The following is a 121,896-nucleotide window of genomic DNA, read 5'->3' on the forward strand; positions in this document are numbered from 1 at the left end:
TACATGATTCACTCCATAACACATATATTTTGGCTACGCAGAAACTCTTCGTTAGAGAGAAAAACTGCGGTGGGGATAGAACCCACAACTTCACTACTGCAATAATAAAAAGTGCTTGGTTAGAGCTACATTTTAGCTATTTCTGATAGCTTACCCTGTTAGGAGTAACAAGATCTGTTAGATCTACCTTGTTAAAGGATTTTACAACATTTAATCTGAATGTTGCACCTAGTTAGAGGCTTTACAATTTATAGAATTGATTAGAGTCTTTTACCCTGTTAAAGGTTTCTCTTTCAACTTCACAATATTACAATAAAATCATTACAAATATCTGCAACTTTACATCTAAAATGCTATAGCAGATTCTATGTGCTCAGAATAGATTACCTTGCTTATAGCATACCTCAGTAACCCATATAGTAACTCGGTAAACCCTTCTATTTACTATGTTCTTTGACTGTTCTCTGAAAACCTTCTCGGTGACCTCTGTGTCTCTGTAACAGTCTTCTTACACACACATATACACATTTAACTAATGTTGTATAAATAGATCTCTTAAAATGGTGATCTAATTCATTGCTTCGATCTTACAAACAAGATTCTGTGAAGGAATAACTATACAAAATATTTCATTGGTTAGATTGATCTCAATATCATACACAATCTTCTGGTGCAATTTCCAATGTGATAATGGTTAGATGTGCCTCGATCTTGTAACACATTTTCATATGCATGTTTAGGTTCAATGTATCTGGTAACACGGTTCACTTGGTGTATATCAACTCGGTGTGTCATCTTTACTACTCGGTAGTCATAAAAAGATACTCTATAGACAACTCGGTGTGTACTGCGTTCTGTGACTGCTTTCTTCTGTAACCGACTAGACTGTGCATACCGACTTCTCTGTGTATACCGACTGCATGATTCGGTAGTACTAACCGACTAGAGTATATAGTATGACTTTGAATATAAAAACTAATTGCAACTTGATAAGTAGTAACAATCTCCCCTTTTGACATTAGTTGAGATGTTTGACAAAACTACTTTCAAAGTCATAACTCAAAAATCTATATACTTTGCAAAATGACTATACTTGACAATATATACAATAGTCAATGAAATAGTATATTCAGATATACTCATCTTATCATTATACTATACATAACTCTGATTTTGCATGCTCAGTTCTGTGCTTGTGTGCTCTGCTTACTGTCCTTGGATACTCTGCATACTCTGCTCAGTATACTCCCCCTGTATACAATACTCTGAATACTATATCAAAACTGTATCACAAAAACTGTATCACTCCCTCAATATATTATATTACACCCCTTATATAGTATCACTCCCCCTTTTTGACAAACGTCAAAAACTTAATTTCCATCCAGGGGTGGTAACTGATCAAAAATAGATTTATACTTTTTTTGGGCATCGATGAGTGCAACAAAGAGTGCATCCTTTACACTTTCTATTAAAGAAGTTTGTGCTTGAATGTCAACCAATAGTGATATTAAGCCATCGAGAGTGCTTCCCTCTTATGTAGTAGATAGGTGTGTAGCTCGGTTAATCTGTTCTTGAACTGATGAAAGATGAGGAAGGAATGATGTCTGGAGTGTCATTATGTCCATCTTGATCTTATGTTCTTCATTTCTTAGTTCTAGTTGTTGAGCCATGAGCTGTTGAAGCTTTGTATAAAAATGCTGAACTGAATTGGGCTCAGGGGTCAACTTATTTGAGAGATTGGTGATCTCTTTCTCAATTGCATCAGTTTTATTCTTGATATCTTTAATGAATATAGAAAATGTGCAAAGTTTCTGAAATAAATAAAGAATATGCTTGAGTTGAGGGGACAACTCAGCAATGAATTTGACAAGCTTGACTTTCCCAATAGCTAGAGCTTTTTGTACCTCTTCTATCATTTTTGCAGTAAGCTCCTTGTCTTTTAGCTTGCTCAAGTACTCAGATGCATCAACTCTGGATGTTTCTATTTGATTAAGGAGTTCATCCAGTTGAATGTGGATGGCTACATCAGTTGACACTGTAGCTGATGGTAGCATATCTGTCAGTAGTGTCTTCACCTTCTGAAGTACTTTATTCTTCTTTTGAATGGCCATCTATTTTTCTTGTTCGGCCTTTGCTTTGCATAGTTCACCGAAATCAATAAGTGCTTGCCCTTTTAATTTTGAGATATCCACATTGGGCAACACTATTGGTTTAGATAAATCAACTTTGAAACTATGCTTTTTCACCTTCTTCTCTTTACCTTTTGTCGGTTGGACCAAGATAATAGCTTGAGAGGCTTGTTGACCCTCGGTAGGTTGCTTGGTAGAGGCAACACTTTGGTCGGTTCCTGTAGCTGTTGTTATGTCTTTTGGTGTCTCGTAATGGGTGTCTCAATTGCTACATTTTCAGTGCTCAAGGGTGCTTGAGAGGTCTTTTCTTGAGTTGTACCTTCTATTGCTTTAGACTGGTGACCTTTGGTGCCTTGTGTTGTATCCTGAGGAGCTTCGATACAGACAGGTTGATTGATCAGTGGGTAAGGATGAACTTGTTCTAAAATGAATTCACTAGATACAAGTTTTGCATATGTAGTGCCTTCGATGATCTCCTTCTCTGGTGCTTCTGCATCCATGACATCTTCATCAATTTGAATAGTGTCAGTTGGGTCTTACTTGGTAGCATCAGGACCGTGCTTGGTGACATCAAGATCGTGTTCGGTGACATCAACAATTTCAACTTTAGATTGTTCACCGACATCCTTGATTTTGAAGATTTCCTGCCATTTTGCTTTTGTCTCATTTTCTACATCAATATATAGCCCATTCATCAGTTTTAAGGCTCTTTATTTGACAAGAAATTTTGAATTGTTGGTTGTCAAATGTTCCTTTATTTCTTATACAGACATATCAGGAAATAGATGGACTAGACTTCTTTCTCTAATTTGTTTCTCATAGTCCATTGCATATTTCAACCTATTATCAATGTGCAAGTAAAGTTCATTTGGAAGTGACTTTACTAGTTCTAATGGAGCTAGCTGAAACTTTAGAAGTGTACAAATAATAGCTTCTTCAATTTGTCTCTTCTCATCATTATTCCTAGTCTCATACTTGACATATCTAAATCCTGCAAATCCACCATATTCTTTTAGATTGGCACAGAAGTTTTCAACACTATGAATATTTACCTTCTTGCTCTTTACAATCTGGAATTTGTTTGCATCTTCTGATTCTGTATCAATAGACTCTTTTCCCAGAATGAGTCTCCAAGTAGATTTCTTGTAGGTCTTGGTTACCTTGGGAGCAGTAACATTCTTTTGTTTCTTACTTGGTGATGCAGCTGATGCTCTTGTGTTAGGTCTCTTTGTTGGTGGAGTCAGTAGGGCCTTTGAAGTGTCCAGTTTCTTTCTTTTCAACACTTTACCCTTAGGCAGTTCAGTGCTCAATGTTATTGCTACCTCTTGAGCTTCTGATTCCTCTTCGGTGATGGCAAGAGTGCCTTTGACAGGTGTAGAGGAAGATTCTTCTCCGAATTTCTCAGATAAAACCTTTATCATCTTTGTATTCTTTCTTGTAGCCTTGGGTACTACAATGCTCATTTTTACCTTTTTCGTAATTTCTTCATAAGTTCCATATCTTAGCTTGGTAGCATGCCTTGGTAATGAAAGATATGCATCAATTTGTTGTTGTGTGATATCTAAGTCAATCTTGTAACCCATTGGTGGCAAAGATTGAGTTCTCGGTTCCACAGCATTCACATAACAGTAATCAGTGTCTCCCTCAAAGCATATATCATCCTTATATTTCTCTACCAGCTGGGGTGGAATCTGGTACCTGTTGTGCATCTTCTCTTGAAATTTACTGAAATAGTCATCCATTATATCATTGAAATTATCTCCCAATTTCTTGATAAAGTCATTAATTTGATGGGTGATTGGTCGGTGTAGCTCCCAAACTACTTTACTGACTGATGGAAAGAATTTCTCAAAGTAGAAAAACATGCATACAAGAAGTGAACCAAACTTCAGTGTATTTATTGAGTTGTTCTTCTTCGGCTTCCTTATTGTGTTCAAATTCTCAAACAAGTTCTTCAATAACACTTCACATAAGTCAACTTTCATTCCCTTTTTCACAATTTTATAGGCTAAGTCAACTGCTGCACAAGGTACATTGTTTTCCCTTGCTGATTGGAAGAAATAGTAACCGATTACTCTAATGGCAAACTTAAGTTCTGCATCAGTGACATTGTTCAGTTTCAGTCCTCTGTAGTCAGATTCAACTCCAGTTAAACTGATTAACTCCTTTTGTGATATCATCTTCTGAGCTTGTGCATGATCATAGATAGGATAACCGGTGATCACATGAATGATTTCCTTGGTGATTTTGAATGGTTGCTCTTCTAGCCACATGAAATCATCATGAACTCTGCTCAAAACAAACTTAACCCATTGGGGCTTGAATACATGAGGGTAGGTTAGGGCTTCAGTCAATCCCTTGATTCTGATATGTTCATACTTGCTATTTAATACACCATCAGTACATAATTCATCATAGGTGTCTCTAATCTCAGCATGACCGAGTTCTTCAACATGGCATTTGGTGAAGAATCTAACATCTTCAACTAACAAGACTCGATCTAGGATGAGTGAAAAGGCAGTTTTGTCATCCGGTTCAGAGGCGAATTTAGGAGTCAAAGTGTATTTCAGTGAGGGCTTCTCTATATTCTTGACAACTATGGGATCTTGGACCTTGGGGGCCATTGTAGATTTTAGGTAAAAACTTAGCAAACTATCCTTAGGGTTTGACAGTTTACAAACGACAGACGCTTCACACTCAGTAGATAATAACAATTTGATAAGACTGGTAAACTATATTGACAGTGTGATGAGATTTGATGTAAATACCTTGGATTCGCTCTAAATGAAGTTTGATCACCTTGGAATTTCTCTGCTCTGCTCTTTCGAAAACTTGGTGAATGTAAATGACCGCAAAAATGCTTTTAAGTACAAAAAATACCTTATCAGGCTCCGTGCAGGTTAGGTCAAAATATTAAATGCACTCGGTTCACCTTTTAACTTATTTCCCTTTTTTTTTATTTTAACTGAGTAACCAAATTTCCTTCATTTATCGACTTGATAGGCTTCCTGTATTCACTGATTTGACAGGTTTCCTATAAAGTACTTTTGATAGAATTTCAAACTTACTCATGCATCTTAACTATGCAGATTTGAATTCAGTGTCTCCTCTAGGTTGATCTCTGCAATCTGCAGCTAAATGTCCAACTTTGTGATAATGAAAACATGCCATACCAGGATTTCTCCATGATCTTTGATTGTTCATTCCAAACCTTATAAAATAGTTGGCACTTATATGTCCATATCTTCCACAACATTCGCACCATATCCTTGTATTGTAATCCCATGGTACTGCTGCATATTGTCAGTAAGGATTTGTGTGAGTTTGGTAACCTCTAGTGTTTGCTCGGTGTGCAGACCACATGTAGTTCTTTTGTTTAAGCTAGCACTTCTCAGTACTATGTCCATATCTATTGCAGTTTCTACAAAACCCTTTGTATTTTGCCTTCTGATAGTTGTTAATAGACTTTGTCCTACATTGATTAGATGTGTGACCATATTTATTGCAATTGTAACAATAACCATTGGAATTAGTGATATTTAGTTGCTTACCTTTTCTGATTTGGCACTTGGCAGTATGACCTTGATTTCCACAGTAGTAGCAAATAGGCTTCTTTCTTTTGATTTTATTCATGTTTCCATCTTGCTTTGATGATTCTCCTCTCTCGGTAGTATGAATTCCTTTCTTGATAGAGTCTTTTCCTTTGTAACCGAGTCCTGCATCTCTGTTGGGTCTTCTTGTATTTAATTGCTCATCCAACATATTTGATGCTTCATAACTCTTCTTCAGTGTTTCTTTGGATTTCTTCTATGTTTCAAGTTCATCGATCAACCTTGATACTTCAAGTTAATATGCTTGATTTTCATCATTTTTCAAAATTGCTTCATGATGTGCATAACCTAGTTGATCTGTCATATTTTGTTGAATCCCAGTCAACCTTATTATTTCATCATTCTTATCAGATACTAAGACTTCAAGCTATTGTTTCTCTCTCTGTAGATATCTTGCTTTATCCTCAGTTGTCCTCAATGCATCTAGGTTTTCAGTCATTTGTGTACCAAAATGTTCTTGTTCTCTTTTCATTGCTTTTAGTTGATCAGCCAATGCTTTGTTCTTTTCTTTCAATACTCCAATCATTTCTTCAGTCTCTTCAGATATACTGTTCTTAGACGATGTCTCAATTTGTTCCACTAACTCTTGAGAATCCTGCAAGTCGTCAGATAATCTTCTTCTTACTTTCAGAGATTTTTGCATTTGCCTTTGCATGTCTGTAATCACTTGATTAGCATGATCTAGCTCTTCTTGCAAATACACAATCCTTCGAGATTGTTTATAGCCTTCCATTGATAAGATCTTTCTCTTTAGGTAGTTAAACCCTTTTCCAAGATTCAAGCTCTAATACCAATTGTTAGGCCCAATATGGAAAGCTAATGTACTGAGAGGGGAGGGGTGAATCAGTACTTCAAAACTTTTCTTGAATGATAACTTTACTATTATGCAAAAACAGAATAGTGTAGTAACATAAAATAAAGTTAAAGCAAATAGATAACAATCATACATGATTCACTCCATAACACATATATTTTGGCTACACAGAAACTCTTGGTTAGAGAGAAAAACTGCGGTGGGGATGGCACCCACAACTTCACTACTGCAATAATAAAGAGTGCTCGGTTAGAGCTACATTTTAGCTATTTATGATAGCTTACCTTGTTAGGAGTAACAAGATCTATTAGATCTACCTTGTTAAATGATTTTACAACATTTAATCTGAATTTTGCAACTGGTTAGAGGCTTTACAATTTATAGACTTGATTAGAGTCTTTTACCCTATTAAAGGTTTCTCTTTTAACTTCACAATATTACAATAAAATCATTACAAATATCTGCAACTTTACATCTGAAATGTTACAGTAGATTCTATATGCTCATAATAGATTACCTTGCTTATAGAATACCTCGGTAACCCATATAGTAACTTGGTAAACCCTTATGTTTACTCTGTTCTTTGACTATTCTCTGAAAACCTTCTTGGTGACCTTTGTGTCTCTGTAACAGTCTTCTTACACACACATATACACACTTAACTAATTTTGTATAAATAGATCTCTTAAGACGGTGATCTAATTCATTGCTTCGATCTTACAAACAAGATTCCCTGAATGAATAACTATACAAAATATTTCATTGGTTAGATTGATCTCAAAATCATACACAATCTTCTAGTGCAATTTCCAATGTGATAATGGTTAGATGTGCATCGATCTTGTAACACGTTTTCAGATGCATGTCCAGGTTCAATGTATCTAGTAACATGGTTCACTCGGTGTATATCAACTCGGTGTGTCATCTTTACTGCTCGGTAGTCATAAAAAGATACTCTATAGATAGCTCGGTGTGTACTGCGTTCTGTGACTGCTTTCTTCTGTAACCGACTAGACTGTGCATACCGACTTATCTGTGTATACCAACTGCATGATTCGATAGTACTAACCGACTAGAGTATATAGTATGAATTTGAATAAGCGTTTAAATAGTTTAACTGCAGTCTGGAATGTTTGTTGCCTTGGACCATATCTACTTTCCCAGCATTACCTGGTTTTTGAACAACATGCAATTTACTTGATTTGATGGGGAAGACAATTTTTGCTTCATCGCTCCAAGATCCAACCTTCGTAGACTAACTGCTAGAACATCACACATCGTTAATCGTGCTCCTATCGCCAGTGTCGATCCTGCTGCCATCCAATGCCACCATTTCGCTCCCCCCAAGCTATTTTCTAATATTAATTAAATATTGATTAGTTAATTAATTATGATTATTAATTCCCCTATTTAAATAATCTTTATTATTTAAATAAATTTCATTTTCAATTTCTATCTCTATTCAATTAATCATTAACCCTTTTCTAAATATTAATTAAATATTTAATTATTTAATTAATTATGATTTTAATCCTTTAATTTAAATAATCTTTATTATTTAATTAAATTCGATTTCTAAATAATTAAATAATTTCTTTAAATTATTTAATTAACTAATTATTTCTTCTAATTATTTAATTAACTAATTATTTCTTCTAATTCCAAATCCCTAAATTCAAATTTCTTTTAATTCATATTTCTTCTAATTTCAAAAACATATGCATGATTTCAAAAATTAAACTGAAAATCAAAGTCAAGTTCTAAATATATTCAAATAACAAATTGAATTTAAAATAAATTCAATATTTTGAATTAAATCTCATGCAAAGATTAAATTGAAAATCAAAGTCAAGGTGCAAGCACATGCTAAATTAATTTTAGTCCTTGCATAGTCTTCATCATCATAAGACATGGGGTCAAATTATTATCTCCATTTTGCATTATCTTCAAAATCAGGTTGTTCCGTAGTCCAAGTCCAAAGTTGCATTATCATTCTTTAGGATTTCATCTTGTCATTCCTTAATCCAATTTGTCAAAAAAATAAAAAAATAGGGTTGCACTTTCATCCCTTAGTTGCAGGCATTGCATTTCATCCCTAAACTTCAAAAAAAAAAAAAATGGCATATAGTGCACTGGTTGAAATAAGCTCTCAAACTTCTAGGAGACAACATTACCCTTATCAAACTTCCAATTTTCGTGGGACCATGTCATGCAACCAAACAATAAATCATCTCAATCCAACATATACATGTCTCAAAACATGCATCAAACTTATTAGGAACAAACAAGTGTCATAACTATTTCTCCATCACTTGAAGAGAAACTAGCTTGAGAAATAGAGATCTTGGAACAAAACGTTAAAAAAGGTGAAGAGAGTAGATCCCAGATGTTCAAGAAGATCCCATTACAAACCTAGGGTCAGTTGATGTGCAAGCTCTTATTATGAAATTAGACATATCAACTATTCTCACACAAATAAACATGAGAAGCCAATATCAACAGCAAACACATCCAACAATGCAATTCCAACAAACAACACAACTCTCAGCACCACACATTGTACAAACAAGTCAACCACTACCAAAGTCAGACACAATCACACAATCAATTTTGCCTTCCGTCACATTACATGTCTGTGAATATCTTCCTATGTCTTCAAATACACCACCAAGGGTTTTCCAAACAAATGCAAGTGTATTTACAAACATGTCACCCCTTGGACATCAATTGAACATGGTCAATGTGTCACCTATCATGCAACAAGGTAATCTTCCCATGTCTAGCAATGGTTCTTCCCATCAAGACTTTGCACCTCAAGTAGCCTCCATATCTTCCACCATTTCCTCATACCCCGAATTCACACAAGAGCAGTCCACACCATCTTTATCCAATAACGCAACCTCCCAAGGGCTATCCATAATACAAATCCAATCTAATCCAAGTCATGATGCTACTCCTTTCCATGCTTCATAAATTCAAGATCCAATGCCATCATATATTCCATTTCCAAGAAAACCCACTTCAAAGAATCTCATTCAAAATCCTTTCTCATCAGGCCAATGTGTTGAAACATTCCAAGAATCTTGCATGTATATCCAAACTCCTTCCCCATGTCAAGAGGATAATCCAAAATAAGAAGAAACAAGAACAAATAAAGATCAAGAACAACCACTTCCATCCTACCCAACTTTTTATCAAGATCCCACCGACCAAGAATCTTATGATGATCTCCTCACTCTTTTCTATTCCATTCATAATGATACCTTTTTGTCTCAAGAACAAAGTGTCATTTGAAGTCCTATCCAACATCCACCTCCTAAGCAAGATTAGGACATCCTTCCTAATAATCCCTTTCCAAGTCAAGATCAAAGTATTCCTTCACCTTCATGTCCTAAACAAGATCCCATTATTTCTCCAGATCCTGATCAAGATCCCTCCATCTCTTCATTTCTATGTCATAATCCTCCATTTCTCTCACAATATTCCCTCTCAAATGAACTTACCATTTCTCCTAGTCTCCCTCATGATCCCAATCCCTCTACACAATTTTTGCATGAACCCCTTATCAATGAAGTCACCAATCCTGATCATTTTGCAGAGAACAATTTATCAATGATTGTGTATGTGTCATTTTCACATGTCAATATGGTGATAGAAACAAAAATGGCACCAACTAATGAAACCAACACCCAACTTGTTCCATCATCTTCTTCAAGAACAAATATAGCACCAGCTAATGAAATCAACACCTGGTTGGTTTCATCATCCTCTTCAAGTGCATCAATAAAAACAAACATAACACTCGCTCATGTCACAACTTCAAAACCAGAATATATTTGCCTCATACACCCACACTTGATAGATTGGGGGCAAGAGAATCTAACACAGTTGGATTTCTTTAAAAATGATAAGGCTATAGCCGAATTCATGGGTTCCAGACCTGGATTTCCCTTTGATGATCCACAAAATCCAAAAACTAAGGAAATCAACATTGGAGATGCTGAATATGTACACTTAGTTGAGTCTTTATTGCAATACCCTAAAAATGGTCATCTAAACCATGGGCCCCTAATCTCGACAACATCACCAAGGTCCTAAACAAAGGCAATTAAATCAATATTGAGCACATTAATAATTCTTCAATCATCAAAAATCACATGGCAAATCAATTACTCAATATTAATTACATATTTATTTACTTAATTGAATCATTTCCAAAAATATCATTTTGATCAATTATCTTATTTAAGTTATTAAATATCCTTGCATATTTAATTAATTAATAAAATTGCCATTTAATCATGCAAAAGGAATTAATTTATTACAAAAGAGGAATTAATTACAAAACAAGAGTTAAATCTCTGCCAAGCAAGTGAAAACCTAGCAAACAGGCGCCTCTTGTACTCAAGCGCTCCATCTATCAACACAACGTTGGCATTTCCCGCTTTCATGCATCTTTTACTTTCGCTTGTACATACTTTTCAGTCAGTTTCGCGACATCCTAGTTCATTGGAACCCTCATGACTTGAAACTGATCAACGTCCTAGTCTTAGGTTACTTGACAGAGAAATTCACATGTCCTAAGCAGTGTCAACCAAATCATCTTTTCGTCAGTGAAACCTAGTCGTCCACTCTGAGTTAGTCACCTGTCTCCTAACTACCAAAGAGTTTTTATCATTGACTACACAAGAAAAAAAAATAACGAAAGATAATCCCTAAATAGTTTGAGCTATGACTGAAAATTTTCTTTGCGTGTTGTCTTTTATATTGGTTTTCGATTATTATCCCTCTGAGTAACTTGAGGAAGTCTATTGTGACTAAGAGGAGCAATCATTGGGGGCATTATATTTTCTTTGTTTTCTGCTTGTAGGAATGATTCTGATGATCTGGAAACATCAAAATTAACTGGGTTTCTGTGATAAGAGCCTTCACATCAAGGTGAAATCGCCTCACATAACTTGACTCTGCTTATTTGTATGCTACAGGGAGGTACATATCATTTCTTTGTCTATTTCGAGGGAATTTCTTTATGATGCAATTCAGGTCCCTGCGAAATCTGTCCAAGGATATGAATGAAAAAAAGGGTCATTGCAGACAAGATAATAAATATTGCACATTGAGAAAGAAAGGAACTCTAACTTGCCTGTTGTGTTCATTATGCTCAGTGATGAATCTTAAGTATTTTAAATCAAGTGACTAGGTTTAGGTTACATTTTGCATATCATTTCGCATATCATTTTCCATTTCATTTTGCATTTTTTTGACTTTAGAGTGATTTCAGTATGATAATAATCTCTTTCTCTTTTGAATAAGAGTTGAAAGCATCATCATTTCTTACGCTAAGCAGTCTATTTATCATCATTCTCCGATCGAGTACTTGTGTTTTGAAATGTTTTAGTTGCATACATAACATTTAATATAGCTTCATACATTTCATTATTCACTCATTTGCATCCATCTTATTGCATAGAAAAATGAAAACATTGCATTACTTATTACTCATTGCTCATTCATCTATTTGCATATGAAAAGAAAACAAAAATAGACATCCATAATCATTTGCATTACATACATTCATATTGAAAAGAAATGCATACATATAGAACAAAGCATATAAAAGACATCTCATAAATGAATCAACACAAGTACGATGAAGTCAAATCAGATCTCGTATATATATATATATATATATATATATATATATATATATATATATATATATATATATATATATATATATATATATCATGTCAAGTCTAAAGGTACAAAATGATGTCGAATGACATATACAAACTACCATCGGAGAAAGAATCGTATAGGCTACAAAAAAATGGGTGTGTCTACAAAAAATATATCCGAGCTACAAAAAGAATATCTAGCTCTGAGCCTCTCCCTCATTGCCTGGTGGAGGAGGAGGAACCTGATGACCGGGATCTTGTCGAGGTGCCCGAGCTCCCTTAGAACGTGCCATATACTGAGAATAAGGAATCACCTACTACGCTACTGGAACTACCACACTATATGTTGCGACATAGTAGGTTATCCTAATGTTCTAATGCAAAACCTCCTGCTGGAGCGTGTCTCACTCCGCTCTAATCGCCATGACATGATGATTGCACTCTACTCTTGGCTCAGCTAGCTGTTGATCACGCTCTGATCTCAATTTCGTAAGCTGACGATCTCTCTCAGCCCTCACCTCTGCAAGCTGTCGGTCTCGCTCCGCCAGCTGAGTCTGAGCCACTATCAACTGTGACTACACCTTTGCAAGACATGCTCTCATCAACCATCCTGCATTTGTCCCCTGCTCTCTCGTCAGCTCTCCACCTCCAGTACCACCCTGCTCCTCTGTCCGCTGCCCGACCTGTCTCGGAGCTGCTCGCTCCTCCTCACATCCACCCAATCTCACTCCTACTCTCCCAAGGGATCCACCCTCACCCCTTTATTGTCCACCCTCAGCTAGAACCCTTCTGCTACTAGCACCAAGATCACCACCTGCCCGCCTCAGAGCCTCAGCTCTTTGTCCCTATCCCTATCTCTGGCCCTATCTCAGACCCTGTCCCTGTACCTATGCGGGAGCATCATCCTTAATATCCTCAATGCGCGATGCATGCTCACCCGGATCAGTAAACCTAGGAAAAGGATGATGTTGGAACCACTCTCTGTACTGGGGCATTACCCCTGCATCTACTACATCATCCATATAATCACATCTGAAGCATTGTAGACCAGTTAGCTCTTGCATGGCCAAGGCATAAGATAACCGTGGAGACCATCCCTGTCTCTCCTCATCTGCGTAACGTGCATACATTGTATACTCCTGTGAGATCCCCTGAGGCCGGCCGGCCATACTGCCTCATCACTCGAGAAATGAAGAACTGCTCCACAATAGTCTGTGATCTCCCAATAAGTGGGCGTGTGACAAAAAGGTCCCTGCAAACTGGCCGCCAGTCATCCCAATGCTCCAAACCTCTATATAGTCTCCACACTACAGCTATCAGGTCATCAAGTTGTCACTACCAAAAATATGTCTTGTCTAGATGGGGCTACATAACATAACTAGAATACCTATATATAATCAGTTGCCCAAGCTCTCTACTATCATCTACTATCAGCCAACAAACGGGAAGATGCTCCCAAGCCCAAACCTGTAAAATATATACACCTGCGGCCATGCTCCAACCATCTCTATATAAAATTTTGTGATACATGTGAGCCAACAAGAAAGAACCATAGTCAAGCCTATGAGGGGTCTCCATCAATCTCATCAACATCCTGCCCCAACCACACTGGAAACCCTGTTGCCCTCTATCTGGCATTAGAAAACAGCCTATAAATCCTGCTAGAACACAGGCCAGAGGAAACTCCTCGCTGTATCTTCTCATCAATATGTCCCAACTAATGGAATGGTGAAATGTCCTCTTACTATTTTTTAGCTTAGATTTGATATTCCTTTTTATTTTTAATGCAATACAGCAAAATTTCCACCAAATAAAGATTTCTTCGAAAACTGCCAAATCGGGTATACCCGAAACAATGCCAAAAGTAACACAACTTTAGATATTCTTCATAAATCTGAGAATAAACATTTCCAGAAAAAATTTGGTAGCATAATGACCTATAAAATGACACTTCCAGATCTGCAAAAGAGTTTTACAAAATTTCTCCAAAAATGGAGTTCAATACAAAGCTCAACAGGCTCCAAAACAACACAAAAATAACCCAGAAACACCAAAATCACTATCAAAATCACACAGAAAAAGAATCATGACCCAACACACTTATTCCACTCTATTTTAATAGCAAAATTGCTGCAATACAATAGTGGTGCAGAAGCACCTAGACATCAAGACATTGGAGGAGATCCTAAGAGATATTTTAATCCATATGTTTGGATATGATATTCAATGTAATAAAATCAAATGTAATGCCTAAGGGCAAATAAAATTGTAAAATTGTCATTTAGTTGTCATTTTAAGAGTCATGTGATGTGTTTTGTAAAGCCATGAAGTCATTTATTCAAAAGTGTAAAAGTTGTCAACTTGACAATAAAATGTTGTCAAGCAAAGTTGCAAAAATGCAACAAAAGTTGAAAAAGGGTTAAAAGTTGGTTATGAGAGGTAGTTGTAAGGTAAAAAATGACCAAAAGTCTATAAAAAAAGTCATTTTATGGTCGTTCCAAATCATAAAGGAAAGAAAGGAGAACATTTTGATACATTTTGGTGTATTCTACTATTGTTATTTTGATTGGCTTTCTAGTTTTTATGTTGGTTCTAGGTCTTGGACGACCATGTATGACCTGGAAACCTTTGTAAATGTATAATTAATGGTTAGATATGTGAAATACCTTTCTTTTCCATTTTGTTTGGAGTGATTATGTTTAGAAATGAAGAAGTTATGGAAGTTTTGGTAAAAGTTGTTGATTGCAGATTTGAGGTTTCCTGAGAACAGTCATGTTGCAGAATATGGTACGGATTCATATGAAATTATTATGACCTATAAATAGATTAATTGGATAGATATGTGAATTATCTATCATTTCCATTTGGTTTGAGTCATTTTTATTTAGATTTGTGGAAGTTATGAATATTTTGGTGAAAACTGGTTTTAAAAGGTCTTCAATGGAGTTGCAGGCAATGATTTGAAATTATCTCATGATTTAGCAATGGAAAAATTTAGTGGATTACATATTATGAATCTATATTCATATATATTTCATATTAAATTGATTTGGTGTCATTTGGTTATGTTTTGTGAAATATATTTGATGCCCTAGGCGGATTGGGCATGCACATGCTTTGTTTGGGAACAGCAGTATTGGGTCTCGGCATAGAGGCCATAACTTTTAATCTAACCATTGGATTCTCCTAATTTTTGGATATGTTTTAAGAAGTATAGTTATCTACATTTTCACTAAAGGGATCTTTGAAATATTATCTGGGTCAAAAGTTATGAATGATAGAATACAGGTCTATGACTGGGAACTTTAAAGATTGAAGTGTGAACCATGAATATGGGTTATTGCATTAAGTTGATATTAATGAAGAGATGATTGAAAGAAGTTGTTAGTTTTCCTCTAAAGAATGATTTTAAATGGATATTGATATTTGAATATGCAGATAGGGAAGAAGTCTTTGTTCCCTCTGCATCAGATTGGCATCAGAGCTAGAAGAGTCTGAGTGTGTGGGTAGAGCGCCGAAGGAGGCAATCCACACCAGAACCTAGCCCAAGAAGAGTTGAAATTTTGTGTTGTTAATGTGTTTGGTTGCAGGTGCTTGTCCATCTAGATGCAAGAGGAATTTGGTGTTGTGTGTGGGTAGACAAGGAAGGTCTGTTAAGGGCCAAAGAGATGGTCCAGGGCCATGGGAGGGTCCATTGGTTGCCAAGAGACTAGGGAGAGAGGCAAGAAGAGGACTCCTAGGTGAGGCAAAGGTGAGTTGTTTGTTGGTGAGGTGATTTAGCATGGAGAGGTGGACTTATGGTTGGTAAAAGCACTTGGGTGGCAGCCATTACATACTCCACTAATAGGAGTTATTGAGGAGGTAGATACAAGGACAGTCCTGTGTCCTTTTGGAGATGGTGATTGCAGTAAAGGCATGAGAATGGTGATAAGATGAAGAGGCAAAGACAAAGATGAAGGTGATGATTTTAATCCAAAGCATAAATTTTATTTTCTTGCAGGTTATTATCCCTATGTTTCCAAGGGACTTGGAAAGTTTTCAAGGTCAGTAGTATGGTGCAGAAGCACCTAGACATCAAGACATTGGAGGAGATCCTAAGAGATATTTTAATCCATATGTTTGGATATGATATTCAATGTAATAAAATCAAATGTAATGCCTAAGGGCAAATAAAATTGTAAAATTGTCATTTAGTTGTCATTTTAAGAGTCATGTGATGTGTTTTGTAAAGCCATGAAGTCATTTATTCAAAAGTGTAAAAGTTGTCAACTTGACAATAAAATGTTGTCAAGCAAAGTTGCAAAAATGCAACAAAAGTTGAAAAAGGGTTAAAAGTTGGTTATGAGAGGTAGTTGTAAGGTAAAAACTGACCAAAATTCTATAAAAAAGTCATTTTATGGTCGTTCCAAATCATAAAGGAAAGAAAGGAGAACATTTTGATACATTTTGGTGTATTCTACTATTGTTATTTTGATTGGCTTTCTAGTTTTTATGTTGGTTCCAGGTCTTGGAAGACCATGTATGACCTGGAAACCTTTGTAAATGTATAATTAATGGTTAGATATGTGAAATACCTTTCTTTTCCATTTTGTTTTGAGTGATTATGTTTAGAAATGAAGAAGTTATGGAAGTTTTGGTAAAAGTTGTTGATTGCAGATTTGAGGTTTCCTGAGAACAGTCATGTTGCAGAATATGGTACGGATTCATATGAAATTATTATGACCTCTAAATAGATTAATTGGATATATATGTGAATTATCTCTCATTTCCATTTGGTTTGAGTCATTTTTATTTAGATTTGTGGAAGTTATGAATATTTTGGTGAAAACTGGTTTTAAAAGGTCTTCAATGGAGTTGCAGGCAATGATTTGAAATTATCTCATGATTTAGCAATGGAAAAATTTATTGGATTACATATTATGAATCTATATTCATATATATTTCATATTAAATTGTTTTGGTGTCATTTTGTTATGTTTTGTGAAATATATTTGATGCCCTAGGCGGATTGGGCATGCACATGCTTTGTTTGGGAACAGTAGTATTGGGTCTCGGTATAGAGGCCATAACTTTTAATCTAACCATTGGATTCTCCTAATTTTTGGATATGTTTTAAGAAGTATAGTTATGTACATTTTCACTAAAGGGATCTTTTAAATATTATCTGGGTCAAAAGTTATGAATGATAGAATACAGGTCTATGACTGGGAACTTTAAAGATTGAAGTGTGAACCATGAATATGGGTTATTGCATTAAGTTGATATTAATGAAGAGATGATTGAAAGAAGTTGTTAGTTTTCCTCTAAAGAATGATTTTAAATGGATATTGATATTTGAATATGCAGATAGGGAAGAAGTCTTTGTTCCCTTTGCATCAAATAGCAAACCAAACTGATACATAAAACTTAACTGAAAACACAAACCCTTGTTGAAATACACTTGCGAACACACCCAAAACACACACAAATCTGCACTGTTTTACACAAAGGAAAACTCTGCATGAGCTTTCACATGGAAGAGACTCAAACTCCCATCCTTATCCTTCTTGGAAACCTACAAACTCCCATCTTTGGGTCTCCTTCTCCACAGGTTTAGTAGCCTCTGAAGAACAACAAAGCAATGAGCAAAAATCAAGTCCAAGAATGAGCCCAAAATGTTTCCAAACCCTCTAAAAAGAATGCATAACCCTAACTCATGACCAAGAGGGTAGAATAGTTATATTTTTAATGATATTTAATTCCTCTCATCCCATTGGTTGCCAAAAATTAGACACTTTTCCCAAAAATTTATTTAAAACACCTCACCGCCATAGGAAAAGTTATTAATTTGAATTGTTTTGAAAAGGGGACATGACAAGTCCTCCCTCCCAAATATTGCTTGCCCTCAAGAAATGAAGGTTGGTATGTTCAATAATCTCTACTCCTTCTCAAGTTGCATCCTCTAATGGTAATCCCTTCCATTTGACTAGATGCTCTATGATGTTTCTATTTCTCAATCTTCTTTCCCTTGTATCCAACACCTCCTCTGGTATTAAAACTAATTTCCCCTCATCATCAAGAGGTGGTAACTCTGTAGATACCATGACCTGCTGTCCAATAACCTTCTTTAAGCAAGAAACATAAAAAACATTATGTATTTTGCTATTAGGTGGAAGCTCCAATTCATAAGCTACCTCTCCTATCTTTCTGATGATCTTATAGGGCCCATAAAACCTTGGCTTGAGCTTCTCTACCCCACTCCTCTTCAAGGTACTTTTCTTATATGGCTGCAACCTAAAAAATACCAATTCTCCTACCTCAAAAACTCTTTCTATTCTCTTTTTATCTGCATACAATTTTTGCTGATTTTGTGCATGTAATAGATTATCCTTGAGAGACCTAAGTATGTTTTGGCTTTGCTCAATAAAATCATGTGCTATGGGTACTCTACTATCTGAAAGTAATAGATCAACAAAAGAAAGGGAATCATGACCATAAAGAGCACGGAAAGGAGGCATACCAATAGACATATGATGAGAGGTATTGTAACAATACTCCCCTAGATGCAACCATTTTACCCAAGCATGCTGCTGATTTGAAACATAGTTCCTCAAGTATCCCTCTATCCATTTATTAACTATTTTTGTTTGTCCATCTATTTGAGGATGATAGCTGGTACTAGGAGTGAGTTCTATCCCTATCAAATGAAAGAGTTCCTTCCAAAAAGAGCTGAGAAATCTACTATCTCTATCACTGACAATGTTCTTAGGCAAGCCATGTAATCTGAAAATTTCTTTGAAGAACAATTCTACCACTTGTGATGCCTTGAAATCAAATGCAATAGGAAATAAATGTGCATACTTGGTTAGCCTATCTACTACCACGTATATGCAATCCCTACCTTGAGCCTTAGGCAAACCAGTAATGAAGTCTATGGAAATACTTTCCCATTTTTGTTCAGGAATGGGGAGTGGTTGCAATAACCCAGCTGGAAAAATCTGCTCACTCTTATTTTGTTGGCATACCATGCATTCCTTAATGTGTTTGAGAACATCCTCCTTCATACCCTTCCACACAAAATGCTCTCAGATCTGCCTATATGTTTTGAAATATCCTTGATGACCAGCCAATGGTGTGTCATGAAAGGCCCTCAATATCTTTTCCTTAATCATTGATCCTGGCACCAAAAATATCCTATTCTTGTAATAGATTAGCTCATCAATAACTTTGTATATATTATCATCCACTAACTCGTGAAATATATTAGTGGCAAAGGAATCTTTAGCATACTCTGAAATTATGGAAACCTTCCAATCAGCAGAAATAGATGTTAAAGAACATAGAGTGGGCTTCCTTGAAAGAGCATCAGCAACTACATTTTTCTTTCCTTTTATATACTCAATCTCAAAATCATAGGCTTGCAATTTACTCACTCATTTTTGTTGACGGTCATTCAAATCCCTTTGGTTTAAAAAGAACTTGAGGCTATTATGATCTGTCTTCACAACAAGTCTCCCACATACCAAATATTGTCTAAATTTGTCAAGTGCATGCATGATAGCTAGCATTTCCTTGTCATAGATGGAATACCCTCTTTCTAGTATTCAATTTTTTGCTCTCAAATGCTATTGGATGTCCCTTTTGAGTTAGGACAGCTCCTATACCTTCTCCAGAAGCATCACATTCAACAACAAAAGGTAAGGAGAAATCTGGAATTGCAAGTACGAGGCATGAACTCATCACCTCCTTAAGTTTATCAAATGTTTTCTGTGCCATTTCTGTCCATACAAAGGCTCCTTTCTTAGTCAAATCAGTCAAAGGGGCAGCAAGCTAAGAAAATCCTTTGACAAACCTTCTATAGTAGCTACACAACCCAAAGAACCCCCTCAACTGTGTAAGACTAGTAGGTGGTGGCCAATCCAAAATTACTTGAATCTTTTGTTGATCAACCTGTACTCCCTTGCAACTTATAACATGTCCCAAGTATAGAATCTCAGTCAAACCAAACTCACATTTTGATAATTTAGCATAGAAGGATTGCTGCTCCAAGATGCTTGTTGAATACCTTATTTATACAAGATTGGAATGTTGCTGGTGCATTAGTAAGACCAAAGGGCATAACAAGAAATTCAAAGTGCCCATAGTGACATCTAAAAGCAGTCTTTTCCACATCTTCCTTCCTCATGCGAATCTCATGGTATCCTGATCTCAAGTCAATTTTTGAAAAGTATAACGCACCATGTAACTCATCAATGAGCTCATCTATACGAGGTATGGGATACCTATTTTTTATGGTCTTCTTGTTTAGGGCCCTGTAATCTATGCACATTCTCATTGTACCATCCTTTTTTTTCACAAGTACCATAGAAGATGCAAATGGGCTAGAGCCAGGCCTTATGAATCCCATGTCCAAGAGTTCCTTAATAGTGTTTTCTATTTCCTCTTTATAACCCCTTGGATGGTGGTATGGAGTAGTTATAATAGGTTTTACACCTTGTTCTAATTCTATAACATTCTCAAATCCCCTATCTGGTGGTAATCCTAGGGGCAAATCATTGAAAACTAGACTATGCTTATCAAGAATTTTCTGAATTTCAAAATGGAAATTACCTTGTCCCTTGGAAGAGCTCGTGGGATGGATTATGATTCCTGCTGCCCATGCTACTTGTCCTCTTTGAAAAGTCCTCTCCATCCTCTTTGCAGTGACCACCCTGGGTGCTCCATTTGATAAGCCCCTTAATAGGACTTCTTTTCCATTGGACTGGAACTTGAACTTCATTGTTTGATGGTTCATGTAATAGCCCCCAATAGAGCGTAACCATTGAACACCCAATACAATATATGTTTCCCCAATTCCAACAACATAGAAGTCATCACAAAGCTCATAGTCTCCCAAAGTCATCTTGAGTTGCTTTACCACACGTGTGCAAGGCATAAAGAATCCATCAGCTACAGTGACATTGAACCCTTCAAAATCTTATGCTTTAAGTCCTCTTTTTATGACAAACCCCTCATCTATAAAATTGTGAGTTGCCCCACTATCTAGAAGGACTATCATCCTCTGCCCTGCTAATACCCCTCGAATGCAGAAAGGATGATATCTCGGGACTCCTGATAATTCTGCCAAAGTGCCACCCTTGCTGATTTCTTTGTCTTTCTCTTCTTCTTCTTCTTCCTTAGTGTCATGAAATTCCTCATGCTCATCTGAATTAGATTTTGAAGCAACCTCAATATAGTGCACTTGACCTTTTCCCAAACACCTATGTCCTAGAACCCATGGCTCCCTACAGGTGAAACAAAGCTTTTTCCTTCAAAGTTCAATCTTAGTCTCTTCATCTACCTTCTTGTTTGTTGTATTTGTCACATTCTTTGATGGTGGTGGTGGAAAAGTCTTTTTTCTGAAAATTTCCCTTATGTTGCCAAAGATTTGGAGGCTTTTGATTTGTCACTGGTTTCTTAGGCATGGAAGTTTCAAGCTGCAAACTTCTTTTGATAGCTTCCTGTAAAGTTGAGGGTGAGAAAGACTTAACCAAGCCCTTAATTGGATCTTCAAGACCATCAAGGAAAAGATAAATGATTCTCTTTTCAGATATATCAGGTACCATAACAGCCACCTTTTGAAATTCTTCTACATACTCATTAACTGATTTGGTTTGTCTCAACTTTGACAATTCTTTAAAATACTCTTCCTCATCCTTGAGATCAAATCTATCTATCACTCTTTGACTAAACTCATCAAAAGTAGTTACCTGACCATGGCCTTGAGTATTCATTTCATGATACCACCAATCATAAGCTATATCTTCCAAGTGTAGTGTTGCAAACTGAATAGCATCATGCTCCTTCATAGGATTAAGAGTGAAGAAGGTTTGTAACTTTTGAAACCATGCTCTAGCAGAAATTTTGCTTGTTCCATCAAAGGTAGGGGCTGCGAATTTGCCTATTTTATTTTTGAGTTCTCTTCCACTTATGTCCTGCTCTCTCCTATACTCTTTCTTGGGCAAAAAAGTATTCATCATGTCCACATATTCTCTGAAAGGAACTGAACCCTTAAAGTCATCATCCAAGCTATTATAAGTGGCCCTCAATGCAACCAGATTTCTGGTAACGTCTTCCATAGGATTAATAGTTGCATTTGATACTGGTGCCTCATCTGCAGGTAAGAATATACATTTTTTTTATTTAGAGGATGTAGGTTTCAAACCTTTTGGCCCCTCTGAAGTGCTTCCTCTCTCATTAGTAGACCCTACTTCTTGAAGTTTTTATGTCAATAATCGCAGGGCTTCTCTAATCTCAGCCAAACTATCTGCAATTTTCTTTTGGTTATTCTGGAGTTCTAAGAAAAATTGTTTATGCATCTCCTTTGGGTCAGCCATTATTACCTTTTCTTTAGATTTTATATTTTTATCCTCAACCAAAGATTTGTAAAAAATCTCCTTGTTCTTCTATCGTTGCAAATACCTTTTTTCTCATTCACTTGGTTGCATGCAAAATGGTATAAACCCTCAGGCTGGCAAGATATTGGCTCTAATACCACTGAAATGTCCTCTTACTAGTTTTTACCTCAAATTTGATATTCCTTTTTATTTTTAATGCAATACAACAAAATTTCCACCAAATAAAGATTTCTTCGAAAATTGATAAATCGGATATACCTGAAACAATGCCAAAAGTAACACAACTTTAGATATTCTTCATAAATCTGAGAATAAACATTTCCAGAAAAATTTCAGCAGCATAATGGCCTATAAAATGACACTTCCAGATCTGCAAAAGATTTTTACAAAATATCTCCAAAAATGGAGTTCAATACAAAGCTCAATGGGCTCCAAAACAACACAAAAATAGCCCGAAAACACCAAAATCACTATCAAACTCACACAGCAAAAGAATCACAACCCAACACACTTATTCCACTCTATTTTAATAGAGAAATGGCTGCAATATAATAGCAACCCAAACTGATACATAAAACTTAACTGAAAACACAAACCCTTGCTGAAATACACTTGCGAACACACCCAAAACACACACAAATCTGCACTGTTTGGCACAAAGGAAAACTCTGCATGAGCTTACACATGTAAGAGCCTCAAACTCCCATCCTTAGCCTTCTTGGAAATCTGAAAACTCTCATCTTTGGGTCTCTTTCTCCACAGGTTTAGCAGCCTCTGAAGAACAACAAAGCAATGAGCAAAAATCAAGTCCAAGAATGAGCCCAAAATGTTTCCAAACCCTCTAAAAAGAATGCATAACCCTAACTCACAACCAAGAGGGTAGAATAATTATATTTTTAATGATATTTAATTCCTCTCATCCCATTGGTTGCCAAAAATTTATTTAAAACACCTCACCGCCATAGGAAAAGTTATTAATTTGAATTGTTTTGAAAAGGGGACATGACAAACGGGTCAAAATTTCAGGATCATTGAAGACATGTCTCACTACCTATAATCCTGGAAGGTGCCCTGAATTGTAATCCACCTTATCCCCAGCAAAAGGAATACGGGGGATCCTATATACATCCTCGGGAGTGATAGTCAACTCCCCCACCGACAGATGAAAGGTGTTATGCTCTTAATGGAATCTCTCTACCAACACTATGAGCATACCGTGATTCACACGGATATTTGGTAAACTAAGAAGATGAGTCAAACCACATATTTCAATATGAGCTTGCTCAACCTCGGATAAATGTCAAACTAATGCCATAGTAGGAGGATAAATGCATCTAAAGAGCACAGGAGGTAATCGAACCTGCAAAAACCCAACAACGAAGCATTAGAAAACATTCCAAATGAGCCTACAAGAGAAGTAAAACATCACACAAATCCAACTAAGTCAAAGGCAAAATCAAATTTTCACGTTTAGACCTTCAAAAATGCTCATTGTCTCCCGAATGACAAAACACAGAGGGGCAGCATCTTGTACGAGTCAGGAATAGCTCTTGTATGATAAAACAACCCAAAACGACAATTTATTGGACCCCGCACAACAAAATGGTCTTTTTACAAACTTGTTGTATGATACAAGGATAGGGCCTGAATGATAATTCTAATGACCTTAAACGATAAAAAGAAATTTTAACAGTTACTCGTACGAGACAAAATCCTGCCTCACACGATAAAACGTGAACCCCGACCCCAAACATGCGAAAAACTTGAAAAATGAGCAAAAAAAATCAAAATTGAAAACATAAAGAGGCTTAAGATCAATCACTTACCGTTGGCTCATAGTTTTGGGGTCGATTATGACATCTCTAGTGCTCGAATCGATGTGTACGAGTAGGGACCACCATTTTTTTCGCAGAAGGATTTTTGAATTTTCAAACTTGGAGGGTTAAAATGATTTGAAAATGACACTTTCGTCCCATATATAGCCAAAAACCCTAATTTTTCAACTTGCTCCGATGGACATGAAAATTGTACCCTTAGCTTATTCGCTCGCTCTGATTCCATTTTCGGGATCAAAATCGAAATTTGCGATCATTTTGCTAGTCAATTTCACAATTTGGATCACTTAGCGCTCTTTTCATCAAATGCTCAATTTTTCTTCCAATTGCGCTCAATTTCAATGCTTAATTCAATTTCATTTCTACACATCAACTTTATGATCAACTCTGCGCTTAACTCATCAATCAAGGCCAATTCTTCAAATATTCCTCAGAATCAATTTGTGCTCAAATAACTTATTTTTGCCACACAATTACCGATAATCATCAATCCCTCGCTATTTTTTGATTTTGCTCCCAAGGGGGCATACTCATGACCTTATGACTTCACATCTTCACAAGTCGAGAAATATTTTTTTCAAATCTTCATCAAAAGTTGAGCAAAATCTTCTAAAGAAAATCAATCAATTCTTATTTGCTAAGGGGCATCTCAGCTTCATCGCTTCACATCAAGTTGAGATCTCTCGATCATCTGAATTGAATCAATCGCTAGGGGCATCTCAGCTTCATCACTTCAAATCAAGCTAATATTTGTCTTTCATCTGAATCAGTCTCTTAACGTTAATCAATTTCGTCGCTTAAAATCAAGTTGATTATTCGTTTAAATTCAATCAAAAGTTTAAAGAGTATCTTTGATCACACTCAATTTAATAAGGTGTTCATTATTCGTTTCTTGATCAAGTTGAACAATTTATCTTCGCTCATCATATCTTGATCAATCAAGTTCAAGATTAATTTTTATCATCACTCACTGCATCTAATTTCAATCAAGTTCTAGATCAGTAAGATTCGCTTCTTAATCAATCAAGTTCAAGTTCGGTATCTTTTGTTTCTATCGTTCCTAAGTTAAATCAAGTTCGGGATCGGTATCACTTTAATCAAACTTCATTCAGCTTTGTCACTTCGAATCAAGCTAAACACCTTGCTCTTCATCTAGTTCATGATCTTTCAAGTTCAGAACTGGCATCTCCTAGACATCACACATTCTTTGAACCAACGTGTTGCTTGCACATTAATTCAAAGAGGGGCAAATGTAATACCCTAAAAATAGTCATCTAAACCATGGACCCCTAATCTCGACAACATCACCAAGGTCCTAACCAAAGGCAATTAAATCAATCTTGAGCACATTATTAATTCTTCAATCATCAAAAATCACATGGCAAATCAATTACTCAATATTAATTAAATATTTATTTAATGAATTGAATCATTTCCAAGAATATCATTTTGATCAATTATCTTATTTAATTTATTAAATATCCTTGCATATTTAATTAATTAATAAAATTGTCATTTAATCATGCAAAAGGAATTAATTTATTATAAAAGAGGAATTAATTACAAAACAAGAGTTGAATTGAAATTAAAATAAAAGAATTGAATTGAGAGAGAAATCAAACTTGAGATATTATTTCTTTTTCTAAATTTAGAACTTGCAATCAGAAAAGCAATTAATTGAATTATTGAATTATTCTCTAAAATTGGAACTCAAAGCTTTTCAGAAAAAGAAGTTCAGTTGCATTGAAAAGACTCTTTTAATAAAAGAATTATCTATTTTTTTCACAAATGCATGGAATTAATTTATTATTATTTCCAATGCAGCTTGGACTTCTAATTTGAATTCATTTCAATTAAACTATAATTGGAATCTATCTCAAGGTTAACTAAACCTGATTTCTCAATTATTTTCAATTAATCCTAAATTTAGCTTTTTTTAGCTTTTCTCTTGAGGATTCTCTATAAATTCAGTCTTCAGCTCTCATTCCAATTCACCCCAGATATTTTTGAGAACATGCTTGGAGATTATTATCATGCTAATTTCACTCTGGAGTCATTGAAGATCATTGTGCTTTTTTAGATTATTTGCATCCATCATTGCTTGAATCCATATTACTTGAATTCATTATTGCTTGAAATTATTCATCCATTTTGCATCCATATAGTTAATATCATATAGATTAAATCCTTCATCTTGGTGTAGTCTAGTCACTGGTATTGCTTATAAAAATACTAAGAGCAATCTTATACTCGTATCTTTTAGAAGGCAATTAGTCGCTTTGTTATGGTCTATTATTGATTGATTATTATTTACTAACCATGCATATAATGACTTAATTGAAGTGTTGTGCTTGCAGTTAAAGACCCTTTTTCACACACACACTTATATCCTATTAGAAAAGACATCTTTTTCTGACTCTTCAAACAAAGACCAATGAACTACCTACACAGAACTCCCTGACCCTATGAAAAACATGCACCTTAAACTCTATTATGTTTAAGGGTTGGGTTGGGTTAGTTTAGGTTTTACTTTCCGCATTGCATCTCATTTTATTCAAAGCACTGCATCACATATAGTTCCTTGTTCAAATACATCGCATTTGCAAAATTTTTGCATTAGCATATATCAGCATCAATAAAACAAGGCAATAATCCAATTTTATCATCTGTTTGCATTCAAGAGAAACAAGGGTTGACACCTTTCTTAGCTATTCAGACATGAAGTCTTTGAGGTCCTAAGATCATTCATTTTCAACATCACCCTGTGACAACACTTTACTTATGGTTGGGTAGTGATTTCACTATTTGAGACTTGTTAACCCAAAATCTATCAATTGCTATATCTCAAACACATTAACAAAATCTCTAATTCATTCTAGACACCTAGTTGATCATATGACTAGTGAAAAATCTAAAATTATACTTCAGTGCCGTTGTAATTGTTACACCCAAGTAGGTTTCATTACTTACAAGTCAATGTAAGAAAATAAAAAGAAAAAGTGAGTTATGCCAAATATTCATCTCAAGGCAAAAGAGCAATGATATATAACTGAAATATCACACATACAAAGTGCGACAAAAATCTTGACTATGGGAACATGTGAGTAAATCCATCAAGGCTATGAACACCTACTAGCAATGGAGCAATATTTGAGAGATTACAATCTATAACCTCGTCAGATCTCTAAAAGCTTGTTGGTAGCAAGGATCTATCGGGGTGCTTTTGAAGTTAGAATACTCCACTTAGCTAGTCATATAGGATGCTAAGGATCTTTAGTGAACACAAGAGAGAGAATTAACTCATTTGCACACACATGGGCAAAAGAAGATCAAAGTTTCAAGAACCAATGGGGAAGTTTTCCGCATCTCCATTTGTAAATCCTAGTCACTAAGTGTGTTAATTTGGATGTTCCAAGGGACATTAAGGATTGATTGACTGCTTATCTACTAAATGTTTTGTACCTCCAGTTCAATTGGTGTATTACGAAATGCTAAACAAAGACAGTCATCCTTGTTCGAATAAGAAGTGCATCTTTATCATGCATATTGCATTAACATAGGTCATGTCAAACATTCATTGTCTCCGCATGCATTCTACAGATCATCATGTCATATAGGCTTGCACACTGGGGGCATAGCTGAAAAAAATCCTAAAAATCATATAAAGTCCTAAAAAAATTCAAACAAAATCATAAAATGTCCTAAAAAAAAGCCTTAAAAATAAAAAAATAAAAAAACTGAAAATCAATGCAAGAAATCATTGACTGTCCATCAAATCAAATAAACAACATACAAACTCTCAAAGTCTATAATCAAACTGATCACATGTCTTGTTAATCAATTTATCAATCAAACTCTATCAAAAATCAACATGTCTTATACAGGGAAGGATACACTCGAAACCAGACATATCAATCTTACACCAGGTATTCACTCTCTCAAACCAAACATTCCTATCAATCATCAAACGATCAAAACAATGACATAGATCAATATGGTTGCTGGATTTTTTCCAAGTTAGTCTTATCTTTATCAATTGATGACAGGTCATGTTTCATCAAATCCAAAACATTGAAAAGCAAAAAATACAAAAAACATCCATATAATGTCCTTACAAAATCCTAAAAATCATTAAAAGTCTTGAAAAAATTCAAAAATAGTAAAAAATCCAAAAACATTCAGATAAAGTCCTGAAAATATCCAAAAAACATTCATATACAATCCTGAAAAAAACAACCAAATATCTATCCACAAAATCAATCCTAAAAATAAAAAAAATCAATCAAAAAAATTGCAATAAAATGTTGCACGAATCAAACACCCTAGCAGATATCCAGCAAATGCTTCGCACAAAGTTAACAAAGGATATAACTATCTAGTCAAATATTTGCAATCAACTGATCAAGTTGTCTTATCAATCGTATCATATCCATATCAAGTGATCATTATCTTGTATTAAACAGAAGAGGATACAATCGAAATCAGACAAGTCAGTCTTAAATGGGGTCTACAACCTTCTAAGATCGGACATTATCAACTATCACATCAAGCAACTAAGAAAGAATGTACAAGATCAGTATAGCTACTGAATTTTGTCTGAGTCAGGCTTTATCTTTTATCATTTGGCGATAGATTATGTTCCTATGCTATTCAAGGATGTTCACAAGTGACTAGAGGAGCCATGGTGGGAATTATCTTTTTCTTTGTTTGTTGTTTGTGGTGTGGACCAATGAAGTTCTAGGGTAATAGTTCCAGTGGGTGTCTGTGTTGGTACGTTCATTCGGAAAATAAACTATGCAAAGTTAAGGATAGTTATGCTTGTGACTATCCCACATACCTCGACCCTTGGCACTACAACTAGAATGGAGGGTTTCACTCCTTGTCTACTGCGTGTTTGTTTCTTCAATGAGATATCTTTACATCTTGGTTGCTTATACCCTGATGTGCTAAGCTCCATTGTTCAATAATAAGGCTCAGTGATGAATATATATTGCGCAATAAATAATGACACGGGTTCATGAATCAATCATTCTCATTTCATCTCATTTTCTTATTGCCAGTTTGCAGATTCTTTTCACATCATCTCTTTCTAAATCATTTTCTATCATCTAACATTATTCTATTTCATTCTAAGGTTCATTCTCTCATATTTTATCTCAATATCATCTTCATATCGCCTATCTCTATCTCTAATCAACTAACCATTCTTCTACCTTTCATCTCACATTCTTCTTATTTTGAGAGATCATTCATACCTTTAATGCATAAATAATCTCTCGAGGGGGCATTACACCCTAAGCATCGTCAGGGCATACTAGGGCAGAATTTTTTTTATTTTCTTTGAAACAATGTCATTCCAACATTGTCTCAAAGAGGGGCAAATGTAGACACCTAAAAATCTCTCATTGATCATGTACTAATTATTTCTCTAATTAGTTAAATAATTTTTTAATTATTTAATTAAGTTAATTAATCTTATTCTTCTAATTTTGTATTTCCTCGTCATCTTACTAATTATTCCATTTTTAATTCTATTATCATTTAATCATTTAAACCATTTTCTAATGTTAATTAAATATTTATTATTTAATTAATTATGATTTTTAATCCTCAATTTAAATAATCTTTATTATTTAAATAATTTTATTTTCAATTTCTATCTCTATTCAATTAATCATTAACCCTTTTCTAAATGTTAATTAAATATTTATTATTTAATTAATTATGATTTAATTCATTTAATTTAAATAATCTTTATTATTTAATTAAATTCAATTTCTAAATAATTAAATAGTTTCTTTAAATTATTTAATTAACTAATTGTTTCTTCTAGTTCCATTTAATTTCATTTATTCTTCTAATTTCATTTAATTCATTATTTCTTCTAATTTCTAATACATGTGCATGATTTCAAAAATCAAATTGAAAATCAAAGTCAAGTTCTAAATATACTCAAATAACAAATTGAATTTATGAATTAATTCTCATGCAAAGATTAAATTTAAAATCTAAGTCAAAGTACAAGCACATGCTAAATTAATTAATTCAATTGTCTTTTCAATTCCTATTTCTATCTTCTAGTTAGCTTTTTCTCAATCAGTTAACTATTTCATCCTCTTTATTTCCTCCAATCATCCTTTTTCATCTTTCAATCAGCATTTTTCTCAATCATTTAACCCATTTAATCTATTCAATCTATTGAGTTTCACCTCCAAATCAGCAATTCAACTATCAATCAGCATGTGAGCTCACCTGAGTTCCACCTCTTGATCAATTTGTTCCACTTATCAATCAATTATCATCCAATAATCTATAAATTGAGAATTCAATCTCCATTTTCAACAATCACAAACTTTGAATCTTTGTGTCATTTGCAGGTTGCCAGCGCGATATCTGAGAGCCATCATACCACGAAGAAGAGAAGAACAATGGAAACTACATGCGATCATGGAATACCGAGATTTTATTGAATATATTACATTCCTCTTGTTTGATTGTATCATTTCATTGGTTTTGTTTAGAATTCTTTGATTAGGTAGGGATTCGTGATTTCCCTTTTATTTCTAATTGAATTTAATGATGAATTTTACATACAACATCTACCAATGAAATCAGTCACTTTTTCTTTAACATCTTGTTTACAATGCATTAAATCAGTCAAAGTGATTTTAGGACCAATTTTGTTTTGAAATTGTTGAATGAAAGCATTTGCTACTTTTTGAAAAGAAGTGATAGAATAAGAAGGCAAAGAGCAATACCATTGTAAAGCCTTACCTCTTAGTGTTCTTGTAAACAATTTTGCAAGCAATCTTTGATCATAAGCAAAATCAATACGCAAGGTTTGAAATGTTTTGACATGCATTAGAGGATCACCTTTTCCATTATAGAGTTCCAATTGAGGGACCTCAACATGCTTAGGTGGGATGGCTTTAACAATATCAAGGGAAAGTGGGCTCGCAACATCAAATGTGGGCACACTAAACTTGGATTGACTCATGGAAGCAATTTGTTGTTGTAAAGAAGATACGGTTTGAGCAAGATTATTAATGGTTTCTTCGGTAGAAGAATTGATGTTAGACATGGTTGATTGAGAAGGTGGTTTGATATTATTTAAGGAAGGCATGGATTGAGAATAAGGTGGTGGGACATTATGATAAGTAGGCATAGGTGATGATTGAGTAGGAAAAGGGACACTTAAAGGAGGAATAAAATTGTGGAATGAATTACCCCCTTGTGGCACATTGATTGGTTGAGGGATAATAGGAATTCTTATTGAAGACATAGGTAAAGATGGAGGATTAAATGAGGAAGAGGGATTGCCCCCATGACTAATGGTTGTAGGGATGAAATTTTGAGTTGAAGTAGCCATGATGTTTATGGTAAAAGTAGGAACACTAGTCATAGGAGTAGTCAAAGGAATAGAAGGATTGACTTGTGTTGAAGGTTGTGAATAACCTAGGGTTTCGGCAAAACTCTTTATAGGACATTGGAATCAACAATATAAGCAATGTCATGCAATATATTAATTCCATTCTTATCACTTTGAATCATGTGGTTAAGTCCTTCAATTAATTAAAGAGCTTCACTATTAGGGTATTCTTGGGACATCCATTGTTGAAAGTTATCAAATTGATTGTCCAATTTTGAAAGTTGATCTATGGAAGCTCTAGTCAAAGCTTCTTCCTCATCATGGGATTCATAAATTGGATAGATAGGGACATGATTAGGATGGGAAGAATTAGCATTATCCCAATTAAAGAAGTCACCCAAATTATGCTCCATCTCCTCGGTAATTAAACCTTGGGAAGCCTTAATTCTAATGCTTTGTCTAACGGGGATAGTATAGGTAGGACTAATAGTGGTAAAACTCATGCACTAGAGGGAAAATTTGAAATTTTGATTTTAAATTTTGAATTATAGGAACAAAGTTTACAAAATTGATTAATGCAAACTTTGAGAAAATAATGATTAAACAATTTGAACTTTGTTGAAGAAAGAAAATGACACAATTTCCAAAAATAATTTTATGATAAATGAAAGAAAATTGGAATTTTAAAATTAGGGTCAATGGGATGCCACTTAATTTTAAAATTGACAAAATTAGAATTTTTAAAGTCAGGGCAGATTATAATTAACCAATTAATTTTATTTTTAAATCTTGAAATTTGAAATGTTGAATTTTGAAGGTATTTTTTATTTTAGAGGAATCAAAAATCAACAAAATCAGCCAATCTTCTAGATTTAAGCTATTAAATACAGTCTCCCGAATTTCAGGAAAAAAGTTGGGGACCGTGTTGAAAGTGCACACAGTCCTCCCAACTTTTTCAGAAATTTTCAGGGATGAAAGTTACGATGATTTTAAAGCTATCCCCAAAAAAATGGTGGATTTTAGGATCCCTAGATAGACAAAATTAAGGTTTGAATGTGAAAATAGGACGCTATTAGGGTTTTGAAAAAAATGAGGAATTGAATTGCAAATTTGGATAGGGACACCTTGAAAAATGTTTAGAAAATAGAATTTGGTTGAAATTGATTGAAATTGACACAAAATCCAATTAAATTTAAAAATTAGGGTTTTAGGACGTAACCACTTAATTTTTGAAATTTTGAATTTTGAAAAGGAGGGAAATTGAAAATTTGAATTTTAGTAAAGAGGATAAGGCTGAAAACAGTCACAAATCTGAAAATTTAATGGAAAATCAATTTTTCCATAATTTCAAGATGATTTTTGAAAATTAGGGTTTTGACAATTAACCTCTTAATTTTGTGAATTTGATTTGCAAATTGAACAAGACAATGAATAAATTGAATTTGACAAACAAAGCAATTTTAAGATCTAAGACAATAGCAAGCAATTTTTACAAAACACAAGTTCAATTTCATTTTTTAAAAACTAGGGTTTTGAATGAATTAATCACTAAGTTTGCAGAAAAATTAAACTTGTAAATGAAAAATATGTAATGACTTTCAGACTAAAGCATGCAATACGTCGGGTTCACCAAAATGTAATGTGGGGAAAAGTGAATGATGGAGAGATCAAGAGGAAAGCTTTTCTTCCCTCCAAGGAGAGATGAAAGTTTCATTGTGGATTTCCCTTCAATCACCTCACACACATTACATTTAAAAGAAGGGGGGGAATTCACTAGATCCAATCTCTAGGGAGAGAGATTAAATACTAAATGAATTGATAACGAGGTAGGAATGACAAGCTAACCCCTCTTTTAGAATGAAAAATGATTGAATTATGTGTTTTGAAACCAAGAGTAAAAGTAGCAAAGAACTGATTATAACTTGAAATAGAAGCTTGGGATAAAGTTGTGCACCTGGATCTAGCTATAATATGTCGAGACGAAGCTGCCCTGCGAATTTGAGGAAAAGTTGTTGGGACTGTGTTGAAAGTGCACACGGTCCTTCGAAAAATCTGCGAAATGAAAAGGGTATTTCTGCCTCTATAAATGGAGTCCAAATCTGTAAATATAGTTGCGCACCTACAACCTACACACAAAAAAGAGGAGGAAAAGGGGTTGGGATTGGGGGTTTACCTTCAGGTCAAACCCTAGTTTTGGAATTAACCAAATGATGAAAGAAAGTACTTGCAAGTAAATGTAAATGAAAGATTGATATGTAATTCACCTCAAGGGAGGTTGTGATAGAAATGTAGGTAGATTTTCTTTTATGGAATTGAATATTGAAAGGGACCTCCTCTTTAATGGTTGAATCCTTGAATTGAATACAACACCTAGCCTTGAAGGGACACTTGAGAATGCTCTTGAATGCTTGAATGTGCGATCTCATGTATTCAAACTTATGCCAATTTTTACCTTCATGCAAATAGGAGGGAAAATGCAACTTATATATTCATCAATTAGGGTTAATAGGCTGATTTTTCATCATAGGCCAACACAAGGGAAGTTTTCCTACTTTAAGTGCAAAGTTCAATGCATAGTTTGAAAGAAGGCACCCCAAGATAGGGCAGAGACAGGGGCACCACGCCCTTGTCCTACCCTTAACTCAGGACAAGAAGAAGGTTTAAGCAGTGTGGAGTGCGGAAAAAGTGTAGTTTCAGGGATTGAGCTCGAGTCTCCGATCAAGCTTGGGGATTCAATTCGCCGATGTGAAGACCCTAATGTGGTCAAAAATTACAAGGGTCACAATTTTATGACACTACAACTATAAATAGTAACCTCATATAAATGCAAGGTTGAGACACCATTTTCCCAATAGTATTGTTGTATCATGTGAGGATATTATTTTGTAATTTGCATTAAGGGTTTAGCCGACCTTGAATTAGAGGTTGATGTCTTGTATGAATATATGTAATAATCATGTAATATGTATGTTTGTGAGTGTCTGTGTTGTGTATGTGAATGAAGAATCAAGATGGATGTGCGAACAAGTGATTTGATCTTTCGAATGTGTGAAGGAGAATAGAAGAGTTGCAAAGCAGACTGTATGCTTAACCAAAACTATACTCAAGCATATGGAGATGTTATTTTCATAGTTCATATGATATAGATTATAGTCCAAATGTTTTTGTAAGTCGGTGAGACTTCCTGTAAGGTAGTGGGCCTTCCCTTAAGGTTGTAGCATTTCTAGGTTTCTTATTTTGAACAATGAGCTCTAGGAAGTGTGCTTGAATGCATGTGCATTCCCATTGTAATATTCATAATTACTCCTAACAAGGTATTATCTCATTGTGGATAGGTTCCCACCATGGTTTTTCCCTTAACCGGGTTTTCCACGTCAGAAATCTTGGTGTTATGTGTGTTATTGATGTGGTGTTGTTTCATGCTTTAACTGTTAATTATCAGATATGTTTTGTGGTTTAAGTTTCTTTAAGTTTTGGTCCAAACTGATTCACCCCTCCCCCCCTCTCATTTTATTGCATTGTTCCCAACATGGAGTTTTTATTGTCTGGAGGACTTGTTACCATTTTTACTTAGTTGTTAAAGTGGGTGATTATTTTAATTTTTCCCATGGTATTTTAAATGGTTTTCATTTTGTCTTGATACAATAAAGTTTCCAAAAGGTTTATTTTATGATCTTGGAGGGAAAAATAAAGAGTTAATAATCTGAGTTAGTGTTATTCCTAAGGTTCACGCTTCATGCAAGGGAAGCCCTAGTCTTTTTCAAGATTTGTTGCAGCAAAAGAAGAGCTCCTATAGCTACCATCAAGAGTTTAAAAGATTTTATTTTCAGGTTTTTAAAGTGTTTGCATGGAAAGAATTTAAGGGAGCAGTTGTGTTTTAGTCATACCTAAATAAATAAATAAAGAACTAGGTTTTTGTGATTTTTTCACAAAAATTGGAAAACAATGAAGTGAAAAAACCCAATAAATTTCATGAAAACCCAGTTCGTAGATTTGGAGAAAATTTCACCAGTCTGAAGGGCAATGTTTGAAGGTTTTCACTAGTTGTTTCGATCATAAAGGAATACATAAGTATAAAGAGAAAATCCATATTTTTGTGGCCTCTTTGAGCACCTATCAGTCCTAAGAGAAATCATTGTGCCACATTTAGAAAATGCACTCAAAGACAGCTCAATAGTAGCGTTAATTCATGGTGACAACATAAAGCAAAGATCAGCACCAACAGGGGTATATGGCAGTCTTGAAGGCACTTCACTAATAGAGACACCTATGGGCAGCAATCTCAAGCAATAAAGGCACATTTTGGAGCATTTTAAAAGGTCTTTATGACCCCTAACTAGTTGATTTCGACCCTAACTAATTTATTCAAAAGAAATTAATGATAAGAGGGCATAAAGAAGGTTGATTTTAAGCTTTCCAATTGGTGGGGAGCAGATATAGGAGTTTGTTGATAAGTCATCCAGACAAAAGAGAAGATCTATGGGTAGTTGAAGACTTTTCCAACCACTTCCAAGCATCTAGGGGTCAGAATTGAAGGCCTAACTTTTAGGTAGGTCAAAGAATAAATTTGTTCTTCATCAAATTTTTAGTTAGAAGTAGTTTGAAGGGCTTTTTGGAGCCAAAATTAGTTGCATTTGACCCAGTGCAATGAAGACTCCTTCAACCAAGAAGGCAAGCTCTATTTGCATTTATTGCACATGTTGCAAGAATGTAGGATGAAATTTCACTTTAAATATTAGACATTGATATTCTTGTAGGGGAGTTATTCATTTATTGTAAGCATTGTTGCATTCTTCGGCACTTTGTAAGCACAAAGATAAGTTGTAACTCGGGAAATTAGTTCATTCATATGGCTGATTTAGCATTGTAACTCCACTTTCAAACTTGTACATAGTTGTAAAAACATATTTTCTCAATAAGGATGATTGTTGTTTTTCTTCTCAAAGCTTGTCTTATTATGTGCAAAGCAAATATGGATGAATGTACTTTTAAAATTTCATATTTCTTTTTAAGGTTACCTTTTTCAACACCTTTAGGCAAGATGAAACATATTTTCTAGGCAAGTCATGTGACTGTGTGATGGATACTAGTATACCTATATTTAAAAAATATATATAAAACATGTCGAGAGATATCCTATAATAGTAATAGAAGAGAATAATCTATAAAATAAATGTTCTTCTAAAATAATAAACAACAATAATACAAATCCATTAAAGTCCTGCATGCAAAAAGTTGTGAATCTAGCTGGAGACAAGCAGCGAGGGTTCTATTTTATTTGGAGTAATAAAATAACACCTCCACAAAAGCTGAAACATGGCATATTTCATGCATTTACCTGTCATTTGCATGTCAAATTGTTTCAAAAATGGATTTTTGTTTACAAACATTTTGATGTCATTGTAAATGCCTCTCGACATAATAAACAACAGCTAGTTGTGAAATTTCATTTTTATTTCTTGAATTGTGAGTATTTTCACCTTTCCATGAAATACTTATGCATACGTATGAAGATATTTTGAGTTGTGTCATGTTATAGCTGATCAATTGATAAATTGTGTGTATCAATCAGTGGCTATAGGCTTTGGAAAGTCAATTTGGTGTATCACCACACTAGCCTAGATTTCATTTTACAAACATTTCTTCCCCTTTCCTCAGCAAAGTCAATAGTTTTAGCGTAGTTTTAGGTGAAGTATTATAAAGAACCAGACTTCTCTGGAGGTTGACCTCTACCTACAGGTTACCCACAACCTTAGAGGTCATCCCATATTTCAAGAGATTGTTGAACCATAGTTTTAGCAGGGTGCAAATATCATTGACAACAAGCCTTTCATCGACATGATAGATATTGCTACGGAAGTTGTTGTAGGAAAAGAAAAAAATGTTATACATCGATGAGGGTATTTCCCTTAATAGTAATGGCAATATACGAAATGTGATTATGATTTATTGGAGGCCAAATCATGACACAAAATAGTGCATGATATTGTTGATGAACATTTAATTTTTGAAGTTCTTGCCTTTTTCAAATGTCAAAGTGGAAAAACATGGTCATATGAATTTTGTTTGGCACATTGTTCATCAGTAGAAGTATTATCATGATAAAGGCCATCGATTTAGAAGACACAGACAATTTAATTAACAAAGCAAAAGCAGAGTTGAATGAAACCATGGATACGTTGGTGTGAAGCTTCCCTTAGGTAGATGAAGTTTTATTTTAATTTTGATATGAAAATAATATGCAAAATCGACATGGAATTGCATGTAGAAAGATGTTAAAGATGAGATGAAACCCATTCTTCGCACATATAGCCAAAAATTGGCACACCATGTTTAGAATGTATACGATGTGTTAGTGTTTTCAGGTGTGCAAGGCAATGTGCAGAAGGTGGTGATGTCAGGGCTCATGGTTGATTGAGGGAAGTGATGAAGTCAGAACATGCTTGAATTTATTAGGAAGATATTGAACTTGGACAATATTATCTAATTGGTGTGATGTAAAAGGATTGCATTATAAGGGGCAACAATATGAGAGATGAAGAACTCTATTTGGTTGTCATTCTATTTATCCAATATGGAGGGTTGCAATCTCAAATGGGATGTTCATGAGATAGTTTGGGGATCATGATTTATTGAATAAGAGGAGCAATGTGTGTAGGGACAATTCACAAGTTAAATGAGGGGCATTTTGTGGTGTTCTGATTGATTGAAAAATAGGCTTTAAGGACCCGAAACCATTACATCATTGAAAGATAGAAAGCGGCAAAAGGAATAAAAGTCCACATACAAAACGACTGGCCAAAAGACCAGTGAACAAAAAGAACTGCAAACCAACAAAACACAGCAAAGAGACCAAGGAGACACTACATAGCAATTTTCTTTAGCAGATCCTCTGCCTTTATCACCAGCTCATCATAGGTCACCCCAACTGCTTTTAGCTCCTCCAGATCCTTATTCACTTTCTTTTCCTTCCTCTTGCCTCTACATTTTGTGGTGTTGAAGTTTGTATTCTTGCAAATTTTAATTCAAATGGAGAAATAAAATTAAGATGGACAATTAAAGATTAGAGAATGCATACAGTAAATTTATAGGAAGCCCATTTTTTGTGAGTCTTGCTCAAGTGTAAATATTGTTCCCAATGCTTGAGTAAAGAGAGATAATGTGAGTTAAGTGCAATGTTGTTTTCTTTTTCATAATTTTAAAGGATTAATCTCTATAAAATATTTTGTGGGAACAAAAATGATGTTTCAAGAAAGATAAAGAAACATTTATGTCATTGACCCTTGTAAAAATATTGAGGAGTTGATTGGAGATGGTGTACTTAAATGAGACAAGATATTCTATAGGAAGCACTAGAGGGAAAATGCAGATAAAGACATGAATATTTGTCAAAGTTAAGGAATGAAAATATAAAATAAAATAAGAAAGGGAGTGTGTAGAAAATGATAGGGCAGTTACAACTACAAAACAAGGATTAATTTATTTGGTCAAAGACAAAGTGCAAATTACAGGCAAAGGAAAAAGGCATGAAACAGAAATAGACAAACTTATTTTTCACAACAAATTTATGGGTTGAATTAGACAAGTTTTCAGTTACAAGCAAGGTGAGGAAAGTGTGAGAATGTTGGAGTTATTTTTAGATTGCCAAGTGTCATAAGAAGGTTCCAAAGGCAGATGAAAGAGTGCAAAGAGAAGAGAGAGACAAAATTCAAATTTGGATTTGAAAATCAACAAAAAAGTTGAATGCCATATGTTACATTTAGGTTTATCTTATGATTTCTCTTCTATGTATTAATTCTTATCTTCTCAGCATTTTGAAGAATTCTGATGTAATTTTTCGGAAGCAAGGCTTCCATGTACAAATCTAGAATTAGAGTATGTAGGATGATATTTTCAGCATGTAATGTTCTTACTATTTTAAAATAGTTTCTTACTAGAGTGCATGAAGGTTTTATATGTTTTTTGTAGCTATCTCTTGAATGTATAAGCACTATTTTATGAGATAAGTGATCAAGGATCCTTTATTTTTTCCCTGCAAATATATGTATGGTGTTTGTCTTGTTTTTTGCTTCTCTTCAAGAAAGAGATTAAATTGCTTTTAACGAGTCAAAGAGATGGTGTTGTGTATGTGAAGGATTAACAAGAATGGCTACAACAAAACTAGAATGGAGGATATTAATGCAATGCATTAGTAATGAACTCACTAGTTTAGGTTTAATCTATTTGAGTAGAATATTTGCATGTTGTAGACTCACTATGCTACCCTAAGGAAGGCACTGGTCATGGGGTTTATATCCAATTTTCATAATCATAATTAATGGCTAAGTGAATGTTGAAAATCCAAGATTGTATCTAAATTCAAGGTTCTTAGACATTCTTTGGCATCTTTGTGTTGGGAAGTATTTGTTATAGTTTGCAATGTAAAAGCATGAAATAAAGTAGGTTATTTAGACATTGTTAAGGTAGACCCACCTTGGTTTTACAAAGCCAAAAGTGCAGGAGATTTCAATCTTGTGACTGAATCTCGTTCATTGGCCAAATCCAACCCTGAGCTTGAAAATAAGAGAGTGGCTAATCCTTTAGGGTTTTAGGAATCTGTTGATTTGGGAAGCAAAACCTCCTTTACCTTGCCCTATACCTCAAGAGAGAAAACATATCCATGTTCACAATCAATAAAAACTAGCCACAAGAATATTTTGGAGACTTGAATGTGATAGAAATGTTAAATTTTCTTACATAAACTTTAAACATAGTAATAAATGAGGTAATAGTAACATATATTGCCTTTATCATTTCATTCATTCTCATCATATTGCTAATTCTAAGTATTTTTAAAAAATTATACATAATTTATGTGATAGAGCTCTGTGTGAGGTGAAAAATAATGATGACAAACTATTACAAAACCACAAAGATCCAACCATAAACAATCCTAGTTCTACAATAAAACATTCACCATACACCAATGAAGAAACTGAAGAACAAGCAAATTAATAAATTGAAACAATAATACCATTCACATGCTAAGTAGGGTTTGTTCTGTATTGTCTCCTATCTCCATTGATCTTGTTTGAAATATTTGCTCTCAGATTTTGTATTGTGCACAAGAGCTCAACAAAGAATGGATTGTGGTTGTAAAGTCACTTGATTTCTTGAAGGCTTGATAGACGCATTAGCTAGGTGATTGATTAGACTCATTAGGATTAGAAGGATAAAAAAATCCTCTTATATAGAAGAAACTTTAGAAAATGGAGGGATAAGATTAAGAGGTGAAAAGATAAATGGTCAGATAGGATTAAAGGGTAGGTAGAGAAAATTATAAAATGATAAGAGGATAGTTAGGAAAAAATAGTAAAATAATGAAGGGGTGGGTAGAGGAAAATTAAGAGATAAATGACATGTGTCATAGAAAGAAAAAAGCTAATGAATTAATTAAATAAATAAAGATATATTTAATTAGTAGAGGAAGTGGGACCAAATAAATAAATAAAATATTTATTTAATTTAGGGAAAGATAATTTAAATAAATAAATAAAATTATTTAAATAGGGAAGGCTAGAAGAGGATAAGTGAATTAATTAAATAAATAAAAATCTATTTAATTAATAGAAGGATTAGGATAAAATAATTAAATAAATAAAACATTTATTTAATTAAGCTAGGATAATTTTAGGTGTCTACAAGCTCTTATCCATATCACACCAAATCTCATGTTTTTTCTCTATCCAAATTTGAAGGAAGTGCACTAGCACTCCCTTCACCCTATTATGTTACTGCTCACTATGTGATATTAGTAGCTTACCTTAGTGGAGGTCCCTTGGCATTCTTGGTAGTACAAATTCATGTGCAATCATAATTGGATAGCAACATAATAGTCTTTCTTACCTTGTCTCCTTGCTTGGGGGGCAAGAATAGTATTTTAGTTCTCTTGTCTCTTTTTCAAGGATTGTCTTTTTCTTTATTGAGTTGCATCTTTCATAACCTGAGGTCCTTTCTTGTGTAGGGTGGTCCTCCATGCAAGTACATATATGTCACTTGGTTGGACCTATTCTTTGTTTGAAGTGGTACATCTTTTTATGAATAATTTCTCCTTAGTGAATATGTGTAATCCTTCACTAGGAATCCACTTTTTTTAAATAGTAGGGAAGGTGTGTATTCTTGGTCTCAATCCCCTTTCAAAGATGTCATCCTTATTAAAGATCTCTACTTTTGAAGGTATATATATTTGGGTAAATATCTCTTCCTCCATGCATCCCTCAAAAGGATCCCTTTGCACTTGCTACAAGATATTTCTTTTACAACTATCTTTTCCTTGCTCATATGATATATATCTCCTTGGCTTGGAGATATGTACATTTTTGCTTAGAGTATATCTCCTCAATGATGAAGGTGTTCAGCCTTGTCTCTCTTTCTACCTTAAGACATCTGTGGATTGGGAAATTTTGGGGGTTAGATGAGAGAAATTGAACCACAACATAATCAAAGCAAATTGCAAACTTTTAAAACAATTATGCTAATCTATCCTAATCCTACTAATATAAACATTGAAATGAAATGAAAATAAAATAAAAGATAAATATAGATATCACCATCCCTTCATTGTGGCTCCATTGTTCTTTCTTTCTCCTCTAATTTGATGTCACTCTCCTTGTGCAGGTGCAAGTATGAATCAAAGCAAGGATAACTCAAAAGTGCAATTCTAAGATCAAACTAATTTCAACGAATTGTTGAGGTTAATTGCTAATGTCTAAATGGACAGAGTAAGGATGCTTAAGACTCGGATACTAGACAATTTGATAGAATGAGAATGCTTGAAAGTTAGTTGATTCGATTGATGAAGAAGTCCCAATTTATAGAAAACTCGGGATTCAACGAACGAACAAGATTGAAAAGATTTTTGGTTAGATGGATGAACTTGATTGATTGCACGACAAACCTGCCATCCGAGGAAGGATGAAGGTGATGAGGAAAAAGCAAAGAAAAAGAAAAAAGAAAAAAAAGAAAAAAAGAAAAAAAAAATTCAAGGATGCATACCTCATTTTTGAATTTTAAATTAAGATGAATGAAATATTTCCAAAAAGAAGGATTTTCAAAAATCAAAGAGGATATTAGGGAAAATCCAATAAAATATCTAAGATATTGTTACCATTTTTTAAAATTAGGAGGATAATTAGGACATTTAATTAAATAAATAAAGATATTTATTTAATTATTGCACAAATTAGCTAATTAAGTAATTTAAATAAATTACTTAATTATGGGAGATAGAAATTGAACATTTTAATTAAATTAATAAGATTATTTAATTAAAGTGTGAAATTGAAATTAATTAAATAATATAAATTATTTAATTAATATTAGAAGGATATGGTTAATGATCAAAGATTAAAAAAATTAGAGAGGATAATTAGTAAAAGGGGGCTTAATTAATTAAAAATTATATTATTTTATTTGGCAAGGTGGCAAGCCACATATATATTAATATAGTACTAGGATACAAAATTTGGTTCGAAAAGCATAGCGGCAAGAAAGAGCCAGAAATAAAACCTTCGGTGATAGCTTCAATTACAATCAAAATCCCCTAGATAAAACTAATACTAACCTAATTAAGCTAAACTAATGATATGATATAAATATCATTCTTACAAAACCAATTTTACCAATTTTTGCAATTGGCTACAAGACTACATATCTGTCTTCATCTCGCTATAATCCAAAAGAGTTTAACTCGATTAACAATTAATTTTGTACATATACTTATAAGTTGGCAACCTGGCCATTCTCTGCAATTTTTGAAATGTATAATCACCAATCATCCATATTTATAGTCATCAAAATCGATCACAAAAAATATTACCCTCTGCCTTACTCATCCATCGGTTGGACATTTTCATCTTGTTGTTCTTGCACCGAACCTCTATCAATAGTAGCTGGAACTTGAGTAAATCCTACAGCTTCATTAGAACCCTGCGATAACACAGTCCCTAGGGCAACATTTAAATCGGGCATTAATTAAACTTAAAAGGGGAAATTAGTCAAATTGACATCCAGAGACCTTAATTAGGTCAAATTAAGTCATTTTTTGTCAAAATGGGTGAAATTAGGCAGAATTGGGAAGGTTTGGACCAAAAAAGGGAAGACTGAGTGAAAATAGGAAAATTAGGTCAAATTGAGTAAAAGCAAGTAAGATAGGTCAAAGCAGGTCAATGGATGGAAAGGGGATCAATGTGACACCATGGGGTGTGAGAAGAGGTCAAAATGATGCCATAAAATAGGAATTGGGAAAAAATGATGCCAACGAGATAGAAAATGGGAAGCTAGAAGCAATAGGAGCAAAATGACCTAATCGCGGTAGGGTTTGAGACAAGATCAACATCACCGAACCGAGAAGGCAACAAATTGATGTCAAGGGGATGAAGCTAAGGACAAAATAAAATTGTAAACTTAAAATGGGGAGAAAAAGATACAATATGGATAGAAAATGGGAAAGGTGAAGCGACAAAACCAAAATGGGATTATAATGACCTAATTGACATAAAATTAGGCCAACTTACACCATAGAACTGAAAAGGGAACTAACCAACATAAAGGGGATGAAGTGAAGGACAAAATGATATTATAAACTCAAAATGGGGAGAAAATGATTTTTGGCATAATTGATGGAGATGATGATGAGATGAGAAGATGACCAGTAAAGTTGATATGATCAGTTATTTGTTGTCATTGATGGCAACCATGTTTGTTTAGTCATCTAGGTCATCTAGACCAACCAGTATAGCCTAACCAATAGTGGAATCAGTTAGACAGCAAAACTGCTAAGTTGTTGTCAACCGGTAAATAGGAACAGAGAAATGATCAAGCGACTGGTACGGATGATTGGAGAAGATTCAGGTGTTGTGGTTCAAAATATATGTTCATAACATTGGCATGAGTCTATGATTGAAATCGCATAAAGTTTGGTGAACTGGAAAGCACATTTATAATTGACTGTTATGAACTCTATGAAGAAGAATGAATACTGGAATCAGATCTTTAATCGATAATGATAATTTAAGGTTTGGCGGTGGATCTTATCTTGGCCATAACTTAGTGAAGGCGTGTCTTAATCTATGTGTAATGATAAGATGGTATTTGAGCATGTATAAGGATCGGATTTCTTGATAAACAACAAAGTTCTTAGAAGAATGAAATGAGGGTTTGATTGCTTATCAAATCGATGTGCAGTGATCATTCAACAGCGGAAATCATCTAGAAAATTGTTGTAATGATCTCTAATGTATTTTAGCGGAGTGTTTTGCTGCGCTAAATGTAAATTCATTATATCTTGTTGATGTAATTAGGGTTTGTAGCCACCTTAACTGAAAAGTGTATTTAGGGCTAGTTGGAGAAGATATTTTGTGTCAATGGTTTGAGAAGAAGGTATTGTCAAACCAGTTTGAAGTGTCTAAATGTGTGTAGAAGAGTTGTGTTGAAAAGGATTTGTACTAGAAAGCAAGGAAGTTTTGTAATCAGATCATTTGCCTTGTTCCCTAACAATTACAGCAGTTTGAAATCCCTTAACCGGGTAGATCCCTATAGGTCTGATATTTTAAATCCCTTCACTGGGTCTTGAGTTTGAAATCCTCTAACAAGGTTACTCTTAACAAGGTAGAGCTCCTAACAGGGCTAAGGAAAAATCCCTTGACTGGGTGACTCCTAACAGGGTCTGCTCTTAACCGGGCATATTGTAAGCTCTTAATTGGGCGCATTCCAAAAGAGTGCACATACATATTGTGGGTACTAATTCCCACTGTGGTTTTTCCTAGTTGGGTTTCCACGTCAAAAATCATTATGTTATGGTTTGCATGCTTTGTTGGATGTTTGCTTATGTGGTTATATTTCTTGCATGCTTATTGATTTTCAAGTTGGTGAAAGTTGTTATCAGATTTATTAAGTTTTTGCTTGCACTGATTCACCCCCCCCCCCCCCTCTCAATGCCTTATAAGTTTATCAATTAGTATTAGAGCCTAATTCCCTTAAGGCTTAACCACTTGGGAAGGATCTCTAAGGCTAACATGGGGGATGGTTCAATGAGTTACAGAGAGCTTTCAAACAGGCTTGTAGAATCTAAAGAAGCCTTTGATTTACTAAAGGTCAAGTACAAAGCTTCATTGGCTAAGAGAAGAGAGTTGGCTAAGAAGTTGTTGGAACTCAATGAAAGTAGTTCATCTGAGGAAGAAACCATTGATGCCTTGTCTAATGAGGTGGAAAAGGTGAATGATGAAAAGACAAATCTGAGGAGACAGTTGTAAGCCCTTACCATCAGGATGAGCCAAGAGTTGGAAGCCAGGAGAGCAGCTGAAGACAAAATAAGAGATAAGGAGCATGAGATCTTTAAGATGAACCGGGAGATTGGTACCTTGCATGCACATCTTCATGAGACCAAACAAGAAAAAGAGGAAATACAAGATGATCTAGACATAGCTATGTCTCTTAGAGAAAGTCTCACAAAGAAGAATGAGGAGCTTACCAAGGAGTTGGTTGATGCAAATGAGTTATTAGCTAAATTCAACAAGAGCACTGGTATTCTTGATGAGAAAATTCAGACACAAAGGCAGAAAGGAGATACACATGGCTTGGGATACACAACCTTTGAACAAGGAGAGCCATCTGGTACCAAGGACACCATGCATGAAGCCAAATCTGCACTAAAGACCAATATGAGCATCGGTAAGAGAACCTACAAACCATAATATTTTAACTGTCATAAGATAGGTCATACTACAAATGTTTGTAGAAGTAGATCCAATACTTTTGATGGATATAATCCTAGTACTTTTGATGGATATTGCTTCAATTGTAACAAGTATGGGCATAGAGCTATTGAGTGCAGGTCAAGAGTGAACAATCAAAGATCTTACATGAATCAGAGGTCTAATGGTGAATGGTAGAGATCTTACAATGACCAGAGAAACCCTACTTGATAGAGACCTTATGTGAACCGGTCTAGTCCATATGAAATGTAGAATAAATGGAATGTGACATGTTCAATCTATCACAACTATGGTCATGTGGCTATGAATTGTCAGAGAAGAATTGATAGAGGCAATGATGGACCCTGGAGAGCATCTAGAATGGCATGTTTCCACTGTCACAAACTGGGACACATTGCAAGGTTTTGTAGAGCTAGAATGAACCAACCGGTTAATCAGTCTGTTGATTGGAAAGGAAAGAAGAAGGTAGATGTGGAAGAAACCAAAAGTTAAATGAATAAGATATGGAGGAAGAAAAGTGAGGAGAAACCATCAGAGAACTCCAATTCTTCACTTGGTGTGGAGAATCCGTCACTGAAAAACTAAGCTATTACCAACAAAAAAAGGGAAAAGTGAAGCGGGACAAGATCGGAAAACAATAAAGATTATACATGTGATTAGGTAAAAAATGAAGAATACAAGTGATTACCAATTTTTAGTGTCTACATTTTGCTCCTCTTTGAGACAATGTGATTTTGAGCATTGTTTCAAAGAAAATTGAAAAAAAAAAAAAAAAAAACCATGCCCCAATAGACTGAGGAATGGAGGTAATATGCCTCCTCGAGAGATTGTTTGTGTATGAAAGAAATGAGTGATCTCTCAAAAGAAGAGAAGAATGTTAGATGAAAGAGGAAGTATGATGAAAGAGAAAAGAGATTAGTAAGAAGCAAAAAGATTAGACGAGTAACAATTAGTGATGATGAAGCCTTGCTTTCATAAATTCACCTTTATCAATAGAGAGCTTTATTTAATATAGAAAAATGGATACATCGTGTCACAAAATATGAGGTCAGAGTGATAATGTGATCCCTTTGCAGAAAAGCACATATATTGTAGACAAGGAATGTTCCAATTTGTTCTAAAATGTTGAGGCGTGTGTCAAGGGTCAAGATATGTGTGATAGTCACAAAGTGAACATACCAACATAGACACCCAAAATGCATGTGCCTCAAAACTTCATGAAACACACCACAAATAGAGGACAAAAAAAAAAGATCATGAACCATCCAAGCCACTCTCATCACTTGTGCATATCCTTGAGTAGCATAGGAATGTGATCAAATATAATTCAATAAAAGATAAGACTCGCTAGACCAAGTGAGTCAACAACCATTCTGATCTTGTTGTCAAAGATTGATAGTTTGTTTCATATGACAATCATGATGTCTAGTTTCAAGAATGAATTATCCTGTATAAGATGGACATTGTCTGGTTTGAAGTATACCACACCCTGTATAAGACACATTATATTTGACAAAGGACTGATAATGTTTATTGATGTGGCAAGTTGATCTATTTGATTATTGATTTGATTGATAGTTTGCATGTTGTTGTGTGATTTGTTAATTGCAGTATTGTACGTATTTTTCATTTGTGTATGCTCAAATGTCTATTTGTTGCAAAGGGCAAGTTTGTTGATGGAATGAAAATGATTTTTTTTGGAGTTTGATTGCTTTGAAATTTTTTAGGGTTTTGTGATTATTCGATGTTTTAGGAAATTTCTTCAGGACATTTTTTGGATGTTTTTGGAAATGTTTTTCAGGACATTATTTGGATGATTTTTAGGGATTTTTTTAGGACATTTTGCTATGTTTTTGGATTTTTCAAGACATTTTGCAATTTTTTGGATTTTTTTAGGATATTTTTCAATTTTTTAGGGATTTTTTCAAGACACTTAATTTATCTACATGCGTCATTCTTCGATCTTGCAATGACAAGGACTCCATCGATTGATCACTTTTTGAAGGTTGTCCCTAGTGTCTAGCAAGACAAGATATTATGGATGGATGAATGGATTGACGGAATGGAAATGGATAGAGGAAAGGTAATGGGAGATTATGATGACATTGAAGCTATTTTGATTGTCAAGGACTATTCGATGATGGGATGATATTCTTTTGCCGAGCTAAGAGATTGGACATGTCAAGAGATTTTTTTTTTTTATTTTTTATTTTTTGCATTTTTCTATTTGTCCTTAGCTTTGATCAAGATCAAGGATTGGATTCAAGAGTATGGATGAAAAATGAGACATGAATATGACAAGCAAGATCAAAAATGGATAATGGATATGAATAGGATAAAGGTGTGATAAGGGAACCAATATGGACAAAAGGGATGTGGACAAGGTGAAGCAGATAGGACGTATGGTGTTTAGGATGATCCTTAGTCTTGTCAAGATTAAAGGTGGAAAAGGAAATATGGATGGAGATAGGGATGATGGACATGAACGATGAAGGATAATGAAGGATGTGATGGATAGGATGTGCTAGGATAACATGAATGGAAACTACCCCCACGTGTGGAATGGAAGAAGATGAAGGATTGTGCATGACACTTGTTTTCCAATTTTTCATCATGGTACTTGCCCTAGGTGCCTCTTTGCCTGGTTTTCACTAGTGGATGGATTATTTCTCTTTACTATATATATAGGATCCCTTTTCAATTTTTTTGTACTTTTTTTTAGGATCGCTTTTCAAAAAAAAATTAATATTTTGTACTTTTTCGGAAGACAATGGATGCATGATAGGACATAGAGGAAGGACTCAAGCATCTTTGTTGTTTTGATGGTACCCTTGAAACATGTGTTGAAATAGACCATGGCTATGATGATATGCTCAAATATGTTGATAGGATAATGAAATGGATGATTGCATGAAACAGGATTGGGATTTATGAAAAGGATTGGGTAAGAGGGATGGAAGGGTGGAAAATAGATGTTAGGTACTGGATTGAGTGTTGGAAGACTTGTCCATGAGTGGAGGAAAATGATAGCAATATCAACATTGGCACACACCTTGAGGGGTGGTGGAGTGATGGAGGAAAAGCTAATTTTGAATTTTGAGATTTTGTTGGAGGAGGCAATATGGATTTTGGGACATAAGGACCCAAAATGGATTTGAAAGGTTGAAGGCATTTAGAAGGATGGATAGCAATTTTGGATGCCAAAATTGATTTTTCTTTGGGGTGTTATGCTTCGAAGAGCTACTTGGCAATCCACATAGTTTTTGACATTTCTTTCTTTTGTGGTTCCTTGGAACACATTGCTTGTACAATGGACTTAGGATCCCATATGGCCTTTGTGGCCTTCTGGATATTTCTTTTTTTTCAATGAGCCTTTGTGGCCTTCTAGATATTTCTTTTTTTGCAATGGGCTTTTATGGCCTTCTGGATATTCTTTTTCTTTTTCTTTTTGGATCATGTTATGCTTTTTTATTTTCACGTGTCTATTAGATGGGACATGTTGATACTTAAATGCATGTGGATTCTTGGACTTGTGGATTTTATGCTTAGCATCCAAATTGCTTCCAAATGAAATGAAATTTATGGATGGATAGGAATGATATAAAGGTCTTTTAAATGGGTTGATGTAAGTAGATGGTGGGAAGGTTCTCAAAGATGCGCGCCTTTGTTGATCCTGAATAGGGAATGGAAGGATATGAGGGCCTAAGATGGATGGAAGTGATGAAGGCTTTGATTTTGGTCTATGAAGACCCAATATGTATTTAGATGTAGAAATATAGGACTTAACAGGGGTATCAATGCCTTGAGAGTGATATATGTAGCCGAGGCCATGATCATAAAATTTGCTTTGATATGGAGGGGTTTCAATATACCTTGTTTATGTAGGCCTAACCCTTTGCCTTGATAATGCATGCTTTGACAAATCTTTTTACCAATACAGTACTTTTATTTTTGAAACAAGACACGAATCTATTTTGAGAAGGATATGGTATGGAAGAAATGACAGGCTCTTGAAGTAAACCAAATCGGATAAAGGTGGACTCGAAACCCATTTGATATGTAAGGGGTTTATGAACAACTTGGGCATAGCTGTTGGGATCATGAGGGGAACTAGGATAAATGATAGGATCATCTAGTGAAATAGAATATTATGAGGGACATGGAGGATTAAGAAATGGAGATGAAGGGATGGAGGGATCTTGATAGGGATCTAAAGGGATGATGGGGTCTTGTGGTAGATATGAAGGTGAATGGATACTTTGATCTTGACTTGGAAAGGGATCATTGGATTCCATTGTAAGGGTGTTTTGTTGTTGATTTTGAATGGAATCATTAGGTGAGATGGAAGGGATTTCATGATCTTGCTTAGGAAGTGGAGTGTCAATAGGACTTGAAAGGACAATGTGTTCTTGAGGCAAAAATGGATCATCTTGGATAGGATGGTTAGTGATAGTGGGATCATCAAAGAAAATAAGATCTTGGTCAAATATTGGACGCAATGGGAAAGCTGTAAGTTCTTGATCTTGATCTATTTCATGACTTATTTCTTTGTTTTTGGATCATTCTCTTGACATGGGGTATGTTTTATTAATATGCACGAGAGATTCGGGGAAGGAAACAATGTTTTGACATGAGTGCAATGAACTTTGCATGGGACTCTCTAGAATGGGACCATATGGTGTGATTGGTTCTTGCATTCCTGAAGCAGGGAAAGGACTTGCATCAAGAATTGTATTAGCTTGGAAACCTACTCTGGATAGCCCTTGGGAGGTTGTATCAACGGATGTGTCATTTGATGGAGATGGTGTTGAGTGCTCTTGTGAAAACTTAGGGGATGATGAAATGGTGGGAGATATGGAGGCTACTTGAGGGTCAATTTTTTGATGGATGAACCATGTCTAGACATGGGTAGACAATCATGTTCAAAAATAGTCTCCTATGTACAACCCAGTTGTTGAAGCAAACTATCAAGAAATTTAGGTTGGTATTTTCACTGTTTGGGCAATATTGTTTGTGATATCGTTTCAAAGTTTGTGTGTTGTAGGGTAGTTGTGGATTGACCTTGTTGTATGATAGTTGACATATTGACTGTGTTTGGTTGATGTGCAAAGGGTGGTGTGTTTGTAACTACACTTGTGTTTATTTGGGACACCCTTGATGATGTATTTGAGGACATAAGAGTATATTTATTGACATGTGATGCAACCAGAGGTGAAGTCAATTGTGTAATCATATGTGACCGTGGTAGGAGTTAACTTGTTTGTACAATTAATTATGGCACTGACAATTGCGTGGTTGTTTGAGGAGCACTTGGTTGTATTGGAATAAAAATTGGTTCAATCTTTGGTGGTGGCTCTTATTGAATTATACCAAAATATAGTTATGGTGGGTTGAATAAGTTTTGATTTGATATATGATTTAATGAAGTTTGATATGAGAGTTGGTCCAATGAGGCTTGATTTGAGACTTGATTGAATGAGGTTTGAATTGGAATTTGATTGTGGGAGGTTTGATTTGGAATTTGATCAAATGATATTTAATTTGTGTTCATTGTTTGAAATTGGTTTCTCATGTTTATTTGTAAGAGGAGATCTAGTATGTCTAGTTTTGCAATGAGAACCTGTATGTCCACTGGATCTAAGTTTGTAGTTGGACCTTTAAATTTTTGAAATAGTTTGGCCATCTGGGATCTAAACTCTTTACTTTTCTTAACTTTGTATTCCAAGATCTCTATTACCTGAGCCAGTTTTTCTTCAAGTAATGAAGAAGCGTGGATGACATTTGTTTGGACACGATAGGTTTGATCCAAGCTTCGGGATATGTACACATTGGATTGACATGATTGGTTGGTTGATTGCGATGATATGGTCCCATGAGAGTAGGAAGGTTGATATGGGGATGATGCTCTTTTCATTGGAAGGTTGGCTTCTCTATGATACTGGTAATGTTGAGTCATTATGCTTGTTTTGGACAAATATCAAGGATGTTTGATGATAAAATTGGGCTAATGCTTTGATTTTTGTTTTTGTTGAATTTTCTTAGAAGTTGGTTTTTTTTATTTTTTGAATTTTGGATGAAATGAGATGTACCTAATGATGACAAATGCAACCCTAATTTTTTGGATTTTGGGAATTTTGAAAATGGACAAATGCAATTTGTGGGCATATAAATCTAACCATCTAGTTAAAAAAATATTTAATATTTATTTAATTCATTAAATTCACATTCTTCTATTAATTAAATTATATTTAATTAGTTTCCCTACTTTCATCTATTTGATTAAATCAATTATTCAATTTATTTAATTAAATTCATCTAGCCATTTTCTAGCCTTTAATTAAATAAATCACTTTATTTAATTAAAACTCCTTCCCCTTTTAATTAAATTCACATTTAATTAAAAATCCCCTTCCAATTTAAATAAATCAAAATTTTATTTAAATTAGGCAAGTTGTCATCCACTTTTTGGAATAAATCACTTTATTTCAAAATTAAAATCCAAAAATACCTCCCACTTGCATTCTCCTAACAAATCCACTTGCATGAATAATCCTCTTCTAGAGCCTTCTAGATTCTTCTAATCACCCTAATTAGCCTAAACCATCTCTTAAACATTTGCACATTCCTGAAAAGAAGTCACTTCTCAAAAATGCCTCAAAGTCTTTGAAATGCATTGAAGGCTTTATGTCCTCAACAATTTAACCTTCAAAGTCTTCCTAACCATTAATGTTTAATCCAACCTTCACCCATGGTTAGAGACTTTCTCTCTAACTTAACCCTCATTTAACCCAGGGGTCTCATCAAGCACTCATTGTTTTGACCCTTGTTATCTTATTAACCCTTGCACAAGAGTTTACCCTTTGGGTAAAAGTTTTATCCATTGGTTAATCCTAATTAACCCTAATCACACTCTCCTAGGGTGACCCTCATGTCTTCTCAAGCATTTAATGACTCTTACATCTCTCAATCCACCTCTTGTTGACAATTGTCACCATTTCATTGGTGAAAATTGTAAACATGGATTAAGTAACTTTCAATCCTAGCCCTTGTTAAAATTATTGAATCTTAACCATCCATTTCCCTATTTTCTCTATAAATAGACTCACTTTCTTCATTATCAATATCCAAGTTTTCATGCATCTACACTATAGCCTAATTATATCAAGCGCTCTAGCCTCTATTTGATAATAGCATTTTAATCATTTAGGGACATTTTAATATAGCATTTTAATCACGAATCATGTTAGCATAGCTAATTGGTTTCATTATCATATCATCATCTTAATCGTGTTAGTGTAGGTTTTTTATTTTCCTTATGTTAGGGGGTATTTATTTTTCCTACACATATATTATTTAAGCTTGCTTAGGTTAATAGGAGTGGTTTATATGAGGATACGTGGCGAAATACTTCAGCTACATGTGTAACTCTCCACCTCACATGGGTAGTTGAATTACACACCCTCTTTTGGCTTGTTGTGCCACCTCTCATAACCACTATTTTGTCATTTCCTAAGTGGGTTATGGGGTAGTTGGGTTTCACACCCTCTTTTGGCCTTATGTGCCAACTTTCTCAACTCCTTTTTTGTCTTTATGTAAGGAGGTTATGCCACATATTTTGGCATTTACCAATAAGGTAAAACCTCCCACTTTTATGGGGAATAGGAGTTAATGCACCCCTTGGATGTATATGCTTATATTTTTCTATATAATAAGCACTATACTCTCACCTTCACTAGTTAAGTTATTGAAGTGATAGCTTGGTGAGAGTCTTCTCCAAATTCTCCTCTGTCTCTATTTCTCTCTCTCATATTGAAATTATCTTCATTCAGCTATTTTGATCTTCGATCATCTGTTGTGTGAGGAATTGCATATGATCTACGACTGACATCAGATCTTGGCTCGATTCTCGCTTCTCGCAGAATCTCACATGGTATCAGAGCATATTGTCTGGTATAGCTCATTGCTTTTTTTGATTTATTTAAGGGATTTGAGACTTTTATATAGCTAATATTTTCTTTAAAAACTAAGTATGCTATAGCTAATATTTTCTTTAAAAACTAAGTATGCTCTTCTCCTGCATTCTCGTGTGATCTGGAGAATCAGAACAGTTTAAAGGAAAATAGCTTCTAGTTAAATCTAGTTTACATGTATGTGTTCTTGTAAGATGTGGGTGATTGTAGCTTTGTGGTAATATTGGAAGCTTAATAAGAATTTTCAGAGTGTCCATAAGGCTTGACAAAGTCAAAAGTGACTTTTACTTCACCAAAATCAGAGTTTGGAGGACACAGTAAAAAAATAGAGTAATTTTTTTTACTGGAGTTGTTTTCATTTCAGCTTTAGTGTTCCAACTTCTGTTCACTTGCACAAAAAACGATTTCTGGGTTTTCTTCCCAGCATTGAAAAACTTATGGATTTCAGATGGTATTTCCAGAAAATTAATAAATTTTGTAGAAATTGAGCTTGAATAGGGGCTAAGCCATTTTTCTATCAGGGAAATTCAGAAACCTTTCTTAAAAGTTGCACAACTTTTGTCTCGGGTGTCAAATTTTTGCAAACAAATACTTGACGGAAAGATGGAAATGAGCACTCTCCATTATTGTAGGTCTAATTGAAATTTTTTGTCATTTTCTATCATATATTAAAGGTTGTATCAGCTACTTCTTTTTTCTTTTCAACTAGTCATATCTTTCTCCTCACAACTCTGTTTTTCAAAAACTAATAGTTGTTGGAAAGGTATTGAGATAAATTAAGCAGTTATAAGGCTAATTTGTTTCAGATCTTGTCTGAAATTATTTGTATTTAAAATCTCTATTGGTTTCTTAAAAGAATTGTAATCTGATAAAAAGCCTTGTAAATTCACTAATTATAAAGTGCCAACCTTGTAATATCTGGGGGGGGTGATTTCTGAGACTAGTGAAAAGGGGGGGTGTCTCTTATGCCTTCTTTCTTGCACTTTTCTTGATTCTTTGCAATCTTCTTTTCTACTATCATGGATGCATCTATAGTTCCACTTTTAACACCATATAATTATTTTGAATGGAAATCTAAGATGATAATATATCTGAAAAGACATGGATATCATCGTGTTACTATGGGACTTGAAATTGAACCTCAAGATGTTGTAGAAAAGATTAAATGGTTTAATAAATGTGATGAAGCTTTTGGTACTCTATGTATGTCAATCTCTCCAGACCTTCTTTTTCACATTGAATCTACCACTACACCAAATGCAGTGTGGACCACTTTGGAAAACCTCTTTGGTAAGCAGGATGAGCTAAGAGGTCATCAGTTAGATAATGAACTCATAGGGTTGAATCCAACCAATTTAGATACTATACAAGACTTCTTCACTAAACTTAAGTCTGTAAGATTGCAGTTGGAATGGTGTGGAACTAAGAAAGATGATAAGCAACTGATCTTGAGTATTCTTTCTAAGCTTGCTCCTAACTATTCAGTGTTTGTTTCTACATTCTATGCTACAAAATGTGCCCTAGGTACCACATTCAAAATGCCTTCTCTGGATGAATTTGCTGCAAAACTCACTAGGGAGCAAGACAAATTGGTTCAAATGGGTACAATAAAACCCTCTAAGTCACATGCCTTAGTTGTAAATCAAGGCACAAAAGAACAAAAAGGGTATAGTAAGCAAGATAAGAAACAAAAGAACCAAGGAGAGAAGAAAAAAGATCAGAAATCTGCTACTTCAAAAGCAAATAATCAGACCTCTTCATCAAGAGGTGAACAACCTAAGAAGGAGAAGGTCAAGTGTTCTTATTGTAAGAGGCCTGGTCATGATGAACATAAGTGTTTAAAGAAACAAATTGATCACCTTTCAAATCTTCTTGAAAAGAATAATATCAAGGTGCCTAATTCAGTCAAACAGAGTTCATCGGAAAGATCTTCTAAGGATACAGATAAGAGTAAAGGGAAAGGAAAGGGTAAGGCCTTAGTTGTTGTTGCTTCACAACCCAATTCTTGGATAATTGACTCGGGTGCTTCGCACCACATGGCTTCTTCAAAAGATGATTTCACCTCTTTAGAGCCATGTTCTATGCCTTCCATACTAATGGGTGATGACACTCCTGTTGAAGTGCATGGGAGAGGGTCTGTTGATGTGGGAGAAGGAACATTTAAGGATGTCCTTTGTGTTCCATCTTTATCAACTAATCTCCTATCTGTTTATCAGATCACTCACACTGGTTCTAGCAAGCGAGTTGAGTTCACACCAGATACAATGGTAATCAGCGAAATGCATAATGGGTCTACTATTGTTGTGGGAAAAGAAAATCATCAATCCAGATTATATCAATTTTCTCACTTTGTTCCTGACTCTCCTTCGATAGTTTTACTCACTCATGCAGATGAGATTAGTTGTTTGTGGAATCAATGATTTGGCAACTTGAACTATCGTTACTTGCAACAACTCAGTCAACAAGACATGGTTTCAGGGTTGCCTTCTATTCGATTTTCTGATGGAGTTTGCTAGGGATGTATTCTTGGTAAGAATCCTGAGGAGAAGTATGATAAAGGCAAAGCATGGAGAGCTCCACAGCTATTGGAGTTGGTACATAGTGACTTGGCAGGACCATTTCCACAACCATCTTTCAGCAGGTCTAGATATGTCTTAACATTTATTGATGACTTTTCTAGATTTACATCGGTTTACTTTCTCAAACAAAACTCTAAGGTATTTGAGAATTTTCTAGATTTCAAAGCTTTTGCAGAGAAACAATCTGGGAAGTTCATCAAGATTCTACGTACAGATAATGGGGGTGAATATGTTAATAATCAGTTTGAACAATTTTGTGCTTCAGAAGGTATCAACATGCAGCACATAGTTCCATATAGTCCTCAGTAGAATGGTGTCGCAGAATGGAAGAATAGGTCCTTGAAGGAGATGGCAAATTGTATGATTCACTCCAAGTCTTTGGCACCTCAGTATTGGGCAGAGGCCATCAATTGTGCATGTTACATCCAGAACCAAGTTCCTCATAAAGCTGTGAAGGGGGTAACTCCTTTTCAAGCTTGGACTGGTCAGAAACCTACAGTTAAGCATTTCAAAGTGTTTGGTTCTCTTGCATGGGCCCACATTCCAGCAGAGAAATGCAAGGCTATGGATCCATAGAGCAAGCCTTGTATATTTGTTGGGTATCCAGATGATGTCAAAGGGTATAGACTTCTCCATCCCTCTACACATGAGTTGTTCATTGAGAGGATTGTTCATTTTGAGGAAAGTTCTTCTATTTCTTCTCATACCACTTCTCCATCCACTATCACATTGGAAACATTGCATGATGATGACAGTTCTTCTAAGGATCTTAATCCTGCTAATCTTGTTGAGGAGTCTTCTTCCTCCACTTCAGATGGTGACAGTGATGGTGAGGATTCACATTCTTCTCATAGTCATCCTTCAGAGGTTGATGATTCTCCCCTAGACTCTCTAGCTTCAGTGCCTCTTTGGGCTCAACAAACTTTTGAGTCAACAGGAGATTGGCTTGGTGATCCATCAGATTCTAGAAGAACTAGGTCACAATTTCAGCAAGCTCCACATCTCTTCATTGCTTCAGCTTCTGATCCACAGTCTTTTCGAGAAGCTATAGGTGTTCCCAAATGGGATGCTGCAATGCAAGAAGAGTTTAATTCCTTGGAAAGGAATCACACATGGGATTTAGTTCCTCTTCCTAAGGGAAGGAAACTTGTTCGATGCAAGTGGATCTATCGAACAAAATTTGCAGGAGATGGTTTGGTTGATAAGTATAAGGCTTGCTTGGTAGCAAAAGGCTTTTCCCAAGTTCCAGGGGTTGATTACTCTGAGACTTTTTCTCTAGTTGCTAAGATGAATTCCATCCGGCTTGTCCTTGCTATTGCTGCAACCCATCATTGGGAAGTTCATCAGATGGATGTCAAGAGTGCATTTCTTCATGGTGACCTTCAGGAGGAAATCTACATGGAGCAGCCACAAGGGTTTGTTCAAGATCCTTCACTTGTGTGTCAACTTCGAAAGTCTCTCTATGGCCTCAAACAAGCTCCTCGAGCTTGGTATGCCAAGATGGACTCGTTCCTTTTGACAGTTGGTTTTACTCGATGCCATTCTGATCCAAATGTCTACATTCTGCACCAGTATGATACTCTCACATTTCTAGTTCTCTATGTTGATGACTTGTTGATCACAGGGAGTCACTCATCCACCATTAAGGTAGTGAAAACTGCTCTACATGATAGATTTCTGATGTCAGACTTGGGTCTTCTACATTACTTCTTGGGAATTGAGATTACTCAATCTTCTTTAGGCATCTTCCTTGGACAACCCAAGTATGCACTCGATATGCTCTCTAGATTTCGCATGGCCGATTGTAAGCCTGCACCTACTCCTTTTTTATCTGGGGTCAAACTTGAGGCTAAGTGCTCTTCACCCTTGGTTGATAGAACTTTATATCGACAAATTGTTGGGAGCCTCATCTAATTGACTCATATGAGACCTGACATTTCATATGTGGTGGGCATGGTCTCTAGATTCATGCAGGAGCCACATGAGTTGCATTGGAAAGCAACTAAGTGGATTCTCCACTACATTCAGGGTACTCACAATTATGGAATTCAGTATGCAGTAGGCATGGATATTGACTTGGTGGGATATATGGATTCAGATTGGGCAAGTGATTCTCAAGATCGCAAATCCACTTCAGGGTATTGCTTCTCACTTGGTTCTAGTCCAGTTTGTTGGTCGAGTAAGAAGCAGTCTGCAATTGCTCTTTCATCACTAGAGGCTAAGTATCAAGGGGTAGTTAATGCCACCACTGAGGCTATTTGGCTTCAGAATATTCTCACTGAGTTTGGTATTCCAGTTAGGAAGCCTACTATCATCTTTTGTGATAATCAAAATGCTATACAGATCTCAATAAATCCATTTCATCACCAGAGGATGAAACACATTGAGATACATATGCACTATATTCGGGAGCTCATTCAAGAAGGAATCATTGATCTTAAGTATTGTTCTACAACGGAGCAAACTATGGACATCTTCACCAAACCCTTCACCGAAAGCAAGTTCCTTCATTTGCGATCTCTGCTTGGGATATGACAGGTGTCTACTTCAGAAGGGACTTCTTAGTCCTTGTTTCTTTCTTTCTCTCCTTATTTAGGGGGGGGATATTCCTCTTATGGGGGGCTTCTTCATTTAGGGGGGCTATCTATGTACATGGGTACCTAACATGGTTGCATTTGTCGGGACCCATATTTTCACCCACCTAAGTTATGCTTAAGGCGGGGTGTTAGTGTAGGTTTTTTATTTTCCTTATGTTAGGGGGTATTTATTTTTCCTACACATATATTATTTAAGCTTGCTTAGGTTAATAGGAGTGGTTTATATGAGGACACGTGGCAAAATAATTTAGCTACATGTGTAACTCTCCACCTCACATGGGTAGTTGAGTTACACACCCTCTTTTGGCTTGTTGTGCCACCTCTCATAACCACTATTTTGTCATTTCCCAAGTGGGTTATGGGGTAGTTGGGTTTCACACCCTCTTTTGGCCTTATGTGCCAACTTTCTCAAGTCCTTTTTTGTCTTCATGTAAGGAGGTTATGCCACATGTTTTGGCATTTACCAAGAAGGTAAAACCTCCCACTTTTAATAGGGAATAGGATTTAATGCACCCCTTGGATGTATATGCTTATATTTTTCTATATAATAAGCACTATACTCTCATCTTCACTAGTTAAGTTATTGAAGTGATAGCTTGGTGAGAGTCTTCTCCAAATTCTCCTTTTTGTCTCTATTTCTCTCTCATATTGAAATTATCTTCATTCAGCTATTTTGATCTTCGATCATCTGTTGTGTGAGGAGTTGCATATGATCTACGACCGACATCAGATCTTGGCTTGATTCTCGCTTCTCGCAGAATCTCACAAATTATAGCTTAAAATCATATTTTAGTAAGCTTTGTTAGATCTAGAATGCATTTCATATAGATCATTATCATTCACTAACACTCATTCTTGGAGTTGTCATTCCTAAGTCATTTTCTCAATGATCTGAGAGCAACCATTGACTTGATGGATCCTATAAGATAGAGAATAGTGAGACACATCTTGGGAAGTTAACTTGTTTAAATTAGTTTAAACTTAGTTATCCTTTGTACTCAAAAGTTTCATTTGTATGTTAACTTTTGATTTTAATTTTCTTAATTTGATTACACTAAATGTTGCATACACAATCTATGGAAGATTATTCACCTATGTTTTTGTTTTAATTTTTTATATTTTCGGGTAAAATGTGGACAAATGTAACTAATGCGCCTAATGTTGGGGTTTTGTGAGATTTGTAGAAAAAATGAACAAGATGCAAATTAATGATGATGGACCTAAGTTTTGTTGTTTTGAGATTTTAGGAAAATGAACAAGATGCAAACTAAGGAGAATGAAACCTATGTTTTTGGAAAAAAAATTGAGGTCTTTGAGACTACAAAATTGAAGATGTGACCTTTGAGAAATTGTAATGAAGTTGAGACCTCTGAAGGAAAAGATTATGATTGCATTTTTCCCAAAGCTAGACTGATGAGCTAGGGTTTGACCTGACAGTGATTGAAATTGAAAAGGAATGTTGATAAGGTTTTCAATTCTTTGACAATAACAAAAGGTTTTATCCTAAGATTTGAGGTTTCTTGGATTCCAGCATTTTGATTTGATGGTCTAGGTGCAAAACAAAAATTGATACTAAGTAAATGATATTATCTAAAATGAGGACAGTGATGTTAAAAAGGATAATTGAACCTATGACTTAGGTGAAATGCAAGACTATGCAAAGATGAATCTATGACGAAGGAAAGATTATGAAGTCTATCCTAAGATGAATATAGGACTTGGGGTATATGACAATTATACAAGTTCTCTCTAGAAATGATTTTGAGGATGAAACTAAGATTTAAAACTTAGGATATTGACTATTATGCAAACTATTATGAAATAATTTAGGGGAAATGAAAATGGACTTAGGAGTTATGCACGACTTAAGATATGATGCAATATGCAATCTATTATGATATGATATGGAGCAAATAGGAATGGACCTAAGACTTGAGAAAACTTGTGACTTATGTAAAGCTTATGATAGTGACTCTAGGATGATGAATATGCAAATATACAAATCTATAGTGGAATCTATGTATAGTTGAGACAAGTTTGAGACAATTGGAGATTTTTCAATGTTTGAATTTGTTGGTAAAATTGGAATAGTTTCTTTGTTTGATGGTTTGAAATGTTTGGAGTCTTTTGGACTAGTTTGGATTTTGACAATTTTTACCATGAACGGTCATAGAAGACAAAGTAGAAAGAGATGGTTGTTTGTGACTTGACTCTGAAACACACTCAGAGTTGAGAAAGGGGCCTAAATTAACCCATATTTTATTGGTATTAATAGATAAAAGCACTTTTGAAGCATGTGCTACCTAGGCTGGAAAGATGATACTACTTGCTGAGTCGCCACTCAGATAAATCCAAATACTAAAACAAAGCAGACAACTAGAGATATTGGTGACACTGGCTCCCCTCCATGACACGGGCACACCAAATCTCTTTTCCTTGAAGATCTAAAGATCTTATGAACCAAGGAAAATTATGTCTCTATGATGAATAGTAGCAATGTGGGGCAGCTTCAGAGGTCTAACCTCCTACACTATAAAGCAAAGGGATTTGGGCTACTAAAATAATGCTTCATAGTAATTCTTTGAGGAACAAAATTGGTATGTAGATTTTACAAAGTGAGCTACATAAGGCTCTGACAACCCTTATTGGAAGACCTGAATTCAGATTGCACTTTGGCTACAAGCAACCTTTTGAAAAAGCCTTTTATATAGAAAGCCAAAGAGAGATACCACTCAGAAATCGCTAAGAGGTGATGAAATCCCCAAACCTAATCTCGTTTTGAAATACCCTTGTGAGGTGATGAAATCCCCAAAAAATTATTCCTCAACTAAAAAAGAAAGGCGAGTGGCATTATCACCTTTCTCTTTCTCCCAAGACCCCGAAGGTGGGTGGAAAGATACTTGATGAAACAATGGACCCACCCTATAGAATGAGCAAGCACTCAAAAATAGAAGACATAGGTTCATTCCTTTAAACAAAGTATTTGTGAGCTAAGATAAACATAAGACAATCCATGTCAATTACCATAAAGAAAATTATTTTGTGAGAAATCTAATGAAAAATCAATCACATAAGTTTATTTGAACTTTTAGTCTTTGACAATCGTCTTGCACCAAAAAAATTAGCAGTTTGTCATGTTTTAATCTTTGTCCCATGGATGCAAAGATGGCACACAAATTGATTAGTAACTCCTAAAACCTTATGATAAAATCAAATTGAAACCATTGAAAATCAAATGAAAAAACTTGATCTACAAATTGCCTATACTTGCCAACAGCGTAGCTTCAAAGACCATTTCACTAGTCTATTGACCAAATGCATTGCAAGACTGACCAACCGCATTGTTCTATTGACCAAGTGCATAGTTCTATGGACCAATTGCACTACAATCTTGACCAAGTGTGCAGTTTCATAGACCAACTCCTACAAAATAGAGAGAAATCCAACTCAATTTCACAAATTGGTGATGTAAAACAACAAATTAAGCATAAAAGAGGTGAAATTGATGAAAAATAAGTGTGAAATCTTATTGAGGAGGTATGGGAACTTCTTGAAAATCTTGTTGTCATTCTTGTTCGTGTTGTCCTTGTTGTTCCTGTTCTTTGTGTAGGGATTCTTTGAGATGTTGCACTCGTTCCTCCTCTTCATCTAAGACAAAGTTTATACACATGTACTCTCCGAAGCTAGTTTTTGTGTTCCAAGAAAGGGTATTCAACTCAGTGATAATGTCTTCTTGTTTGTCTTGAAAGCCTAGGTTGGGTTGAAGCACAGGGGGATCATCCTCACTAGGGAGAATCATTTTCATTCATTTTCTAAATTGAAACCCTCATATTTAAGCTATTATTGATTACAATGAAATGAAAAAGAGTGAATTGGCCTCCTGATCAGATTTAGATGAAGATTGTGAACTTGAATTGAAACCCGATTAGCCTCCTAATTAGATCTAGATGTAGATTGTAACTAAAATTGAAAGCTCAATTGACCGCCTAATTAGATCTAGATGAAGATTGTGGTTGAAATTGAAATCCATTAACCCCTAATTAAGATCTAGGTGAAGATTGTTGGTTGAAATCGAAATCCATTAACCCCTCATTAAGATCTTAGTGAGGATTGTAGGAAAAATTAAAATCAATTAACCTGTAATTAAGATCTAGGTGAGGATTGTAACTGAAATTAAAATAATTTAACCCCTAATTAAGATCTAGGTGAGGATTGTAAACTGAAATTGAAACCAATTAACCTGCATGCACATATTAGGTTTTTCAAATCTGCAAATCAAAACCCTAATTACTGAAATTCCTACAAGTGCCAAATCAAATTAGACAAATCCTGTATGTGAAAAGGTCATTGATGAAAATGGAAAAGCCTAACCAACTATGTACTTTATTGAACCAACTGCGTAGTTATAAGGACCAACTGTGCAATTTGATTTGTGCAGTTTTGTGTGCCAACTATGTAGTTTTGTGAACCAACTATGCAATTCTAGGCACCAAGTGCGTAGGTTTGACCTCCGGAAGCTTGAAAGGTAAAAAAGTTGATTTTTGATGGAAAATTGCTTCTCAGACACCTACACACAATCAAAAACTCACAGAGACATTAAATTATGTGTGTGGTGCACATCGGGTTCACCAGATGTAGATCGAGAAAATTTGGGGGTTAGATGAGAGAAATCAAACCACGAGATAATCAATGCAAATCACAAACTTCTAAAACAATTATGCTAATCTATCCTAATCATACCAATAGAGACATTGAAATGAAATGTAAATAAAATAAAAGCTAAATATAGATTTCACCATCCCTTCAATGTGGCTCCATTGTTCTTTCTTTCTCCTCTAATTTGATGTCGCTCTCATTGTGCAAGTACAAGTATAAATGAAAGCAAGGATAGCTCAAAAGTGTGATTCTAAGATCAAACAGATTTCAACAAACCATTGAGGTTAATTGCTAATGTCTAAATGGACAAATTAAGGATTCTTAAGACTTGAATACTAGATAATTTGACAGTTTGAGAATGCTTGAAAGTTGATTTGATTGATGAAGAAGTCCCGATTTATAAAAAACTCAAGATTCAATGGAAGGACAAGAATGAAAAGATTTTTTGTTAGATAGACATACCCGATTGAGCACACGACTGAGCTGCCATCAAAGGAAGGATGAAGGTAATGAGGAAAAAGTGGAGAGAGAGAGAGGGAGAGAGAGAAACAGATTTTTCAAGGATGCATACCTCATTTTTAATTTTATATTAGCATTAATTAGATGTTTCCAAAAAAAAGGATTTTCAAAAATCAAAGAGGATTTTAAGTAAAATCCGATAAAATATCTAAGATATTGTTGCCATTTTTTAAAATTAGGAGGATAATTAGGACATTTAATTAAATAAATAAAGATATTTATTTAATTATGACACAAATTAGCTAATTAAATGGTTTAAATAAATTACTCAATTATGGGAGATAGAAATTGAACAATTTAATTAAAAAATTAAAATTATTTAATTAAAGTGTGAAATCAAAATTAATTAAATAATATAAATTATTTAATTAATATTAAAAGGATATGGTTAAAGATGAAAGATTAAAAAAAATAGGGAGAATAATTAGTAAAAGGGGGCTCATTTTTATTAATTAAACTTAAAAGGGGAAATTAGTCAAATTGATGTCCAAAGACCTTAATTAGGTCAAATTAAGTCAATTTTGGTCAAAATGGGTGACATTGTGAATAATTGGGAAGTTTTGGATAGAAAAAGGGAAGATTGAGCGAAAAAGGGAAAATTAGGTCAAACTAGGTAAAATCGAGTAAAAGCAGGTAAATCAAGTCAAAACAGGTCAACAGACGAAAAAGGGATGAATGTGATGCCATGGGGCGGGTAAGAGGTCAAAATGATGCCATAAAATAGGAATTGGGAGAAAATGATGTTGAACCCAAGGTAGGACTAAGAGGGAGGTGAATCAGTCCAAACCAAAAATTAAATGCATCACATAAACAATTAAACTTCAACACACATACAACACGTGAACACTAAGATTTTCTGCGTGGAAAACCCAAACAAGGAAAGCCATGGTGAGCACCTACCCACATAAATATATCCACTATGTATATCAAATTACAAAGAAAAGAGCTCACTACTCTATACTTGCAAACCAAGGCTAACTGCTCATGGTGCAAGATACAAAAGAGGACTCGCAAAACCTAAAGCTAATTGCAACAAGGCAAGATACAAAAATGATATGAAAAGAAGGATCTCCTAATCATGAAGCTATCCTTGAACTCTACATCAAGCGACCGACATCTAAACACACATAACTTAGACCTCAATTGCCAATACTTTCTGTCATATCTCTGCCACAGTCTCAGCACAACTTGCATGTCATTCGAACACAACTTTTCTTCTCTGGACTTCACCAAACCTCATAGATTATCTTCGCATCCACACTCCTCTATTACTCAATACTTGACCAAGCTAAAATAATTCTCAATATCTCTCCACAAACTGAATCTGCACAAACTATCCCCATATCAGAAGTATTACTCAATCTCTACTCAATTTCTCTCTTAGAAATACTCAATGTCTCCCGTTTCCTTGAAGTTACTCAATCTCTCCCCCAAGGTCAAACTTTCTCAATCTCTCCCCCTTTGCCATCAAGGAAAAAGGTCACAACAACACAACACACACCACTGCTCCCCCTGAGAGCAACCACAAAATCAATCTAAGACATGAAATAGGCATGAAATCTCCCCTTGGAAAGATGAATCCTCATAATGTACCTAGCTAGAAGAAGCAGGGGCAGTAACCCTAAGCTTCTCCCAAATAACCTCAAATGTATCCTTTGCCAATCCCTTCATGAAAATATATGCAACCCTCTCTTTCGTAGAAATATATTCCAATCTAACTTCCTTCTTAGCAACTTTCTCCCTTGAGTATGTTGAACACAAGATGCCATTGAGAGGGTGGGGTGAATCAGTGGTTTCCAAACGTAACCATTTTAATCCTAAATGTGAGTACTGGTTAACATATCAAAGACCAAGAGAACATACCGATGAGATAGGGGAAGAGATCAAGATGCAAGCACACACAAGGGTACATCATATAACAACAGATATACGAAGAAAACCCATTGTGGGAAAAACTTCAGTGAGAAATGCTACTAGAGTCTACTACTCCAATCTAGCCTCATAATAAACACTTGTATTACAAAGTTTAGGGCACCAACCCAAGGAGCCCCAACCCCTCATGATTTAGGGCATCAACCCAAGGAGCAACAACCCCTATACCGAGCACCAACTCATTTATCACAATGATTAGAAACAATACAATAGTTATTACCTACTTACAAATGAATTATGTAACCTCTCACAATCAAATCACTCTATTGGTTCAACTCTTCTCAATGGGTCTTCCTCTTCTCACACCGATCCTACTCTCATCCACTCTCAGTTGCAACCTTACCGGTTGAGTCCTCTTTGTGTTGCTCTACCTCTTCTTTGTCGGTTCACCTTTCTTCGATCTCTATTGGTTCTCTTCTCACACTAACCCACTGCAATTTTTCACTACCAGTTCACTTGACTACTACACTCTTTGCATCTTACCGATCACTCTAACCTTACCGGTTAAACACCTCTTAAGCCCTCTTGTCGGTTGCACCTCCACACATTCTCAGTCATTTATGATCTTCCACAAATTACACTTGGACTGAACCACTAATACGCTCTTCTTCTCCTCTATTGGGCCTGAAACATCATCTTATATGATCTCTGGTCTACATATTTATATGTGAGCTTTCCCACCAAATCATCAATTCAATCATGGCACGCTAGGATTCCTTCCACCGACCGTGGATAGTATCAAATCATATCTGATCTACATGGGGATTGACAACCTGCAAGTAATCAAAGATCACTGCTGATCTCTTTTCTTCCAATACACGTTTTCTATATTTAGCAAACATGGCCCAACTTTCTGTCAATCATAATAAATGGTCTCGTGGTTGCCTTCAACAAAATGATCTGCACCTGGACATCGTGCAATGATTGTTGCAACATAAATGTCAATCTTTTGATCTGCCTCAAGCCGCATCCCATGATTTTTGCAGTCAACATTTAATGTGAAACCAATCACCAACTACCCCGCCAATGCATGATTCATTTGCCACTGCCAGTTTTACACTTGGATTCCACGTGGTGTCTTTGTCGGCATCAAGCTTAGTAGAGTCCACTATGTCAGTTCAAGCTTAGTCACCGACCACAACACACAACTGATCCTCTTACCATACTGATGATGCACTAACCGGTTAACCTTTGAACCATGCAGTCTTATGTTCTACCAGTGGGATCACATTAGCCTAGTCATAAACTTGTCAAACCTTAGCATATATTTAGAATGAGTTACCATACACATCTTCATCTAATGAGAGCTTTCTACTTTCCCTCTTTTCTCGCTTATCGGTTGACATACTTATCGATTGACACTAACATGTTAACAGTCTCCAATGCACACATTCTATCACACCGGTGGCATGACAACACATACATCAATCATCAATAGGGATTTCTGTTAATATCAGCATTCTGGTAACTCCATTTCTGCAACTGCTAAACCTAACCTTCATCTTCATTTGACCAGACATCATCTCAACCGGTTTTTCAAAGTGATAAAATCATCACTTCTTATCCTTCCTTTTCTATCCCTGGTAGCTCATCAGGGCTACTCTTGTTGATCCGGTGCACATCTCTGGTTTCACATGCTTGAGGCTTCCTCATGTTCCACTTTGGTCACCTGGTATATGCCTTCAACCACCTACCTTTAACTTCTTTGACTATCTTATCTCAGAGGGTTATGATGCATTCCATGCATGTTGTGAGATAAGCTCAGTAATGACCACTTACCGGTGGCAGTAAATGGACCAATGCACTAAACCTAACTTTACTGATATTAAGCAGACATATTTTTAATTAGGCACAGAACCTGGTAGACATCCCCTCTGTCTGCCTTACTAACTTGCAGCAACCCAAACTTTATCAGTCATATCATCTCATCTGGTGGGAGTCCTGTTGTATGACATCCAACTACATACCAGTTGCCTGCACTTTCTCCTTTAGCTCAACCCTGCTTTCTTACCGGTCACATCCTTACCAGTTAGCAATAATACAATACCAACACATCACGCACCGGTTAACATCAATGAAAACACTATCGGTTGACTGCAATGACCATAATGTCCATTGACATCAATGACAACACAATCCGATTGACATCAATGCCAACATAATGCCAACATTCTCTGCCTTTGGTATTGATGTCAACACATGTAGTATCCAGTATACTACTGTCTTATTTATCCCCGTTTGACAACAATGGAAAAGGGTACTGACAAAACTTTCTACCAGTTGCTTCTCCCCCTTTGACCATTATACTCTGCATCCTCTTATCTAGCAACACTTGAGATAGAGGGCTTAGACACCATCTAACACCAATTGTATATACCAGTCTGATACCAATTGATGAAGAGTGTATCAGTGAATTTTACTTACCTATTGGTCGGACTACATCTTCTCCCCTTTGATATGCAGAAAGTTATTCTGACATGACTTTGCTGATACTAATTGTTGATGCTGACACTAATACCAACTGTATGATCTCCCCCTATGTAGTTAACTCTCCCTCTTTGGTCGTCATATGGTTCAAAAAATCAAGGGATGTAAAGTTGTAAACCCCCTTGAACCATATATCTCAGGTCTTCTTTGCCTGTCAGGTCCTAAACTAGGGCTCCAATCTGCACCTTGTACCAATAAAGTTGAGTATATGTGATCAACTGATGATCTTCCAGCTCCATGACATCCATCATAGCTTATGGCACGATCTTACATGACCACAATGCCAAACCACACCACCATCATGTCAACTATCCAACCAGTTAAATCAAAATGATGCATCCATATAAGGTTGGCTACCAAACCAACACATTGTCATTCAAGTCTTCTCCAATATCACCTGAGACATAATTTCCTCAATCCATGCCACCGGAGTCACTACAATGAACATAATCTACCATTCTGGTTAACAACTGTACCGGTAACATACTATACATACTCTGCTTCAATAGTAGATAGGGAAATTGAATCTTCTTTCTTACTGAACTAGGAGAACAACATGTCCCCTAAAATCAATGCACCACCACTAGTACTCTTCTGATCATCAACACTTCCAGCCCAATCTGCATCAGTATAGGATTTCAACATAAAATATCCATGTTTTTTGTACCAAAGTCCATAATCCACTCTCTCTTTCAAATATCTGAAAATTCTTTTCATAGCTTTCTCATGTGTCACCTTCAGATTTGCCTGAAATCTAGCTACCAGAAAAATAACCTGCATGATATCTAGTTTGGACACAGTCAAATACAACAATCCACCAATCATCGACTTGTACTTCTTCTGTTCAACCTCTGGAGACTTGTCATATTTTCTCAACTTTCATCCAATGGTTAAAGGAGTTTTAACTAATTTGTAATCATCAAAACCAAAAATTTTAAACATTTCCTTCACATACTTGCTCTAAGAGATAAAAATTACATTTTCTGATTGAATAACTTGCAACCCAAGAAAGAAAGATAACTCACCAATCATTGACATTTCAAATTCTTTTTGCATCTCTTTAGAAAACTCTTTACATAAACTATCATCTCCTCTAAATATAATGTCATCAACATAAACTATAACAATTAACAACGTGTCTCCATCAATCTTGAAATAAAAATTATTGCATGTTGTACCTTTCCTAAAATTCGGTTGAATCAAATACATGTCTATAATCTTGCATACTATGCCCTCGGTGCTTTTTTAAGTCCATACAATGCTTTCTTCAGTCTACACACCATATCAGGATCCTTTCTTGGTCTAAAACCATTTGGTTGCTCAATATAAACTTCTTCTTCTGGATCTTCATTCAAAAATTTTGATTTGACATCCATTTGATAAAGTTTAAAGTTCTTGTAAGCAAAAAATGCAAGAAACATGCGTATAGCTTCCATCCTTACTACCAGAGAAAAAGTTTCTTCAAAGTATATACTTTCTACTTGATAATATCCTTTGCATACAAGTCTTCCTTTATTCATTGTCACTTGTCCTCGCTCATTCAACTTAATCCTGAATAACCATGTAGTTCCTATTTCATTCTTGTCCACTGATCTAGGTACCAACTCCCAAGTCTTATTCTTATGGATCGGATTTAATTCTTCTTCCATTGCTTTTATCCAACTTTCATCCTTACTTGCTTCCTCAAAAGTCTTCAGCTCAATCTTAGATAGAAAACATTAATTGGCTTATTCTTGAGCTTCTGCAATCTTCCTTCTTATCTGAACACCTTTTGTCTTGTCTCCAAATATCTGATTTTTAGAATGATGCTTCTGAACATATTTAGCAAGAACTTTCACTAAATCTTCCTCTTCTTCTTCTTTATCATTTGTTTCCTTCTCTTTGCTTTCTTTTGGATCACTTGTCTTCTCTAGAACTGCTAGAACAATCTCAATACTAGTTTCAGCATTAGGTTCAACCTGATTACATTCTTCGCACACCTTCACATTTGTACTTTCCACTATTTTGTTCAGTCTTTTGTTGAAACTCCAATAAACCTTACTATTTATAGCATATCCTAGAGAGATCCCTTCATTTTCTCTAGAGTCAAACTTCCCAAGATTGTCCTCATCTCTTATGATATATCATTTGCTTCCAAAGATTTTAAAATACTTCACAGTAGGTGATTTTTCATTCCATAGCTCATAGGGTGTTCTTTTATGACTTACTCTTATTTGCACCCTATTAAGAAGATACACAGCAGTATGCACTACTTATTTCCAATATACATTAGCCAAATTAGCATCTTTTAACAAAGTCCTAGGCATCTCAATAACAATCCTATTCTTCCTCTCCACCACACCATTATGTTGAGGAGTCCTAAGAGCATTAAAGTGCCTTCTAATCCCATGAATTTCACAAAAAATATCAAACTACCATCAAGTGAATTCTCCTCCTCTATCTGATCTTACACACATAATCTTATCATCTACTTGATTTTCAACCATGGATTTGAAAATTTTAAATCTATAAAATCCTTAGATTTAACCTTTAGAAATTTTAACCCAAGTCATTCCAGAGAAATAATCAATAAGTAACATGAAATACCTTTCACCGTTCAAACCTCTTGTTCTTGTAGGTCCACACAAATCCATATGAATCAAATTTAGTGGTTTCGACGTATGAATCTTCTCTTTGTTTACTTTCCCAATAAGCATTCTCTATTGGAATCCAAGAACATTGAGACGGGGGGTGAATCAGTGTTCTACCAGAATAATCAATTTTAACCTTATTAAAACATGCATACACCAATTGGTATACCAGTACATATAGAATTGAAAGAAGTAAAGTAACCAATAAGCCAATCACATAAATGAATAGCATAACACGTAGAATTATACATGAAAAACCTCAAAGAGGAAAAACCACAGTGGGATTTGTGACCCACAATATCAACCCATTGGCCATATGAAGAGATATTACAAAATATAGGGGCTTGCGCTTGTAGGAAGGCTTACAACCTAGAGCATGCTACTCAATCACAAAAGGAGCCTCACTGACTACATACAAATCCAGACTACAATCCAGAGAAATGATTGAACTGCAAAGATAGCATCTTCTATGCCTGAATACAGTTTCAGTTAAGCTATGTCTGTTTCGATTTGAAAATCGTAAACACTTACCGGAATAACCCTTTACATAAAATTTGCATTACAAAACATTATCACATTCTCCTATCCTTTCATGTTTGAAAATGATCTAACCAACTGACCTATATACCCTTTACAATTCACCATGCCTTATGTCGGCTTACAAAGATAATTACAATATGAATATACATGTCAGCTCAATAACATAAATACATGAATATCAAAAATAATTTCCAATGCCGAATCCAAAAGATGTCAGCCTCTAATACCGATAACTTGATTCTAAAACATATCGGCCTACATTGTCAGTAACCAAAGAAATCCTTCCAACCTGTCAGTGTCGGTGTCAGTGAAGTTCCTGTGAAGTGCTTGTCGGTACACAACTGAACCAAAATATGAAGCCGGAACAAGTTGCCATGTTGCCATCAATGACAAAATATTGAAACCAACCAATTGAGTATCAATTTCCAACAATCTCCCCCTTTAGCATTGATGGCAACACTCGTGAAAAATGATCATGGTTTCCATCTGTTGGTTTCATCCTGAGCCTGCTCCCCTTGAGCTAAATATCCATCAATACAAAATACTCCATACCTCCATAATTTTCCACCTATACTCCCCATAATGTATACAACTCCCTTTTTCTTTTTCACATCAATATCTCTCCCCCTTTGACATCAATGCCATCAAAAATACCAAAAAGTACCAAAAACTGGGACAAAGAAAGAAAGATTGTACAATGAATATGTCCCAAAAAACCTTACCGGAGTTGAATGTATTTGAAAATATCTGGATAGGCCTTCTCCAAAAGCTCTAGATAGGTATCCCAACTAGATTTGAAAGTGTTGGAAATAGATACGAGTCCATTTAGCATATGGGCAAATGACTCTTTCTCATTAAGCTCTGTCGGTGTGGGCTTACCAACCATATCTATACACTCCTTCTTATGTACACTTAATGAATCCAACTGAGGACTCACCAAACCTCTAAGAATTCTGGCTCTCCTTATGATTTTATCTTTTTCTTTCTCAAGAGCAAAAACTTGGACTTCCAAAACCAAAATCTTACCATCAATAGATGTAGTCAATGAATTCAATCCATTAAAAGAATTGGCTATACCTACAATCTCCTCCTGAATATCCTTAATCTTTATATCTATCTCAATTGTAAATAAACCTATATTACAACATACTCTATAGATATTAGTACACTACCTCAATGCATTATCTATCAATTTCAACTTTTCAGTAATCTCCTTCCTCTCAAACTCAATCACTTGATCAAATGTAGCTCTCTTTGCCTATGTGAGCCTCTCTAGGTTTTGTCGGTTTTATATCTATTGCAAGGACTGAAAATCCTTTGAAATGTGCTCTGTGATTGTCTTAAGCTTGTCGAATGGGCTCGCTTCTCTGTCAAACTTGCACTCTGGGACTAGTCTATGCAAAATAGTGATAGACTGATCAATAATCCCTTTATCAATAGATTCCTCCTTCAACATTTTTTGTGCATCCATCATCATGAGTTCAGTAGAACTCATCTCGGTTATGCTTTTCTTTTCAACCTGCAAGGTGTCAATTGACAAGAATGATGGACTCACTACCGATTCCCTATCGGATTCCCCTTTCTTCTCCTCTGATGATTTAACCTTTATAGCTTCCTCACTTGCACTGGTGGCTTCACCACTTGGTGTAGTCTCAGTAACTATCGATTCCTCCCTAGGAACTATAACCTCATCTTGTACATTTGTATCCAGAGGAATATTGTCCTCAACATTAGTAACTTGTACATTATCAACCTTTACACTCTCTGTATCTACCGGTATCTCAACATTTGCCTGTACATTTTTATCTATCGGGGGCTCAATATCTACTATCTTAATGTTTTTCAAAATTGAGGGTGAAGTACCCATAATACCTTTACCTTTCCCTTCAATCAGGATGTCTGCAGTATCTATCTTAGGTTCTGGTGAATTATAAAAACCACGGTTCTCTTCAAATAACTTAACCCATGCCTTGTGGGTCTCCTTGATTATCTCATTTACTCTACCTAACATAAGACAAATTATTTTGTGCTTGCAGTTAAATATTTTCCTATTTGCAACCTCAAGTGTCTTGTCTATCAACTCTGGAGCAATAGAAACACAAACATATAACAATTCTTGAATCTTTATATGCATATCCTCTTTCATCGTTGATAGTCTTCTAGCATCTAACATGTCATACAACTGTGTCGGTATTCGGTCTTCAATTTCTAACAAGGCTTTCTTATATATATCCAAATACAACAAAATTGCTTCCTCTACTTCTCTTTGTTCATCATTATCAGATTCAATATCAATGTCATCCTTCTTCTTTCTCCTTCTAGTATCAGATGGGGCTGAAGGTGTTTCTTTTGGTGCTCTTTTCTATGTCGATACCCTAATAGTAACTTTCCTAACCGATTGCTTCTTAGCTTCTACCTTGATCTCTTCAGTTTTCTTCCTCAATACCATTTTGAATGCTAAGGGTGTGTCATCCTCGTATCCAAAATCAACTGCAATAGGTTCAATGAATATTTCTGGTTCTTTCCTCTTCATGACTTTCTCCAGGACAACATCAATCAATTCTTTGATGTCCTATGAAACCTTTTCCACAAATTTACTTGCCTTGCCCTCCTGTTTCTCTCTCTTCTTCCAGTTGAACTCAGTTTCAACCTCTTGCATCTTCTGCATAGCAGTACCAAAGGTTTTTATAGTTTCATCTGCTGGTGCATCAATTAGCATTTGTGCATAAGAATCAAGAATCTGTGCATCAACTTCATAACCCATTTCCTCAAACCAAATCTTTCGGGGCCTTACAGCTTCCATCAAAGTTTCATCTTTCTTAACCATGAAGCATATCTCAGTTGAGTACTTCTCAACAATGTGCTTTGGAACCCTCATCCTAGAATTCATAGCCTTTTGAAATGATTTAAAGTAACACCACACTTTGTCATCTCTCTAACTACCCAATGTAGCAATTGATTGTTTTAGTTGCCTCCCTAGTGGGATATCGAATGCCCATTTTTTCTTCCCAAAACTAGGAGTCTCATTGATGAAAAATAGCATTAAACAGACAATTAGGTTACCATACCGGAATGTTCCTTTCTTTTCTCCTTTAATATTTCCTAGGTTAATCAACAGTTCATCCAACACTCAACCACATAGATCTAACTTCTCATTCTCTCTTATCATTTTATGAGTTGCATAAATGCAGGAGCTAGAAACAAAATTTAGTCAGTTTGATTGTGCTACCTTGTAACCGATGACCATGCTTTCAAATATAATATATGCATCAGTGATAGTATTGATCCTCATTGAGCTCTTGTATGATGTTGCGTTGGTGATGTTGTTGACCTGATCATTTGAAACTTTCTTCTCCGGACGTTGTCCAACTTGCAGTAAACCGGTGATTGCCCTGATGGCCTCCTTCGTAATCTTATATGGTCTATCCAAATAGATAAACTCTCCATGCACCCTGCTCAAAACATACCTAACAATTTCATCTTCAAATTCTAGAATATCCAAATTATCAGTAAACCCTAAATCCACAATATGTTGGTATTCAGGCTTAATCTTTCCAGAATCTCCCATTAGCTCATTCATGTACATGATCTTAATATCAGTCATTCCTAAATCCTCAATATGAAAGTGAATGTAAGCTCTTACATCTTGGACATACACGACTCCTTCTGGGACATGGGAAAAAGCACCAACCGAGTCATCCAGGGTAGCAACATGCGGATATCACTTGAAAATCAGCCTGGGACGGTCCTTGACCTCAATAATAGTCAGATTTGCAACAAATATAGGTACAGATGATGATCCTTCTTCCATGATTGAAGATAAATACCTATGAATAGCTGCCAGTGAAAAATCCTAAAGATCTCTTCAAATCACTGGTGAAATTGCTCAAGATGATATCGATTGCTCTGAATTGCCTTAGACTTCCTCTAAGTTGCTCTGAATCGCTCTGAATGCAAAGTGATCAGAAATGAAGTGAATTTGACCTTTTATCCTCCAAGAAACCCTAATATTTCATTGACATTAATGATTTTCAGTGGAAGATACCAGATCTCAACCAAACAACTTCATGCCAGATAAGCATCTCCAATGTCTGGAACATCTTCCAGAACCTCTTCCCGAGGTATATGCAGCATCTTCATGAATTTTTTCTACCCCTAAGGCATCTACCTTAGTTATCGGATTAGCTTCCTACTGATGCAGGAGCAACCTCCTCTGCCGGTTGAGTAACCGATGCATTTCCATCTATTGATTGTTATTATGTCTTCCTGACCCATCTCTGGGTATGATCCTGTCAGATTTCATTAACCTTCTCTTTTCCTTTCTCATTTTCTCCTCCATTACCACCGGTGGATTTCTACCTCTGTAAAACTTAGAAATATGTCCAACCTCTTTACATTCATAACATGTAACATTGTTCTTTTGAATTGATTTGCTAAAACCGGTGTATTTGCTTGACCTGCACTGATTAGCCATATGTCCAAATTTTCCACATGCATAACAACATTCATTCTGCAATCTTCTATCTTATGACCATACTTATTACATTTAGAACATTGACCAGGAGCAGAATCAGGGTTCCGATTTGCTCTATTTATACATTGCTTAGCCATGTGACCAAATTTATTACAAACAGAGAATCTACCATTAAATTTATAAGCATTAAACTGCCTTACCAATGCCTTATGGTTTTTATCTTCATTTGCAGTACCGGAACTCTGTCCTTGTTCAAATCCAAGTCCTCTGGAATCTCCATTATGCCTTTGTCTCTTCAATAACTCATCTAGTTGTGCTGAAATAATCTTTATTTTTTCTTTATAATCACTTTCTATAGTCAAATCATCTTTCAGAATTATTATTAGTCTCTCAAGCTCTTGTTCATTACTCCTGGGATTGTACTAAATCAGTTCGTAGCATATCATTTTCATGAAACAAACATACCACATTCTTCAAATTTGTTCTTCAGAGATAGAGCAATATTTTCTTCCTTTTGCTTCTGGTCCTCAATCTCTTTAGACATCCTCATAGTTATAGCTTGTATTTCATTCCTCATAACCATGTTCTCCTAACTCGGCTTCAGACATCTCTCATTAAGTGCATATTTTTCATCATTATCCTTATTTTGCAAAAATTCCTTCCTTCTAGCCTGAACAGATGACAGTATCTCCTGTAGGACAAGAATGAATTCCTGAGCAGAATTCAATTCATCTTGTAGCTTCAAATTCTTCATCCTTTCAACATCATAATATTCAAGTGCGACCTCAAGTTGCTTCTCCAAACTCATATCCATGGATTCCAGATTCAAGATCTTCCTCAAGTTGTTAAACTTCCTCCAAGGCACAAGGCTCTGATACCAATTGTTGGAATCCAATAAAACTAAGATGGGGGGGTGAATCTGTGTTCTATCGCAATAATCAGTTTTAACCTTATTAAAACATGCATACACCAACTGGTATACCGATACATATAGAATTGAAAGAAGTAAAGCAACCAATAAGCCAATCACATAAATAAATACTTGATGCTCTGCAAAATGGACAAGGTTAGTCTAAGATAAATAACACACACACAAGAAACCGTTAGTGTTAATCAATCAAAAACTAATCTAACAGGCATATCAAAAGAGATACTAAAAACATGAAAGCATATTTAACTAAAGAAGCAAATATGATGAGACATCTCCAAATACCTCCTAACATGCTCTTAGCTTCTTCTCCTTTGTTCCTCTCCTCTCCAAGTTCCAAAATAGTGTAGCTCTCAGCAGCTTTTTGCACTATGGATGCTTATGGAGGATTGAGATTTGGGTATTTTGTTTCAAATGTGAAATGAAAAACTAAAATACTAGATGCTATTAAAATGATTGATTTTAAGTAAAATAATAAAGATATTAGTTTTCTATGCTAAATGCTCTCTAAAATGCATATAGGTTAAATGCATACAAGTTTTCAGGATCTGGATTATGAAGAAATGGGCTCTATTTATAGGAAAAATGGAGCAATGGATGGTTGAGATTGAGTAATCTCAACAAGGGTCGAGATTGAATGATTTCAAATCCATGTGAGAGCTTTCAACCCAATTCCAGGATGACAAGTGTCAATATGAGATAGGTTGAGAGGAGAGGGAATAAGCATTAAATGCTTGACATGACTTTGGGAGTTAAGGTCAAGGTTAATTAAATGAATAAACTCTTTATTCAAAGAATAAAGCTTTTATCCAATGGATAAATTCTTGTGCAAAGGCAAGAGGGATAAATATGGTCAAAGCAATAAATGTTTGGGGGGACAAGTTTGGAATAACCATAAATGGTTATGTAAGAGCCATTAATGGTCATGTAAGAGCCATTAGTGGTCTTTGAAGACTTTAGAGTTTAAGTTGTTTGAACACACAAAGCATTAAATGCTTTTCAAAGACTTTTGAAGTCTTTGAGAAGTGACTCCATTTTGCTTAGGAATGTGACAATAATTAGGGGATGGATTAGGCTAATTAGGAAGGGGCTAGAAGAATCTAGAAGAGGATTAGATTTTGCAATTGGATTTGGTGGGTGAGGGAAAATAGTATTTTTATTTAAAATAAAATTAGTTTATTTCAATAAATGTGTGCAAGTTGCATTTGTAGGAAAATGCAAGTGGGGGGGGCTTTTAAATGATTTAAATAAATGTTAATTTATTTAAAAGAGGAAAAGGGGGATTTAATTAAATAAATAGAATTTATTCATTTAATTGATTGTAAATTTGGTATAGTGAATTAATTAAAATAAATTGAATAATTTATTTAATTAATAGGAGAATGTTTGAAGATGAATTAATTAAATATTAATTTAATTAACTGATGGCTAGTGGATTTTTAATTAAATAAATAGCAAATATTCATTTAATTAAACTGGACAGATTTATGTGACTACAATTGCCCCTCTTTAAGACGGTGCAGTTTATCGCGTCGTTTCAAAGAAAGAAAAATAGGTGTGAAGAATATGCCCCATAAAATATAAATTTAATGGGTGGTATGCCCCCTCAAGAGATGGGCCGAAAAAATTTCAAAAAAATCGGGCGATCTCTCGAAAAAGAATGAAAATTGGCAAGGTGGTAGAAGAGAAGAAGTTAGTAACGCAGGTGAAAAAGAGAAGAAATCAGGAGTACAGTGGAGAAATGGGAGGCTCGAGAAGGTTACAGCGACCATGGCGATGAGCGAGGGAAAATTACGATGACTATGAAGGGTTTAAATAGGGAAAAATGGGTGAAAACAGGATCATTTGTAACCACGACCATTGTGAATTCAGAGCTCTAAAAGTGACTTGTGAGAGGAGTGAGCAGCAGTCAAGATGCCTGTACCAGTTGCTGAGCACCGGTTTGAGCGAGTTCGTCGATTCCAGCGGCCAGACGGCTACGGACCAGCGGTATGCAAATTTGAAATTTTAATTTTTATGCATTTTTGATACATTTTTTGTTGAGTCCAAGTTGAGTCAAAGCAATAGCACTAAAACTGTGTTTTGGTGCTTTTGCTCAATTAACTAGCGCTACTATGCCGCAATGGCACTATTGGCCTATTGTTTGAGCGCTTTTATTTTGTTTTAGCGCTATTGCATGCATGTTTAGGTGCTTTTGATTAATAAGCGCTATTGAGTGCTGATTTGAGCGCTATTGCTTTTAATGAGCGCTATTGTGAGGTTGTTTTAGCGCATTTAATGTTTGAGCACTTTCGTATAGCTAATTGAGTGCTTTTGATAGGGTTTTAGCGCTATTGTTGATAAACTAGCACTTTTGTTGGTAAATAGCACTTTTTGTGTTTAAGATAGACAGATGCCCCAGTTTGTTTGAATAAAATCTCCAGATGTCAATGATGGATGGATGGCGATGTGAAGTGGGAGTTGTTTTAAACCATAGTAGCCTGATGAGACTTAGGTCATTAGGATAAATGTCTGTTGAAGTCTAGGTTGCCATGATTGCTTACCTATTGAGACCCGAAGATACTTAATCAAAGTATCTGTTGATAGTCTAGGTTTAAACTTAAAAAAGTTTGAAAACAAAACAACTAATGAGGAGTGATTGATGCCCATGTGTAGGAGGATCTAGGCATGTTGCAGTTACGCGAGAGACACCCGGCAACACAGGGGTTACGGGATCGATTAACAGAGGCTGAGATAGATTGTATTACCGCGACCGGATTGTATGAGGTGATGCACATGCCCGTGATTCGTATGAATCACGGATTGATCACAGCATTAGTAGAGCGGTGGCACAGCGAGACGTGCACCTTCCATCTGGCATAGGGGGAGATGACAGTGACCCTAGAAGATGTGTGGCGCATCCTGCGGATTCCGATTCGGGGGGAGCTGGTCACGTATGACAGATCCTAGGGGACCCTTGCAGTTCAGAGGTTCTTTGATGAGGATGTTGTTATTGATGATGGTTCTATTGCATGGGAGGAGATAGCTGCGTTATATGAGCCTCTACCAGTAGTTCTATCAGGTATCATGGGAGGACTTCTGTGTCCGGACAGGCGATCACATGGTTTGGTCGTGGGGTGGGGGCAAGTGATCGAAATGATGATTACCGAGGGGACCCATTTTTCTTGGAAGCCATGCATGTTGGCACACTTGTATCAGGAGCTCCATGAGGTGGTGTACCGGAGGAGAAGTTCCCTAGTAGTGGGAGTGACACTGCTTCATATTTGGGCCTGGGAGCACCTACCAGTGACTCGACCTGTGAGTCTTAGGTTCCATGCAGTGGATCAACCGTACATGTTTATGTATAGCGGCATGATGAATCAGCCCCACCTGGGGAAGTTAGAGTGGTGGCAACGGGCGTTGGACGATCTTGATGCAATCATATGGCGACCATACCTGGAGTGTGAGCCATGGGATGATGATGTAGAGGCACTGCCCTATGTTTTTATGACTCGATTCCTCATTGGGAGGACCTCGTACCATGTGAAGAGACAGGTGCCCGGGAGAGTTCTGAGACAGTTTGGATGGCAGCAGGGATTGCCTAGTGAATCAGGGGAGTATGCGCAGGTGATTTGAGAGAGGTATGCATGGGGGCCAGTGTTGCCGTATGATCAGGCACTAGCGGAGTTCCAGACGCTGCAGGCGAGATCGTGGGACATACGACCGAGGGTCGTGGATGCAAGGGTTTCAAAGGAGTATACACAGTATATTACGGCCCATCCGATTCCACTCATATCAGATCCAGCAGAGCTAGTGCCCGAGTTTAAGGATGAGAGGGGACGGAGGAGGGGGAGGGGAGGAGGGCGAGGTCCGATAGCAGGCCTTGGAGGGAGAGGAGATGATGGAGACAGGGGAGGAGGTGGTGGAGGAGGTGGTGGGTTGGGGGTTCAGATTCAGTGGAGAGGGAGAGGTGGACTACCCCTACGGATGTCATAGGGACCGTTGGTATAGGGAGGAGTGAGATTGGGCAGGAGAGGGATGGAGAGGGAGATACCGAGGGAGAGAGGGGAGGGAGCCACTGGAGAGGGTGGTATAGGTGAGGCTGCTATGGATACCGGGGAGGGATCAGGTGGAGATGTGCAAGAGCAATTGATAGTTCATTTGCAGTCTCGTCTTGAGGCATCAAATGCATGGGTGGAGGAGTTGGAGGCGGAGGTGGCGGCTAGGGATGTGCAGCTATTTGCACGAGAGTCAGAGCTAGCTATAGTGCTGCAGGAGAGGGATAGTGCGGTGGAGAGATTAGCAGAGCTGCAGGAGAGAGTCTGGATTGGAGTAGGAGCACAGGGGCCTACGGGGGAGCTGATGAGGGAGATGCGGTGAGCATAGGCAGAGATAGAGTACTGGCAGGGTTTATATGAGCAAGTGGTGCCAGCCAGTCAGCGAGCATTGAGCTATTCGCAGATGCAGCATGCAAGATCTGAGTGATCGCAAAGGATGCAGAGCAGTGGGGGTGTGATGGGTCCTCTACAGAGGGAGAGATCAGGGGATGCAGGAGGGAGTGGGGGTTTGATGAGGCCTCCACTGAGAGATGGATCAGGTGGTGCGGGTACCAGTGGGGGAGCAGGTGGCGATGGTGGTACAGCATCTGGCCAGAGTGGCATTTGAGAGAGCATTTTTGCATATATATATTGCATCATTGTTTATTTTTGGACTGTATCTTGGATGGCTCTTGGTAGCCGATTTTGTAGACTTCGTTGTACTCTCATAGAGGAGATGATATATATGAGGAGGTCCCATATTTTGATGATATGCAGTTGATATGTATGGATGTTTATGCAAGATGTTGATTTTATGATTTTATTACTTTAGATAGACGTGTATATGTTATGCATTGATGAGATGATTCCTATGTGCATGTTTTTACAATGTTGTATACTGATAGATGAATGTAGGTTTATATATGTATGATTTGTTTGATTTTTGATGTAATGCTTTATGTATGCAATGCCATGATGATGATGTATGCGTTATGATGATTTATGAACAAGATTTTGGTGTTTCCTATTGCAATATAATGATGAGATAATTTATGTGATGATGTTAATGCAATGGTTGAATGAATGATGTTTATGTATGGATATGCATCTAGATGTTTTTAGATGAATGTAATATGGATAAACAAAATGTAAAGTATAAATGTTTATATGATAATGTTTAAATGAATGCATATGTATAAATGGATATATATAAATTGGTATGAACAAATGTGTTTTTGGAAACAAATGGTTTTATGATTCTAAATGCGTAAATATGTTTAAGTAAAAATGATAATATGATGATATTATAACTGATGGTTTTAATAACTACACCTTAATGCAATTAAAAAGAGGATAATGAATGCAATGTGAATGAATCCTAAAATGAGCATAATAAGATACTTTAATAATGGATGAATGAATGCACCTTTTCACTAATGAATGTATGCAATGATAAATGATGAAGAATGATGAAATGATGATGGATAATTGACACTAAATGAATGCCTAGTAAATGATTTAAAACAACCAAAGACAATTTGATCCCACGAATGAATCTAATTATTTATGATTTATGCAATGATGCCAATGATTAATGAAAACTAATGTCAAAAATGAACTATATGCAATATTAAGTTAAAAATGACATGAATGGTCTTAATGCAAGATGCACCTAAATGTGACGATGATATGACTATGAGGAATGCAAGGTTTTTGAGACTTTGCTTGATGCATTGATGATATATCAGAGTACTCAGTCATGATTGTATCCAAGACCAGCTTTAAATGGTTATATTTTGCATATAAATCCTACATATGAATGAATGAATGGATGGGTGATATGCAACGGAATGCAATATATAAACAGATGAGATGAAATGATGATCCATAGTGCTCTATTTTCATCATTGAGCTTTAAAATGTTGGAAGAGAATACAAGCATCTTGACATAATGATTCAAGATGACCTGAGTATTCCTTACATGGATTTTATATAGCAAGTTAATACAAACGACTTGATATAAGGGTCAAGTCGACCAAAGTATTGCTTGCGGAACAGACAAGGATTATCTCCGTTCATGCATGACTTGGATCGTCCTCCTTGATCTTAGGATGATCATATCCTGAGACAAGTGCATACTGTAATAAGAGATAAAACCTTTATCCAATTTGGATGAGGAGGAACCAAATAATGAGCATTGTACCTGCAAACAAATAGTATATATATAAAGAATAAAGAATAAGGATCCTTGGTAATGGTTCATGCTCATATGGTCAAGGTATACGTTGTAGTCAACAAGCCGTAATGATCTATGACTGCATTTTGGCATAAGATCACGTATCTTGGTGAACTTCCCACGTATACACCATTAGTACATGCCCCAGTACTTCATCAAAAATAATGCGCAAACGATACAAAATAATGCTGAAAGATCCCGATACAGATAAACGAATGATTGTACTCACAAATCAGCCAAGTATTTGATAGCTTAACACAATTTTCTTGTCAAAGAAAACATCATTTTGTCTTTGTGTTGGTAAGGAAGGATGCATCCTCGTTGAAGACAGTTTGATTGTTGATGTTGATTGTTTGGTCAATTTTGAGAAGTGATCATCGTGCAAAAATTGTTCAATGTTTGTTTTTGTATCTGCTCGGATGAGTATGTACAATGTGTTGCCATGTTTTTGTTGGATTTTTTATGTTTTCTGATGTTTTTGGATTTTATGATATATTTTTAATGTTTTTGTGTTTTGAATGTTTTTTGGATTTTGAAGTGTTTTTGGATGTTTTTGGATTTTGAAGTGTTTTTGGATGTTTTTGGATTTTGAATTGTTTTGAATGTTTGTGGATTTTGAATTGTTTTGAATGTTTGTGGATTTTGTGAGATAGTTTTAAATGAAGAACTTTAATGAATCACAAGACAATGTAGAATCCACTTCCATCAATAGTTTAAGGGAATTGCCCCCAGTTTAGACATGACTATAAAAAAGCGGGATGCAGGATGCATGTAGTACTTTCTTGGATTTGTAGATTTATAACAAGCCATGGTTGATGGATGGATGGATATATGTATGAAGAATAATGTGAGTGCAACAAGTCAGAAAAACAATGGAGCCATAGCCTTTACAAGTGGCGTCTGTTTGCCAGTTTTTCACCATCGCACTTACCCAAGGTGCCACCGGAGTGGTTGTTCACCGTTTGGATGCATGATTTTTTCTTTACTTTTTGGATGTTTTTGTATTTTCTTTAGGTCATTTTATCTGGATGTTTTTGGTATTTTCTGGTATGCAAGGGAGCCTAATGCTCTGTACAAATTAGGTATAAAAATTGTTTGAGGTGCATGTTGTTGATTGGATCTGCGAGCGGTTCGCCTTCTGATGTAGCCAACTGATATGCCCCGAACCCGAATACAATAGTGACAACATATGGGCCCAGCCAGTTTGATTCAAACTTGCTCTGATGTTCTCTGTTTGGTTCAAACAAGATCACCTACCTCAAATGTACAAGGTCTAATTTGGTGATTGTAGCTTCTGCTCATGCATTGCTGATAGGCTTTGAGATGGTTGTATGTAGCTTGTCACTTCTCATCTAGTAACTCTAAGTCCTAAAGACGGGATACTCTGTAGGCTTCATCATCAATGAGATTATGTAAGGAAACCCATAGTGATGGTGTCTCGACCTCAATAGGCAAGATAGCTTATGCTCCATAGACCAATGAGTAGGGAGTTGCGCCTATAGGGGTTCGAATACTAGTTCGATATGCCCATAGTGCTGGATTCAATTGAACATGCCAATCACGACCGGCATCATTGACTGTCTTCTTGAGGATTCTTAATATGTTTTTATTCGATGCTTCGGCCTAACCATTTCCTTGTGGGTAATAGGGGGTGGAAAAGCGGTGTTGGATATGAAATTTCTCACAAAGTTCACGGACATCCTGATTTTTGAAAGAAAGACCATTATCTGTGATGATGGACATGGGCACACCATACCGGCAGATGATGTAGTTGAGGATGAATGAGGCGATCTGCTTGCTGGTGACTTGGGTAAGTGGAACAGCTTCGATCCACTTTGTGAAATATTCGGTGGCGGTAATAATGAATTTATGGCCATTGGATGAAGATGGGTGAATCTTACCCACAAGGTCAAGGCCCCATTGACAAAAAGGCCATGGTGTTGTGATTGGTTGTAGTTCCTGGGCTAGTGCATGTATCAGGTCGCCATGAACTTGACATTTCTTGCATTTTCTGACAAACTAGTAGGAATCTTTTTCCATAGATGGCCAATAGTATCCATTGTGTAGGAGTTTCTTGGCTAGTGACGGACCACTTGAGTGAGTCCTGCAAATTCCTTCATGGACTTCTTCCAAAGCCTTTGTTATCTCACCTTGTTCTAGATATTGAAGGAGAGTACCATCAAGACCGTAGTGGTGTAGGGTTTCAACAATAATGGTATATCGAGCAGTTTGGCGAATGAAGGTTTTACGTTGGTTATTTGATTGGCTGGGAGGAAGGGTGTGATTGCGGAGATAGGTGTAGAACTCACCATACCATGGGGATTCAGAACCGACAAGGCAACATATCATTTCGGATTCGGGGATATCATAAGCAGGAATCCAAAGCTGTTCTACCAAGAACTCGTAGCGTGTTGAATTCTGTGGAAGATCTAGGAGAGATGCGATGGTAGCCATAGTGTCAGCAACTCGATTATGATCTCTTCGTATCTGCTCAAAAGTGATAGTAGTAGATGATGTCTTTAGATTGTCCACCATTTGTTTATATGGCATGAGTTTATCTTCCTTGGTTTGATATTCATCTATTGCTTGTCGAATGACTAGTTGTGAGTCGCCATATACTTGCAGTTCTTGTAATTTCCATTGTACGACTAGCCTGAGTCCTGTGATCAAGGCCTCATACTCTGCTATGTTGTTGGTGCATGGAAATGTGGGCCTGTAAGACTTCAGGATGCTATCACCTTGAGGTGTGATAAACAGAATGCCTGCCCCTGAGCTGTGCCTAGTGTATGAACCATTAAAGTATAGTTTCCATGGCTGTGTTGTTGTGATCATGAATATCTCTTCATCTGGAAAATTGGAAATGAGAGGATGATCACCTATGAGTGGTGCATCGGCCAAGTAATCTGCAATAACTTGACCTTTGATAGCTTTACGGTCTACATACTCAATATCAAATTCACTCAGAATCATCACCCATTTGGCCAAGTGGCCTGTCAATGCTGCTTTGTTGAGTAAATACTTGAGTGGATCAATCTTTGCAATGAGTTGTACCTTATGTGTTAACAGATAGTGCCTTAGTTTAGTAGCTGCTAAAATTACTGCTAGGCAAGCTCGCTCAATAGGCATGTAATTGAGTTCATAGCCCACCAGTGTGCGAGAGATGTAGTAAACAGCACACTCTTTTCCTTCTGTATTATGTTGTGCCAGTAGTACACCCAATGTTGTACTTGTCACTGAGATATAGAGTAACAACGGTCTACTTGGATCTGGTGGGATCAGCAATGGTGGATTCATGAGATAGTCTTTAAGCGTCTGAAATGCTTGTTGGCATCGGGCATCCCACTGAAAGTGGATGTTCTTATGTAGCAGGTGTGTGAATGGGTGACACTTATCAGCCAATTGTGCAATGAATCTTCGGATGGATTGTAGTCGTCCTTGTAACGTCCTTAGCTGACTGATGTTCTTTGGTGGTGGCATGTCCATGATTGCTTTTACCTTTGCTGGGTCGACCTCAATGCCTTTGCTTGAGACAATGTATCCTAGAAGCTTCCCAGAGGTTACTCCAAAGACACATTTCTTTAGGTTGAGTCAAACATGGTATTGTTCCAGTCTATCAAAGATTTTATCTAAGACGTGGAGATGCCCTTCTCTAGTGAGTGATTTTGCTAGGAAGTCATCCACATAATCTTCCATCATAGTATGCATCATGTCATGGAAGATGGTGGTCATTGCTCGTTGATAGGTTGCTCCTGCATTCTTGAGACCAAAAGGCATTACATTCCAGCAATATGTGCCCCATGGACATGTGAAGGTTGTCTTATGTTGGTCCTCTGCTGCGATCTTTATTTGATTGTATCCTGAAAATCCATCCATGAGTGAAAGCATGGCATGTCCTGCTGTCAGATCCACTATGATGTCGATATTTGGTAGGGGGAAGTCATCCTTAGGACATGCCTTATTTAGATCTCTGAAGTCAGTACAAATGTGGATGCCCCCTTTTGGTTTGCCGATAGGAACAATGTTGGATATCCAATCCGCATAATCAATGGGTCTAATGAAACCAACATCCAAGAGTTTCTTAAGTTCTGCTTTGACTAGTACTACAATTTGAGGATGCATCTTACGAAGCTTCTGCTTGACAGGTTTGGCTCCTTCTGCTACGGTGAGGTGATGCATGACTAAATCAGGATCAAGCCCAGACGTGTCTACATATGACCATGCAAAGTTGATCTGATGCTTCTGGAAGAACTCTATAAATTTGGGTTGTTCCTCTGGAATGAGAAGAGATGCCAGATGTATGAGATGAGGATTTTCAGGAGTCCCTACATTGTATTCTTTAGTTTCCTTGATGAGAATCGTTGATCGTTCCTGTTGTGTACTAGCGGGGAGGATGTCAAACCCTTCATCCTCAGGTGCTTCAGAGAGGTTTTCACCATTGGATACGCTCTTTCTTTTTACTTTTTTTGGATCAAACAGTGCCACAGTGTGGTTTTCACTGGAAGATCAATGTTTTATTGTTATATTTTTGCAGCTGAAAGGTTTGGCATCCACCCCGAAGTATGTTGCACTATTAAGTTCAATGGCGAATCTAACTTTGTGATCCCTGCTTGGTAGGTTATCCCTTAATTCCAAAAAGTCAATGATGGCCTCATCATTTTGGAAGAAGTCAAGACATGGGGGATTTGGTTGGTTCCATTCGATGAGTTTAGGGTGGATAATGGGCATTACTTCATCGATTAGGTTAAGTGCGTTAGATGTATCGGTGAGGGTTAAGACGTTATGGTGAAGGTCATTGATGGTACTCTCCCTGTCAGAATCAGGCGTAGGATGAGACGTAGGGTCTATGGAAGATTTTTCTAGTTCAAGAACCCATGTGGTATTTATCTATGCTTCTCCATAAATAGGGATGTCTTTGTGTGGCGGAGGTAGTGATGCATCTTCCTCATCTGAAGTGTTAAGTTGTACAGAATCAAATTCCCACTCATGTGAGTCGGTCTCTGAGTCACTTTCCAGCACCCGATTACTATACCATACTGGGATGTCTTTTGAGTTAAATACTGCAGGTGTGATTGGTTGATGTACCTTTGTAGTGATTAGTGCTGCAGGAAGGTTGATGGGGATTAAAGAATCTGGTACAGGGAGTATCAATAATATTGACTCAGTGGCTTCTACTGGAATTGTTGGTGCCATAGATGCTATTGCGGGTTCTGATACAGTTGTTGCTGCTAATGGTGCTGCTGATGAGATTACTGGTTTGTTGGGTGGGATGATTGGCATTGTAGCTGATTGTGCAAGGATTTTGAGCCTTGGTGGGGCAGCTGCGATGGTGTTTGATGTTGCTCTGATAATAAAAGGTGTCCTCTTTGCAATAGGCTGATATAGTGGTTTGCTGGGTTTTCCTTTGAATCTGAGCTTAGGAAAGATCTCCTTTTCAAAGCCTAGGCCTGCATTATCCTTGGGCTTTAATTCCGGCAGTAGTGGTTCATGTCTTCCTTGTTTGCAATATCCCAAAGCACTCTAACCATCATACCCCATTCTTTGCATAATGAGGAGGCCTTTGCCATATTGATTCGTAGGAAGTTTAACTTTTGGTATATCTGTGGTGATAGGATCTTTATAGATCCATTCTGCTAAGTCCTCATCTTGGGTTTCTTCTTCTTGATTTTTTCCAAGGATGAAAGGCGTCAAAGCACATGCTGGTGTGATTAGTGGTTGCTGGAGTACCTGCTGTGGTTTACCATGTGTTCTAGGAGAAGTGGGCATTTGTCCCACACAAAAGAGTTGACTGAAGTTGTATTCCCCAGGACCTTCCTCTGTTATCTTCATCTTAAGCTTTTCTTGCTTGGGTATAGTGGTGTTTGAACTAGCAAGAGAGGTGGGACTTATATATGATGTGGAGGAAATGGCTTCTCTATTATTAGGAACAGTGATCTCTGGTTGATGGCTGATATTATGACAGTATGCAAAGGGATTTGCATCACCCAGGATTGTGATCTTTGCACCATTATGTGGGAACTTGATACATTGATGGTAGGTAGATGGAACGGCTTGCATGGCATGTATCCAAGGTCTTCCTAATAATAGATTGTATGGTAGAGGAAGGTCCAGAACTTGACAGATGATGTGTTTTACCATAGGGCCTACTCGGATTGGTAGTACCACAACTCCTTTGGAGGAACACTCCGCATCGTCATAGGCTTTGATTGTGATCTTCTTACGGGGATCCACTGATTCTATTGCATATCCCAATGTTGTGACCAACTGTAGTGTACAAATATTCTGGCCTGCTCCATTATCGATCAAGACTCGCTTGATCCTATGCTAGTTGATAAAGCCTTCAATGTGTAGCGAAGCGTTCTGAGGTTGTTGGAAGGAAGAATTGTCACTTTCGGAAAAAGTGAGACAAGGTGATGACTTTAGACTTCCAACCATGGCTTGAAATTGGTCTGTATTCAAGTTTGCAGGGACTGACGCCTCTTGGAGTGCTTGATCCAAGATTGTTTTATGAGATGGTGATAGGCGCAATAGCTCTAAAATGGATATAAGCACGGGCGTTTTATCTAATTGTTCCACAAGATTGTACTGCTTTGGGATGGAGGTGGTGCCTTGTGGAGCTGCTTTTATGGTGACCTTGCCACGTCGTGTAACAACATTGCAATTTGAGTTGGGATGTTTGAAGGTTATAGTTGCAACTTGTTCACTGGCATCATACAGATGATTTACAGTGTAATTATACGCAGCCTGTGTATAATCAGTGGTATCAGTGCCTCACCTGGAAGTGGAAGGACCCCTTTGATCTTGTGATGGAAGTGGATTTTTGAACATCAGATGATCATTATTTGTTGTTTTTGGGTCATGTCCTTCAATTTCAATTTCTCCTCGGTTAATAAGGTCCTGAATGAGATCTTTTAATTGGTGACAATTACTTGTCTTGTGTCCTCTCCCTTGATGGAATTCACAGTGTCCAGTATCTCTCCACCATGCCGATTTGACCTGAGGCTCATAGTTTGATAGTTTAGGTAGAGTGACCAAATTTTGAGAAATGAGTTGTCGCAATACTGTTTCAATGGGTTCCCCTAAGGGAGTGTATGTTCGTTTTTGTTTTTGTTGATGAGGTCTAGGTTCATCGTGAGATGTGATGCGACCTTGATTCAAAGGAACATTTGTGTTGTTTTGAGGTGGAGGATTTTGTCCTACAAACCAAACCACAGGTTGTGCATTTTGGATAGTCCAGGCATCCATAACCCCATCGTTGACGATATTCTTGTTTTTGTTCTAGAAGTTTGGTTTATCACTATTGAAGCGCAAGTGAGGACCATCCTTTGGTTCATTAAAGATTTTGATGAGTCCTTTCTTGATGAGTGCCCGTTCACATTTCAAACTCGTGGTGATCATATCATTAAAAGAGTCTGTGTCTTTGACATCCAGGTGAAATTCCATTTCTTTGTTTAAGTTGGAAATGAATATTTCCACTAGTTCTCGTTCAGGTAACTGAAGAGAACGTCTGCTAGACATTTGACGCCATCGTTGCAGGAATACTAAGAATAGTTCACCTGGTTTTTGTTTAGTGTTGCACAGATCAGCCATGGTGATGCCGCGTTCAATATTATGAGAGTAATTAGCTAGGAACTTCTGGATGAGTTCCTCAAATGTTCTAATGCCACCTGGTAGTCAGGAAAACCATGATGTGGTTGTTCCTCCCAAGCTTTGGGGAAAGAGGCGCATTAGGTATGTGTCTTCATATGCCACTTCGAGGCAAGTGGAATGAAATTCTCTGACATGGTCATGAGGATCTCCCTTTCCTCTATATTTTTCAAATTTGGGTGTTTCGAATCCTCGTGGAAAGGGTGGCATATAAAGATTCCAATCAAAAGGATAGGGACGGATGTCATTGAGTGAGAATTGGTTAGTCTTGACACCACTATGAAGTTGTTGGGCAAGATTCTCGACTTGTTGCCACAACATCTCCATTTCATTTGGAGGAGGAGGTGGTGGGTTACCTCGAGGAATGTTATATCTGATGGGATCTCTACCTCTTTCCTCTTCATGGCGACTTTGTCTTTCTGATGCTTGTCTTAATTGGGCAAGATCAAAGTCAGAGGGGAGTTTTGCTCCTTCTTGAGCGAGCTTTAAAAAGTGAGCATCTGCATTACTCCTGAGTATTTCATCGAAAAGTATATTAAAGAGAGGGTTATGTTGGGCCCTTTCTATTGTTGCAGGAGTGGGAGTACTTGGGTTTTCATCATTTGCATTTCCTCCAAGTGCTTCCTGAAATTCATTGAGATTTTCCTCTTCTTCTTCTTCCATTTCTCTTTCTCGTTGTCTTGACTATGATCGGGTTTGAGCCATTTTGTTTTACAAGCTTTTGTTGAAGTTGAGTGAAAATGATGATGAGTTGTTGATGAAATGAAAGATTGATGGTTGGTGATCTTTGTGGTATGTAAAGATTCCGATCAAAAGGATAGGGACAGATGTCATTGAGTGAGAATTGGTTAGTCTTGACACCACTATGAAGTTGTTGGGCGAGATTCTCGACTTGTTGCCGCAACATCTCTATTTCATTTGGAGGAGGAGGTGGTGGGTTACCTCGAGGAATGTTATATCTTATGGGATCTCTACCTCTTTCCTCTTCATGGCGACTTTGTCTTTCTGATGCTTGTCTTAATTGGGCAAGATCAAAGTCAGAGGGGATTTTTGCTCCTTCTTGAGCGAGTTTTAAGAAGTGAGCATCCGCATTACTCCTGAGTATTTCGTCGAAAAGTTTGTTAAAGAGAGGGTTATGCTGGGCCCTTTCTATTGTTGCAGGAGTGGGAGTACTTGGGTTTTCATCATTTGCATTTCCTCCAAGTGCTTCTTGAAATTCATTGAGATTTTCCTCTTCTTCTTCTTCCATTTCTATTTCTCGTTGTCTTGACTGTGATCAGGTTTGGGCCATTTTGTTTACAAGTTTTTGTTGAAGTTGAATGAAAATGATGATGAGTTTTTGATGAAATGAGAGATTGATGGTTGGTGAATTATGTTGCATGTAGATCTCTAGCACTTTTAAGGTAGATGTAACCGAAATTCCTTCTTTGAATTGCTTGTTTGTTTTAATAAGATTTGATGTGATAAGGTGTAGAGAAATCTGAGATGTGTTACAGATTGAACTACCTAGTAATGAGAGGATTCACTCATGAACTAGTTTTACCCTGCGTAGATGTGTCTCTTAGGATGAGCTTATCCTAGATGTAGAAACAATCTAAAAAGTGATGTGATGTGTTTGATTCAAGCAATATCTAAAAGAGAACTTGGGACAAGAACCTCTTAATGTTTTGAGAGTTGGGATGGATTGATGATGAAGTGATGATGTATGAGTAAGATAATGGATGAAATGTTTTCAACTTCAATAAAAACTTTGTGTCACAAATGGGACAAACTCTACCTCTTCTCTTTCGGGTGTTGGTGGTATTTCTCGAGCTATGTTGTATGTGATACAGACGTTTGGGAAAAAGTTGGGATTAATCTTACCTCCTTGGTTTTTGTGATAACTCAGAGCTCTATATTGCATAAAAGCTCTGCGGTTCAATGATTCTGAATCAAATTTGTTTGTTTTGCCTTGAAGGTAGAGACGCATGTGACGCAGAAAAACTCTATGGGAGACAAAGATTTGTCTATTTAGATAAAAGAATTTTCTCCTTTTGATCAAAGCCTTTGAGACTAATGGTCTTCTTTTCAAGTTGATATTCTGATGATGCTTCTTCTTTCGCAAGATGTGAAGAATGGTCATAAAGCTTTGATACTTTTGTTGTTTGCACTTTGTTTTTGATGTGTTTAGTTGTTTTGAGAAATGTTTGGTTGGATGAATACTTTGTTTTGAAATTGATTTTTGATTCTTCTTTGACAAGAAAACAAAGCAAGCACACAAACACAAGAATGTTGCCTTAAAAGGCACAAATGAGCATGGGTCTAGATCAACCCAATCTTTGGACTTTCTACAACTCTTTCTTTTAGATGTATTTTAAGGTGTATTTCCAAAGCCTGAAGTTGGCTCAATTTGTACTTGGTCTTGACTAACACGAAGACATTTCAAACACTTTTTATCCCTAAGGTCAAATAGCCGGTTGTGATAAATTTAGCCCACATCTTGATATTTCTTCGACTTTGGTACTACATACCTTATGAATCCTGCCGTGGCAGGTAAGGATGTGATATACTAAGTCTTGCACGAGCATAACAAATAGATGATCCCTATGATGGAGGAGTCACCACTTTTATCAAGTAACAAGTGACTTTTCAAAAAGCTATGTTTCTACTCAAGGAAATATGTATGGTGAGTATCTTGGGAGCAAAACCATCTATGCTCTTGCACTAAATTATATCACAAATATCCTCAATCAATAGAACAGGTGGGCTACTACTTAAAGGTGTTTAGTCATGTTTGATATTTTTGGATATAAGTTCATTCTACAGTGACTCACTTAAGAGCCTTGTAACTGGTGGTGGGGCCCATTTGTCCTTTCAGCCAGTTATACTATAGGAACAACTATACCCAAGGCTACAGCTTTCACTCTCACCTGATTTCTATAGCGGCTCGAAGGATTTACCATGCGAGGTCGTTCCCAAGAGTGATGTGTCTCTTGTCAGGCCTCTCTTAAAAAGATAAAAATTTTGAGTGTTACTAACACTTTTCTCTTGCACCTAGGACCACGAAAGCCAAGGGAGAGAATAGTGTATGTTAGAAGTAGGACCACTCGACCAACCTTTTTGCACAAGTGTGCCAAGCATGAAAAACACTTGTTCTTTTTAATCTGCCATTGCAATGTGATCTAACTATTTGGAGATGTTGCTCCAACATTCATGGTGTTCTTTTTAACTTCAAAGGCAATATGTTTGAGTAAACTAGAATTTGAAATCCTAGTCAACTTAATGAAAAACATGTTTGCATGAAGTAAAATCGCTTGCAAAAATTAAAACAAGTGGATTGTGTATTTTATGTGCACCAAAAATTGAAGTGTGGATTGTAAATTCTTTAGTTTGATGCAAGAAAATGGAATTGTTGATTTTAAGCACCAAATAAAGTGTGTTTCCTAACTTGCAAGAAAACAAATGTTGTTTTGCTCAGTTTTTAATGCACCAAAGAAACAAGTGATCCTAACTGGAAAACAAGGGAAAGTTTGTTTGTTCAATTTTTAAAACACCAAAATAAAGTTTTTGATTTTAAAAAGGTGAGTTTTTAAACCTGCACAAACAACAACCGGTTAGTAAAATCCATATCTAAGGGGGGCTTCCACAAGCCTAAAATTTTTCACTTTTTCGGTTACAAAGTCTTTTTTTACAATGTTCTGTTGCAATAGCGCTAGTCTGGGTTTGAACAGAAGCGCTATTTAACATAAACACGCTAAAAGAAAAAGAAAGACAGAGAGGGCAAAAGCGTTGAAACAAGGTCAATAGCACCAAAATAGTTTCAAAAGTGACAAAACAGTTTCAACAGCGCTAATAATGATGCAATAGCACTATTTTAAGAACAATAGCGCTAGAACAACAAGTATCAATAGCGCTAGAACACGATCAATAGCGCTAAAGCGCAACCTGTGTGACAATTTCAACATGCAAACGTGTTATTGGTTTTAAAAAAATGATTTCTTGGGTGTTCGATTCACGTCGGGTTCACCAAATGATGCTCTGCAAAATGGACAAGGTTAGTCTGAGATAAATAACACACACACAAGAAACCGTTAGTGTTAATCAATCAAAAACTAATCTAAACAGGCATATCAAAAGAGATACTAAAAACATGAAAACATATTTAACTAAAGAAGCAAATATGATGAGGCATCTTCAAATACCTCCTAACATGCTCTTAGCTTTTTCTCCTTTGTTCCTCTCCTCTCCAAGTTCCAAAATAGTGTAGCTCTCAGCAGCTTTTTGCACTATGGATGCTTATGGAGGATTGAGATTTGGGTATTTTGTTTCAAATGTGAAATGAAAAACTAAAATACTAGATGCTATTAAAATGATTGATTTTAAGTAAAATAATAAAGATATTAGTTTGCTATGCTAAATGCTCTCTAAAATGCATATAGGTTAAATGCATACAAGTTTTCAGGATTTGGATTATGAAGAAATGGGCTCTATTTATAGGAAAAATGGAGCAATGGATGGTTGAGATTGAGTAATCTCAACAAGGGTCGAGATTGAATGATTTCAAATCCATGTGAGAGCTTTCAACCCAATTCCAGGATGACAAGTGTCAATATGAGATAGGTTGAGAGGAGAGGGAATAAGCATTAAATGCTTAACATGACTTTGGGAGTTAAGGTCAAGGTTAATTAAATGAATAAACTCTTTATTCAAAGAATAAAGCTTTTATCCAATGGATAAATTCTTGTGCAAAGGCAAGAGGGATAAATATGGTCAAAGCAATAAATGTTTGGGGGGACAAGTTTGGAATAACCATAAATGGTTATGTAAGAGCCATTAATGGTCATGTAAGAGCCATTAGTGGTCTTTGAAGACTTTAGAGTTTAAGTTGTTTGAACACACAAAGCATTAAATGTTTTTCAAAGACTTTTGAAGTCTTTGAGAAGTGACTCCATTTTGCTTAGGAATGTGACAATAATTAGGGGATGGATTAGGCTAATTAGGAAGGGGCTAGAAGAATCTAGAAGAGGATTAGATTTTGCAATTGGATTTGGTGGGTGAGGGAAAATAGTATTTTTATTTAAAATAAAATTAGTTAATTTCAATAAATGTGTGCAAGTTGCATTTGTAGGAAAATGCAAGTGGGGGGGGCTTTTAAATGATTTAAATAAATGTTAATTTATTTAAAAGAGGAAAAGGGGGATTTAATTAAATAAATAGATTTTATTCATTTAATTGATTGTGAATTTGGTATAGTGAATTAATTAAAATAAATTGAATAATTTATTTAATTAATAGGAGAATGTTTGAAGATGAATTAATTAAATATTAATTTAATTAACTGATGGCTAGTGGATTTTTAATTAAATAAATAGCAAATATTCATTTAATTAAACTGGACAGATTTATGTGACTACAATACCATAACACACAAAATTATATGTGGAAAACCTCAAAGAGGAAAAACCATGGTGGGATTTGTGACCCACAATATCAATCCACTAGCCATATGAAGAGATATTACAAAATATAGGGGCCTAAACTTGCAGGAAGGCTTATAGCCTAGAGCACACTGCTCAATCACAAAAGGAGCCTCACTGACTACATAGAAATCCAGACTACAATCCAAAGAAATGATTGAACTTTAAAGATAACGTCTTATATGCCTGAATACAGTTTCAGTTTATCTATGTCTATTATGGTATGAAAACCATAAACCCTTACTGGAATAACCCTTTACATAAACTTCACATTACAAAACATTATCACATTCTCCTATCCTTCCATATTTGAAAATGATCTAACCATCTGACCTATATACCCATTACAATTCATCATGCCTTATGTTGTCTTACAAAGGTAATTACAATATGAATATACATGTCAACTCAATAACATAAATACATGAACATCAAAAACAATTGTCGATGTTGGATCCAAAAGATATCGGCCTCCAATATTGATAACCTGATTCTAAAACATGTCAGCATGCATTGCCGATAACCAAAGAAATCCTTCCAACCTGTCGATGCCGGTGAAGTGCCTGCCAGTACACAACTGAACAAAAATATGAAGTCGAAAAAAGTTTCCATTTTGCCATCAATGATAATATATTGAAACCAACCAATTGAGTGTGAATTGCCAACATTCTCTACATACAATATTAGTAGGCTTCACAAGTCTAGGTAAATCTCTAACTGCTTTAGATCTGCAAATTTTGATCATATTATCAGAATTGAGAATGTCCCATTCTTTTGTGCCACAACCAACATTCATTACTTTGTGTTGGAAAACATTTAATCTCATTTTAATCCTTGATATAATTTACATTTCCACCTATTCTAACTCCTTTTGCAACTCTTTTACCAGTCTTCTCTTTTCTGATCACACATCTAGTGCTACTAAAAAATACTTTATATCCTTTTCTACACATCTGACTAACACTTAGAAAACTATGTCTTAACCCTTCAACATAATAAACATCATCAGTTTTATGCTTACCATAAATGGAAACACTTCCAATACCTTGAATAGTTGCACCATCTTCTCTGGCAAACTTAATTGATCTTCTATCATACTTCTTGAGATTAATAAAAATGTCTTTATCATTGGTCATATGTTTCGAACATCTGGAGTCTATAATCCATGTACTTGGTTCTATCTTAGCATGCAATGCATTCTTAATTGCTGTCTCTTCTTCCATTTTTTTCAAAGCATCCTCCTTGTCTTCAATAGGCCAGAAACAAGGATTCTTCATTCAATTTATGATCAAATTCATCTTTAGATGTATACTCCTCAATAGAACATAAGCCCTTCTTCTCTCTTCTATTAAATTTGCATCTTTTAAACTTGTTTTTCTTCTCATCATCATCCAATCTCATACAATATTCTCTATAAGTGTAATTAGAAGCTTAATGTCCAATTCTACCACAAGAAATACATTTCATAGGTAGCTTAGCTTTGTATTTTCCAGTGCCTTGCTGCAATCTTCTCACAAAATTTTCTTCAGCTTCATCTAGATCTCCACTGCATTATGGATCATCATGTCCTGAAGCATTAAATATAACTTCTTTCTTTTTTCTTTTCTCTTCCTCCATTTCTAAAATCTTATAGGCTACTAAAGTACCAATAAGTTGATCAATGGTATACTTACTCAAATCATTGCTCTCTTGTATAACACATCTTTGTGGCTTGTAGGATTTAGACAGAGTCAGCAAGATCTTATGAACAACATCACATTCCTCCAAATATCCACCGACAACCATAATGCCATCAGAAAGATCAATCACTCTATGAATATAGTTCTATACACTTTCATTTTTGAGACTTTGCAGATACTCATTCTTTTGCTTCAGATTCATCAACCTGTCCTGCTTTGTCTTTGGATCTCCTTTATATGCCAAAAATAGCATGTCCCATACATCTTTTGCTTCCTTCAATCCTTTTACCCTTCTAAACATTGAATCACTTAAATACAATCTAAAATTGTAGTTCTAGACTTTACATTAGTCTTCTTTAACTTTATCTCATCTAGACTTTGAGCACCACCCTACGGAGGTGTATGTCTGGTCTAAATGATTTCCCAATTTTCATTTTGCAATGTCTCCAAATGTGACTCCATTCTCTCCTTCCAGTACGAAAATTTTGTACCATCAAAGATTGGAACTTTTTAATGCATGTCCTACACCATACCAGATCTACCTCAAGCGATTAAGCTTACTCAAGAGGAACCTTGTTTTGATACCAATTGTTGAACCCAAGGTAAGACTGAAGCGGGGGTGAATCAATCCAAAACAAAAATTAAATGCAACACACAAACAATTGAACTTCAATGCACATCCAACACATGAACACCAAGATTTTCTACATGAAAAACCCAAACAAGGAAAAAAACACAATGAGCGCCTTCCCACAAAATATATCCACTATATATATCAGATTACAAAGAACAGAGATCACTGCTTCGGACTTGCAAACCAAGGCTAACTGATCATGGCGCAAGATACAAAAGAGGACTTGCTAAACTTGGAGCTAACTGCAATAGGGAAAGAGAGAAAATTGATATGGATAGAAGGATCTCTTGGTCATGAAATTATCCTTAAACTTTGTATCAAGTGAACAACATCAAAACATACACAACTCAGACCTCAACTACCAACACTCTTGTCTCATATCTTTTCCACAGTCTCAACATAACTTGCATATCATTCAAACACAATTCTTCTTCTTTGCACTTCACCAAACCTCACTGATTATCTTCGCATCCACACTCTTCTCTCTTACTCTTCATCACTCTCAAATTAATCATACACATTCCTTATATAAAAGATAGATCATAAAACCTTGAACTAAGTTGACCTTAACCAAAATATAACTTCCGCACCAAAAATACACATGGTAGTCCAGTCTGGGAGAAAGAGGGGACCCAAACACATCTCCCAAAGATCAATTTACCGATCCGCAATCACAGAAACATAACCAATAGTATATCTGCATGCTATGCATCCATATAACCAATTAATGGTCAAAACATACTCTCCAATACAAGCAACTCAAATATGGATCTCCGCACGCTATAGTGAGACTCATAACACATCAAACAATCTCCCACAACTCATATATTGACCTAAGGATAGGTCAAACATAAAATATCACAACCAACAATGAACAATACTAGAACACCTAGAGAACACAAAGATATTTTCAAACAACAGAACAATCATATTCATGATACCAAAATTATATCCAACAAAGATAACCATAATAAGCAATGTCAACAAAACTTTTCAGACCTGAACACTTCCGGAATAACCAAATAACACCTACAAAACCAACACAACAAGATATCTCTACACCATAGATATTTCAGGCTAATGCCAATCCAGAACAACAAGTTTGACATCAATGACAACCATGGTAACACATACTTCCAACAAATTATGCCAACATGACAGAAAATGGGAATAGGAAGTGACAAGACCAAAAAAGAAAGCAAAATGACCTAATCGAGGCAAGGTCGGGACAAGATCAACATCACCAGAATGAGAAGCGAATGAATTGATTTCAAGGGAATTAAGTAAAGGACAAAATGAAATTATAAACCCAAAATGGGGAGAAAATGATATGATTTGGATAGAAAATGGGAAAGGCAAAGCAACTAGACCAAAATGAGAGTAGAATGACCTAATCAAGATAGAATTAGGCAAATTGATGCCATAGAACTAAAAAGGGAATAAATCAACATAAAGGGGATGAAGCTAAGTAAAAAATGATATCATAAACTTGAAATAGGGAGAAAATGATATCATCGAGACTAAAAATGGGAAAGTGAAGCAGGACATGATCGATGAACAATAAAGACTATATGTGCGATTAGATTAAAAATGATGAATGCAGGTCATTACCAATTTTTAGTGTCTACAACATCAATATAGGACTATGTTGACATATTAAGAGGGGAGACATACATCACAACCTTCTTGTATCTTATCTTCAATTCAAGTTGTAGATTTCTTTGCATACAATGCTTTTGCATGGTTATCCTTTTCAAGTTCAACTTTTGGATTTCCTTGCATACAATGCTTTCTTGGTTATCCCTTTCAAATTCAAGTTGTGGATTTCCTTACAAACAATTATTTTCTTGGTTATCCTTTTCAAATTCAAGTTGCATATTTTCTTGTTGTAGCGTTCTAAATTGTATTCGCATACAATTTCGTCCTCACTTAGAACTCACCTTGTCGCTTCAGCTTTCAATGCCTGATGCCTAGTCTTATTCCGCTCATACCACCTACAATCCTTTATTTATCTCGTGGATTCTCTTTTATGTGCTTTCTTGTTCATTATGTGCTTCCCTCGTGATGTGATACTTAAAGTATTTGTATGTTATGTTTGGTTCTCTTTGGATGACCCTTGTTATTTTGTTGTTGCAAGGTAATAAAGAGACCAGATCTGTTGTAACATTCTTCTATTTATATCTCAATTCTTCTATATGTCATCTCTATCTTATGTAGTACATGTGCTATTTTTTATAAGAACGTTGTGTGTTGTCTACTTAGAGAAGATGCAAAGCGTGGAGATCTCCTTTTGGTCTTTTCCATGTTGACTCAAAAAGGCACTTGTTTGATATCTCTTGTGCTCTTCTTCCAATGTGTTCATAGTTCCACTACCTTTAGAGGTTGATGTCAATTAAATATAAATATTCTTGATATACATTATTTGTCATAAGAGCATACCGACCCTAGAGTTAGTGGATCCCTTATGTGCTTTTTCCTATATGTTTTGTGACCATTATCCTTTGATTTGTCCTTTCTTGGGGCATCTCATTGTGGTAATGTGCCTATCTTTTCAATGCGTGCTACCTTAAAGAAATTTCTTTGGATAAGGCATATGCAATCACTTTAATGAGGGACATACACTCCGCTTAATTTTATACTTTATGCACACACCATGGCGTGTTTTTGGTGCTCAAGCTACTTTGTAAACTAAGCCTTTTGCTTTGTAACTTGGTTTTTTTTTGCTTTTCCATGACTTGTAGAAAGCAAATCCTACTAGGCCATTGCAGTCATGCTCTCTCTTTCCCTTTTATCTTGATATGAGAGTAGTAGGATCCTAAAGTCCCTGGGGGCTTAGTGTATCTTGTCTCTTTGATATCTTGTTGAAATTTTTGCGATGCAACTTTGTACTTTACCATGAGTATGCTTAGTCTCATACTCCTGCTAGAGTGGTGGCTAAATGTAGCACTATAAATTGTATCTGCGTCTAATTTCATCCTTGTTACCTATTTTTTATTTGCAGGTCTGAAAGCTAAAAATAACCATGTGAAAATGTCTTAAGAGTTTCAAATATGGGATAAGGCAAAATATTCAATCAAATATCTTTAATTTAATCTAAAAAAATAATAAAATGTTGTAAGTGTTTAAATCCATTCTTTAATAGAAAAGGCTATTCCAAATAATCATGTTTATACATTGAATAAGTCAATTCAAGCTCCTTTGTGTTAGGAAGGAGGTCAAGTTTTAAACTTAAAATGAAAGCATTACGTGGCTTCTAGTGTTTCTATGTGTTCACACAAAGTTCTCTTTCAGTTTTGGCTCCTCTTCATCGTGAAAATGGAGTTCACAATTTCCAAACTGCATGTAAACTCATCCATACCCGTGGTTTCATCATCAAAGACTCATCATGGGGCAATGATTTGTAGCTTGCCAAGAGATACACATTAAATGATCAGTTGAAAAGACATTCATAGTGGTTTTAAAGCAATTAATGGTGTGTGTAAAGTGTTTTGAGCATGAGACATGCATTGTGACAATAAGATGTACATGGGAAAATCTCCTTTGAACCTACAAGTTTCTCATGCAAAGTCCATTCAAGGTCATTCACACCATCTCATCAAAAATAGGTTAGCATTTTCTTTTAGAAAGCTTTCTTTTGTCATTCATGGAAAAGTCTCTCAGTTGTCCCTATATAAGTTTTCATTTTTGAAACTTTTAGGGTTTTTCGTCCTTAACATATGCTCAAATAAAATATAGAGCATAAGGCAATCATGGTTCTCATATTGTGCTAGAAATTGAAAGAGTACAGTAGCAAGACTATAAGGACAGTTAAAATACAAAATAAGAAAAGGACAGACATAGGTGAATGGATAAGGGACTATCAACAATGAAAAGAAGTTTGTTTCAAATCAAGCCTTCAAGACAAATAGGTCTAAAGATCCCAAAGGTCAAAAATGTCAATGATTCAAAACAATGAAAAGCATTGTTGTCGTGACACCAATTTTTGACAGTGAGCAATCGTGAAATCCAAAGAGCATGTGATAATGGTATACTTAAGCAAAAAAGTAGATCCTCAAATAGACCAATGAAAGGTCTTTATTGAAGAGATTAAAAGAGCAGAGATGAAAGGTTGTGCAAAAGAGCAATGATCTAAGTTTAAAAATAGAAAATGTAAGTGACAACCCTTGTCAAAGCCCTTTGATAATGGGAAAACTTTTTCAAAGAGCAAAGACATTAATGGAATGCCCTAGACAAAGTCGCAACATGCTCATTAATAGCAATCTTTCACAAAAGGTCATAAGATAGTAAAAGTATTTAAAATGGATTTGATAGTGTAGACGTATAAAAATGACCATATTCCTAAATGAATATTTTATGTTCATTTCTCTATTTTAATTAAATCCAATTTAATTAAATTACCCGCATTACTCTATTTAATTAAGTAAATTACTCAATTTATTTAAATTAAATTCACTATACCATTTAATGAATAAATCATTTTATTCAATTAAATCCCCCTATCCACTTTTAATTAAATTCAAATTTAATTAAATAGTTATCCTAAATTGAATAAATGTAATTTATTTAATTTCCCCAAATTGCAACCAAAATGAATTAAATTACTTTATTTCAATTAAATCCTATTATCCCTCCATCCACTTGCAAAATCCTACATCTCCCACTTGCCTTCCTAAACCCCTTTCTAATCCCTTCTAGAATCTTCTAGTCACTTCTAATTAGCTAACCCATCTTCTAAACTTTGTCACATCCCTAAGCAAAGGGGAGGTCACTTCTCAAAACCTCAAAGTCTTTGATAACCATTAAAGGCTTCAAGCCTTCAACCACAAAACCTCAAAGTCTTTGATAACCATTAAAGGCTTCAAGTCCTCAACCACTTAATTCCCCAAAGTCTTCAATAACCATTAATGGTTAACTCAAACCCTCTTACATGGTTAAAGAGTTTGTTTAACTCAACCTTCACCCAACCCAAAGGTCTCATCAGGCCTTTAATGCTTTGACCATGATTATCTCTTAATCATTTGCACAAAGGTTTATCCTTGGATTAACTCTTAATCCATTGGGTAAGCCTAACTTAAGCTTAACCCTTATCTCTAAGATAACTATAAGGTCTTCTCGAGCATTTAATACCTCTAACCCCTTCTCTCAACCCAACCCTATGTTGACACTTGTCACCATTTCATTGGTGCCAATTGCAAACATGGATCCCCAACTTTCAAACTCAACCCTTGATTAAACCATTTAATCCTGACCATCCATTGCCCTATTTTTGCTATAAATAGAGCTCTCATTCCTCCATTTTGATCATCCTCCAAATTTGTAGTATCACACTTATGCTCAAATACATTCAAGCTTTCATATATCATTTTTATGCTCATCATTTAGCCTCTCTTTAGAATAGAAATTAGTCTAAATATGCATGTTTAGAATACTTTCTTTATCATTTAGCTCAATCATAGACTAAATATATCATGTTAGGATAGTATTTATACTAACCTTGTCATCTTATCATCTAGTTTATTGCATTTCTAGAATCATGCATAGCTTAGAATCCATTTCATTCTAAAATCTATCAAAACATCCCTTGTTCTTGCATTTGCCATCCCTAAACCATTTTTCTCAATGATCTAAGAGCAAAAACATTGGTTTGAGGGACATTGTGAGATAGAGAACCATGGGACCCACCTTGGGAAGCTGAGTAATACTTTGTTACTCCATAGCTTGCACCAAGAAGTGCTCTGTGTGTGTGTGGACAAGTCTTTAGCAATATTTTCACATATTGAGTTTTATCGACCCACTTTTCCCGCATACAGATAGTATCAAAGAGACATTGAAAAACTTCCAAAATAATAGTGATAAAAGTGGAAAAGAGTATCAAAGATAGCATGTACTTCTTAGTCGAAAGGCTAACAGTGAATATTGTTTGTGTGTCAACAAAAGCAATAAGAAAATAATGGATTTAGACAAGGTTCTGAGCCTATAGCAACCCATAATATTTTCTTCACTTGGAGGATAAAGACCTAGACCAAAGTTTGTAGAAAAATGTCATTCACAGTCTTATAGACTGTCATGAGAAAAGAAAAGGATAAACATCAAAGCACATAGAACCAACGGGGTTTTGCGGTGATGTTGCAGCCTTAAGTGGACAATGACTTTGATTCTTTAATAAGAAAAAGCCATTATTACAAATGCAAGGCTTTGAAAAGACATTGTTGGAGGGTTAAGAACAATAAAAGGTTACATAGGGCTCAGTCCAAAGCAAAGGAATAATTGTATTATCCATGCCAAGTATAGATGACAGTCATGAGCATCTTATGTATTGAGGAATGAGATCTCAAATAGAGTTTTGACAGAGAGGAGACATGGTAGAAATATTTTTGTGATGGTTATGATCCTTAAGTGGATACCTTGTGGCAGGGATATCACAACACCAAACCATAGAACAGTCATAGGGCCATGCATAGCACACATCAATAGTGAAAATTATGCATTTGACAATTGCAAACATGCCTAGAAAACAATGGTGAATGCACAGTTAAAATAGTGATAGGACATAGATTATATGAAATGACGATTATGTGATAGTAATCAAGACATATCAACCCTAGGTCAAAGAACAAAGGTTTTCATCCCATGACAATGAGGAAGTAGCAATTAAAAATGCCAAATCCTAGTGCACAAAGACCTCAATTTAGAAAAGAGTCTATACAAGACCACAAATTTAGTGATAACAGAAGGATCAAGAATATAGAAGCATTTTGACATAGGTTGTAACAAGAAAGAAGCAGTCCATTAATAGTAAGGAAAGTAGACATGACTATCTCAAGAACAAATGTTTTGTTATTTTAAGGCAGACACAAATTTATTTTGAGCAAGAACACAATAGGATCAATAAAGACAAAGAAGATAACCCTTCACTTGCAGTCACAAACATTCATTTGATACCATGAAAATAGAGGTTGTTTTTTGAGTTTATCATTAGTTAAGTGCCTAAAAGAGAATCTCAAGGGCAGCTGCAATAATCAAAATAGAGACCACATAGATAGTTGACAGTGAAGTTGTAATAGAGAATCTTCATGATCTCACGAAACAGTAGTTATCATTAAGATAGTTCCTGTCAAAAGTTTGGGATACGACCCTTAATTTTTAAACCTTAGTAGCCTTGGATGCATACATAACATTCATAGGAAAAAGGTTAGTTCCAGCTAGAGCAACATAATGATAGCCTCAAGTCAAGTCAAGGAGATCTAAAAAAAAATCAAAGATTCAAGAAGAATCAAAATAAAGGATACTCTACAGATGAAGATTGGTGAAGTCTTAAGCACACAACAAGGCAAACCTAGATGGATAGGGAACATAGTATGAGGACATTACCATATGAAATGCAACACTTATCATTCAAAGAGTAAAAACAATGAACAAACATTGGTCATAGTCCTAAATGATGTGAGGGATCATCAACCATCAAAGACTCATATTGAAGCTCCGGTCAACAAGTGGAGCCATTCATCATTTATATTAAGAAAAGCATTAAATTAGTCTATAATAGTTACAAAACATAGCAAGCAAGAGCCTCATCACAAAGCAACTTCAGTACAAGGAATAATAGAGAAAATTCATGAGTAAAACTAGTCAAGGTGATTAAAAGAAAAATAGTCCTTCAGACAGTGAATACACAAAGACAAAAGATAGTGATGCTTTAAAAAGTAAATAGAGATCAAACACTAGGCAATTAGAAATGAAGGTGTTTTCCTCTTGAAAATGGATCTAGAAATTTTTAAAGGACATCCCTAAGATGAATTGAAGACTATCACAAACACAATTGCAGTTATATAATAAATTGAAAGGAGAGAGGTTCATTGCCAAAAATAGTGAAGTGCAAGAGATGGTCATTATCGTGATAGAGCATGCAAATATAGTCAATAATCAATAGTTGTTGAGAACAGAGGATTAACATATAGTTAAAGGGCATTAGAGATAAAAAAAAAAAAAATTCATAAGATCACATAGCTTGAGGAGGCTTAGATGATTCCAAACACAAGTTTTTGAGATCAGATAAGTCACCTAAAGATCATTAATTAATGTAAAGAGGTTGAGTAATCATAGAGAACTATAGATTTAGTTCATGCATCAATTAGAACCTAAAAAAAGGGGAGCTTTGGAGGAGTAAATAGCAATTCAGGGACAATTTTGACCCCATATGGCTGGCACATTAGTTGAGAGAGACTTTAAGATCACCTACACTTAGTTTGGATCAGTTTTGACCTTGTTTTTTCATGCTTTTTTCTCAAATTCGACCCCAAAGATTCACTCACACAAAATAGGGATGAAATCAAGAATTAAGACTCCCATTTTGAAGACAAGTTTGAGAATAATGTAGCAGTTCATCATCAGTTCATCTCACAGTCAAAAATGCAGCCTCTTCATTTCTCTCTAGTTCTTTTTTTTCTTTAGTTTGTATTATAGTTGCCCAAGCTCATTCAAGATGAAGAACAACATTGTAGCTCATTTGAATCATTCTCATTTGTATGCAATTCATTTATTTTCAAATAAAAGCAACAATTTTCCTTCTTAGTACTTCATGGGTTGTAATGAGTGAATGATTTGATGATACTTCTTTGATTCGTGCTTAGAATCTTTTGATTTTGTCTCTTTCAAGCAGTATTAATTCAAGAAGATGCCTAGTTTTTTTATTAAGCATCAAATAGGTTTTGAGGGGACCCAATACCCCTTACAATAGGTTTTGAAGGGACCTAAAATCCTCATATTTTTCATGGATCCTAAACTCAAAGAAAGAAAGTTGCAACAAGATACATCAACAACAACCTATAGCCCAACCACAACCTAACAACAAATGATAAAAAATAAGGGCTCAGTTGTAAAATAAGAAGGCTAAAGCCAACAAAATAGACAACTCAAGCAACCATGAGTGTAGGGTTTTTCTAGGCTCCCTCAACCAAACCAATGGGTTTTGACAAGGATCCTATAACCTTAATATTGAGAGATTCCAAAATAGAGCTCTCCTTATCATTCATGAACTCCACCTTTGAAGGATACAAAAGAGGGAGGGAATAGAGAGGGCATCAAAAACTTTCACATAGCCAAAAAAGGGACACTAATATCCCCCAAGAAACACCACACAACTTCTCCAGAACAATCCATCTTCACCTTAATAGAACATGGCACCACCTCTATAAGACAATCTGAAGAAAAACTATGATGCTGAAACTTAATCACCAAACCACTTGAACAGACCCTCTCCACCTCAATAAGAGAGGCAAAGGCACAGAGGATAAAAAGGGAAAAGAGAGCCCCCAGAATGCAGCACCACTTCAAATAAAAAAGCATAAAAGCTTGAAGTGGATCAAAAACCTTACCTGAAAGGCACTCCTATAACAATCATCTCAAGTGAGCGGGAAACTGGATCCCATGTCAGCCTACACCAAAATTCAATTAATTTTTGGTTAGAAAAGTATAAAAGGAGGTCTAACCCTCTGATTTAAAACCTAACCTTTCCAAGAGGCAAAATTGTGATCCTATTTCAATTCAGGTGAGCAAACAATCAGACATTCATCAAGCATTGAAGAAGAAGTGAAGTCAACTTTATACATTCAAGATGGCATCTATGATCAACCTTCTTTGAAGACATTCTACATCAAACCCTAAAACCCCTACATGAGGATCAAACAAAACTTCATCAAGATATACATTGTCAACGAGAATTTTTATTTCAAATTTGGCCTCTCTCTCAAAAGGAAAGCATCTTTCTGCAAATTCCATTTCGACTACTATTTCAGTTTCAATGTTAATTGCTAAAACAAGGTTTGACCTAAGGCAAACCCCTATCCACAACATCTTTTCTCTCTTTTTGTGTGTAGAGAATAGGCTCAGGATCTGTACTCGGGGATTTCGATAGAGTTAACAATGACAAACATGTTTAGATTTTGACTGAGCGAAATTCAGAGGACCGGGGAAAATATTTACTACATGGTTTCAAAAAATCAAGTTGAAGTTCTGGGAACATATTCTAAACATCTTCTTTTGCCTAGATCTTAGTTTGTGGCTCTGTGGGATATCTATGTTAGTCTATTTCTGCCAAATTATTTCAATTATTCATTGTTTTACCCTAATTTCATAATTACTTTGCAATTTCCATCTAGAAAGAGGTTACACTACAATAACCAGTGAATGTAATAAGAATTCCAATCCTTTTCATTCTTGAATTGTGGCTAGATCTATTAGGTTCACCCCTCTTTCAATGTGTTGGCTAATTTGGTTTGTTAGTTGTTTTATTATCTTAATTGAAACCTGAATTCCAAATTACACCCAATACATTTTAGTTGTGTTTTCAAATCTAATTCTTATGACATGTTATGTTATGTTCAGGTTTTAGAGTAATCTAATATTCAATTTCATGATTCACATTGCTTAATTTATTGTTTAATCAATCATTTTTACAAAGAATTACATGTTTTAATAATAGTTTTCAATCTTTGCATATAATTTTCCTTCCTTTGTGCATGAGTTTTGTTACCCTTAGTCCTACATACAATATTCTAGTGAGGCTTCCCAAGTTTTAAACACTAAGGATATGGGGCCTCGAGTGGATAATTTGTTCCATGTGAATGTTGGTACTTTCTCTAATCGAACAAATGACATCACTTATCCCAGTTCTCCTCATACTTATCATGATGTGGATGAATCACTAATTAGGGTTACTACTGACAAATTGGAGAATATTGATAAAGAATTTGAGAATCTTCAACAATGGGTGGGTCAACAATAGTCGAATAATGAGGTAATCCCCTTAATTGCAGGATTAGAAAGAATGGTGCCAAATGATAAGGTGGGTGCTGATTTTTTGTGTGGCCTTGCTCATATGGTTGATACTAATACTATACTAATCAAAAGTTGTGTCAAAGGTCTTGGATATTCTTGACCCACTAACAAAGTTAACCATTCCATTCCTAAGCCTACATCATTGCCAAGTGTGCCTAATTTACATATTTTATCATGGCTACTTCCACAAAAAATTATAACCCTACACATGTTTTGATTAAGTAAAAATAGGTTTTTGAAAGGAACTCAAACCTTATTACATATCAGGAGAAAGATAAAGCATTAAAGCAGAAGAAAACCATGCCCAATCACCCTAACAAAAAATAGTTCCCCACCAAAACAAAAAGGGAACTCAAAACACAAAAAGCCACACAAAGACAGCTAAAGAATAGCAAAAGGACAACACAAAGAAAAAGATAGAGATGGAGACAGCTAAATTATTTTCATAATATCTTCTGCATGAACCGCCATCTGCTTCATGTTATCCGTGGAGTTCTTCAATTCATCCAGCTCTTGTCCCTTGATATCACACTAATTCCTGGTGTTGGCCCTAGTTCTCTTCTCATGGCCCTTTTTCTCCATCTAGTCCTTGTCACCCTCCTTGTCTTTAATGTTACCAAATCTGTTAATCAGAATATTCATATTATCCACAGAGGCCTTAAGAATCTGAAAATTCTGTTCGGCAATCCTCTTCACAGTTAATTCCATCTTGTCAACTCTATTGACCAGGTTGTTCATGGTAGTTTCCAGCCTGTTCACCTCTCTATTCCATTCCATTTCCTTAACCTTCTTTTATGTTTCAAGAATTTTACCGACCATGGCCTCAATAGCTTCAGCATTGTTGATAGCAACCACTAATTCTTTAACATTTTCAAAAAGAGGCTTCTCGCCTATTGTAGCATTTTTTATAACATTAATGTCATTCTTCAGGTTGCTGATATCTTTCACAATTTTGTTGATAGTTTCACAAAATCCCTTAATACTATCATTATCCCCATGATAGTCGCTAGGATTTCCCATTTTATTCTCTTGGCCCTCATTCTGTAATCCTTGAGTACTCGTGTCCTCACCACGTTCCACATCCGGAATCTCATTCTCCTCCTTACCCTTCATATTGTCATTTTTTTCCTCCTCTGCATCCTCATTAGAAGCTATCAATATCTACTTTTTAACCTTGTTAGCCCCCCTACGGGTATTCTTGTTCCTCTAGATTTGTTTTCCCATTCCCTTTCCTTTCTTGCTTTTGATGAATTTCTCCTCAAAGGACTCATCCTCGGAGTCCAAGAGGTCAGAATCAACAACAATCCTCTTTCTTTTCCCCTTAGTCCTCCCCTTTTTGCTGAGATCCTCCGACTCCCCTTCAGTTTCAGAGTCGAAGTTGAAACCACTATACTCACTTTCTGTGTCATCATCCCTAGTATTTTTACCTCTAATGGGTTTCTCAATAGATTTCCCTTTCAACAATTTGTAAACTAAAACCATAAGACCCTGATGAAGAGCATGGTCACCTTAAGGGTCTTTCTGCATTTCTTTGATGGTGTGATCCATAGAACAAGCTAAATAATAGGGCAAGCTTACCTTTTCACCATGGCGGAAGTGGTTGAGTAGCACGAAATGGTGCCCATAAGCCCTCATAAATATTCCATCCAGAGTAATGTAGGTTATGGTATCAAACAACACGAACCTCCATGGCCTACAGATACGCTTGGGGGAGTGGTAGGAGTTATCCACCTTCACCATTTTCTTCTTCGCCATCTGTGATAGGAAATCTATCTGCCACCTTATCAGAAACACTTCAGTCTCTATAGAACTTAATACCATCTTTCACCATCCCTGTAGCTTCTACAATGATATCTTCATCCACCATCATCAGCTGGGTGTCAACCAAAACCTTGCCATTCTTCCAATTCTTTATGAAATGCTTGGTAATTGTTGGGTCTTTACCGCAGAGCCTCTCCATGAAAACACTTAAGCCACCCTCTGAAGAATCTCCCAAACCTCTTTGTTCTTCTTCCAATCCAAACAAGAAGTAGGTTCAAACCTCTTTTTGTTCCCTCCCATATTTCCCTCAAAATCACTGGAATTCCTAATCTCAGCTCTGATATTTCCTCTCTGGTTTCTATTATTGCTCTGAAAAACAACCCAGAATATGTGCCCTGTTAATATGATATGACTATTAAATAAATACTCAACACCACCGTTGTGAACATTCATCGACAAAAGGGGGAAAGGCATTAAGATTTATGATTAATGATTCCACGTTGCTTCACCTAGATACGGTCCAGTTCAAACAAGGATTTTGCCTCACACGCAAGATTACTCTCACCACAAATTGTAATGATTTTCTCAGATCAGCAGGCCAAATTAGCAGCCCAGTCAGCACACGTGTTAGCTTCCCTGTAAACATGTGTGAAAATGCACATATCAAAGGTTTCACTTATTTTCTTCATAGCTTTGATTGCATTATTTATAGACCAAGTGGGTGGGAACACCTTATTCAAACAGTTTATAATATTCAAAGAGTCACCTTCACACCATACTCTGGTATAATTGGATTCTTTAGCTAGAACCATCCCATGATAAGCAGCAATGGCCTTAGCAACATGATTAGTTTGACTGCCAATAGGAATACATTCAATGGTTTTTCATTTTCCCCATTCATCCCTTAAAACCACACCACACCCCACATTGCCAGGGTTACACTTTGAAGCGCCATTGAAGTTAATTTTCATCCAGCCATGAGGAGGGCTTTCCCATTTCACATATTCTCTAGGATTAGCCTAAAAGATGTCACTTCCCTTTAATCTCCAATTCTTGAAAATAATATGATCATCCTGATCTTTGGGGTTGGCTATTCCACCCATGATGTTGATATTCTCCACCATATTTTGTTTGATTTTCTCAAAAATTATTTGAGCTTTAGATGCCTTATCTCTTAACACTCTTTCATTTCTCTCTTTCCATATTCCCTAGCAAATATGAGGTAAAGCCAATCTCCATAACACAATTATAGACTTATTCCTTGAGAGGTGATGCCATGAATTAAAAATATCTTGGATAGATTCCGGAAAGACCCAATTGATATTGAAGTAATCCAGACATCTAGCCTAGATGTCAGCGAAGAAGGGACAGTGGAAGAACAAGTGGTTAATGGTTTCCTCATTTTGCATATGAAGAACACAAACAATAGGCATACAAAATCCTCTAGTTTTGAAATTATCAATAGTCAAAATTTTATTTTGAAGCACAGTCCGGAAAAAATATTAATTTTGGGAATTAGGCCTTTCACCCAAGCCTTAGCCCAGTGAGGACTCTCCAGATTAGAAAAATGTTGATTATAGAGAGAGGCAACAAAAAATTTACCATTTGCAGTAAGTTTCCAGATTAGCTGGTCATCATCATCCACCACCACCATGGAATTCATCATTTTGTTCAGATTACCAAGGGAGGGATCAACTGGGGATAATTCCTTCCACTGTCCATCATTCTAGTAGTCACCCACCATAGATATTTTTCCTTACACTGATCCTGAAACTTGCCCCAATCAGGACTATCACTCAACGAGGATTCAAACAACCAAGAATCTTCCCAGAATTTAATGAGATTACCTTTCCCCACCTTCCATTTCACACCTTTAGCAATTAGATCTCTAGTTCTTGTAACATTTTTCCAAATGTTAGAACCAATCGGGATATCTTCAGCATTGAGGAAACTTTGAAGGGTAGGGAATTGTCTTTTATACTTATTGTCCCATATCAATTTCCATTCTCCCTTAGTGTTATAACCTCTCCATATCTGCTTAGCCATGAGAAACTCATTCATGTCTTTGATTCTTCTAAGGTCTAGACCTCCCTTTCTTATAGGTTTACAAACCTTATCCCACGCAATCAGATTCATTCTCTTCTTTTCCTCAACCCCTATCCATAGAAAAGTTCTTTGAATTTTTTCAATCGCCTCTGCAAACTTGGTTGGGATTCTAAAAAGGTTGATGGCATAAAGAGGAATACTCTAAAGAGTAGATTTCAAAAGCTGGATCTTACCAACTTGGCTGAGCAGAGAGCCTTTCCATCCAACTAACTTCCTATGAAATTTATCCACAAGAGCACCCTAGAAAGTATAAGGTGGAACTTGACATAAAGGGAACCCAAGATAGGAAGCGGGAAGATTCCCCAATTGGCATCCCAAAATGTTACTAATCTTTATCTGTCTTATTTCTAGAGTTTTTATGAAATGGACAAAACTTTTAGACCAATTTATCAATTGACCAGTAGCTATCCCTAACTGTCCAAAGCTTTCTTTAAGCTCCTAGAATCTTTCACTGAATAATTCCCCATAATAATAGAGTCATCCACAAATTGCTGATGGGAGCAAACTTGGTCTGTAGATGAAGGTTTTAGCCCACAAAACTCTCCCTTCTCAACAAGTTTACCAATAAATCTTCCCAAACATTCTGCCATGATAATGAAAATAACCGGGGATAAAGGATCCCCCTGTCTGAGACCCCTTGAGGATTTGAAAAAGGGGGAAGGAGACCCATTGATCAAAATAGAAAAAGAAGCAAAGGACACCAATTGCATAATAAGATAGATACTTCTAGAGTAGAAACCAAAAGCAGAGAGAACATCCATCATAAATCCCCAATCAACTCTATCATAGGCTTTAGATAAGTCAAGATTCAAAAGGAAGCCTTCTTTTTTAGCAGTAGAAAGAGTGTATGTTTTTGTAGGATTTTGCCAAGATCAAAGGCACAATGAAAACCATAAAAGAGACAATAGAATGACAAGAACAAACTGTATTCTCATCAATATGCAAAATGATCAACTGGATTAACCAATAAAATGAATAGAGGCCTGCCTATATAGGCAAGGCCATATGGATGTATGAGCACACAAATATGACATGTGGCTCAATAAGAAACAAGGGTGGGTAAGAAATACTAGGGGTAGGTAGGAGAAATAATATAATATTCCACAAGAGGTGGATGACCCACCGAATGTGGAGTGTAACAACAAAATAAGACCACAAAAGGTGGAATTTCTCCTACAAGCTCTATCCCTATGTGCACACTTCCCTAAGTGTCTCAATTCCAAACTACGAAGAGATGCATTATCCTAAGTTAACTTAAGTAAAGTGTAATAATATCCATAAATAATATTTATTTACACCAACACCCCCCCTTAAGTGCAACTCAGGGGAATGAAGACTCAAGTCAACAATGCAAGATGGGTCCCGGCTACTAGGCCATGATAGGTACCCATGTACAATATGCAAATGCAAGCAAAACTATGCAATGCAATCTCTCACAAATGGAGAAAGGGAGAAAACCCAGTGGGAAAAAACTCCCCCCGAAAAGAGAGATGAATGTACAAAAGACTCTCAATGAAGAAGGACAAAACCTCAAAGAGGAAAAAGTCCCCCCCATAAGAGAGGAAGGAGAAGTCAGCTGACCCCCCCTAATGACACATCCCGCACCCCCAAGAGAGCTCGCAACTACTGGAACTTACTCTCGGTGAAAGGTTTGGTGAATATGTCAGCAACCTACTCTGTTGTAGGACACTACTGCAAATCAATGACCTGCTCTTGGATGAGCTCTCAGATATAGTGCATATGAATCTCGATGTGTTTGGTCCTCTAGTGCTGGACCGGGTTCTTCAAGATTGCAATAGCACTCTGATTGTCGCAAAGTAGAACTGTCGGTCATGGAGTGGTGAAACCAAACTCTGTGAGGATCTGCTGGAGCCAAATGGTCTCAGTCGCTACATTAACAGTGCCTTGATACTCAGCCTCAGTTGAAGAGAGAGCAATAGCATATTACTTCTTGCTCTGCCAACAAATGGGGCCCGAACCAAGGTGAAAATTGTAACCAAAAGTAGACTTACGATCATCAAGATCGCCAGCCCAATCGGAGTCTGTGTCACCAACCAAGCAAAGTCCTGTGCCTGTTGCATAGTGAATCCCATAGTGATGTGTACCCTGGATGTAATGAAGGATGCATTTGGCGGCTTTCCAATGAAGCTCATGTGGTTCCTGCATGAAGCGGGAAACCATGCCAACTGTAAATGAAATATCAGGGCATGTATGAGTCAAGTAGATGAGACTACCCACAAGCTGACGATACAAAGTGGCATCAACTAGTGGAGAAGAACACTGAGCCTCAAGCTTGACTCCAGAAAGAAAGGGAGTCGGGGCAGGCTTACAATCAGCCATATGAAAGCGTGCAAGTAGATCAAGAGCATACTTGGGCTGCAATAGTGTAATCCCGGAAGGTGACTGTGAAATCTCTATCCCAAGAAAGTAGTGCAAAAGACCCAAGTTAGTCATAGCAAATTTGTCATGCAAAGTAGATTTGACCCTGCTAATGATGGATGAAGTACTCCCTGTAATGATCAAGTCATCAACATAGAGCACAAGGATCAAGTGAGAGTCATCCTGTCGCAAAATGTAGACATTCGGATCGGAATGACACCTGGTGAACCCTACAGAGAGAAGAAAGGAATCCATCTTGTCGTACCAAGCCCTGGGGGCCTGCTTAAGGCCATAGAGAGATTTCCTTAGTCTGCAAACCAAGGAAGTATCCTGGATGAAACCCTGTGGCTGCTCCATATAAATCTCCTCATCAAGATCACCATGAAGAAAAGCACTCTTCACATCCATCTGATGTACAGCCCAACCATGAGCTGCAGCAATAGCAAGTGTCAAACGAATGGAGTTCATCTTGGCTACGAGTGCAAAGGTCTCAGTATAGTCAACACTTGCAACCTCAGAGAAACCTTTCGCAACAAGTTGAGCCTTATACTTATCCACACTACCATCTGCTGCAAACTTGGTCGGATAGATCCACTTACATCGAACCATCTTTCTCCCCTTAGGGAGATGGACTAGATCCCATGTGTTGTTCCTCATCAAGGAACTATACTCTTCCTCCATAGCTTGGTCCCACTCAATAACCCCTGATGCTTCCCTAAATGTCTGTGGATCAGAAGCGGTGGCAATGAATGCATGTGGAAGATCCGAATGTTGTGATCGAGTTCTCCGTGTATCTGAAGGATCCCCAACAAGAGAACCCACAGACTCTAGTGTCTGTCGAGCCCAACAAGGTCTAGGTGGAGGTGGAGAACGAGGCTCCTCAACTGCAAGTGGACCCTGTGGAGGTGTAACCCTACGAGTTAGAGTTGAGGGAGTCTCGTCATCTGAATCACTAACATCACTATCCACAATGGAGGAAGGTGGAGGAGGTAGAGAGGCTAAGCTACGAGAGCTTTCCTCAAAGTGAACACTCCTCTCAATGAATACCTCATGTCTCTGTGGATCCATCAATCTGTATGCCTTCACACCCTCAGGATATCCAACAAATATGCAAGGCTGACTCTGAGGTTCCAATGCCTTGCGTTTCTGCAGAGGTATGCAAGCCCATGTTGGACACCCAAAGACTTTGAAATGTCTCACAATCGATTTTCTACCAGCCCAATCCTCAAAAGGAGTAATACCTTGCAAAGCTTTGTGAGGAACCCGATTCTGGATGTGTGTGGCACAACTGAAAGCCTCTGCCCAAAAGGCGGGAGCAAGAGAACGTGCATGGATCATATAGCTAGCCATTTCTTTGAGAGTTCTATTCTTGCATTCTGCAACCCCATTCTGCTATGGAGTGTATGCGACAGAATGCTAAAGATCAATCCCCTCAAATGTACAAAAATCCTCAAGTCTCTTGTTCACATATTCCCTTCCATTATCTATGCAAAGAATCTTGACCACTTTCCCTGATTGCTTCTCCACACGAGTCTTGAAGTCCTAAAATCTGTCAAATACTTCACTCTTATGAATGAGAAAGTAGACCCAAGTGAAGCGGGAGTAGTCATCAATGAAGGTGAGAACATAGTGGGCCTTACTAAATGAAGGTGCTGGAAATGGACCTGCTACATCGCTGTGAACAAGTTGAAGAACTTCCAAAGCTCTCCAAGTTTTCCCTTTATCAAACTTCTCTTCGGGATGCTTGCCCATGGAACAACCTAAACATACACCCTCTGAAAAACTGATTCGAGGTATACCTGTGACCATGTCTTTAGTGCTGAGCTGCTGAAGATAGCGATAGTTGAGGTGACCAAACCGCTCATGCCATAGCTTACTTTCTGAATTTCAATGAGTAAGCAAGGCCCTAGAAGGTGAACTTGGCACAAAGTGGGAGAATGAATAAAGCCTTGAGTTGTCATTGACTTGTCCCACTACTACCAAGGCATCATCATCAAGTTCCTTTACCACAACTAAATCTGGTGTAAACTCAACCTTTTTCCCATTCCCATAGTGAGTGATTTGGTAGATGGAGAGAAGGTTGGTGGACAAGTTAGGAACATAGAGAACATTTTCAAATGTTCCATCATCCATGTCAACTGAACCTTTCTCTTCAACCTCTACTTGTGTATCATCACCTATGTAAATGTGAGGTACCTTAGATGGTTCCAATGAAGAAAACTGCTCCTTTGTAGAACCCATGTGATATGAGGCACCCGAGTCAAGTATCCATTGCTGTGAAGAACCTGTTACAACCACAAATGCTTGCCCTTTTCCCTTAGACTGTGAGGAAGAGGAAGGAGATGAATCCTTCTTTGTGTAGGCAGATGGCAAGTTGATGTTGTTTTTCTTGAGAAGATTAATTAACTCATCAACTTGCTTTGTGTGGCATCGATGCTCATCATGACCATACTTCTTGCAATATGCACAAGTTGGTTTATCCTTCTTAGGTGGTGTCCCCTTCTTGGAAGAGGATGAAAAATCGCCTTGTGATGGAGAGGATGATTGCCCTTTTTCCTAGTGTGGCTTAGACTTAGAGTGCTTCTTCTTTTTGTTGGAATCTTTGCCTTGACTTCCTTGATTTCCTTGATTTGCTACCAAAGCCTTGGACTTTGAAGACTTGAGAAACCCCATGTTCAACAACTTAGATTGTTCCAATATCAACATTTCTGTGAAAGCATCAAATGAAGGCATAACATAAGAACTCCCCACTATCAAACAATGAGTTTGGAAGCTAGACACAAATGCTGCATATTCTGGTGCAAGCTTATCCAACAAGTTGAATATCAATTGAGCATCCTTTTTGTCAATTCCACAATCCTTAAGCTTTGCTCTTAGCTCATTTGCTTTGGTGACATAATCTTGGATTATATCAAAACTCTTGGGATCCAAGTTGGTGAGCTCATTATCAATCTGATAGCCTCTGATTTCATCAACTTGTCCATACAATTTCTGAAACATATCCCAAGCCTCTTTGATTGTTTTACACTTCTCAATGTGAAAAATGAGGTCATCTGATACATACTTGCGTAAAGTTCCAAGAGCCATGCAATTCTTTGTGATCCATTCTAATTGAGCATTTGGATCAGCCTTAGGATCAGGTGGTGCTGTTATTGTTCCATCTATGTAGTGTGTGAGACCCTTTTCCATTAATTTACTCCATACTTTAATTTTCCATGATGCATAATTATGTGGAGTTAAAGGTGGAAATTTATTAGGACTCATTGCAACAAAAATAGAAAGAGCACAAAGAGAGGCATAGTCACACAAGACACCCCCCCAAATTCACTCAATCAAAGAACCCCCCCCCAAATGTGATGATTTTGGCACTTTATAAGTAGTGCGTATACAATGGGCCACTTGCAAAAAATGGCAAAGTGGACTTTTGATTTACAATTTTACAACTGCCTCAATAAGGCCAAAAGAGTCTCAAACTGAAAATGCAAGAGATCTAACTAAGATCCAAGCAATTTACAAGTACCTAATAGGCCAAATAAGACCAATATCTGAAAGTACAATTTCCACTCAAAATCTCTGAAATCTAATCATAGATTATGAAAGTAGACGAAAAAATAAGCACTTTCAAAAAAAATGGCACCTGAAAAGGAGGTCGTATGAGCTCAAATGAGACCTTTGAAGTTGCAGAATTGAGGATTAGATAGGTACAGCTGAGAGAATCCAAAAATTATGACAAACCTGTGCTCCAAAATCAGAAAATAACCACACCACTACGAAGATCATGAAATTTTAGCCCATTTCAAAACAAATTGCACCAAAAAAGGAGCAAAAATGAGCAAGATATGGCCTTTCAAAGTTGGACTACAAAATTGAAAAGCTCAATGGAGAAGGGTCAAAAAAATTTCAAAAAGTGCTAATGTGGCGCTGATGTTAGCAATTCACTGTGTTAAATTTGACAGTTGTATGACCATCACAAAAACTTCACTTCCCTGCTGACTGGGCGTCCGTACTGTACGGACTGCTGATTGGGCAGGTGACTATGCAGGTCTGCTGACAGGGCGTACAGATCTGACGTGGCATTGTGCAGATGTACAGTTTTGCCCATGGGCCAGTGGCCGCTTGCCACATGGTAGACATGGGGCCGCCTATTTTGGTGGTTGTCGACGGAGGATGGTGTCGTCGGAGGCGGGAGAGACCAGCGAGCCCAGTGTCGAGGGGGCTGGCGGCGGTCGAAAGCCGAGGCGGCCGGCGGGAGAGGTGACCGGTCAGCGGAGGTGGCGGTTGCATGCAGAGTGAAGCAGCCGATGGGAGGCGACAGCAACGAGCGGCGGCGGTGACATGCGGAGCCGATAGGTTGAGACGACCGACAGGGACCTACTCGGTGACAAGTACGGCAGCAGAGCAGGTACAGCCTGCAACAGCTGCGACACGCAGGTACGACAGAGTACGGGGGGTCTGCGGACCCCCAACAATGCAAAAAGTTTTATTTTTTTATTTTTTTTAATTTTTCGAAATTTTTGCTTTGTTTTTCAATTTTTCAAAAAAAAATTTGAATTTTTTTTTCGAAATCCGTACAATAATAGCCAAAATGGGGAAAAAAAATTTCTCACCAAAATAGGTCGACTTTATAGTCAAAATTTATGGAAACGGCCTCTCGGATTCAACGGTGATGTCCAAATCACTGTATGACGCCCTTAAAAAATGAAGATCCCCAAATCTGAAAATAGAAGCCTTCCACGACGTCTCCAAAAACTGATCAATGAAGCCCCAATAGCTCTGATACCATGTAGGATTTTGCCAAGATCAAAGGCACAATGAAAAGCATAAAAGAGACAATAGAATGACAAGAACAAATTGTATTCTCATCAATATGCAAAATGATCAACTGGATTAACCAATACAATGAATAGAGGCCTGCCTATATAGGCAAGGCCATATGGATGTATGAGCACACAAATATGACATGTGGCTCAATGAGAAACAAGGGTAGGTAAGAAATACTAGGGGTAGGTAGGAGAAATAATATAATATTCCACAAGAGGTGGATGACCCACCGAATGTGGAGTGTAATAGCAAAATAAGACCACAAAAGGTGGAATTTCTCCTACAAGCTCTATCCCTATGTGCACACTTCCCTAAGTGTCTCAAATCCAAACTACGAAGAGATGCATTATCCTAAGTTAACTTAATTAAAGTGTAATAATATCCATAATGAATATTTATTTACACCAACAGTTTTCATGGACCGTGATTATCAAATCCAAAATTTGTC

The 121,896-nt window shown here is 36.3% G+C and overlaps 1 protein-coding gene across 1 annotated transcript; it reads left to right on the plus strand.

The window, feature by feature from the left end:
• The first annotated feature begins 45,869 nt into the window (after positions 1–45,869).
• LOC131856319 (uncharacterized) lies at positions 45,870–120,920 on the plus strand. The gene is made up of 3 exons (XM_059207949.1): positions 45,870–46,067; positions 81,535–81,829; positions 120,658–120,920. Exons 1-3 carry the CDS (start codon positions 45,870–45,872, stop codon positions 120,918–120,920), a joined length of 756 nt encoding a protein of 251 aa, XP_059063932.1.
• The last annotated feature ends 976 nt before the right edge of the window (positions 120,921–121,896 follow it).

Source organism: Cryptomeria japonica, chromosome 1 (assembly GCF_030272615.1).
Source record: "Cryptomeria japonica chromosome 1, Sugi_1.0, whole genome shotgun sequence".
NCBI lineage: Eukaryota > Viridiplantae > Streptophyta > Pinopsida > Cupressales > Cupressaceae > Cryptomeria > Cryptomeria japonica.

What these genes read in the sequence shown, in the direction of transcription:
- LOC131856319 (XM_059207949.1), top strand. Translation starts at nt 45,870, where the DNA reads ATGGGGGATGGTTCAATGAGTTACAGAGAGCTTTCAAACAGGCTTGTA. An exon ending in TGTCTAATGAGGTGGAAAAG is followed by an intron (nt 46,068 to 81,534) that starts GTGAATGATGAA and finishes CCGTATGATCAG; the next exon opens with GCACTAGCGGAGTTCCAGAC. An exon ending in GATTCAGTGGAGAGGGAGAG is followed by an intron (nt 81,830 to 120,657) that starts GTGGACTACCCC and finishes CTGATTGGGCAG; the next exon opens with GTGACTATGCAGGTCTGCTG.